The sequence below is a fragment of the Bemisia tabaci genome, chromosome 8 (genome assembly GCF_918797505.1).
Source record: "Bemisia tabaci chromosome 8, PGI_BMITA_v3".
Lineage (NCBI taxonomy): Eukaryota > Metazoa > Arthropoda > Insecta > Hemiptera > Aleyrodidae > Bemisia > Bemisia tabaci.
In genome coordinates this window covers 15,508,969-15,630,864 of record NC_092800.1, presented here as the reverse complement: position 1 = coordinate 15,630,864, position 121,896 = coordinate 15,508,969, and the positions used below count along the sequence as shown (strand labels likewise).

Below are 121,896 nucleotides of genomic sequence, written 5' to 3'. Positions count from 1 at the left end.
TTTTTCGAATTCTTCTTGCCTGATGCTCTTCAAGAAAGTTTCAACGGCTCTTTTTATCTCCTTGATGGAGTTCAATTTCCTGCCTCTTAAGCCCTTTTTCAGCGTAGGGAATAACCAAAAATCGCAGAGTGCAAGGTCCAGGCTGATATCATGTTGCCAACTTCATTCGATCGCGATGATTTCTCTGTAGAATTTTTGATTAATCAAATCTTTGTTTTTTCCAGAAAAGAAGCTAAAAATCCTGGAGGGGTCACCTCTACAAGTCATTTTCAAAACACTGTAACTTGGTCATTTTTTGACTTAGAGAGCTTGGATTTGTCTTGTTTTATCGGTAATTGGCCGGTCTTTAAGACTACACAAACCGCATTTTGATATCTGCTACCGTTCGTCTAAAAAAAAAACCATCAACTCTTTGTTTTTTTCCCGGAAAAGAAGCTAAAATTTCCGTAGGGGTCCCCTCTGGAAGCCATTTTCAAAACCCTGTAACTTGGTCATTCCTTGACTTAGAGAGCTCGGATTTGTGTTGTTTTATTGGTAATTGCTCTGTCTTTAAGACTACACAAACCGCATTTTGATATCTGCTATCGTTCGTCCAAAAGAAAAAAACGTGCAGTACTTTTGGGACAACCTATGTATTTTCAAAATTAATATAGCGGGCTCATTTAAAGACAACTGCCTGTCAATAGCCGCAAAAATCATGAAAATCGGCCCGGTAGAACGCTGGAACCGAGCGTTACAATATATGCAAATTTGGGAGGTCTCGAAGCTTATATAGTACATACAGGGTGTTTCAGACCACCCGTACCAGGCCTTTTTCTCGGTTGGTTTAGGTCATACGAAGTCGGAGACCGCGGGGTTGAATAGGGAATCGACCCCAAGGAATCCGAATTTCGTGGTCCCGAAACCCCCCCACTCCCCCTTGGGGGGTAAAGGGGGGGTCACGATGCTAAAAGTCACGGTTCCCGACCGAATTGCGGATCGATCGCATCAGAATTGAAAAGCACGGAAAATTTCACGTGAAATTGACCCCTAAAAATCCAAAATCGGACCATCCAAGGCCCGAAAATGACCCCCTAAAGAGGGGGACAGTACCCCCCTCCATAATTTCTCTTTGGTCTCAAAATTGACGTAAATTCTCCAGAAAAAGACGGTTTCCCAGGTAATCGACCCCGAGAAATCCAAATTTCATGGTCCCGAAGCTCCTCTAGCCCCCCTTGGGGGCTAAACGGGGGGGCCCAATTTTAAAAATCGGGGCTCCTTTCCGAATCGCAAATTGATTGCATCCAAATTGAGGAGCAGAACACATTTACATCTTAAGTGACTCCTAAGAGTTCTAGTAGACCCCCTGAACGGCAGAAAGTAACTCCTTGAGGAGGGGGGCCTCGCCCCCGCCAAAAATTTCTCAGGATTCCTCTTTGGTCTCAAAATTGACGTCGATTCTCCAGAAAAAGACGGTTTCCTATGTAATCGACCCGGATTTCATGTTCCCTGAGCTCCTAGGGGTCGATTACATAGGAAACCGTCTTTTTCTGGAGAATCGACGTCAATTTTGAGACCAAAGAGGAATCCTGAGAAATTTTTGGCGGGGGCGAGGCCCCCCTCCTCAAGGAGTTACTTTCTGCCGTTCAGGGGGTCTACTAGAACTCTTAGGAGTCACTTAAGATGTAAATGTGTTCTGCTCCTCAATTTGGATGCAATCAATTTGCGATTCGGAAAGGAGCCCCGATTTTTAAAATTGGGCCCCCCCGTTTAGCCCCCAAGGGGGGCTAGAGGAGCTTCGGGACCATGAAATTTGGATTTCTCGGGGTCGATTACCTGGGAAACCGTCTTTTTCTGGAGAATTTACGTCAATTTTGAGACCAAAGAGAAATTATGGAGGGGGGTACTGTCCCCCTCTTTAGGGGGTCATTTTCGGGCCTTGGATGGTCCGATTTTGGATTTTTAGGGGTCAATTTCACGTGAAATTTTCCGTGCTTTTCAATTCTGATGCGATCGATCCGCAATTCGGTCGGGAACCGTGACTTTTAGCATCGTGACCCCCCCTTTACCCCCCAAGGGGGAGTGGGGGGGTTTCGGGACCACGAAATTCGGATTCCTTGGGGTCGATTCTCTATTCAACCCCGCGGTCTCCGACTTCGTATGACCTAAACCAACCGAGAAAAAGGCCTGGTACGGGTGGTCTGAAACACCCTGTTATATTGGATCAATTAAAAGACTTTTATTTTTTCCTCGTATGCGCCTTTATTCTTCCTCTGCCCATTCATTTTTCCTTTGGGGTTATATTTTGAATTTAAGTAAACTCTAAAATGTTACAAAAAGTGTAGGTTTTTTCTTTTTTTTTTTCTTTTACGGATAATTACTCTATGTTAAAAATGACGAGCAAAAACCATCAATAAAGTATGAAATCAATCGCTAACATAATTTGTCATCATCCTAAGGTTTATACATAAATAAAAAATCATCATTTAAATCTCCGTGGATTTATTTGTAACTCGCAGAAAAATGATGCGGGAACTTAAACTGGACGTATTTCTGCCAAACTGAACTTTGTGCATTATGACGAAGCATATATTTTTATGGGTCTCAGGGCTCATGTCTTAATGCACATAGTTCCGTTTGGCAGAAATACGTCCAACTAAGCTTTGATCGGAAGCTTCGCTCTATACGGCAATCTAAAGTACGCTGCAGTTTTCAAGCGGTTTAATTTTCAAAATAAAATCTTAAATTTTTAGTAGTCCTAAATTGAAGCACATTAAGGATAAAGCTTCTACCTGCAAAGAAAACCTGCTGCAATACAGGCGATACATATCTAATTCATCCTAATATCTCGTCTCAGAACATTTGAATTGAACGTTTTCTCCTTGACTAATAAAACGCCTTCAGTTTTCAATTTAGGCCACATAACCTACGTAGACGTTGATTGTTATGTATTCAACACGGTTGGATTTTTCATCAATTCGCAGATGATACCTTTCGTCGCTTGGCTGACATAAGGGCGTAATTACACATTGAGATGAGCCCGGAAAAGCATTGAATTGTATGGAAGACAGGGTTCATTGCAGAGTGTAGTTACGCCTTTATGTAAGGTAGGCGACGATTTTTGAACAGAAGCCTGAGGATTCACGTTTACGAAATGAGAAGAAACATCCTGCCTTATCATCCATCTCTCCGAAACTTTACCGCATCATTTCGTTTTATCGACATCAGGCATATCGGCGATATTAGCAATGAAAACTCCAGTGATTGATTTGGAGAGATGTAGTGTATTTGATAACATTGAACAAATAAATTAAGACAGTTACATTTATTTACACACTTGTATGAGAAAATGTATGATAATTCAGGACCTGAGGCCTTGATTGTATATTTTATTGATGCGTCTTCTGGGTATGTCGAATTCTTATGACTTAAATACCTAATCTTTGGAGCGGGTAAAACAACGAGATATTCTAAAATATAGACTCTTGCTCACATATTTTTTTTATTCATTCAGAGGAAAAGTTAAACCAACGAGAAGTCAAGATGTTTAAATTCTTTGGCAATGAATTGTTCGTAATTAATATTTTAAAATTGAGAGTCGTATTCACACTAAACATGAAATTTCGATGCACTTGCTCAGTGGTAAATTAAAAACTTAAGCTCCTCTCAAAAATTGATTTAAAGGGATTGTGGCATTTTATACAACTCATCGTTGCTTCGATACGTTGAGTTTATATCCAAAAGGAATAAATCGGTGAGATTTTTGCATGAATCTGATATGCTGTTGAGGTGAAATTTTATACAAAGAAATACAAACTAACCTACGACTAATGAATTAGTTAAAGTTAAGTTAAAAGTAAAAGATCATCACAGACTATACAGGTTTATTTTACACGATTTTTAGAACTGATCACGATAAATTAGAATGGCAGGATACTTACAGGGCCAAATACATACATGATAATTTACGCTTGAGTTATATATACTTTGAACTATTCGCGAGAATTTGATCGTATACTGAACATGTGCCTAACACAAATCGAATATTAAATCGACTGAATTTGAGAAAAAAAGATGTGAGAAACAGGGAAATGAAAAGTACAAAAACGCTGACAAATACATATAATTATGGCCCCAAATCGCAGTATTTTGGTGAAGGGAAGGGAGGGGGGCTACTTAATGAGCATATACTTTTTCGCTGCTAAAGATGTAGGTAAATGGAATCTTTGAGGCATGGCAAATATGTATACACTGAACACAACATTCTCCTGATTGCAATAATCATGTTTTTAATAATTAGGCTATAAGCTGAATTTGCGTCTCACAAACCACCATTCTAATACTTTTCCTTAAGGTGGCTTTGAAGCAATGAATATACACGGTTTCGCACTTCAGCCATCGATATACCGTTGTGATAGATTTCGTACCCTGACTTGTAGTCACTTTTCCCAGAGGAGCACAATTTAGGTGGTCTTATTAGGTGGTCTAATAGGCGTTCACTGGAAAAAAAACACATTGGATCTAGAGTCCAGACTCTTAAAAACATCGACAAGAAAAAATACTCTTGATTCAATCAGATTTAAGCTTAAATCAAGAACCAGGCCTCTTAATTTGAGCGGATTTCCTTTTGATTTAAGCTTAAATCTGATTGAATTAAGAGTCCTTTTTCTTGTCAATGTTTTCAAGAGTCGTCTGGACTCTAGATCCAATGTGTTTTTTTTAGTGTTTACCTGTTATTATGAAAAATCCTGCATACCTCCGTGGGCTTAAAACATCTTAATACAAGAGAGAGGGATTCATTCTTTGTCTCGCTGTACCTAGTGTCGCCCGAGGGGAACTCGTACCTACTCGTACGTGCTTCATGCATCATCATCGATGTAATGGTTGCATCAACACCGATTTAAGCGTGAAACTCCTCCGCCGCACAAAAGAGCGAGTCGATGGGCGTTATCGAACAGAATGCACTGAAAAAAAAAATCTCGGTGTATTTCCTAAGAAAAGGGTAAAAAAACCAAAAATTCTGGGTTTTATTTGATCCCAGTTTTTTCTTGGTAAAATTACCATTTATGGAATTGGTAATTTTACCGAGAAATCTCGGTAATTTTACCGGACCTTGGTAAAAACGCCAATATTTTTATCGACTGTGGTAGAATTACCGAGATAAAATGGCAAAGTTACCGGGAATTGATTACCAATAAAAGTGGTATTCTTACCCGTAAAAAACAGCAAAAATACCGGTTTTTAGGTAAGCTTACTAGTGTGTCTTGGTAAAATTACCAATAATTGGTAAAAAATAAGTGAGATGGTAAAGGTACCAACGGACCTTGGTACAAACGCCGAGAATTTTTTTTCAGTGTGTGGGAATTTTAAAAGTACCGAGTTTATCAGAAAGGAGCCGACCCACATTTTTAAAGAAGTTGAGTTAAGACTGTTTTTGTGTTCCACGAGCACATTTTCTTCTGCCAAAAACTCAAAGTCGAAAAATTTATGAAAAGTTATGTTCATGGTTAAAGTTTATGAAAAGAGGGGTTCAGAGTTTATTCTCTACATTGAGTCTCATAGAGGAATAAAACTTCAAACCTCTTTTTCTCAGTTTCTACTTAATGTGAGTTGGTTCCTTCCTGATAAACTTCTGATCCACATAGCACACAGCTTCGTCGATACAACTGATACAAAATATGTAAGTATGCGAGTGGCTCCAGCTCCATTGATTTTCTTGTACGTGGATGGGTACCAATAGGAGCCGGTTTTGGGACCCACTCTACCTGAATTTCCTCAAGTCTATGATTTTTCGGTCTAAATTTTACGAAATGAATCATGATTTGGTCATTTCCGGTCTAATGCTGGCCTAAACATGAGCCTGAAGGCCGGTTTGGCGAAAAGTGCGGATCATTCGGCATTTGACCGCAAAATCGGCATTTTTGCCAAATTTGACCTATAAATTCATGTTTAGGGGTCAGTATAGTACATCCGATAAAGACTGAGAACGTCTAAATGATGATTTATTTCGTAATATATAGATGAAGATACACTATGGCAGCCCGAGAACATAGATATAAAATAGGACAGGAAAAGGCGGGGAAAAGGTTAAAAAAACGCACAAAATTAATTAATGAATTGTAAATTATTGTGTGTTTTTTCAACCACGTCCTCGCTTTTTCTTGTCCTATTTTCCGTACAATATAGACCCTCAATGAGAAAAAACCCGTAAAGTTGAGGATAATTATAGGTTGAGCCCAAAGACGGCTCTTAATGGCATCCCCTCTTTCCATCAAAGAGCATATTTTAAAATCTGTATTGTGAATAAACAACCAAATTCGCAGTTTTAATCAAAAATTTCATGTCTGACCTCTCGTCCCACTGTGCGGCTCGTTCCGACAGCTCCTCTATCGATGATCGTGCGGTCATCAAGAGATATCAAGAATAATCGGAAATGTCAAAAGCATCATGGGAGGCAGCCCCCGTAGCGTGAAGCACGAATAATCTCGCAAAAGTTGTAGGTTGAGGTTATTTTAGAGTCGTGGATTACATGGCTGCGCGGGAGTTAATAGCTTCATCTAAATTTGCACTCCTCCAAGCGAGTTACCTTGCTCCCACAAATGCTTCCAAATCACTGCTTTTCAACTTCATAAAGAGCGGTTTATTTTAGAAATGTTTCTTCTTGCGGGAAAGTGTTATGAGGAGAATTTCTAGATATTTGTGGTATTATCTTTGGTAATCTGAGATATTCAATGAACCGTCTATTATTCTGTTTGAACTATTCACGCAAAGATTAAGCATAACAAGAGGATGTTTGTCCCGGTCATGAAAGTTGCAAAGTTGTAGACGAATTGTTGAAGCTAGTGCAAAGATGAAGCATAACAAGAGGGTGTTTGTCCCGGTCATGAAAGTTGCAAAGTTGTAGACGAATTGTTGAAGCTAGTATTAGAACTATTTAAGCATCAACATGGATATAGAAGGGTGTCAGTGGTTGAAAAATTCCTAATTTATATGATCCCTAGGAAAACTTGTAATCAGTACTGTATTTCTATCAGTTTTACGCATGCATCGGGTCACTTATGTCTGCAGCGCGATAAGCACTGGCAGAAACTGGCCACTAGGTTTTCTGGAGATTACGACACACGTAATCTGGAATTTATAAATCATTTACATTTTTTTTCAGTGAATCTCTTAAACCATTCGCTCACTGGGTGCCGTTTCAAAACTAGGAGTATCTCAATGCACCAATGTTTGAAACTCTCAGACCAAACGGTCTGACAGACAGTGATCCACTCAGTCTTGAGGCAGGTCTCGCTGCTAACGGTGCAGCACCACTGGAACTTGCAATCGCACCTATCTTTCTTCAACTTCTTGACGCTGATGTACCCGCACCCGCAACACAACGACGTACAACTGATTTTTCCATGCAGATCCGTGTTTTCTACTGACAGGCGGTGATGCGCTTGGATTTGAGGCAGGTCTTGCAGCTGAAACGGCAGTTGAATGGAGTCCAGCAGAGAAAAACCATATTTCAGAAGCGTCATATCTTCTACTGATTTGTCCATGCAGATACGCGTTTTTTATTGACAGACAGTGATCCACTCGGTCTTGAGGCAGGTCTCGCAGCTAACGGTGCAGCACCACTGGAACTTGCAGTTGCACCTCTCCTTCTTCAACTTCTTGACGCTGGTGTACCCGCGCCCGCAACACAGGGACGCGCAACTATCGTGCCCCTTGCTCGTGAGGTTGCACTGCCGGCCCTCGGTGCCCGGCGAGTCGATGCTCGGGTCCTTCTCGCAGAACGTCGGCGACTTCTCGTAGTACAGGAGGGAGTTGTCGAGGTTCCTCTCGGAGCCGGAGCGGCGCTGCTTCTTGCGACCCCGGCCCGCGGGCCCGACGCCGGGGCGCTTGGCGCGGCGGTTCCGCCCGGCGTTGGTCTCCTCGATGAGCTGCGTGGCCCCGTTGCCGAGGTTCGACTGGTCGACGAGGATGGCGTTCTGGAACTTGGTCTTCAGCTCGTCGCCCACCACCCGGAACTCCGGCGCCGTCACCCAGCACGTCTTGATCTCGCAGGAGCCGGAGACGCCGTGGCACTTGCACTTCACTTGCTTATTGTTCTCCACAGCCTGCAACAAAACGAACAATATTACAAAATTAGGCAAGTAGGACATAACAACGATAAAAACACACTAAAATACAAAAAACAAATGGGTATACAAGGCTACACTCAAAAACCAAGTATGGGAAGAGTGACTTACCGGCCGAGTTATGGGTCATGGAGCCATACAATACAGTTCGTGAAGCCATGCTCATAGGTTCGCGACCAATAAAGTATGGCTCAAAAAGCCATACTGTAGACGGTAAGTCACTTTGGTTAGAAATTATGGATCTCCGAGCCATTTTTTTATGGGTCTCAGAGTCATAGCTTTTTTTGAGTGTAGAGGAGACATAAAACAACTAGGACGTTTCGGGCCAATCACATGCCCATTCTCAACCGGAACAGAAGCTAAAAAATGTAAAAATTGAAACGAGAAAATGAGCATGCAACTGACCGAGGTGGGAATCAGTGCAACTGAAAAACAGAGCAAATATCGTCACCTTCTGGGATAGGACATATCGTCACCTCCTGGCCAAAGTATCACAAGCGCCTTGCGACGTTAAAAATTTCCACCGCCATTTATTGTTTTACAGAGGAATTGTTCAACGCAGCTGTCGGAAGTTTCACTGAATTTTCTTTGTGCTGCCGATAAAATTCAGTGAAAAATTCAAGAGGATTTAACCAACAATTTCTCTGTGAAACAATAAAGTGGTGACGGAAATTTTCGGGACGTTTTTAAAAAGAGCTTATCTTTCTCATATGGACTGCATTTTGCAACTATGAACTACAATTTTTGGCTTATGTTCAGAGATGGAAAGTGAAATTTCAAAAGGCCTCAATAAATTCCACAGAATTTTCTGCGCACAGAGAAGAAAAATCAAGGAGGTTTGAAAGAATCTACGTTGAGTAGTTCTTCATTCAAAAAATAAAGTATGGCAGGAAGTCTGCGATATCGCAAACCGAGATACGTGGTGTGGGAGTTTCACCATCGAAGTGTGCCATAACTTCTCCTATGCAGGTGAAGCTTTTATTGATGTGCCTGCACTTGCAGTTCCTGATTGCAAAATGTGGTCCATTTGATAGATCAGAAAGATTTAACCGGAATTAGACTGACTGCAACTGGATAACATTTTCTAATTATTAGGAACTACAATTTTGGCCCATTTTAAAAATCACTTATCCACGTAGGAAAACGAATGGAATTTTCGTCGTTTCTAATGTGAGCTAGAAATTGCAGTTCCAAACCGCAAATGGACTATATTTTACAATTAGGAACTGCAATTTTTAGCCCATATATAAAATCACTTATCTACATAGGAAAAGTAATGGCAATTACGTCGTTCCTAAAGTGGGCTGGAAATTCTAGTTCCCAATTGCAAAATACGATTCAAATTAGGATGCTACTATTCGGGTGCTTACGAATAGTAGCATTAACTCAAAGCCAAATAAGGGTGCATAGAGGTTTCAGAGGCAGTCAAAATATTTACAGTATTTTAAAGGTTTTTCCCAAAAATGTATTGTACAATCGGCGAGAACCTCATGTTTTGTCGTCGCTTCATATTTGGCTTCACCGAAGCGGAGTGATGGATGGGCGCGGGTACAGCGTTGAGCTTGGGACCCTGTTGTGCGCAGCGGCCCAAATTCGATTGAGAGCCCTGCTCTTTTTGTATCGCACCTTTGTTTCTTGCCCGCTTTCTTTTTCCACGTCAAAACGCTGTCAGACGCTAACTCTGGGGGATCCGACATCTTAATTCACTGCATTGTGAAACCGATGCATCGCTGGTCACAGGTCAACCAATATTGTCGGCTCTCTTTCAAAAACAACTACTTGCTCATTTTTAGCTCTTACATTCATGGTGCCAGGATTTAGAGGGAACTCTAAGTGATTTAGGATTACACTCCTTGTACAGAGTGTCCCTGAGTTAAACGGTCATACCGCAAGCGCGCTTGTCTATGAGTCAAAATAAAACACTTTCTCGACTTCGCTCATCTTGGTGTATTAGCCATTTTCTAAGAGATAACTCTTCCTTTAGCTCTACCTAAAGTTTGCAACAGGCCCATCTTTACCGACACTGAGAAAAATCCATCACTTTAAAAGAGGTGAAGGCCCAGTTAATTAAAAACATCTTAATAGTTAGTTAGTAAGTTAGTTAATTAATTAATTACGACGATCAGTAACTAGGCTATTCACGTCCAAGGCCAGGAATTCACGCTAAATTTTGAGATCACGATAGCATATACACCTAAGTGATGGAAAAAAACACTAAGAGGTGGCCCAAATACTGTACGTAACAAAGTAGAGAAATGGTGAAAAAAAGGTTTCGCGGGGAAATCAAAGCCAATGAAGTTCCAAAAATTGAAATAAGAGTCAAAAATACTTTTTTTAAACTCTAATGAGTACCAGCACAAAACTGAGGGGGGAGAGTGTTCAGCTCAGGCAGTTTGCATTGGAATATTATTTATTGCCCCTTGGATTTGCCACTGCATTTACCAATGTTAGTGGTGTCCCTGTTCCAAATGAGCCACTAATTGGTTCAGAGGCCATAGCTGTTTCTCCGTTGCATACACGGAGAAAAAACTTCGTACGTGGGACCCGAAGTTGAGGTCATATGGATCTCTGAAGTTTTCGGATCACTTATTTAAAAACTTGAGGTCCAGCTGCCGAAGTTTCGGGTCAAACATCTGAAGTACTTCGATATATACCGAAGGGTTCGGGTCACACATCTGAGGTACTCCGGTACATACCGAAGTGCCTCGATGTCTGACCCGAACTTCGGCAGCTAGCTAGATCTCAAGTTTTTAGATACGTGATCCGAAAACTTTAGAGATCCATATGACCTCAACTTCGGGTCCCACGCACGAAGTTTTTTTCTCCGTGTAGAACAGGCTTTTCGCACATGCCGGTTCGGCTATGAAACACCCTGTATATGTTTCCTTGTTGCTTGATACAATATTTCTACAATGCCCGCGCTCGATGCGCTGACTCGGTGTAAGGAACTGTTGGCAACTAGAAGCGTGGCCGCAGCGTGCTTTGCGATATATCGATTGTATGCCATTAAAACCTATGGAAAAGGATCGATAAACAGGGTGTTCGCTACGAACACCTTAATAGTCGATTGTTTACAACAGCTTCAAATGGGGAAGTATCGATAATCGATCATTGACGCTTCGCCACTGCGTGGCGGGTGGCTCGGCTAATGATAAATCAAAAACCACGCGCATGACTAGTGCTTCCAGATCATGCTTTCTTCTGCACGAGGACCTCCCGACGACGGGCCGGAGCGGGCAGGGGCTGGTTTTTTCATTAGTGTCGACAAGCGCGGATATGTTGGTTCAATTGATGAGCAGTAAACGGCATCTGATATTAATTCGATCCGACTAATGACCCTCGGAAAATTGATTCATCTCCGCCAAGCAAGACCCCTTCTCTGATCTTCGCCTCCCTTTTGTGTTGGGATGCCCCGTCGCGCTCACACGGGTCCTGCCGGATTTACTGCTTTATTTTATTTTTATTTATTTTATTTTTAATAAATGGAGAATTTACACACGAAAATGTTAGTGTTTCATCTGAGAGTGTCTAAAGAGCTGAGTTGGCAGTATTTTTCATAATTTTTGAACTTTGAATTTTTGAAAGGCGCCGCCTTTCATAAATTCAAAAATTCAGGTGGCGTGGCCGAGGGCCACGAGATGAGATCTTAACTAAAACAACCCCGCATGTTTTCTCTCGAATCGGTCAGTATTTCCGTGGAAGAATGAAAGACGAGTGAAATTTTTCAAACCGAATCAGCTTTAGAGGTTCGTGGTTTGATATTTTCGCCTCCGCTTTGGTTATTCAGCAAAGCTGTGGCGCGCAGCGCAACATCCGCATTGCACGCATTTCGGCGCGAGAAAAAGAAACCAGGGCGCCTTCAATTTTTTTCAAGCAACACGCGCATCCATGGAACACGAATAGTTGCATCACTTGCACCCAGGCGCCGTGACGAGTTTTGCCTCCTTTTGCGCACCCATTGACTGCAAAACTCAGGGAACCGGACAAGGATTTGATAGTGAAGGTGAAATTACCAAACCACGTACCTCGCTTTGCTCCATCACAAACCTCCTGTCACATTTCACTATAACCAAAGAAGGCCTAACTATCGTTTTTTCTCAAAACATCGTTTGTTTTTCTTCGTTTTTTGATCATATTTTCTAAGAATTTTGCACAAGAAAGCCGTGTGGTATTTTCATGAAAAAATGAAAAATAAATGGAAATTTTCAAACTAAAAAGTTACCGCATTCGGGGTCGGTGATTTGGTATTTTCGCCCCCCCCCCCACCCAACCCTACTGTGATTATTAACCATCGGCACGGCGCACAGCGGATCGAGTCAATTAGAGAGGTCGGACATCTAATTTTTGACTAAAACTGGAAATTTTGATGATTATTCCGTCACCTTTTAAATTTCATGGGGCTTCGAGAAGAAAATTTCACGAGAAAACCAATGAAACCGTTTTTCGAACCTTGAAGTTTTATATAAACGGAGTCATAAACTTTTAAAGTTTCCGAACTTTGTCCGACCTCTCTCATTGACTCGATCCATTGTGCGGTGCGCGGCGCACCATTCGCATTGTGTGCGTTTCGTGATTATTTATTTTTTTCACAGCTTCTTTTTCTTCACACCAACACCAACTTAGTCAGTTTTTTCTTCAAAAATTGAACTATAAACGAGAATGTTCAACTTCTATGACGTTACAGACCTCTCCATTTTTGTCATCGATAAAGACGGAAGATCGAGTCAGAAAATCAACATTAGTCCACGAAAGGGTTTTCGAAACCACTTCGCACAAAGTCATCCGTTTCCGAGAAACGTCGGGATGGCAAAATGCGCCCGGATTAACCAACACGCCCTACAGCCCATAAATACCTCAAAAGCCCATAAAAACAGTCGCTCGGTGGAAAGCGTTAAAATTTCTAGTCATAAAACCAAGTCTATATTTTCTCTCTATAATAGATAAATAATTCATTCTGGTAGGGATATTAGGCGTTTGCGTAGTCTGGCGTTGCCAAACCAGCTCAAAGTAGTAGAGATATTGTCACGTCATGCAGAAACCGCATATCTACTTGGGATATCCGTAGAACTTATGCCGTTCTTCCTCAACAAGGTAAAGAGGTGTTATTTAGTGGAGATATTATCACGCTATGCAGAAACCGCATATCTACGTAGGATATCCGTAGAAGTTATACCGTTCTTCCTCAAGGTAAAAAGCTGTGATTTTTTTGTGATTGAGGTATTGCTAGTTTCTCATGATCAATCTTAAATTTTTTGGGCATATGATTTTTTTTTAAAAAACAAATGGTTTTTTTTCTGAACTTTTAACGTGATTTAGGCGTGTCTTAGACTTGAAAACCAGTGCTCGAGAGGACATGAATAATCTTCGAGAAAATAAAGGATTTCCTTTAGATTTTGGTCTTAGAAACCGGAAAATACTTCTCCTTCCGCTGAAAGACCGTATTGTACATACAGTTACGTAATTAAGGGACGGTGGACGGCCCGTATCCCCAGTATCTCTTGCCAAAGCCTTTTAGAGGACCCGAATCAGGCTCCAGAGGCTGGGTCACGTAACGACCATGGAACGTACCCCGTAGCATATTACCAGTGTTCGAAACTCACAGACGCCAACGCGCCAAATGCGCCAAAAAAATGAAGGCTCTGCGCCAACGTGGCCCCCAAAAATTGCCCCCTCCCTCCCCCCAGAAATAAATCCTATAATTTTTCTGTTTGATGATTTTTCGAAATTTTTCCCAAGTTACCGCTACTTGTTCTGTGACTACAACATCTTGCGTCTAACTTTTCATTGAATGCGCCGTGATATTTAGGCAAAAAGTCAACTTGGCCCCTAAAAAATGTTCAATGGCCCCTAAAAATCGAGCTTGATGAGCCACATGGCTCCTGAAACTCACACTGGAAAAAAAAACACATTGGGTCTAGAGTCCAGACTCTTAAAGACATCGACAAGAAAAAATACTCTTGATTCAATCGGATTTTTGCGTAAATCAAGAACCAAGCCTCTTAATTTGAGCGGATTTCTTTTTGATTTTAGCAAAAATCTGATTGAATCAAGAGTATTTTTTCTTGTCAATGTTTCCAAGAGTCTGGACTCTAGATCCAGTGTGTTTTTTTCCAGTGCAAAAGATGAATTTCGAACACTGCATATTACAGACCCGGCAACGTCCCATATCGTCGTCTCCATCACGAAAGAACGTAACTCCATTACATTGATGCCAAACTCCCCCTCGAAAATAGTATTTATACTGGGAGAGCCTTGAGCATTATTAACTGAAAATTTCACTGATTTTTCTTTAGATTTCATGCAAAAATCAGACAAATTTTGGATGAAAATTGCACAGGTACACTTTGTAAAATAAATTAATTTTTTGAGTCGATTTGGTACGAGTGGAATGAAGTTACGTTCCTTCGTCCGGGAGATGACGAAATGTCGTTTTTTCCGGAGCGAGGACGTTTTATCCCGGACTTGAACAGTCGCGGCAACGGAGCGGGCCGCGTCCAAATTAAAGAGTCGGAATCGGAGGGGCGAACATTCTCACCTCGCTCGATTCCGAGGGCGTTCGTGGATCATTACCCAAATTAGTTTTGTTTACAGAAAAATCAAAATACAAGTGTCTAACCGGAGCCCGGGTCCCGCCTCTGTCGCCTCTTACGATTAGTTTATTAACTGTGTGTACAGTTAATACTCCGGGGCCGCCGCCGGGGCCGGAGGAAGCAAATTACCCGGTCGAGGTGTGGGATAAAAAAAAGAAAAAAATAAAATAAAATAATAATCCAGGGTTGCGGGTGGTCCGCTGCCCGCGGCGGCCGCCGGGGTGGCGAGAAGGGGCGGTTAATGATACACCTCTTTACAACAATACTCCACGTCCGTGCACCTAGATACATGGCTTCCCCCCGCGGTGTTGCCGATTCCCGCGATATTAATTACCGAATTCGAGGTGGGGTATGGAAGTTTGGCAAGGGCGGTTTCGTTTAATACGTCTTCATCGATCCCGGCTCCTCCCGGAAATCACGGAGTCCTGCGGCCCCTGGCGACCCGCCCCCGGTGGTGCTTATCATTGCCTTTGTTGTGAAATTTTAATTATACAATTCGCTCGGCGGCCATCTTGGGGGAAATTGAAAAACGAGGCTCCCGCCTAAGTGGGACTCGCCGCCGCCAAATGGGTCTGTTAGGGCGGGAGGAACGCCGCCGTGCGAAGGAAAAACGCCGTATGAACCTTCAGGCGTTGCCAAATTTCCTTTGATAAAACACAAATTTCCTGTTAAATTATGAATATTTTCCTTCTAATTTTTCCGATAATTTTGTTTGCAATTTCACCTTTAGTTCCTGAACAATTCACGGAAAAACGTCGATAACTTTTCTCAAAAATAAACATTTTATCAAAGGAAATTTGGCAACTCTCGAATGTTCATGCGGCGTTTGTCCTGAGCATGGCAGAACAGGTGGTCTGTATGGGAGATGACTCGAAGATCGCGATGGTCGGATGGCGAAAGTTAAAAATGGGTGTGTTGTGTGTTGTGTGCTGTGTTTTGTGTGTTGTGTGTCGTGTGCTGTAGGTTGTGCGTAGTGTGTTGTGTGTAGTCAATTAGTCGTTTTCCGGATGCTGCCGTGCTAAGGAAAAACGCCGTATAAACCTCCAGACGTTGCCAAATTTCCCTCGATGAAACTCGAATTTCCTGGTAAAATGATTATTTTCTTCCAGTTTATCAGATAATTTTGCTCGCAATTCTACCGAAAAGTCTTGATAATTTCAAGGGAGAATATTCATACATACATACATAAAGTCGCGATTATAGCGCCGCCTCGCGCTCTGCGACGCCCAATCGCCATTGCCCCCTATCCTCCCAGAGATCATCAGGCAATTGGCACCTTCTGATCTCCTCCTCCACCCCTTGTCGCCAACCTTTCACAGGACGTCCACGCCGTCGCCTTCCGGGAGGAACCCAATCGAAGACCTGCTTGGGCAACCGATCATCTGCCATCCTTCGCACATGTCCATACCAGACCAACTGCTTGGACCTGATATCGTGCACGATGTCCTTTTCCACACCCATTATCTCGCGTACCCTTTCATTGCGGATACGCTCTCTTCTCGATATCCCAGCAGACCTTCGCCAAAAGTCCATCTCGGTTGCCCTAAGCATGTCTTCAGTTCTTTTCTTAAGTTGCCAGACCTCACTCCCGTAAGTTACGATACTCTTCACGATGACGTTGTAAATTTTCCTTTTGGTCTCCTTGGAGATACTCTGGTCCCAGAGAACCCCATTTAGCATCGCGATAGCTTTCCTGCCTTGCACATTCCGATCTTTAATGGCCCGATCCAAATTTCCGTCCTTAGTTAACCAAACTCCGAGATATTTATACTCTTCACAGTCCAGGATCTTCCGGCCATCCTCCAGTTCAATGCTTTGCTGATCACCACCGATAACCAACTTCTCCGTCTTAACCACATTTACTTCCATTCCCCACTTTCGGTATACTTCCACTAGCTTCCGCGTCATGTAATTCGCATCTTCTTCGTCCTGAGCTATTACCACCTGATCATCAGCAAAGCACAGAGTATAAAGGGTGCCATCTTCACGTAGCGGGACGCCCATTCCCGAACAGCATCTTTTCCATTCCTTTAAAACTTCTTCCAGGTACACTTTAAATAAGGTTGGCGACAAACAACACCCTTGTTTCAGTCCTTTAGTAATTAAAAACCCCAACGATAACTCCCCATGCGATTTAACCCTAGAGAAAGCCCCACCATAAAATTCCTTAATAGCACTAATTAGTCCCCCACTAAAACCCCTTTTGTTCAAGGCTTCCCAAAGTTTCATCAATGGCACACTATCGTAAGCTTTCTGGAGATCCACAAACACTAGATGTAATTCCTGGCCAACTCCCTTCTTTTTCTCTATGACGTGGATGATGGTAAATAAGTGATCAATCGTTGACCGACCGGCTCTGAAACCTGCTTGCTCTTCCGCTTCATGTTCTTTCCACTCCTCTTCAATTTTTGCTTTCAAGATTTTTCCATACACTTTGCTCAGGGTACCTGCAACCGACAGTCCTCTATAGTTATCACACTCATCTTTTCTACCCTTCTTCTTGTATATAGGTGACACCCAAGACTCTTTCCATTCTGTCGGTACCTTTCCACCGTCCAAGCAATCTTGCATCAGGTATCTCAACCGTTGAAACAGCTTGCAGGTTCCACACTTGATCAACTCAGCAGGGATATTTCCCGGACCTGGAGCTTTATCGTTCTTCAGCTCTCGTACGGCCTTTACCACGTCCTCCATATGGATCTCCAAGTTATGATTATCGTTAGTATACTCCAAGCTTACGCCTCCATCTTGAAATTCAGGTCGCCTTTCTGTCAGTAAATTTTTAAAATACCCCTCCAGTTTATCAATGGATATCGGAGATATTAAGTCACGCTTCATGTCCCTTCGCAGCCCTTTCAGCAACTTCCAGCTCTCAGTGCTTTTCCTTCCTCCTATGTACGTGTCTATTTTGTTACAGCTCCTCTCCCAAGATTCGTTCTTTTTCTTGGTTATGAGCCTTCGTACCTGCGTCTGAGCTTTTTTATACGCCTCTTTGTCTTCTGTTTTTTTAGAGGAAAGGAACTGATGATATTTTTTCCGTTTCTCCTGAATCTCCTTCTCAATTTCTTCGTCCCACCAGTAAGGTTTTTCGCTAACTTTCCTATCATCAGCGACACCAAGAGCTTCCATTGCTGCCGAGTGAATGCAATCCTTCAGGAACTGATACTGCTGTTCGGTATCACCGTCCCTTGATTCGCCCAACTTCTCATCCAAGCGCTTTCCATATAAAGCCCTTACACTTGGATGCTGCAAGCTGTCAATGTTATAGTTTACAAGCTTGACACGATCTTTTTGTTGGTGAACTTCTTCCTGTGCTTGCCTGGTCTCCTGGCTCCCTTTCACTGGGAAAGCTATTTTCGCCCCGAGGAAATAATGATCACTGCCGCAGGAAAGACCTCTCCACACTCTAACTTGCTGAATCTTCATTCCCGTGTCTTGTCTGACAACCACATAATCAATGATTGATTTCAATCCGCGAGTAGACTGAACCCAAGTAAATTTATGGATATCCTTGTGTTGGTAGAACCCATTGAGCACCTTCATGTCCCTTTGCTCACATACGTCAATGATACGGGCTCCGTTATCATTTAGTGCCGCCTCTCCGAAAGGGCCGACGATCTTACTTTTAATTTGACGTCCTATTCTACCATTGAGATCTCCCAACACAATGATTTCCCTCCTGGATCCAATCTTACCAATTTCCTCGTTCAATTCTTCGAAAAATTGGTCCTTCACTGCGACAGTGGAATCATCGTTGACTCCATACACTCCCAAAATGGTGATTTTATGGCCAAACACTGTCATATTCATCTTTATCATTCGGGGGTTAACAGCTTCCCATGTAGTGATGCACTTCCGTAGGCTCTTGCGAATAAGAATTGCAACACCCTGTTGAGCTCGCTGATCTTTTTCCACGCCACTATAAAACAAATCGTATTCCTTTACACTTACAGAGCCTTGTCCTTTCTTCTTCGTTTCTGTTAATACCGTGACATCAAATCCGCGACTCCCTATCTCCGATACCACTTCCGTCATTTTCGTAGAAATTCCTTGTACGTTCCATGTTCCAAAAACCATCATCCGTTTACGTAATTTTTTCCGATAAATCCGTTTATTTCCATTTGTACCGAGGCAATTGTTATTGGGTCTTTTAACAGTATTCCTTTTTCCGAGTATCGGGGAGTTAGCCCGATGACTCAACCCCCAACCTGGAGGACCGGGGTTTGATTTCGGAGTTTCCTCTCCTAGACAGGTTGCTTCCACTACAGCTGAGAGCCCTGTCTGCCCTTCCAATGGGTGGTTCATACGCCTTGAAGCCGGTGACCATCTCCACTACCCCATGAGGCAGGGGTTACCAGCTGGGGTCCGCAGGATTGCTAAACCTGTGACATCAGTCCCCCATACGGGCTAATATTCATAAACTTCCTACGGCATAAACTTCATACGGCAGAATATTCATAACTTTCCTAAAAAATGAACAATGTGTTCGAGAGAAATTTGGCAACTCTCGAATGTTCATACGGTCTTTTTTTTTTAGCACGACAGAATGAGAATGTAAATTTACTTCAAGGTTTAAATGCTGACTAAAAGTAATACATTTTTTATGATAAATATGATATTGCAATTTTTGTCCAACTCTCACCGATTTTTGTATGTAGCCCGAAGAAGATTTTTAGATCTTCTTCTAACCAATAATCCCATGTACGTAATATTTAGTTAGACAAACACTTCTCAGTTCTCAGAAACAGTTCCTGATAGGAATACAATTTTTCGGTCGCAACTCTGTGAACAATATTGAAATGTAGTCACATTTTCTGTCCAGAAATCGATAAATTGAGTAGACTTTTTATGCGTAAAATTGTACAAATACTTTCTAAATATAAGCAGCTGGATGTAATTGAATGTGAAAGTCTTTCCTCCGTTGCTGAGTGGAGCCCTGAATATGGTGCGTGGCGCGCTAAAGTTCAGTTCGTTATTAGTTTGTTTAAACTATTCGGATAAGTTTAATATAAATGTGGATGAAAAATACCTAAACTTATGAAAATTATCTATCAAGCTCATTCGATAACTATTCAACAATTGTCCCATTGCATTGATAAAACACATCGTAAGACAGAGCTGCAGTGTAAAATATCATATGTTTTACCTACTGTTATCTTTGGAGACTTAAACGACACGATAGGAAAATAAGCGCTCAAATCATTTCACTTTTACATGGCTTCTTACCCAGCTTTCTAGAGCACACCCCATCTTTCCCATTCGTCTACAGTTCCGTTTAGCAGAATTGCGTCCAAATGTCATGAGGGGGTCCAAAAATATCCGTCCCACCGCGGTCATCTTTTCCACCGTTTGATCCCTCAGTTGCCCATTCGCCGCTATGGGAAAAATGGGGTGTACTCGTTAGTTCTCAGGCGGTAAGAATGAATGGGGGTTATGAGGCGCCAGTGACGTCAGCGACTACGAAGCCGTCGCCGAGCTCCTTCTTCCTCTGCGTCAACTCATGAGCCCTGTCCATAACGCTCTTGTCACATGCTCACGGCTCAAGAGTCCCGCATACAGTTGGCACTTAGTCCAGTTGGTTGAATTACAATCCCGCTTTTCTATTTCACCATCTCACCAAAAGGAATCACGCGCACTTTTACATTATTTCTTATCCAGCTCACCACGAGCACACCCCATCTTTCCCAGCCGCACATAGTTCTGTTCAGCGGGCGGCTAATTATTGAAATTGATAGACAAAGCGATAGACAAAGAGGATATGGGAGTGTGGAGCGATCCTATTGGTTGAAATGCATGGTTCTTATCGACTAAGGGAGAAGATGATGGACTAATAATTGGGTCTCTCGGGGGATGCTGTTAGTTAGTCTATTTTCCTACCTCCTTTGTCTATTGCAACCACTCGCTTCCACCAATAGGGTCCCTCCATATCCTTTTTGTCTTCTTTGTCTATACATACATAATGAGTCGCTTTATAGCGCTCTCTGGCGCTCTGCGACACCTAATCGCCACAAAACTCAGTCTTCCCACGATCGATCAAGGAGTTGACACTCCCTTATCTCATTTAAAACCCCCTGTCGCCACCCTCTCACTGAGCGTCCCCTTCGTCTCCTCCCAGGAGGAAGCCAACCAAGCACCTTCTTTGGCAGCCTCTCTTCCATCATCCTATTAACATGACCGTACCAGGCAAGCTGTTTGGTCATGACGTCGAACACGATGTCATTTTCGACTTCCATGATATGACTCCTTTTCATCATAGAGTACATAGAGTCGTAATGTAAATGGGAGAACAGGCGCCATGTTCTGCTCGACGAGTTCCGAGCCCGGTGTGCGCCGAGTTCGGGTCACTTTTTCGATACATGTTCGATCCAAAATGGCGGTGTGGAATACGTGGTGATTCCTATCTTCTTTGTTTACATCGAATGGCCGGTACCCGTGTATCGCAAACAATCGACTGTGTATCGAAAAAGTGACCCGGCGTCACACAGGAGTCTCAGAATTCGGGACCTGGATAATGCTTAAAAGTGGCGCCAGCTCACCCGCTTACATTACGACTCTATGTGCTCTATGCTTTTCATGTAATGAGAGAGTGGTTTGTCTATCAATTTCAAAAATCTGCTCTCAGTTGAACTACGTCCATGTAATGTTTCTGACTCACCAGTCTTCCAGCTTTGTTGTTGTGGAGGTTGATGCTGGACTGGATGTCGAGGGCGTTCCGCTCGCGAGCGTCGAGGAAGCGCCGGGAGAAGTCGAGTCCGTAGCGGAGGTTGTCCGAGCAGCCGGACCACTTCCACCCACCGCGGCCGCTCCGCCGGCGCCCGCTGCTCCCGCCGCGGTGCCGCTGCCTCGCGCAGCTGCAGTCGCTCAGCTGCCCGCTGCTGCAGGCCCGCGCCACCGAGGACGCCACCCCCGCCGAAGCGATCGCCTTGAAGAACGCTGACACCGGGTAACCTGCAATCACAACACCAGGATTCAATTAGATTCTACTATAGATTTTTTGAAAACATTTTTTTGCATTATTCCTAGCACTCGGCTACCAACACAAACCCATATATATAGTGCTACTACCTCCACACATTGCTTGACAATGTTCGCTGACTTTGATTTAACGGCTCACCAGGCCAACACAGCTTTTAAATATTATAAGCTAGTCCTCAAAATTGAGAAAACAAAGGCAAATATCCATTTAAACAAACAATGCAGGAGACATAACCTCATTCCGAAATACATCAAAATTTCAACGGGAAGCAAATCCACATCACTTGTTACCTAGTTTTGAAATTTTAAAGTATGGCAACGGCCTTTGTGATATTAATTTTGTTGTTACCCTGACGATGAGGCGTCCGCCTCGAAAAGCTTCGGTACTTTATTAATAAAATGTAAGTGTTTTTTTTTAAAACATTTTTTTGCATTATTCCTAGCACTCGGCTACCAACACAAACCCATATATATATAGTGCTACTACCTCCACACATTGCTTGACAATGTTCGCTGACTTTGAATTAGATTCAGCAGCCGAAAAGAAGAATTTGCATGCAAATTGTTTATTGCTTCATCCGCAGCCTGAAAATTACTGAGTAAACTGAGCACGAGGTTACCCTTGGTTTATGAATTGAACAATTATTGAAGAAGATATCGCAAAAGGATCTAACCTGCTATAAAATAAATATGTTTAAATGGGTCACTAAGCGGTGCATTTTCTCACTTCTAAATCTATTTTTATACTATTTCCCATATCAGAATAAAATTATAAAAAATACTGTAAAATTAGCTCTTTAAGCTCTTTCTCTTTAAGAAAGAGCTTAAAACTGATTTCACAGTAATTTTCATAATTTTATTCTGATATGGGAAATAGTATAAAAATAGATTTAGAAGTGTCTGAACATTTAGAACATTTTAATGTCATTCATTTTGAACCTCCCACTTCCGAGAAACATGAGGATTTGCCGTCAAAAAATGTGGTTACATCTGAAAGTTGTGAAACTTCGAATTGAAAATTGTTTCTTCAGCAGGGAAGTTTGGGTCCTTTAAACCGACAATTTCACTAATTTACATCTAAAAATCAGCGAAATTTTGAACAGAAACTACTCAGGATAACGAATTGAGCCGCTTGAGTTAATTTTGCCACCTTGGAATGGAGTCAAGTTGCTTAAAATGGGAAACGACGAATTCTGGCAACACTGCTTTTCCTCCAATTAAATGTATGTGAAACAATCGATTCTAGGTGCACCAATCGATATTTTTAACGGATTTGAATGTGGGATAAACAGAATTGCCGACTTATATTCGCCTCTGCGCTTCCTGTAAATATCATTATTTCCCCAACCTTGGCAATATAAATTCCTTTCGGTCGACATTGTATACATCGCGCCCAACGACCCCCATAAAAGGCCTAAAGCTCCACCAATGAGAGATGAGCTCCAACATGGCAAACCTCTCTCATATAGACCCTTGTCAGAGGAGGCCATTGATACGTGCCAACTAATGCCATCTAACAGCACCGAAGTCACGTTCGGCCCGGCCAAGATGGTGCTCTCGGTTTAGCCGGGGGCTTGGTCTCGTAAAAACAGCCATAAAGCGGGCTCCGGGCCTGGCCGCGCGACAAAGACGTATCTGCTTCCCGACGTGAGCCCCAGAGGTCTGATACAGCAACCGCGGTGGGTCCCGCGTGGGAATTCGGATACGCGGGTGTTGCGGTATCATATGGCTGCGGGCCGATGGGCGGGAACTGCCAAGGCGTAAAATCGACGACAGCCAACGAGCCACGTCTCCGCGTGCTTTTCAGCGTCTCGTGCTAAACTGACCGCCATTTTGCCCACCAGAGCGGATCTTGGCCCCGGCTAAGTGTCCGGTTTCGATTTCTGCTCCGGTTGTCGTGTTCTGTCTTGCTGAGGAACAGTGCTCCCATTCCATGTTCGACAAAAGTTCCGAGGTTCGGAACTTTTTTGTTCCAATTTCTCCCACTCCATGCGACCGTCGAAAGTTCCGGAATTCCTTTCAGATTTTTCCTAAATTCGGAGGAAGTTCAGGAAAGTGCAAAAGATCCGGAACGTCCCGGCAATTTCAAAAGTTCGGAAACTTTTTCGTTCCAATTTCCCCCACTTCATGACCGACAAAAGTTCCGGAATTCCTTTCAGATTTTTCCTAAATTCGGAGGAAGTTCAGGAAAGTGCAAAAGATCCGGAAAGTTTGGGCAATTTCAAAAGTTCCGAAACGTTTTTGTTCCAATTTCCCCCACTTCATTACCGACAAAAGTTCCGGAATTCCTTTCAGATTTTTCCTAAATTCGGAGGAAGTTCAGGAAAGTGCAAAAGATCCGGAAAGTTTGGGCAATTTCAAAAGTTCCGGGAAAATTCAGGAAAATCTCAAAAGTTCCAGAATTCGGAACTACTCCCGGGAAATGGGAGAACGACTTACGAGCCTTCGGAAATCTCTCTTGATAAAATACGAATTTTCAGGAAAATTTGTGAAAATTTCGTTTCCAATTTTTCAGAGGATTTTACTCACAATTTAATCTAATATTTGAAAATTTCAAGGAGAGACACTCGTAAATTTGCTTGAAAATAAATATTTTATCACGAGAAATCTGCCGACCTTCAAATGTTCGTGCAGAGCACACTCGACTGGATCAGTAGTAGGAGTCGGGCAAAATCTGGAAACTTCGAAAGCTTTCATTTTCAAAAGTATGAAACAAACAAGTTAAAGAGTGGTTGCATTGGTTTTTCCGTAAAAGTTCCTCTCGGAGGCACGCCTTGAAATTGAATTTGTGACGGAATGAACGTCAAAATTTTCAATTTTAGCAAAAAATTTCATGTCCGATCTCTTATATTAGTTCGTTCCACTAGACCTATAGACCGGGCCGAGACCTATATATCTATCTATTGTGCCGTTTACGATGCCTGAATTGTGTCCCGTACGCGAGTTTTCACAACTGTATTCTAGTATTACTAGAATTGTAGTGAGCGGTATCGTGAGCGCAATCGCAAATCTTATAGCAGGATTCCAATCCCTTTTCCCCGTATTTCTCATACCTTATCATATCTTTTCCTAAAAAAAGTTCAAAATTCTAAAGAACTCCAACACTCTCTTTTTGGGAACTTACTTGCTACTGCACCATCACCGTTTTTCACCCACTGGAAAAAAAAAACACATTGGATCTAGAGTCCAGACTCTTGAAAACATTGGTAAGAAAAAGGACTCTTGATTCAATCAGCTTTAAGCTTAAATCAAAAGGAAATCCGCTCTAATTAAGAGGCTTGATTCTTGATTTAAGCTTAAATCTGATTGAATCAAGAGTATTTTTTCTTGTCGATGTTTTTAAGAGTCTGGACTCTATGTCCAATGTGTTTTATTTTCCAGTGCCTATCAATGTTCTATTCTCTTTTTTCTTATCACGACAGAAAAAGAGCGTGCGTTGACGAAGAGCGGGTCGCAGCGCAGCGTTGCATCGGCGGCGGGGGAGAAACAGAGCCGTATACATTTCCCATTAACTTAATAAACAGCTAATTGTTTGCTCTCACGTCGAGAAAGGGCGGGGGCGAGAGGCGAGGGGGGATGTAGGAGGGGGGGGGGGTGCACCGCACGGTCGACGTAACTTCCGCATTTGTCGCGCGGTCACCTGTAATTAGCGGCCGGCGTCGACCGCGGTCAGGTGAGGACGCCGAATACGTCATCGCTCCGCTACAATGCACGTCCCCTTGACCTAATAACGCCGATCGAGTCCACCAACTCAGGTACAGGGCCGTGCTGCACTGAAAAAAGTTACGGGCTGTACGGACATACCGTCCGTTTCGGGCTTAGGGGCCGAAAGTTCCAGGTACTGGACAGTGGCGTGGCGTGGATTGGGATGTATCGATTGTTATGCCATTTAAACCTATGGTAAAGAATCGATTATCACGGTGTTCGCTGCGAACACCCTGTTTATCGATCCTTTCCCATAGGTTTAAATGGCATGACAATCGATATATCGCAAAGCACGCCACGCCACTGGTACTGGAGCCGAAGCTTCGATTGCTCCGAGTGCTACGCCTGGAAGCTGCGGTCTCTGAACCCGGAACGTAGACAGTATGTCCATACAGTCCGCAAGCACGGCTTTCGCGGCCGGGGTTTTTTTTAAGTGTGAGGAAAAGAACATTAGTGCGGTTTTATATCGATGACCAAAGTGCAAAACCATTATTTATAATTACCATTGTCACGGAACTTCGTTTGCAAAACGCGCATTTGACTCAGTTTTCGCACAATGCACTCATTTTTGCGGAAGAAAGTGCATTTAGGAGCATTATTAGCCATGGCCATCTTGGTTTGATATTGGAATCTGAAGATTGGCGGTGGCATTTTTCTAGTGTTTTTCGAGTTAGATGGTTGGCTGCCCTTTTGGGCCATAAGAGCTTATATTTCGACATGTCCAAACTTCCCCCGTAAAGATACTTTACAGAATACTATGGAAATTAAGAGGAAAAATCAAAGACAATTTTGAAGCAATCACGTTGACTACTTTCCCTGAGAAAAATAAAGTATGGCAGGAAGTCTGCAACGTCCCAAACGGAATATCCAGTTTTTTTACTGTACGTCTTTGCACTCGAATAAATAATTTTATGTGATTGCACTTTCTCACCAATCCGGTATGGTCTAGTGGCTAGGATACCTGGCTCTCACCCAGGAGGCTCGGGTTCGATTCCCGGTACCGGAAGAAAGTTTTGCTACTTTTTTCTTACCTAGTTCATGTTAGGTAGGGTGGCCCTTATTTTTAACTTTTCGGAAATTTAAAGTGCGGAACCCTGAAAATGGTTCCATTTGATGAGGAAATAATGGGAAAAAAATAAAAATGGAGAAAAAATTTTTTTAAATGGCGCCTCAAAGAGCCTAAAGTTGCGAGCGTGGACGCGTTTTCCCGTCATTTCGAGAATTTGTTTCTCCCCTTTTAAATGTTGTTACGGCTTTGAAATTTTTGGAGGTAACACACTTTTCAGAGTACTTTACGGAAAAAATAACCCAATTATCCTCGTCCATTTTACAATACTCTTTTCTTCCCCTCAAAGTGGCTACGTCGTGCGATTTCGCCGATTTTCCCCAACAATCTCCCCGCACGGTGTGTCTTTTTTCTACCTTTCTAGAGTTTGCCAAGTTTCCTTAGATAAAACATGTATTTTTGAGGAAAGCTATTCTTCTCCTGAAAATTTCAGATATTTTAGATCAAATTGCAAATGAAATTGTCTGAAAAATTGAACAGAAAATATTTACAATTTTCCCAGTGAATTCAACGCTTGATGGCTCATACGGTGTTCATCCTAGCACGGCAGTGTAGGACTCAATACAGTGGCCTAATTTCGGCTTTTTTGACCCATTTTGGATTTTAACCTACATAAACAGAGGGCCTCTCATTAATTGAACTGTGAGGAGAAGATTATTCAGTGAAAGAGTAATAATATAGAAAGATGGGGGGAAAAATGCAGCGAAATTGAGACGTGCACCTGGCGGACGCCACGCTGCGCAAAAACTGAGTGATTCATCCGCGAAACCTGTTCGTCAGCCGTATGTACAATGTCTCCAACGAGGCAATGCTGCCGTGCTAGGGAAGAACGCCGTATGTCCATTCGAGAGTTGCCAAATTTCCCTCGACAAAGCATGTATTTTTCACGACATTCATGCACATTTTTCCTAGAAAATTTCAGATATTTTAGATGAAATTGCGTACGAAATTGTCGGAAAAATTGGAAGAAAAATATTTACAAATTATCCTTCAAATACGTGATTTACCAACGGAAATTTGGCAACGCCTGAAGGTTCATACGGCGTTCTTCCTTAGCACGGCGGAATGGGCAACGGTAGCCGCACAGACACGCAAATATCCGAATTAAGCGGCCGCAAAGTAATCACTCATAACGACCGTTCGATCGAATTAACGCAAATTGAATTCACAGTCTTCCTACTCCGCGGGCCCTCGGGCCGCAAGCGCAACTGCATTCTCGTCTTCTTGTGAGGGCCCTTTCAGCTGCTTCAGCGCCTCGAATCGACGCGATTTAGCGCAGTTGCAACATAGGACTGGACTGAAAAAAGTTTTTTAAATATAGGTATACAAGAAATCGGATTCAGAAAAAAAATTACAAACGAGAAAAGCGTCTTTCGGTTCTCGGTGACACAAGAAAACACGATATTTGGCATGAAGCGACGCGACGCAGAGAGCAATGATGATGAGGACTTGAGATGAAAAGGAGAAGTCCTCAGCGCGGCGTGGCGGTTGGCATGTAACACATATTAGCAACTGCAAGACTGTATGAATACTTCACGCATTGCGTCAAATACAGTGCGGTCGGCAACGCAGCGGTCGGCGTGAAATGCATAGCGCCTACAAAACTGTAGGAATACTTCACGCATCGCGTCAATCACAGTGTGGTCATCGTGGCGCCGCGGCGGAGGTTAAAATATTATTAAAACACATTTATGTTTGTTCTTGCATAATTTTTACGTTTATTTCTTACAAATGGAAGGCCTTTTTCACGCAGAGATACGTTTACGGAACTTAACTTTCGCGCAAAGTTCCGTGAACTTTTGATAGAAGTGTTGACAGGGCTTTCGCAAAAAATGTGTGCATCACGAGTAAACGCGTCTTATGCACCCCTCCCCCCCCCTCCGGCACGTTCACTTGATGGTTTTTATTGATATCAAAATGAATGAGAAGGGGGCGGCAAAATACAGGCGGTCCATAGGCGGCAAGTAGGTAAATCCGGCCCTGGCCGTGGCGTCGATTTCTCCGCATCCGGGTGCTGCGCCCGGAACTTTTGGCCTCTGAGCCCGAAACGCGGACGGTATGTCGATGTGGCCCGTAAGTTTGGCTTGCACGGCCGGAGTTTTTTTTTCAGCGCAGTTCACTCAATAGCTCCTCCTTAAACATGAAAATCCCAAAATTTCTAACATCTGCAAATTCTTGATTTCCCATTGAAAGCCCCCTGAATGACTTCAATTTGCCGGAGACTTGGCGACGCGGCTCGCGGGGAGACTGCGTGCGGCCAGGGGAGGTGTTGGCAGTTACAAGAGGATCGTCCGGTCTGGACCGCGCTGGAAGAGCAATGAGCATAATCGCAGTAAATCATGGTATTATACTTCATTAAACAGTTTGAGTGAGCCCAAACGTCCGCCAGCCCGCTCTGGCCAAGTCGAATTTCCATGCCTCGCACCGCCCGCCGCGTCGCACCGTCGTTGCCAGATAGTGCTGGAAATCAGCACACCTCCCCGTACAGCCCCGTGTAAAATAATCAATTGTATCGCCCAGCCTGGCAACCTTGCGTCGCACCGTCACCGCCACCGCACGGCACCCACCGCAGAGAGCTCGAAAATTTTGACACCTCCCTCTTCCGTGCCGTTTCCCGGCGGATAATCGCTGATTTTAAGACGAGACCGTGGACAACGCAACTGCGAGTAATTTGATTGCTTCAGTCTTCTCGCGGTGAGTTTTTAAATTGATAGACAAAGCAATAGTCAAACCGATAGACAAAGCTATTTACAAAGCAATAGACATAGAGGACATTGGCCGATCTCACCGGTGAAAGCGGGAAGTTGTAAAATGAGACCGTGGACAACTCAACTGCGAGTAATTTAATTGCTTCAATCCTCAATTGCTTCAATGCAACCTAACCTAAGCTAATCTAACCGGTGGCAAGTCATTTTTCCTAAAACATTTTTTCCTACTGCAATTTTTCCTAATACTTTTTTCCTACTCGTTTTTTGTCCCATCACAGTTAGTCCTACGAGTGAGATATCCTACTGGCTTTTTTCCTAGGGGCATTTGTCCTAAATTCAATTTTAAAACTAGGGGAGCGAGAAAGTAAAAAAACAACATAGGTACATCACAAGTTAAAGTTGTGGCCGCATGCCCGTAAGTAGTGGAGCTTCATCCTCCTCCTTATATTGAGGGTATAGAAGGCTCAGCTTGTGATGTCTCCTGTCCACGCGCTCATATTCGGCTCACTGAGAAGACTTTACTCTTTCTGCAACATTTCCCTCTACTCTACTCATGTTTACGTTTCAATTATTATTGGATTATTAGGACAAACATCCTTAGGAAAAAAACCAGTGGGACATCTCACTCGTAGGACTTACTGTAATGGGACAAAAACCGAGTAGGAAAAAAGTATTAGGAAAACCTGATGTAGGAAAAAAAAAATTAGGAAAAATGACCTAGCACCATCTAACCTAACCTAACCTAATCTAACCTAACCTAACCTAACCCAGTCGAACCTAAACTGAAGAAAAAGCAAAGTTGATGTAACATTCTGGATGTAAAAAAAGTGTGCGAGAACTTATGAAATGCTGAATTACCCGCTACAGCAGTTACGTTAGCAAATGCCAAGATGTAAAACTAACTGTTGTTACGGGTAATTCAGCATTTCATAAGTTCTCGCCAGAGACAAGATACCCTCTACTCGTATCTTAGCTATATGGTGGAAGCTTTGACTTTCGGGACTTCAGCATTCTACTGTTGACTTACCTACCTACATGGTTGATGTTTAACAACGTGTTGGCAGTTTCGTTTTGCAAACAAGTCGAAAATGGCCGAAGTTTGTGAAACTTGTTTGGCTCATGACGTCCCTTGGAGCTCATCATCGACCATGTAGGTAGGTCAACACCCGAAATTAGGGTGATGACTGATGCTCCCTAATAATTGTCCATAAGGAACTGTTGAATCCCCGAAAGTAAAATCTTCCACCTGTCGCTTGGAGGCAAGTGGAGGGTCTCTTGTCTCTGGTTCTCGCACACTTTATTTACACCAAGAATGTGTAATCAACTTCACTTTTTTTCGGTGTAACCTAGACACGAAAAAAAATGGCTTGATTCATCTCTACCGATTTCGGTCCATTGGATCTTATCCCTGACTTGGCATCGCCCTGGAGAGGAGACCTCACGCTGCCCATCCCGAGAAATGGAAGCCGCGGCCGGTAATATTATTCCGGATCCCGCGGCTCTATTAGGCTTATTAATGACGGTGGTAGCGCACGGTAAATAAGATCCTAAACAGTTTTACACCCCGAGTGCGAGGTCGCCCCGAACCGGTGCTATAAACGTAAATTATCCATCGGCCAGGGACACATCGTAAACCCGCCGAGTTGTCCGCCGCTCGTGTAATATTTACTCACCGCCGAGCCCGAGTTTTCAGCACTCATCGATTGAGTCATCAACCATCCACCACGATACAATGTATCGCGGAGAAACGCCGTATGAAACATTCAAATGTTGCCGAAATTCCCGTTAAAAATGTTCACTTTTCAGAAAGCTTCAAGATAGCTTCTCTTTGAAATTTGAAGATTCGTGCGTGAAATTCTTCGAAAAGTGCGTGGAAAATGGTCATAAATAATTGAGTCATCAATGATCCACTGCCGAGCCTTGTATTTAGGTATACGTATGAGGAGAAACGCCGTATGAAACATTCAAATGTTGCGGAAATTCCCTTTAAAAATGTTCAATTTAGGATAGTTTTTCTTTGAAACCTTAAAGATTTGCCGGGTTAAACCGTGCGTGAAATTCTTCAAAAATTGCGTGAAAAGTGGTCAAAAATTGAGTCATCAATGATCCACTGCCGAGCATTGTATTTAGGTATACTTATGAGTAGAAATGCCGTATGAAACATTTAAATGTTGCCAAAATTCCCCTCGGAAATATTCCATTTTTAGAAAATAAAGGATATCACTGAAAAAAAGTTCCATATGCACCGAAGTTCAGTGTTCCATATCATTCTAACTACTTCGGTTTGCTGAATTTCCAGTTTGTCAAACTCAACTTACGGTTCAAGCTCCATGTGCGGTAAAGTGAACTGACGAACAAAGTTTGGTCATACATGCCGAACTTTCGGTCACATGAAAGAAAGTTCAGTTTGACAAACCGAATTACGAATGATATGGAATACCGATCGTTCGGTTCACACGACCAAATTTTTTTTATTAGCAACTGTTTTTCCTTGAAATTCGAAGAATTGCTGGGTTAAATAGTGTGTGAAATTCTTCGAAAATTACGTGAAAAAATGGTCATAAATTGAGTCATCAACGATCCACGCCGGGCAATGGATTAAGGAATACCTGCGAGGAGAAACGCCGTGAGAAAAATTCAAATGTTGTCGAATTTCATTTTGGAAGAAGTTATTAATATGTCTTGTTGGAATTTTAAGATGCAATGCATTCAATTTTGAATAAAAATCTTCAACAATTTGAAGAGAAAATTCTCATAGATTGAGTCATCATAAATCCTCTGTCAAACAATGTAATAAGGAAAAACTTTGTCCAAATATTAAAACGTTGCCAAATTTCTCCCCATAAAATGTTCAATTTTCAGAAATTCTATGAATATTCCTCTCTGAAAATCTTACATGCATTACATATCAACGGAGTGTGATATTTTTACAGGTGTTCTACCGACTTGAGTCTTTCATACTCAAGGCTTCACACGATTGCATGCAATCAGATGCAAAAGAGCCCTGGTAAAAATTGACGATAAGAGCTGCGTTTCAAAATACCATAGGAATTCTTATAGCCGGCTAAAGAAGGCTACAGAAAATCATATAGCTGGCTGTAGAATGCGGAGAAAATCATACGGCCGGGCTATACGAAGCGATAAAAAATTATGCAGCCGGGCTATAGTTCCTATCGCTGGGCTTTACACTTTATCGCCTGGCTGTTGCTTTTTCGCCATCGATTATAAAAGGCTATAAGAATTTGTGGAGAAATTCCTGTGCTTTGGAAATCATTATGTTTGATACGGAACCACCTTAATATTTACAAAACACACATTATATTTTGCTTTAGTACATATGTTTTTTCATCAATTAAAATGAGAATAATCCATACAGGATGTGCAAACATTTCAAAATCATGAGTTGAATAACGCTGACTCCGCCAGTTTAAATATTATAGCCTAACACAAAGCGGAGCGGCGACGGACTGACGCCTTCAAACCTAACAGGGATACTTCACGCATTGCGTAACGCGTGAAGTATCTCTGCTAGGTTTGTAGGCAATGCGTGTTTCGCGCTGGCTGCCCGCCTGCCACGGCGCTTGAAGCAACTATTTCACACCACAGGTATTGCACAGTATCATACGAAACTGAAGGCGCTCTAATATATTAGCAATGGCAGGCATCCATCAAAAGTACGGAGCTTTCTTCGAAAAATAAATCAAGATACTACGGCCCAAAAAGAGAGCAGTATTCCAAAAACTCACTAAGTCCTAGCATCCGTAATTAGTAACGTTTAGCATACACTTTATCGCCTAGCTGCAGTTACTTAATCGCCATCGGCTATAAAAGGCTATAAGAAATTGTGTAGCCGGCTATAGAAGCTATTGGAAACCTTACAGCCGGCTGTAGGTCTATGGTATTTTGGAACACAGATTCTACTGCCAATTTTTACCAGGGAGCCATTCAATTACCAAAATCAACAGGGAAAATTTTATAAAAAAAAAACGTTAGTGCGAAAACTTGGGACTTCTAAAATATGTCAGATAGGTACGCATTAGGAAGCAAAAGACGAAGAAAAGCAAGGCGAGAGAAAAGTGAGTAGAATAAGGAAAATAAGAGAAAGAGGCAGAAGCAAAATAGGAGATAGAGTAAAGAAATAATCCGAGCAAAGTCTCTTCTTCCTGACTCTTTTTTTATTATTCTTTCTCTTTTATCTTCCTCTGTCTCTTTTTTCCTATTCTTCCTCTGGTTCCTTTCTCAGGTATTCTTTTCCTCATGTGCATCCCTCTTCTTCACCTACGGTTAATTTTTCCCCCATTCTTTTGACTTCTAATGCATTCTCATCCGACATATGTCTGGAGTCCCTCAATCTGAGTCAGTCAGTCGAGGGTTAAATGTGTCCAATTTTTCCCCGTGTCATTAAGTGGGGAGGAAAAGAAGAATTTTTTAAGTGAAGGCAATGCAGGAAGTCGGGGGGGGGGGGATCGGTGGACGTCACGGTGGGCGCGGCGCGGAGGCCCATGTAATGGTGTCTGCATGATTATACGCTACACATCACGTACCCACATGCTGGTACACCTTCACCTTCTGCAGTGAGCAGATGAGAAATCCGTAATGACCGCTTCTTCGACGTGACGTGCGTGACATCTCTCCTCCGAGCACGCTCCCGGAACGCGACCGCCCCGGCCGGTGCTGAGTTTTTGCGACCATATACAGGGTGTCCTAGCGGTCCGATTATTGAAATTGATAGACAAAGCTATAGACAAAGACGAAAAAAGGGATTTGGGGAGATCCTATTGGTGGAAGCAGGTGCACTGAAAAAAAAAAATCTCTCGGTGTATTTACTAAGAAAAGGTTAAAATTACCAAGAATTCAGGGTTCTATTTGATCATAGTTTTTTCTTGGTAAAATTACCATTTATGGAATTGGTATCTCCGATTATTGAAATTGATAGACAAAGCTATAGACAAAGACGAAAAAAGGGATTTGAAGAGATCCTATTGGTGGAAGCAGGTGCACTGAAAAAAAAAAATCTCGGTGTATTTACTAAGAAAAGGGTAAAATTACCAAGAATTCAGGGTTCTATTTGATCCCAGTTTTTTCTTGGTAAAATTACCATTTATGGAATTGGTATCTCGGTGAAATTATTGACTCTCTCGGTAATTTTACTGGACCCCGGTAAAAACGCCAATATATTTTTTTTATCGACTGTGGTAGAATTACCGAGATAAAATGGCAAAGTTACCGGGAATTGATTACCAATAAAAGTGGTATTCTTACCTGAAAAAACAGTAAAAATACCGGTTTTTAGGTAAGTTTACCTGTCTGTCTTGGTAAAGTTACCAATAATTGGTAAAAAAAGTGAGATGGTAAAGGTATCAACGGACCTTGGTAAAAACGCCGAGAATTTTTTTTCAGTGTGGTGGCAATGGACATAGGAGGTAGGTAATGGACTAACTAACGTCAACCCACTAATGACCCGATAGTTGGTCCATCATTTTCTTCCTTAGTCTGTAATAACTTACCATGTCAACCAATAACATCGCTCTATACTCCCTATGTCTTCTTTGTCTATCGCTTTGTCCATCAGTTTCAATAATCGCCCCGCTGGGTTACATTAGAGTACCTTTATAGCGAGAGTATAGACGGATGTGAAACTCCGAAAATCCATCAGGCCTTCACTAAAGTCTCCGCGAATAAAGTTAGGGCCCTGCAGAAATGCAGCCAACTTATGAATTTCAATTATCAAGAGCGATTTACTTATATGTCTAATTGTTAGGAGCCGTCATTTATAAAGCACGTATTTGACTCAGTTTTTGCATAAATTTACTCATTTTTGCGGAAGAACGCTCAATGTACATTCTTGGCCATCTTGGTTAGAATTGGAATCTGCAGACTCCTCTGACTGGCAGTGAACTTTTGTGTGTTAGAAGTTGGTCATAGAAGAATGGCTGCACTTTTGGGCCCTAAGCCCAAATTTTTTATCAATTTTTTACAAGAATTTACCTCATATTTTTGTTAATTAAAAAAATTGTTATTATTTTGTATTTGTTATTGTTTTTGTTAAAATTAACTCAACCTATCAATTTTTGACAAGAATTTAACTGATATTTTTGTTCAAAATCATGCCGATTTTTTATGTAATCAGAGAGAGCAATCAGTTAAATTTTCAGTTATAATTTTCAGTTATAGAAACGCTCAACAGTTTCCTGGTGAAAGTAGAATTCACGATCAGAAATTCTGCAACTTTGAAAATTAATTACTTTCTTTTGTCCGGGCAACAACGATTCTGTTACGTTCTTTCGTCCGCGGAATGACGAATTCACGGCCTGCATTGTTTCACTGATTTCGAGGGCTTACGAAGAGCTTCGAAATCCAAGGATCGACCGGTCTGAGCTAAATTCTCTGCTTCTGCGTTTCCAACGGGCGAAGTTAACGGATTTCACCGATCACCTTTCGTCGGAGATGAGTCCCGAAAAAACCGCTCGACGGCTTCGTGCGTCACACCGACTCCTGTGCGTGAGACGCTCCTGACCTTTCTTAAAACGCGAGAGCGACCCCGCTTTTAATCATAACCTACTTCACTTGTCGAGTGACGGCGCACAGTAGATCGAGTCAACGGGAGAGGTCGGACAAAATTTGGAAACTTTAAAAGCTTATAACTCCATTAAATCAAAACTTTGAGATTTTATAAAGGGTTCATTTGGTTTCCTCGTAAAATTTACTTCTGAAAGTATCCCTTAAAATTCAAAATGTGGCGAATTAAACATCAAAATTTGCAGTTTAAGTAAAAAATTTCATGTCCGACCTCTCTGATTGACTCGATCCACCGTGCGACGCGATTGTCGCATTACCTCCGTGTCTCGTCTCTCACTTGGGCCGACCGAGTGCTATTTTTTGCGTACTAAAATTACTTTAAATTCATGACAAATATTTTAGCACACACATGGGCGTAGCTAGGGGGGTCCTGGGGGGGCCTGCCCCCCCAGAAATCTCGTGGCCCCCCCTAGAAAAAACGGGATCCTCCATTCCTCACCCCCCTCGCTCTCTTCACCACGAGAGGTGGTCCCATGGCCCCCCCTAGAAAAATTTCCTAGCTACGCCCCTGAGCACACACGCCGATAATTTTTTTAGGCTCTTGCGGCAAGATCTGTTTTGATTCCTCCGATTACTTTTTAATCTTCAACCTGACGAGGACAACGGCTGAAAGGTCCTATTTGAAACTTTCAAGTGAAACTCCCAAGCCATGAGTTCACTCGTCAAAATGGAAGCTCAAAAGGAAGAATCTGGCCAATCAACTCCCGACTTTGAGCCATTTTAAAAAGCGGGGCTCTCTGCTAACTGCCCATTTGTTCTCTTTGGGTGGGTCGCGTGTTCGTCTGTCTCGGTCTTGCGACATGCATGCCGAGATTTCGGATTCGATCGACATGACTCGATTGAAAATTGAAAACGTGGACCGATCTACGTGATTCGATCGATTCATCGATGTGTCGACTGAATCACAAATTTGACGACCAATTCGCGGATTTATCGACCGGATGGTTTGTCAATCGACTCACAGGTTTTGATCAACCCAAGGGTTTTGTCCATCGATTTTGCAAACACTCTCAGGTCCAGCGGTGAAATTTTTTCGTGCATATTCTCTATTGGACGTATTTCTGCCAAACAGAGCTGTGTGCATTATGACGTGAGCCCTGTTATGCACGTATTCTTATGGGTCTCAGGGCTCATATCTTAATGCACATAGTTCCGTTTGGCAGAAATACGTTCTATTGTCAGTAATATGTGCTGGTTACACGCTTAAATTTCCATAAATTTCCGATCAAATGGTGACTGGTGCGCACCATCTACCATCAAACTGCGGCCTGCAAAAATTTGATGGTAGATAATGGAGCTGTGGGGCTCATCCTTCATCTGATTTCCACACAACCGTGCTTATTTCAATCAACACGCTGTTTTAATTAATTCTACTCATCAATCTAGATAACTCTCGACCGCCATCTTGGTCATCATTTTGATCGGAATTTGACGAAAATTTGAGCGTGTAACCAGCCCATAAAGGAACTCTCATGGCGCCTGGAATGTTTCGAATTTATATCTTCCTTACGATAGAAGATAGATTCGGAGGGATGAAGGAGCGATCCTCGGGCAAAACAGGAGCAGGAGCAAGTCCGAAGCCAGGTTGCGTTGATTGATGGAGCCGCGAAGGGGTCCTTTCATCACCACTCAACGACAACATTCATCATCACACGCTGCATTTGTTTACACATCCTCACTCACCGGCCAACACTAACAAATATCTTTATAGTCACTCGAAAAGCTCCCCCTTTCGCGGCGACTAATTCCGATACTAATTTCATCCACCGTTGTCGCTCTTAGCAAAAAAATACTCTTTTAATTTAAAAAAAAAATTAATTCTGCTCTGAAGACAAATGAAGAGGTGGATTCCTCTGCAGGAACTATCTGCAATTAAAGTTATTTTGCTTTAAATATAGAAAATGTGCCTCATTTCATGCCGTGCTAAGGAAAAACGCCGTATGAACATCCGAGAATTGCCAAATATCCCTCGATAAAACATGTTTTTTGACAACATTAATGCATATTTTCCCTTGAAATTTTCAGATATTTTAGATTAAACTACGGACACAAATGTCAGAACATTTTGGAAAATTATATTCAAGATTTTCCCTATGATTTCGGTTTTTATCGGTAGAAACTTGGCAACGTCTCTAGGCTCATACGGCGTTCTTCCTTAGCACGGCAGTACTCCGCCCTTTAGTCTTTAGAAGAGAGGAAAAGGAATGAGGAAAGGAAGTAATGAAAATAAATGCAGACGAACGAAAATTTATGATAATTGTCAGTTTTATACCCTACCTCTATAGGGAGGGCTTTAAATTTTTGGAAATTTCTCCAAATGGCGTTCAAGAGTCCCTTAGTGTTTTTCTTCATTTTACATCCTATCTGAATGCTCTTATCGACGGTGTAAGTCCGCAACCACTTATCTAGGTTTGCGACGTGGCAGACTTCTGTCATACTTTATTTTTTACATGGAGAACTACTCAACCGCAATTCTTAAAAACTGCCGTGATTTTTCTTCTCCGTGCGCAGGGCAGGATTTACCTACTTGCCGCCCATGGGCCGCTAGTATTTTGCCGCCCCCTTCTCATTCGTCTTGAAACATCAATGAAAACCATCAAATGAACGTGCCAGCGGGGGAGGGGTGCATAAGACGTGTTTACTGGTATTGAACACATTTTTTGGAAAAGCCCTGTCAACACTACTAGCAAAAGTTCACGGAACTTTGCGCGAAAGTTCAGTTCCGTAAACCTATCTCTGTGTGGACAAGGCCTTCCATTCATGAGAAATGAACGAAAAAATTATGAAAGAACAAACATAAATGTGGATTAATGATTTTAGCTTCCGCCGCAGCGCCTCGCAGACCGCACTGTGTGTGACGCGATGCGTGAAGTATTCACGCAGTCTTGTAGGCGCTATGCGTCTCTCGCTGATCGCACTGTGTTTGCCGCAATGCGTAAGGTATTCATGCATTCTTGTAGGCGCTATCCGTTTCACGCTGTCCGCAATGACCGCAATGTGTTTGATGCAATGCGTGAAGTATTCGTGCAGTCTTGTAGGCGCTAATATGTGTTACGTGCCGATCGCCGCGCCGAGGGCTTCTCCTTTTCATCTCAAGTCCTCGTCATCATTTCTCTCTAGGTAAATTGCGTGTTTGGTTTCTCTCTTAACTCGACTAATTAAAGGTGCTGTCTCTTGTATCACTGAAAGACGACAAAAGTAGAAATTACTATACTCTCAGAAAATTAGAGATTTTGTCGCCTTTTCTCGTTTGTAATTTTTTTTTTCTAAATCCGAATTGTTTTTATACCTACATTTTGCAAAATTTGCCGCATTTGCCGCAAAATTTGCAAAATGGGCCGCGGCCCATGTGGCCACCCCCTTAATCCGGCCCTGTCCGTGCGAGGAAAATATGATATTGATTTGTTCTTCTTTAAAAAAATGAAATAGGAGCGGAGATTTTTAAACACTGCAAACGAGATACTTGGTTGCAAACTCACACCGTCGTCATATTATTTGACACAAGAAAATTGATCACCAGGCAAAATTATGGCCAAAAAATCGTATACAATCCTCAAAATTCGACATGAGAAAAAAATTGAAAAAAACGGCAACCATGTTTAACCTGTTCCCTCTTGATGAGCCGCTCTTTTAATTTACCAGCACCTTACGTCATTTGTTTTTTCGAATCGCGGTGGGTGCGTGAATAGCTTCGCCCTAATTTTGTATTCAACGTTGACAGACCGTATCGAGATTCGCTGATTTTCTCATGATAATATCAATAATGCACGGAAATCACCGCTCAACTTGACAATATCTTCAAAGATCCAAGGGGTGCCAGTGTGATTTCAAGTTCAAGTTTACCCAAGAGTAAAATGCAGGAGAGCTCTCGTTGGGTTGATGCCAGAAAAATACGTTTTCTTAAACAACGATCGTGCCGAGTTAATGAAATTCTAATTGGGGTGAAACTGAGCCTTTTATATAGAATCGACAACAGCAGCGTGGCGTGCTTTGCGATGTATCGATTGATCTGCAATTGAAACCCATGGAAAAAGATCGATAAACAGGGTGTTCACAGCGAACACCTTAATAATCGATTATTTCCCATAGCTTCAAATGGGGAAATATCGATAATCATGCTCATCATGAATTCGTCATCTTCCGGCCAAAGTATCACAAGCGCCATGCGATGTTTAAAAATATCCGCTGCCATTTTATTTTCTTGTATAGAGAAATCGTTGGTTGTCTCTAGTCTGAGAAATTCACTGAATTTTATCGGCAGCACAAAGAAAATTTAGTGAAATTTTTGGACAACTTCGTTGAACAATTTCTCTGTAAAAAAATAAAATGGCGACGGAAATTTTGTAACGTCACATGGCGCTTGTGATACTTTGGCCGGAAGGTGACGAATTGAGGAAATAAAGCACGGGGGTTGGGACGCGTAGAGGCCAGGGGGGTGGACCCCCTAGTTTACATGAAAATACTTGACTCAAATGCCTGATTTGACTTTGAATATTGACCTTGGACGCACTCATATCTCTCGCCCGATCAATTTCCCTCAGAGCGGCAACGCTCGACAGATTGATTGGTATCGATCCCGGTAATTTGGTCGTAGGGAACGTCTTATTGAGACTTGGTCTTTTTAATGCGCTACCTTTCATTGGATGCATTATGTCCGAGCTAATTCGTACTTTCACACTTGTGTATTCTTTTATCTCGGCCCACTAATTCTTCTCGACTTTTGTTTCGGAGCCTCTCACGGCCCCCAAGGGTGCACTCCGCCCGCGCTGCTCCCGTGGGACCGATTCATTCTCACGGTCACTTTTCGCCCCGAAGAATGACTAATGAGATTTCGTCTACCGCTCCGATCCATTCTCGACTCTGCGGTTATGATTTTATCCATAACGGAAGGAAATGTAGTATCTTATCTTACTATATAAAAAAAATATAAGCCGTTTTTGTGTGTACGTTTGTGCCGATTTGCTTTCTGATTGATTGTTTGATTAAAAAATCAGAAAACGTCATTGAGAAACCCCGCGAAATTAAATTCCAAGAAATCGAGATAAAACGACAAAAATCAGCATAATTCTTCATTAAACGGGATAAATTGGAATGTAATGAGATAATTCGAGGTGAATCGGGACCGGTAAGTACAAAACAGGATATGTACTATGTATCGTTCTGTCTACAATTTAAAATCGCTGTTGTATCTAGTTAACTTTGTAGAATTAACAATCAGTGTGATCTGGACAGATAAGGATACAAAAGGATAGATATAGGGATAAAACTGCATCTATCCATACTAACGGATAAAGGGGAGGAATTATAAGAAACAGGGATAATCAGTGTGAATCGGGATCGATATAAGGATACAGCAGGATAGATAAGGATGAAACTGCAGTTCATCGAGAATTTCATCTCCTGCTCCAATCCGTTCATATCGGTTATGACTGTGTATGATTGTATCCAATAACGAAGGAAATGCGTATTTACCATAAAAATATATTCAACGGAAATACAAACGATAGACAAAGAAGAGATTAAGGAGTAGGTAGCGATCCTATTGGTTGAAATGGGTGGTCCTATATAGACTAAGGAAGAAAATGATTAACGACTATCGGTCTCCGTGGTTATCGCTAGTTAGTCTATTACCTACCTCCTTCGTCCATTGCAACCACTCGCTTTCACCAATAGGTTCCCTCAATATCCCTGTTGTCTTCTATGTCTATACCTTTGTCTACCAATTTCAACAATCAGCCTGCAGCTGATGATCACCCTGTAGTCGGATCCACGGATGCTCGCCGGTGAGGTGTTGAAAATGACAACAAAAACACTTTAAAATATGTTAAATTTCACGCGCGAGGGGTCAGAAATTTGTATGCCGCCTCCGTGGGAGGTCATTAGTGGCCGGCTCGTCGTATAAATCTCAAGGGTCGTCCAAGAGAGCGCGCCCCCGATGCCTCCGTTGTCGTTGGGGAGTCATTTTTATCAATGAACTGGAGCGGGCAAGCGTGTGAAAGCGCCGTGAATGGAGCCGCGGGCACGGGACATAAAAAAGAGACATCAGTGTCCTGTCCTAACTTGCTGAGGAAAAACACCGTACGAGCCTCGGGACGTTGCCGAATATCCTTGGGAAAACATGAATTTTTGGCGTATTTATCCTCCAATGCACTGGGAAAAAAACACTAGAAAAAAACACATTGGATCTAGAGTCCAGACTCTTGAAAACATCGACAAGAAAAAGGACTCTTGATTCAATCGGATTTTTGCTTAAATCAAGAACCAAGCCTCTTAATTTGAGCGGATTTCCTCTTGATTTAAGCAAAAATCTGATTGAGTCAAGAGTATTTTTTCTTGTCAATATTTTCAAGAGTCTGGACTCTAGATCCAATGTGTTTTTTTTTTTCCAGTGAAAGTCGCTTGGATCTTGGGTCCAGACTCTTAAAAACATAGACAAGAAAAAATGATCTTGATTCAATCGGACTTTTTGCTTGAATCAAAAGGAAATCTGCCTAAATCAAGAGGCTCGGCTCTTCAATTCAAGGAAAAATCGGATTGAATCAAGAGTATATTTTCTTTTCAATGTTATTAAGAGTCTGGACTCTAGATCCAAGCGACTTTTTTTCCAGTGTGGAGCATTTGCACGAAAAATTTGTTATGCTTCATTTCGAAGTGCTGAGTTCGCGATATTTTTCACATTTTTTCTAAATAAGGAAATTTTTTGAAAAATAGATTTAAGAGTGAGAAAATGCCCCGTCTTATGACGTCACTAGCACGGAAAAAATGTAATTGTTGATTTAACAATTTTTGAGCTAAAAAAAGTGTACGACATGTTTCAAAGTAGATTTTACAATACAATGAAATACTGTTAAATTAGCTCTCCACTATTGTAAAATGTACATTTGAACCATATCGGAAATACTTTTTAACAATTTAATTGTTAAATTAGCAATCCATTTTTTTCCGCGTGACGGAATTTCCAATTTAAATACATGAACAACATAATTAATATATGACATATACATCTGCATTATAGCAGATTCATTTTTTTTGTCATATCTCTTCCAATAATCGTTCACTTTACATATCATCAGAGATTTGGCAACACCAGAATGTTCATACGGCGTTCTTCCTTAGGAAGGTGGAAGGTGGAATCGGAGCGTCCTCGGTGGCCGGTACGCCACGACCACATCACAGGCGGACACGGGTGTTAACAGCCTCATTTACCTAGCTCCTGTGCTCCCAGATACGGATGCGGCCACCGAATCGATTGTTATTGTCCCCTGGTGACAATCCGAATTTCCTCTCCGGACGTTGCCAGCTTTCAACCGAAAATGGATCTCTAAGCAGGGTAGAAAATAAACACTTTTTTTGGGATACAAATTGAAATTCTTTCAAAAACCGATTTAAATGACTTACTATAATTTTTTACTCCACGATGACCACCAGTCACCTAAGGATGGGCGACCTGCCCGAAATCGCCATCGTGGAGTAAAAGTAAAGTCATTCAAATCGGTTTTTGAAAGAAATTCAATTTGTATCGAAAAAAATAGAAAAAAAGTGTAGTGCCGATAAAAGTCTTAGAAAAATTGTGCATTATGTTACAACATAGTAGAAAATGAACACCACCACGATACATGTTCTCTCATCAAAATGGGGCAGTGGCAAGGAATTTCCGCTGATGATAGGACGATCACTCAGTCAAGTGGATCATTTGTTTATCTCAGAGACTTAAACGCAGAGTAAAGAAAAACAACCAATTTCATAAATGATGAAACTCATCGATGTCATAGGCGGTTCCAGACACCTCGAACGGAGGAGGGGCGTATATGGGGGTCCGGGGGCTCCTCCAGTAAATTTTTAAATTTTTGAAGCATCTTTTATGTAGTTTGAGTCAATTTCGTCATAAATAATTGCCAAATGTAAGCGTCTTTTCTTCTTCTTTCCTCCGTTCCCTCCTTTCTTCTTCCTTCTCCTTTGTTTCCTCCTTTTTTTGGCAAACGGGGGAGGGGGACGGACCGATTAGACCGAGCCTGCAGCGGGCTGATTATTTAAATTGATAGACAAAGCGATAGACAGAGAAGGCACGGGGAAACTGGAGCGATCCTGGGTGGTTGTTATAGATCAAGGAGGGAAAAGGTGGATTAACTACAGGGGTTGATGTTAGTTAGTCTATTACTTTACCTCCTTCGTCAATTGCAACCACCCGCTTTTACCAATTAGACCGCTCCATTTCCTCTTGATCTTCTTTTTTATCGCTTTGTAAATCATCCTCAATGACCCACCCGTCGGACGACCACAAAAAGTACGCTGAAAAAAAAACTCCGGCCGTGGAAGCCGTGCTACGGACAATATAGACATGCCGTCCGCTTTCCGGGCTCAAAGGACGGAAATTCCGGGCGTAGCACCCGGAAAAATCAAAGCTACGGCTCCAGCACCCGGAACTTTTGGCCTCTGAGCCAGGAACGGACGGTATGTCTACAGAGCCTAGAACATTTTTTTCAGTGCAGCAGGAAATTTGCACCACAGTGGATCGAGTCAATCAGAAAGGTCGGACATGAAATTTCTCACTAAAACCGCAAATTTTGACGTTTAGTTCGTCACATTTTAAATTTTAAAGAATGCTGCCAGCAGAAAATTTCACGAGGAAACCAATGGGACCACTTTAAGAACCTCAAAGTTTTGTATAAACAGAGTTATTTGTTTTTAAAGATTCCAAATTTTGTCCGATCTCTCCTATCGACTCGATCCACTGCGCGTCGCGAATAAAGAAACACGATCCCGTAGTTCCACCATCACTGTGGAGAAAAATCATGATAGAAATTGGTAACTTAACGTCGTACGACTTAACGTGACGAGTACCGAGGGCGTAGGTAAAGCTGAGAAGCAGCATTTCTAATGACCCCTGAAAGGTGAAGCACTCTCTCCTGGCCAGCGCTCTACGCGATGGGGCAACACGGTAACTTGGACCGGTGCTAGAGGGGGCCGGGGTCGGGGGGGGGGGGGGCGTGGGGGGCCGCGGTTGGCGGCCGTGGGTGGTCAAGCTCGCGGTCGTGGCTAACTGTGACCAATTGACCAATCGCCGCCTCTGAATAAATACACCCGCATCCCGCCCAGCGGGCTCAGATCGCACCAGAAATTTGCCCACTCCATAGAAATATACCAAAGACATAAAGACGGAGCGCTCGTATCTAAAAGCACGGGGAAAAAGTGAAGCTAGGTTCGGCGCTGCGCGCTTGTGTGAGTGTGTAAGTGAGCGCGGGAATCCATGGCGGCAAACGGAAATTTGATTAGAACTTGTCCTCTTGATTTTTGCACATTTCTTCTTTGAAACGTATTTTAAATTCCTAAAACGAATATACTAAGAAAGTTCGGTCTGCGTCCTAATGTAATACACCTACTTTTGATCGGTAACAGGCAGTAATCTCAGATAAAGTTAGTTTTTCTTCTCCTCATGGTGCTTCTGCAGGTTCAAACAGGCCGTTACAGTTCTAGATCAACGTTACTCCCAAATGAAATTAATCGGTCGACGACGGACTGAAACTAACCTATAGTTAAAAAAATATGAGTGTGTACCTGAATTTGGGCAAAAATCAACCTAAAATACTTTGTTTCCGCAATTTTATTTATTAGTTCCCGCCCTACATTTGAATTCAAACTTGTCCCGATTTCGCCGCCAATCCTCTAGCCAATAGTAGAGGTGATTGAAAAGAAGCTCTAGAAGCTTCATTTTTTGCTTTTAGTGCTCCGTCTTTATGTCTTTGAAATATACATAGTCTCCCGGATGAAAGAATATGAGGCTATGTTAGGTGTTGGAAGTCTCTCTGATGGAAAAATAGATGGTTAGGGTAGAAGATCCGATGGAAATTGAGGGTAGTGTAGAAGTTCCTGATCGAAAAATATGAGGATTCCGGAAAAATGGGTAGTTGACCAAGCGTGGTTAAAATGCCCACTGCCTGTGACCTCACCGGTAGTTACGATAATGCGATGGCATTTAACAGCGTTGTGTCGACACCATTTTTCGGTGTAAGTGTTGGAGTTCCGGGAAAAATATGGGAGTGAGTGTTAGAATGTATTTGTGAGTGGTTAAAGAAACCAAGGGTTATTGAAAGATTAACCCCCCCCCCCACCGGTGCGTTTCATGTATAAATGGACCTAGTTCACCAGAAAGGAACCAACCCACATTAAGTCGAAACTGAGAAAAAGAGGTTTAAAGTTCTATTCCTGCATAAGACTCTATGCAGAAAATTAACTTTAACCCTCTTTTCACGGATTATTTTCTTTTTTTCGACTTTGAGTTTTTGGCTGGAGAAAATAGACGACCAGTGGAACTCAAAAATATTATCAACTCCATTTGTTCAAAAATGTTGGTTGGTTCCTTTCTGATGGACTCGGTCCAAATAAGAGCAAAGATCAGGCTAGGGGGAAGGAGTTCTCACAGACGTGAGATGCAGGGTTATAAAATAATCAAAATGTATTTAAAATATTATTATAGACGTTCAAAATAAAGAAAATATTCTCACACCGTCTGAGCCTCTGCCACCATTTTGTTGTTCAGGGTGTTGCACGAAATTCCACTCTTGCTATAGACCACAGAAATTTGGCGTCCGTGGTCGAAAATCGAAGTTTATTGTCAGAAGCAGGTTAGTTCTGTTGAGCGTTGAGTGGTGAATGTTGGTCGTCACTCAGCTGAAGGGGGAAAGGGGGGAGGGTGCCCCAATGTCGAATCAACGCGGAAAGTGCCGTAAATCCTCCATCAATCCACTTTATATGCTCCCTGATTCACGTTTGGACTCGGGTCGTTATTTTCCGTAACTCGGAACATTCCTGACAATTCTCGAAAACCTGGACCACTTCTCATGCGCCCTTGTTCAATGAACGTTGTTATTAACTTGTCAATCTTAATGGTACCCCGGTGTTATACATTTTCATGGATAAAAATTCAACGCATAAATAAAATGTAAATTTTACATTGCTGTCTTCAAAATATTCTAATCAAGAGTATTCTATACAGAATATTTTTATGGCATTCAAGCCAGAATTTCCCAGGGGTGTTAAGTCAAGACAGAAGTTCCTACGATATCTTTTGGCGAGAACGCATATTTGGTCATATAGAATAGTGATAGGTGGAATTCATTCATTTTGCAATGAGTAACCAATATTTTTGGCTCATCGATCAAAGCAACGGTCTGGATTGGGAACTGGATACGTCACATTGCCACATACTTTACTGACTATACACTACCGTTAAAAAAATAAATCGTAGAAAAACGATTATCGTCCTCCGTGCATTGACGTCAGAAGCTTTAAACAAAGGTATCACAGATTAATCTATTCTGAATATGTTAGGCTCCTCTCCGCCATCTAGTTGTTGAGCTTGTGCGCCATTTGGACGTATTTCTATCAAACGGAACTATGTGCATTATGATGTGAGCCCTGTTATCGTATCCTTATGGTCTCAGGCTCATATCGTAAATGCACATAGTTCCGTTTGACAGAATACGTCCATTTGAACGCGTTGCCTCCAGTATACTAGAATTCAAGAGGCAGGTTGAATCAAAAAGAGCTAGCTATCGGCTGAGCGTTTAAAATACTCTATCGTTTAAAGAAGTGAAAAACTTGGTGGTTCAGTGAAAAAGTTGGTTGAAATTCGACATGAGATAAGTACGGCATGGGAAAATAACTGGATTTTTTTTTTAAATTCTTTTTTATTACTGATTAATGGAAGAGCTGGTGAAAAACAACGCCTTTTTGATATCATTGATCATATTCATGTGTTTCCACGAATTGCGTGATGAAATGCGGACGACACAAAAACTCGTGGAAACATATTAAAAGCGCGCGTCAAGACGGAGTTATAGGGCGACACTAGTGCGTTCACTAAAAACGCCGTATGATTATTCAAATGATGCCGAATATCTCCCGATAACATTTTAATTTTTATTTACGAAAGTTATGAAAATTATTCCTAGAATCTTTCGGATCCTGCAGACTAGATTGCAAATAAAATTCTCTGAAAAATTGGAAAAAATTATTCATAAGTTTTCGATATAATTCCTATTTTATTAAAGGAGATATGGCAAGGCTCATAAAACGTTCTTTTTTTAGCACGATAGAAAAGAGAGAGACCAAGGGGCCAGTTGCGATGCTTGGTAGTTAGTGATATCGGTTGCCTTTTTTTCACCTTCATTTTCTGGTGAATCACAAGAGTAAGCACACATTGACGAAGTTGCCAGCTTTGAGTTATACACAATGTGGATATGTGGTAGAAGGTTAAATGAGAGAAAAGTGTTGATTTTACAACGCTATCGGGCAACAATTTACATCGATATATTGAACAGATTTGTCCGATATCTCGATGTTCACTCACTCCCGTCGTAGATTTCACCTTTGAATCAGGCGAGGTAGTCTATTTCGATTTCGGTGGCCATCGACAGTATAAAAAATGACATATTTCACTTGTGTGCCTCGTGCGCGATAACACGACAGCAATTTTTGCGTTTCTGACTCTTGGAAGTACGCACATCTTCGATCGATCCCACGTCAACTTTTGTCATATTTGCATCAACTTACTGAAAAAATTCGCGTAAATGGGCCGAACGCAGTTCTGTTCGAGAACTTTTTACACAAATATTTCCCACCTTCAGTCGTCATAAACATGGAGGTTCAGTCGCATCGGACTTTTCACCTCAGCTGTCGTCAAAGTCCCGAGTTCGACATCACAGCTTTTCAGTGACCTAGAATGGGTATGTATTGAATCTTGAATTTATGCTTCTCAAACGCAATCGTTCGGTAGTTACTAGGCATTGTTTCACCAAGGAACGTGCGACAGCTTATAATTATCATTATTTTATCTTCAACTTCAAAATGACACACGCAAAAATAATGTTTTCAGTATACAACAAGATTAAATTTTTGTATTGATTGTGTGAAGGATTGTGATGATAGGAGTGTATTGCAGACTTTTCCGATGCGTTCATCGTGATTTTGAAGCCATTTCGTACAAGAAACAACTCCTCTTTTTGCTCTGGCTGAAGTCTATACGCAACAGATCCATAAGGTAGAAAATTATTGAAGAAACATGATGTGTAACTTTCACAGACCTCATGGTTTATTCAGGCCTGACTTGGAATCAACCACGTGTTTTGTAAGAGTTAGATATCATGCTTTTCTTCGTCAAGTACTTGAATCGGTAAAAGCAAATCATATACAACTTAGTTTCTTAAAGTGTAAAGAACCGTATGTATATGTTGTTAAATCTAAAAATCATTCTATCTTTTCCTAGTTTATCTCTCGTTTTACCAGCGACTTCTGTGCACGGTAATATCACTAACTATCGTCAGAGGCACCATCTTTAAAAAAGTCAAATTCGAAGGAGGTGACACAGTGATTGTCCCACTAATCCCTATACCGTTTGGACCGCTGATTGGCCCCTACCATAAAGTGTTCGCCCTATCCAGAACAGAACTGCTTCAGCTGAATCCCTCTCGCGGCAACATCTGGATGACTGAGATTAAGATAGTGGGTCGCAACTTTTACAAGTGAGTGAAGTTCCTTTTAAAAAGAATGTTTGAACTTATGATAAGAAATATTAGAAGAAACCTCAATACGTAAAATGCAAATGCATGATGCTTTGAAATATCATTTTATGAAGTGCATTTTATTAATTTAAAGAATGCTTTTCCATGGTAAGCAATCCGTTTTTATCTAGTTTTCTCTGTGAGTGTTCCACAATTTTGAACCGTTGTGGCTGTTGGTGTCGATGATGTAGAATTTATTCTTGTTCGGTTGAATCAGTTTTGCACATCAAACAACGCATCAGAAAGTTGTCAGAGCAAACACTACATGCTAAGGAAAAACGCCGTATGAACATTCGAGAGTTGCCATTTCCTCCGATAAAACGTTTACTTTGACAGGAAGTTATGCATATTTTTCCTCGATATTGTCAGATATTTCAGATCAAAGTGCGAAGAATGTTGTCTGAAAAGTTGGAGGAAAAATATTCACAAGTTTCCCGGTAGGTCAGTATTTTATCAAAAGAAATTTGGCAACATCCGATGGCTCATACAGCATTTTTCCTTAGCACGACAGAGTAGGTACTAGGTTTTAAGGATGAGAAAATGACAGAAAGGCTGGGTTCTAGAACAGCATTACATAGATTTTCCTCTTTAGGAAAGAGCACTGTTCTGTTTTTATCCGTGTATTCTTGAAAAATGTAAAAGGCCATATCCTTCCAGGATACTTTATTTCATCGTAACCTTTTTCCTCTCATGACACGTACGAAACTACTATGTATGATTCGTGTTTAACATGGAAGCACATCAAGTCGCGCATCAAATTAACAAGAAAACGAGTTTTGAAGTTTTATAGCTCCGTAAGACTTAATGTCAAGAAAGAAATTCAACCATTATTTCCAAGTTCAAAACATTTTTTCGTGAATTTGAATTTTTGACGGAAGAAAATTAACGACTGGTCGATTTCAAAACTAATCCCAACTCATTATTTTCCAAAATAATACGACTCGGCAGTCGGCACGTTTCTCGCAAACTCGCGGTCAAAAATACAGTGACGTTTTCCAACTGAGCTTTTATAGGCATGGCTCCCAAATTTCAACTTCTGAAAATTCTAGGTAGACACATAGGTAACTCCGTCCGACACTCCACTACACACGAACCCCAACCTTTTTCAGGTTCCCTGAGCGCTACCAGCCAGCCGCCGCAATTAAGCCGGATCCTACAAGGCAACCAATCGGCCAAAAAGGCATCCTTTTGGCTCGAAGACTAGCGGGACTCCACTTGCCTTATCACTCGTTTACGTGTAACTGCTACCATTACACTGATTACTTGACCTACGGAAGGACCTTCGGCGAGAAATGGTCCACGTATCCCCCTATCAGCGATGCTTGCCCGCTCCACCTGAGGATAAATTCCACTACTAATGTTATTTCCAGGAGCTTCCAGTTGGAGGACAAAAAAAATAACAAGTTTCAGCTCAAGTCCCTCAGGTTGCAGGATTTCCTTGCACTGAAAGAGTTTTGAAGTGATTCGACGCAGGGCCGGATTTAAGATTTTTGGGCCCAGGTGCAGTCTGTGGCACGGGCCCCCCAAAGTTTACCTCCTCGGAGAAAGGGAGAGGGGGGTGAAATGCCGAACTGACCCAGCGTAGAATGATGTGCAGTGGGGGATTCAGAGACAGCTTGGGGTGATGGCATCTGAATATTTCCAGGAGGGCAATCTACATGAATTTGTATCTGTTGTTGTCTACAAATCTTGGTATCCTCGTGGTAAAGAATGTTTCATTTTATCTTATTCTGTTTTGATGGATCACGAGCTGTACATAATAATAAAAATTTAAATAAATTCAATCTCAAATTTCTTTGGAAGGCAGTGTATACACCTGAAGTATGCAAGAAACGCTACCATTGAGGGGACCTATTGTCACCCGGGTAATTTTGTATCCAACCATGCAAACTTCATGGAGCCATGCATACCTATTAAGCATGGACAAACTCTCTATAGATGCTATTCAGAGATCATATATTTTAAGGACCTGTTCTTGTGAGCAATGAAATCAGATGAGGGACAAGTACAATTCAGGGGTCAACGCTATTTTTCGCCTGATGATGATTGATTAGCAATTTGTTGCGCAAAAAATGAAATAAAACTCGCTTAATGATGATTGATGAATGTTGGGGCGAACACTTTTCCGGGTGAGTTTTTGCAGATCAGCAGATAAGGTTAAGATTGCTAAACCAATTGGTCAACTCTTTGGTCATGAGTCATTATCAGGAAAATCTGAGCGTCGGCTTCCGGAAGTAACTCTCACTTCAAAGAGAAGATAACAGCATTATCTCTGTTGTTCACGAATAAAAATCATATCCAAAGGATTCCTTAATGAACTTTAGCGCGCCTTCAATCGTTTGTCTATGCAGCAGGGACATCAGTTGAGCAGGCACAGTTGTATCCATGCTTTTTAGGCAAAAACCATTCCGCCTTCATTTTCGGTGATGCAACACGTGCATCCGTTGAGCACAAATAGTTGCATGAAGGCGTTCCATCTATTTCCAATCTCTCAAGTAAAAAAAAAAAAAAGCCAGGAGGAATATCAGGAAGTGCTCATTGCTTTGGTCATGAGTCATCAGGCGAACCTGAGCGTTAACTTTCGAAAGCAACTGTATACACACAGTCTCTGATATATAGTCTCTGATATATAGTCTCTGATATATAGTCTCTGATATATAGTCTCTGATATATAGTCTCTGATATATAGTCTCTGATATACAGTATCTGATACATGGATCACATTTTGCAATGAAGATCCACTATCTCTGGCTCTTCCAAAAAAGCACCTTTCTGCATATACGTTGTATCTAAAATGAGCCAAAAATAGTGGTTCCTCATTGCAAAATGTGGTCCACATAGTCTCCGCTGCTATTATTTATGCCAAAAGGAACTATGTCGTCTCACGCGAACCTTGTGCACATAGTTCTGTTTAGCATAAATACGACCAGTTGTCCTATCGATACGGGGAAGATTCCATAAAATTATACTGACTATGAAAATGACTCATGCTCACTCATTTACCTCATTCATTTATCTCATCAAAAGTGCTCTTAGGTGTGCATTGCGTGCTCTTAATAAACAACAATCCAATCAAATTCCACACCGATTTCATAATCAACGCGGATTGCTAGCAGCGCCTGGATTCGTCAGTCTACATGAAATATCGATACTATCGATATTGCTATAATCGATAAATTACATTACTGGTATCGGGTTTTATGGATCGAGATCGATCGATAAAGATTCAATAATCGATCCGCTGGCGGACATGACGCGGGTTCCGTTTCGTGTTCAATCATTCTCTATTGTCCAGCTGCTCGGTTCATTTAGAATTGGATCAATGTTTGAAAGAAGTACTTCGGAGAGTGCAACCTTAGGGCTCAAGAGCGAGCTTTAGTCTCTCACCGCAAGCTTGATAACTTCAATAGAGAATTAGCATGTGTCTGAAATTTTGTAAATTTCATCTTTAAAATGAAACTGCTAGGAGAACTGACTACGAGGATATCCTTGGTTTCTAAATTGGACAATTATATGAGAAAATATGACAAAATAACCTAATCTGCTAAAATACATGTGTTTAAATGGAAAATGCCGCCAGATGACGTCATAACTCATTAGGCGGTACATTTCCTCACTTTTAAATCCATTTTTCTCCAATTTCCCATGTTAGAAACAAATTTATGAAAAATATCGCGAAATCAGCTCATTAGGCACTCTCAGATTAAGAAAGAAAATTTTTGTGTGCAAATTCTTCATTCTCACCTAAAGTATTCTTAATAAGATACAAAATCCAACTTACTTTAGATTTTATATGGGAATGAAAACGTAGATGAAAATAACATTTGAAAAAAAATTATAAAAAAAAAAAAAAAAAAAACGCCATATTGAGCAACGACAAAGGTTACTGAGGTGATATTTATCGAACCCGGATTGTTTTCATCTCGGGTTTCGATATGATGTGTTAATTACTTCAAGTTTGATTATCTGTGTTGGCCGAGGTGGTCCTCGGCCAGGCGCGCGCTCTGCATAGGAACAGGAACTTGAGCCAGAAGTACCTCTCACTAAGTAAGAACCGCGTTCAGAGTAGCCGAATTTCGAAGTGAAACCGCATATCACAATCGAGCTGTATGGAGAAAAGAGCTGATTTCCTGCACGGTCTGGCAACCACGATCGCGTAACTCCAATGGAAACCCTACGTACATAAGTGGTTTTTCCGCAGCCGACAGAACTCAGAGAAGTAGATGAGTTATGGTTCAGCTTCGGCCAGCGAGTCATTAGGAAACGAGCGCAGCCACCAGCGACAAAGCCAAATTGCCCTGAAAATACCCCCAAATATCCTAAAGAAATTTAGGTTTAGAATATATTTGGCAATAGTGACGGAATCAAGATGTTCGATTCTTTCGCGCCTCGAACTAAATCACGAGATGCAACTATGTTTGACGAACATTCGTGTGCGATTCGCCTGAATTCATCACCGATGTTGCCAACCTCTGCATGTTTGACTGTCCTTAAAAAAAGAAACTTCAGGCAATGAAATTAAAAACTATGTAATTGATACCGGACCATACAGGAATGAAAGTTTCCTACACGAATTTGACCGTATTATGTGACAGAGAACTATATCGGGTTCACCAATTAAAGGACCTTTTCTTATAAAGAAACTAATGGGACATGCGTTGTTTCCAAAATTAGTCAAAAAAGGTAGTTCCGTATGCAACTTACTGACGTCACGCTTAAACAGGGGAGGGGGTCTAAGTTCGCGTAATACCGTGTGGAAATCAGAAACGAAAGCTGATATTTTTCAAAACTCCTCGCTAGTTTGAATCAAAATACCGTCAATAAATGCCGACTTTTTTTATATAAAAGGCACGTGGTGTCATTTTGCAAGGGGATGGAGATTTTGGCGTAGCGTATTTATAAACGGCCCTGGAGTAATAACACTTACGTACATCTCGTAAAATGAATAATTTTTTTTAAAAAAAAAATCAGAACTGATTACGCGATTGAAAGTTTTACGCAGCCAGTACTAAGAAAAATCGTACAAGATCAAGTTTAAGAATTTTACACACATTAAGCAGAAAGGAACCAAGCCGTATCAGTTACTGCTAAATTTAACCGGGCAATTTATTTTTTTACATGAAGACGGTTGTGCGGATTTTTCTGCAAATTTCAGGGAATTTTCTGCATCGTACGAAGCAAACTCCGTATTTTCGAAGGAATCCGCAAAAACGTATCTATCTTGTAGAGAAATCAAATTGCCCGGTTTTTGGCAGTAGCTGATGTGGCTTGGTTCCATTCTGCTGAACGCGGTCCAATAGATCGTATTCGATACATCAAACAGGTGAGATTGTATCGATATCGATTGGTTCAGAACATAAACATAGCCTCAAAAGTCAATTTAGAAATCGGAGGGAACGGGTCTCTTGTAACAGATGTTTTATTTTTTTGAGTACCAAATGCCAATGCAAAGTGAAATTGTTAGAAATTTTCTCATTTTCAGCTTTTCCAACTTAAATCTTAATAGTTTGGTTTGAGGTCATGTTCTATTGTTTTGAACCAAACGATACATCGAACCGGTCTATTGCCACCCGACCACCCACCCGAGCTCTCTCGCACAGAAGCTCCTACAGCCCAATGGCAACGCCAATTGCGAAACTCGGTCCAACTATCGCCGAGGCGTTATCAAGAGCGTTATCATCAAAGGGAGCGCGGTTTAATCAGAAAAGATCACTCAACAGCAAGTGGCGGGCATTAGAGGTACTCGAGGAGGGCTACAAAGTCCTCGGGCAGGGCAGGAGAGGGGGACTGGATTCTGGATCGTCGACGGATACACTTAAGCAACAATAGAAAGTGCAATTGCATTTGAAACTATGCCGCCGATAACGTTGCTCCTATGGCGTGAGGGCGTATGTCGATTTCCGCATGGTCCCCAAAAAGTATGAATTTATATGTAGGACAGGGCTCATTTGGATTATGAGATACGTCCTTACGTCAGAGGGGCGGCGATAAGTGTGCACTAGTTGAGAAGGGGAGGGATCCGCGGATTCCACCGTGTATTGCTGGCTGCGTCGGCAATGTCGTCAGGGGCGATACCCGTACTGCAGTTCTAAGGAAGAACGCCGTATGAGCCTTCAGGCGTTGCCAAATTTCTCTTGATAAAACACGAATTTCCTGGTAAAATTATGAATATTTTCCTTTCAATTTTTCAGATAATTTTGTACGCAATTTCATCTAAAGTCCCTAAAAATTTCAAGGGAAAATATCAACAAACTTCCTCAAAAATAAACATTTTATCGAAGAAAATTTGGCAACTCTCGAATGTTCCTACGGCGTTTTTCCTTAGCACGGCAGCGTAAGTCTTTGAGTGATTTTCCGAACTGTCTTCTGAACAGCGGTGCCGGCATCGATAATCCTCGTGTTACCAGTCTTTTCCTCTCTTCTCTTTGTTTTGATTTTCTCGGCCATCGTGTAGTCTGCAGATTTCTATTTGGAATTTTTATATTTTATTTGTATTCTTCTGACTGAAAATAGCTTAGTTTTGGGCCGGAACGTCTCGGGTTTTTTAAGTGTAATTTTTAGCCTTTTTTCCTATTTTTCTCCTATGTTTTTGATATCACCATTGTCACCGGCTACCGTTTTTAAAAATTTTAACCTATGATATCCGTAAGCTGGTGTGATTCAGGCGTTGGGTGTAGAAAGGGCATTTCTTGGTTGCGATGTCTCAAAATCGTCACTGCTAACTTGTATTTTAGAGAGGTAACCAAGGGATGAATTTTCCGAAATTTTTCGTCTTCAGTATCGTAAAATCATGAAGAAACTTCGGTAAATACTTCAACGAACTACACAATTTGCTTCAATTCTGTCTCGCTAAGGAAGAGCGCCTTACGAACATTCGAGAGTTGCCAAATTTCCCTTGATAAAACATGTATTTTTGACAACCTTCATTCATATTTTCCTTGAAATTTTTAGATATTTTAAATTAAATTGCATACAAAATTGTCTGAAATTTTTGGAAAATAATACTCGCAATATCACCAGTAAATTTGGTTTTTATAGGAGGAAACTTGGCAACGTCTGAAGGTTCATACGGCGTTCTCCCTTAGCACGGAAGTATAGCAGTAAATTTGGTCACATCGAAATGTTCACAGAGCATTCTTCCATAGCACGGCTGCGTAGAGGAAGCTTATGGGCTTCACTTACCTCCACCACAGTATTTTTTCCAACTAAGAGTGCGCTCGCTCGTACGATGCATAATGCACAGTGACGTAGCGTAATTTCCGATATATCGATTGATCTGCTATTTAAACCTATTGAAAAGGATCGATAAACTAACTGTTCGCAACGAACACCTTAATAATCGATTCTTTACCACGGCTTTAAATGGGGAAAGTCGACAATCGATCATTCCCGCCTCGCCACTGATAAATGCATAAGTTAATAAAGAGGCCAAATGAGCCAGTACGTTAGGAGAGCCGTCTAGCCATGGACACACCTCTCCGCGGGTTAAAAATTAGGGCCGTAGACTAATTAAAATTCACATCGATCAAAACGGGACAGTTTCACTGCCATGCTGAGGAAAAACACAGTATGAACCCTCAGCCGTTGCCAAATTTCTTTTGACAGATCACAAATTTTCGGGCAAATTTGTGAACAGTTTTCTCCAAATTTTTCAGAGAATTGTGTTCCTGATTTGATTTAAAAGATCAGCAAATTTCAAGGAAAAATAATCATAATTTTTTTAAAAATAAACATTCTCCAAGAGGAAATTTTGCAACCTTCAAATGCTCATACGCCGTTTTTCCGCAGCACGCGGCAGTTCAGTCCTCGCACCTCGAGCTTCAACAAAATTGCAGTGCGTTTTCTTGCTTCCAACGGCTTTGTGCATGATTGGAAACTATCGCGAGGAATCGAATATGTAGGAAAACCAGTCATAATTTTGAAAGCATTATTGAACAATTCAGGGACAAAACTCAGGCGATTTCACTGAAAATTTCTCTGAATTTTCAATTTGCTGCCGATAAAATTCAGTGAAATTTTCGAACGGAGTCAACCAAAAACTTTTAAGTATTAAAACAGAATGGTGGCGGAAATTTTGAAACGTCGCATCACGTTTGTGATACCTCTGTTGGAGAGTGAGGAAATGTAGGTATGTCTCGTTTGCTTTATCACGTCCACGTATGTTGTCAAAGAGATTATAATGAGGAAGTTCTTCCATAGAATAGACATCGTTGCTATGATTAGTCCTTCAGAATCACATGAGTCACCACCGTTTGTGACCTACTCCCCCCCCCCCCCCCCCCAATACCACCACATACTATACACTCGAGATGTGGTCGAAATATTCTCAGTGAATTTTTATGCTCACAGGTTGAACGATGAAGAGCACAACGAGTTCTGAGGAATCCTGAGATTTCTGTCTCTTTCATCTCGAGACAAAATCACACGCGCACAGCCCAATTGGACGTATCTCTACCAAACAGAACTATGTGCATTAAGACATGAGCCCTGAGACTCATAAGAATATGTGCATAACAGGACTCACGTCGTAATGCACGTAGCTCTGTTTGGCAGAAATTCGTCTAATTAATTTGTCTCAGCTCCGCCTGATTGTATCCTAATATCAAAAGATTTTACAAGAGATAATGATCTGGCGCCATTGCTCAGTTTGATATGTTTCTGCTTTGACGTCAAAGCAGTTTTACATTGCAGTAGAGTCTAAATGGACCTGATACAAACTTCAGATGGAGCAAAAAGAATAGTTCTTTTTTATTGAAAATGGCTAAAAATCACAATGAGCGCACTGGGAAAATATAACTCGTTCAACTGTCATCGAACACTTTCGATCGGGCCAGTTATTCAATTGTGAAGTTGATTTAATATTCTGGATGTAATAAAAGTGTGCGAGAACTTATAAATAACTGAATTATCCGCCGCAACAGTTAGTTTTACATATCGACGGTGAAACTACCAAACCACGTATCTCGGTTTGCGACGTCGCAGACTTCCTGTCATACTTTATTTTTTAAATGAAAAACTACTGAACATCCAGTCTTGAAAATTTCTGTGATTTTTCTTCTTTGCGCGGAGAAAATCCCGTGTAAATTTCAAGGAATGATATTGATTTGGTCTACTTCAAAAAAATAAAATGTGAGCGTAGATTTTTAAACACCGCAAACGAGATACGTGGTTTGGTAGTTTCACCGTCGATATTGGCATTACTAAAGTAACTGCTGTATATAGCGGGTGTTTCAGCATAATATAATTTCTCGCACACTTTTATTACATCTAGAGGGTTTAATAAACTTCACTGTTTTTGGTGCACCAAAAGGGGGTTTTGGTTCACCAATAAGGTTTTATGGTGCACCAACAGTGTTTTTTGGTGCACCAATAGGGTTTTTTGGTGTACCAATTGGATTTTTTGGTGTTATGATTTTTAGCAAGAAGAGAAAGGAGACGTTACCTCTCTGGAGGATGATACTGCTGTGGGGGTTCTTGTTTTTAGTCTCCATGGTGGAGCAGTTCCAGCGGTTGTCTTTGAGCTGGAATTTGCACTCGTCAACGGCCATGTGGATTCCCTCGACGGCGGCCATGATGACGTCAGGGTTCCTGTAGCACAGCGCCAGTTGCTCCTTACTCATTCCAGGGAGAACTTTGCACACGGCGGAGCCCACTGGAAATCGCTCAACGAACAACCTGCTTTCGCCGACCCTGAAACAGATACAGAAGCATCTATAGCGCCGGACTTCAAGAAGTGAGAAGCAGAGACAGCGCATGCACAAAGAATAAACTCAAAGCAACCCAAATTATGTGTTGATTTTGTCACGGTTTGCGGCGAATTTAGCGCAGAAAACAATAGAGAGACTGGGCAACCCCAGAGTCAACTGAGGGCTTGCGTTATTTTGTGTTTTAAGGCTTAGATACACCTGCAAGTTATATAAACGCCTGTAGAAAGTGAAACACCAATAGGAAACCAGGATTTCGATCACTCAACGTCTAGCTATCGCAATCCTCCTTGTCAATTTTGCACGCAATTGAATTTAAAACATCTGAAAGTTTCGAGGAAAAATATGCATAAATTTGGTCAAAAACACATGTTTTAGAAAGGAAAATTTGGCTACACGGAGGAAAAAACTTTGTGCGTGGGACTCGAAGCATGAGGTCATATGGATCTCTGAAGTTTTCGGATCACATATCTAAAAGCTTTAGGCACAGCTTCCGAAGTTCGGGTCAGACATCTGAAGTACTTCGATATATACCGAAGGGTTCGGGTCACACATCCGAAGTACTCCAGTACATACCGAAGTGCCTCGATGTCTGACCCGACCTTCGGCAGCTGGACCTCAAGTTTTCGGATGCGTGATCAAAAAACTTTAGAGATTCATATGACCTCAACTTCGGGTCCCACGCACGAAGTTTTTTTCTCCGTGTCGAAAGGAAAATTTGGCTACTCTCGAATGCTCATACGGCGTTTTTCCTTAGCACGGCAGCATTAATATCTTTATCCGTGATCTTGTTTTCACTCCTACACGCACCTTTGTGTTAAAGCGGCGGCTCAAAAGTGCGCAACGCGATCGCATGGGGTGGGGTCGACAAGTAGCCCGGAGGGGCCCACCTCCCAGCGCGGTCCCCGATGCACCTGTTACCTGCTCGAAGCGTGCGTTGGGTGATACGCGTTGGCAACAGGCGGAGTGGGTCGCTACTAATAAAGATCCTCGTCAGGTTCCCACGGGTGATGCAGCTCCCGAAAATTAAATCGCCCAGCGCACAGCGGCGCGGCATTCCGATGCCGAAAGACTCAGGTCCAAGAATGCGGCCGTTGTTCTTGGACCCGGTCTTTTTTAATCTCTCCTCAGAGCCCCCCCCCCCCCCTCCGCCCCGCGCGTTTGCGAGGCCGGAAAAAGTTCACCGAGTTATACTTTCCTCCTCCGACGCGGCTATGTGAATTTGCTCCGGGAATTCGTCGCTCTCTGCGGGCGAAAGCCAGTGGCGTGGCGTGCTTCGCGATGTATCGATTGTTATGCCATTTAAACATATGGGAAAGGATCGATAAACAGGATGTTCGCAGCAAACACCTTTATAATCGATTCTTTATCATAGGTTTAAATGGCAGAACAATCGATACATCGCAATTCACGCCACGCCACGTAACTCCGTTTCATCGGTGCCAAATTTTTGCTTAAAATCTGTATTTTGAGGACTCGATAGACGATCGAGTCCCGAACTAACTTCGATAGATATAGAGCAGCTTTGTAGCTGTTTATCAGCATACAACTTTCTTCATTGATCAAAATTGGACGGCCCGCCCAGTTTTAATCCAAGTGGAGTGTCGCGTATTCAGTGCTGCCTTTCCCCGGAATTGATTCCAAAATTCGGAACTTTTCAAATAATCGAAACTTTTCCTGAAATCTCCGAAATTCCCGGAATTTTCAGCTTTTTCGGAATATTCCCGGAATTTTGGGCTCTTTTGTCAGTTTTATCATTGTTTGGATCAAATATCGTAACCTTTCTTTCTTTTTTTTTCAATCCTTCTTTTTTTAAATCAAATTTGATCACCTTCGAAACTAAATCCGGGCGTATTTAGGAATTTTTTCCCGAGACTCTTGAAAAAATCGGATTTTATCTCGGAAATTTGGGAAATCGGATTTAACTCCGAGAGCCCCGCAATCTTTGATAAAATGGCAGCACAGGCATATTTCATAATTCTTAAAATTTTGCTGCACGAAAGAATTCTGACAAGTTGTTGTCAATGATAAACCGTGTTTTTCCCTCCATTTCCTACAAAATGTGGTCAAAAGTTTGGTTGAGAGGAGTAAGGTGTTGCCTCAGAAGTGTAAATACATTGCAAAACGCGTCAGCTAAGTCGAATGGCAAAAGTTAAATCCGAAAAATTGCAGGCAAGAGGAAAAAAACCAAATATTCCGTGGGAGGAACGAGTTCAGCTGCTCTGAGCAGTGTGAAACCGCCTTCAGGTTGATACGATACAACACCGTGTGACACTCACGCTCGAATAGTTGCATCTTATCGAGTTACGCGACGCAGCGACAACTAAACAAATTGCTGCATGCGAGCATATCATTTTTTCCCTCCATTTCCTACAAAATGTGGTCAAAAGTTTGGTTGAGAGGAGTAAGGTGTTGCCTCAGAAGTGTAAATACATTGCAAAACGCGTCAGCTAAGTCGAATGGCAAAAGTTAAATCCGAAAAATTGCAGGCAAGAGGAAAAAAACCAAATATTCCGTGGGAGGAACGAGTTCAGCTGCTCTGAGCAGTGTGAAAACGCCTTCAGGTTGATACGATACAACACCGTGTGACACTCACGCTCGAATAGTTGCATCTTATCGAGTTACGCGACGCAGCGACAACTAAACAAATTGCTGCATGCGAGCATATCATTTTTTCCCTCCATTTCCTACAAAATGTGGTCAAAAGTTTGGTTGAGAGGAGTAAGGTGTTGCCTCAGAAGTGTAAATACATTGCAAAACGCGTCAGCTAAGTCGAATGGCAAAAGTTAAATCCGAAAAATTGCAGGCAAGAGGAAAAAAACCAAATATTCCGTGGGAGGAACGAGTTCAGCTGCTCTGAGCAGTGTGAAAACGCCTTCAGGTTGATACGATACAACACCGTGTGACACTCACGCTCGAATAGTTGCATCTTATCGAGTTACGCGACGCAGCGACAACTAAACAAATTGCTGCATGCGAGCATATCATTTTTTCCCTCCATTTCCTACAAAATGTGGTCAAAAGTTTGGTTGAGAGGAGTAAGGTGTTGCCTCAGAAGTGTAAATACATTGCAAAACGCGTCAGCTAAGTCGAATGGCAAAAGTTAAATCCGAAAAATTGCAGGCAAGAGGAAAAAAAACCAAATATTCCGTGGGAGGAACGAGTTCAGCTGCTCTGAGCAGTGTGAAAACGCCTTCAGGTTGATACGATACAACACCGTGTGACACTCACGCTCGAATAGTTGCATCTTATCGAGTTACGCGACGCAGCGACAACTAAACAAATTGCTGCATGCGAGCATATCATTTTTTCCCTCCATTTCCTACAAAATGTGGTCAAAAGTTTGGTTGAGAGGAGTAAGGTGTTGCCTCAGAAGTGTAAATACATTGCAAAACGCGTCAGCTAAGTCGAATGGCAAAAGTTAAATCCGAAAAATTGCAGGCAAGAGGAAAAAAACCAAATATTCCGTGGGAGGAACGAGTTCAGCTGCTCTGAGCAGTGTGAAAACGCCTTCAGGTTGATACGATACAACACCGTGTGACACTCACGCTCGAATAGTTGCATCTTATCGAGTTACGCGACGCAGCGACAACTAAACAAATTGCTGCATGCGAGCATATCATATTGTTATACTGCCGTGCTGAGGAAAAACGCCGTATGAACCTTTATGCGTTGCCAAATTTTCTTCGGCAAATCACGAATCTCTGGACAAATTTGTAAATATTGATCTTCCAATTTTTCAGATAATTTTGTTTGCAAATTTGAAATAAGTTCTTGAAAATTTATCGAAAAAATATTCATAACTTTCCTCGAAAATAAACAGTATATCGGCGGAAATTCGGCAACTCTCGAATGTTCATACGGCGTTTTCCCATAGCACGGCAGTATATATTCGACTACCTGCAAGTTGGCAGCATTGCGTAGGAGGGCTCTTAATCCTGTTTGTCATCGAGTGCATTACAGAGCGACCGGTTCATTCAGTTTTCTTTGGCCCTCGTTTCCATAATGACAATGATTTTTTTTTCACGGTGATTTTTTCACCATGCGTAGCGAGCTCTGGCACGCCCCCACCCCCTCCGCCGACTGTTTGGGCCCTCGCTGCTATTATCGTATCAATTTTTGACGATGTATCCGAGCGTGTTCATTGATCCTTTTATCGGTTTTCGATCTGGTTCGCTACTTTGTAATGCTAAGGAGAAACGTCGCATGAACAATCGGACGTTGTAAAATTGGACTACATTTTGCGATTTGGAACTATAAATACTAGCGTGGTTTAAAAACAACGTATGTGCCATTAGTTTCCTGATACACATAAGTGTTTTTTCAGATGAGACAGAATTTATAGCTCCAAATTGCAAAATGCAGTCCAATTAGTCATTTTTGAGACATACGGCCTGGATACACGCTCAAATTTCCATCAATTTCCAATCAAATGGTAACTGGTGCGGTGCGCACCATCTACCATACAAATACAGATGAAAGTAACGCGAATTTGCGAAATTTCAGCCGTTGAGCGATGACTTTTGACTTCCATATTCAGCTGCCAAATTCAGCGTGTGATTCCGGCATGTCCAACAGGAACCGGGAAGTAAAGGTTGCGAAACACTGGTTCTATTAATTTCAATGTGTGTAAAACAATCGATACCTATCAAAGCAGACTCCTGCACGTAGAACAGTGGCATGGCGTGAATGATCGATTATCGATATTCCCCCATTAGAATCCGTGGTAAAGAATCGATTATTAAGGTGTTCGTTGCTAACACCCTGTTAATCAATCCTTTTCCATGGGTTTAAATGACGGATCAATCGCAAAACACGCCACACCACTGACGTAGAATCGATAGTTTTTCATGCATTTGAATGGAGGAAATCCAAAATTGCCAACTCACGAGATTCAACGCTGAGCACGAGGCTTCACCATGTTGCGTTATCGAGGAAAAACACCATTTTTACAAAGAAACGTGGTGTACTTAGGGCTCTTCGACCATCCACCGCGCAACGGTGGGTTCTCTGCTCGGGCATGGCCTAATGCAGAGTTATACGTCCTTTAAATAGGATTACCGAATCAAAAATCCTCACAAAGCTACATTTAGAGCGGGGAACGGGAGCTTCTCTCTACTTATAACAATCTCATTGAAAAGCGCTCCGAAATCCTCCTGTTGATAGAGAGCACAATTTCGATCTGATATCCTTTGAGCTCTTTGGGAGCCGTTGCTTTCTGGACAAATTTTGTCATCTTGAGCTCAAAGAATCGCCTACTCAGCCGCTTCCTCAAAAACATCAGTCGAGGATCTCTATAATGTTCTGACCTCCATCCGATGAATGAAGAATGGAAATTCAAAACGTCCTAAGTGCCATCAGATGCTGCTGAGATTGTGCGCCGCGTTGGGCTCGGTGAAAGATTTTGAATGTACTACGATTCAACCCTAAGTTTTGGTCATAATTTTAGGATAATTAGGGGTAGGTACTCTCGCTCGGGCCACTTCATTCCCGTTGGATAAAGGAAACTGTTGCATCATCCTCATCATCCAACGTCGTTTATGATGTTTTGTATTTTTACTGTTTGGGTTTTCCCTCTCACGACGTAATGCAAGCAGAAACGTCATAAGAGACCAGGAAGAGAGTTTCCTTTTTATTACAGCTCGTGTTTTTGGAAGAATTTTCTTTGTATTAAATTGTATTTCGTGAAGATTTGAAGGTCATAATGGACCAAGAGGAGAGTTTCCTTTTTATTACAGTTAGTGTTGTCGGAAGGATTTTCCTTGTATGGAATTGTACATACGTGCAGATTTGAAGGGCCTTAGCGTGGTTTCTCTTTCTTTTTGAACAATCATATTGATTCGTATAAAAAGTGATTAAAAAAACAGTTTTGTTCCCTTTTTTCATGGGGTCTTTTCAAAGGTATCAATGAGTTTTAAAAACTGAATCAGCTTTAATTTAGATCCATAATGTCTGGTTTTGTGGTGATTCTACGCTCAAGTCCTGGCACGTATAGAAGAGGAAACATGAAATAATGTAGATGCTACCTTGGGTATGCACGACAGTTTCTTTTGATTGTTTTATCAAGCAGATCCCTGGTAAAAATTGGCGATAGGAGCTGCGTTTCAAAATACTATTAGAATTCTTATAGCCGGCTAAAGGAGGCGATAGAAAATCATATAGCTGGCTGTAGAAAGCGGAGAAAATCCTAGAGCCGGGCTTTACGAAGCGATAAAACATTATGAAGGCGAGCTATAGTTCCTATCGCCGGATTACACACTTTATCGCCATCTGCTATGAAAGGCTATAAGAAATTGTGTCGAAATTCGTGTGCTTTGAAAATCATTAAGTTTGATACGAAACCACCTTAATATTTACAAAACACATATTATATTTTCCTTTAATACATATTTTGTTTAATCAATTAAAATGAGAATAATCCATACAGAGCGTGCAAACATTTCAAAATCATGAGTTGAAAAACGCTGACTCCGCCAGATTAAATATTAGAGCCTAACACAAAGCGGAGCGGCGACGTACTGGCGCCTACAAACCTAACAGGGATACTTCACGCATTGCGCAACGCGTGAAGTATCCCTGTTAGGTTTGTAGGCGCCAATGCGCGTTTCGCGCTGGCCGCCCGCCCGCCGCGCCGCAGCGTACCACGGCGCTTGAAGCAACTATTTCACACCAGAGGTATTGCACTGTATCATACGAAATTGAAGGCGCGCTAACATATTAGGAATGGCAGGCATCCGTCAAAAGTACAGAGCTTTCCTCGCAAAATGAATCAAGATACTACGGCCCAAAAAGAGAGCGGTAGTCCAAAAAGTCACCAAGTCCTATATAGCATCCGTAATTAGTAACGCTCAGCATACACTTTATCGCCTGGCTATTGATTAATCGCCATCGGCTATAAAAGGCTATAAGAAATTGTGTAGCCGGCTATAGAAGCTATTGGAAATCTTACAGCCGGCTGTAGGTCTATGGTATTTTGGAACACAGATTCTACTGCCAATTTTTACGAGGGATGCGTTCGACTGAATGACCAAGTGTCCCCGCCCTTGATCTGAGTCTCTGTAGAAAAACTGCACAATAAAATGACGGGTTGATAATTGTTGATACAACTGTATCAACTCTGAGGAGATGTTTTTGCCTATCCGTCTAAAATGAAGGCGAATCATTAACACTGCTCTCAGATCGTATTCATAAGGATATAACAACGACGATTTTGCCTTCATTTTTGTGGGTGTCTTCAATGTACAGTTTTTTGTTGCTCTTCGCTGAAAATTTATGAAACGTTTAAGTAAAGTATGGTGGAAAACTACAAGTCTACGTAATTTTACACTCGAGTAGACTTCAGAGTGAAGTGAATCAATATCCTGGTAGCATTTCAACGTTGAAACTTCAGGAACGCGCGTCTTTTTTGACGCCTTTTAGAATCTCCGTTCTCCTCTCTCATTTTATTTTATTATACGTGAACAAACCAAAGCTATTGCTTGAAATTTCGACAGGATATTTTCCACACAGAAAAGAAAAATCGCTGAAGTTTTCAAAAGAGGACATCGATTGTTTTTCCATTGAAGAAATGAAGTATGCCAGGAAGTCTGCAACGTCGCAAACCGTCATACCGATGGCTTAAGTACGACACCACGTATCTCCATTGCGGTGTTTCAAAATCTCCGCTCCTAGTTTATCTTTTCTCAAAAGGGGCAAATCATCTTTATACACCTTGAAATTTTTACAGAATATTCCACTGACGCATGCAGAGATGAAAATTCAAGGAAGTTTTCAAGAAATTACATTGACTACGTTTTCAAGAAAAAAATTGTATAACAGGAGGTCTGCAACGTCGCAAATGAAGATAAGTGGTTTCGCTTTTTAGCCATCGATACGTATTCCTACAGATTCACCGTATTTATCAGAGTATGGTAGATAACACGTAATAGAATGGTCAACGCTACCAAAACTTAGATTAAATCCACTTAAAAGTCTACCGGATTCGCCCACCCTACTTTTCCCCGTTTTGATAAGTTTTTTTAGTGACTTAACCACTTTTTCCAAAGTCCGTTTCAAATGGATTCACTGACAAAAAAGTCGCTTGGATCTAGAGTTCAAACTCTTAAAAACATTGACAAGAAAAAAAAAGCTCTTGATTCTATCGGACTTTTTGCTTGAATCAAAACGAGATCTGCCTAAATCAAGAGGCTCGGCTCTTCGATTCAAGGAAAAATCGGATTGAATCAAGAGTATTTTTTCTTGTTAATGTTTTCAAGAGTCTGTACTCTAGATCCAAGCGACTTTTTTTCCAGTGTTTCATGACTTACATAAGTAAAGAAGTACTCGAGCTCAAGCTAAGGTGTTGCTTAGTTTAGGCGAGCGTCAAGAGACCGAGGCAGCTGAGCTGTTGTGGAGTTGAGGAGCGGGTAGGAAGTGACTACTTATCGGAAGGGCGTTAATACGTAATTGAGCATCCTCGACAAAGGAAGTTTGAAGAGGTAATATTGACCCCTTTAACCGGCTCCGCAAACAATACTGCCAACTTATTCAACCTCGATGACGACCACCCCTCCAGCCCCCAGGCCAAGGGGAGAGGGGCGCGTCAAGCACGTGCGTGCGCTCTGTCTGAGCCGTGTCTTATGTTCATGTGTGGATGTGTGCGTCGTGTGCCTCATGTCATTACTTCAAAGTAGGTCTCGAAAATATCCCACGACTCAAGATACCAATATTGAAAAAAAGGGGAAAAAACACATTATTAAGGCTGAACTTCATTTTGCAATTAGGAGCTATACTGCCGTGTTAGCTAAGGAAGAACGCCGTATGAGCATTCGAGATTTGCCAAATTTTCCTTGATAAAACATGCATTTTTGACGCAATTTAAGTACATTTTTCCTTGAAATTCTCAGATATTTTAGATGTAATTGCGTACATAATTGTCTGAAATTTTTGGAGAATGATATTCAGAATTTTCCCAGTAAATTCGATTATTATCGGAGGACATTTGGCAACGTCTGAAGGCTCATACGGCGTTTCACCTTAAAATGGCGGTATAATCTGGCTCATTTCAGAAACAAAGCATGTACCATTAGTTTTCCTCGGCAGATAAGTGTTTTTATAAATGAGCCAGAAATTGTAGTTCCTATTTGCGCAACTTAGCCTAATTGGAGAAGTTTAAATAGTTTTGCATTATCAAGTCGTGAACATTCAGTTTTGTCATAAATGTAGACTTCGAAATAATTTTAAGTTTAGAAACAATCCATGTACCATTAGCTTCCCTCAGCACATTAGTGTTATTTCGAATCAGCCGGAATTTGTAGTTCCTATCAGCAAAATTAAGTCCAACTAGAGGGGAGTGGCAAAAAGTCTTCAAGAGGTTTAACTCTTACTTTCGTATTGTGGTCAATTGGTTTACATTTTGCAATTTGGAACTATAAATTCTGGCCCAGTTTAAAAACAACGTATGTGCGCCATTGGTTTCCCTATGCACATAAGTGTTTTTTCCAGAAGAGCCAGGATTTATTGTTCCAAATTGCAAAATACAGTCCAATTGATGCAACTATTCGTGTTCCATGGCTGTCCTTATTGCATACACAAGAAATTGTAGGCGCTATGGCTTTCACCTCATTGAAACTGCGAATAAGAAAACGGAATTTGTCAACATTTCGCCAAAGATCACGGTTCTGCTGATTAACTTTTCACCAACGGTTAGGTAACACGGGGGTTTCGCAGGCTGGGGTCTCTTGGTAATTTTTCAGATAAGATCCCTAGCTCTGATGCATACTCTTGATGAGCATTCATAAAAGGTTGATGCGCATCCCCTGGATCTTTTTTCTGCCTAAAGTTGACGACAAACAAGGAAGATAACGGTACCTTTGAAAAGGCTCTCAATCTCTTGACGGCCGTAAAGACTCCCACCCTTCTCTACCAAAAAAAAACCTCGTGAAGTTCTGGGTGAACGACCTTTAATCCTCTTCACCCTGTTCTACAACTATACTGCCGTGCTAAGGGAAAACGCCGTATGAGCTCTCAGACGTTGCCAAATGTCCTCTGATAAAAACCGAATTCACTGGGAAAATTCTGAATATTGTTTTCCAAAGTTTCCAGACGATTATGCACGCAATTTGATCTAAAATATATATTTTTTTTAAAGGATTTTTATTTAAATATAACGTAACTACTACAAGTATTTCCTTGTATCTATCTACATGGTCTCTAAAACTAACAAATTGCATTAATTTTACATGGTAACGATAGATAATACGATGACTATCTAAAAATATCTGAAAATATCGAGAGGAAATATGTTAAAATTGCGTCAAAAATACATGCTTTATCAAGGGAAATCTGGCAACTCTGGAATGTTCATACGGTGTTTTTCCTTAGCACGGCAGTATAGCAACGAGGAGAGGGATCTTGCTCAAAATTGATTGAAATGAAGCGAAAGCAAGAGATGGAGTGCTTCGGAAACGAAATGAAAGAGGTTCAAGCTTGGATATGTTGTGCAAGCACAAAGGAAAATAGTTTCACCTGTTTAGTGCAAGCCCTGTCAAAGACGATGACTTCGGGCAAAGTTAGGGGATAGGGTTGAAGCTACCGCAGTTGCAAAATTGTGCACGAATTAAGTATCTATCAGCTATGGAGGTTTTCAAAAGTCCGGATAAAATGTCTCTCCGCTTTTCCATCTTCATTTACTTAATCTCGAATTGATTGATTAAATCGATCAATTTTTTAACCTGATCAAAGTGTATAGATATGGGTAATTAAGGTTAGATTTCCTCATTGTTAATCGTAAAGCGTGAAAATCAATTCTGCGGAGGGATTTGAAATGCATAGAAACTTTAAGTGACCTAGATCAATTTCTTTAACGTAAAAACCCCCGAGCCCTCCTCTGCGAACATAAATGGTTTTAACTGACACAAATTAGTCATAACCAAAAAAGCTATCTGCGGAACGGGACCTTACTCTCCGGGAGAAAATTTTACTTAACTTTCCGCAAACACTTAATTCATATTGTTCTAAAAATTGAACCTTTTCTCTTAGAACTTAAGGACTAATGATCCTTTAAGTTTCGATATTTAAGGGTCAAACTTGCACCCTAATTTCAGATTTTGTTCCTTCGTGCACTTGCAAAAAGTCTAGGAGAAAATTATCCTGGAGGATAAGTTCCTTTTGCAGAGATCCGGTCACACGTATTTTTTTGTTAAAAGTTAAATTGCATTGATTATTTTCATCAACATTTTAGACTTAATCAGTTAATTATAAGTATGATGATGTGCATTAACATACAATTATTGAAAGTTTACATGAAAGTATAATAATTTTCAATAAGATATCAAAGCTCTGATCGAAACTAAAATAAGGTTTCATTTTCTATTCAATTTTCAAAATTAAATATGATCATATTCACTCTATTTTAAAAACTCTTGAAAGCTCTTGAAAGTTTCGCACTTGATCCGAAACCACCCTGTACATGAATCATAGGGGATGAAACACGGCGGCGTGGCGGAGCTAATACCTAATAGCGGAGGCTTTAGAGTAGAGTGTTAATTTCCGTGAGGCGCAGATCCCTCTGCCCTTTGGACGTATCCGTGCTAAAAAGGACCTATGTCGCATGAAAACCCTATGCACATAGTACCTTTTAGCGTAAATGCGTCCCTTTGATCTCGAGGCTCATCACAAAAGATCGCCAAGATCCCGCCGGGCCCGTTTCATCGAATGTTCATTTGCCACCAGTCAAAAGCCACCCACCGGCTCTAATCTGGGCCGAGTAAAGGCGGAGGCCTTTCTGCATGTAGGCGTGGTATACGCCTACGTACCGTGTACGGTTTACGATACGCAAAAGCCGAGTACGTCGCAAAAGCTCGAGCTCGGGCCTTTTTCGACGATGAGTTTTCCGTGGATCGTCAGCGGAAGGGTTGATGGAAAAACAAGACACTCGAGCACTTAAATCGCCGCACAGTGGATCGAGTCAATCAAAGAGATCCGACATGAAATTTTTGACTAAAACTGCAAATTTTGATGTTGAATTCGTCACATTTTAGATTTTGGAGGATGCCGCGGGACGCTATTTCCACTAGTAAATCAATAGAAATAATTTTGATTTTTTTTATTCGGGCCCATTTCATCGAATGTTCATTTGCCACCACCAGTCAAAAGCCACCCACCGGCTCTAATCTTGGCCGAGTAAAGGCGGAGGCCCCTCTGCATGTAGGCGTGGTATACGCCTACGTACCGTATACGGTTTACGATACGCAAAAGCAGAATACGTCGCAAAAGCTCAAGCTCAGGCCTTTTTCGACGATGAGTTTTCCGTGGATCGTCAGCGGAAGGGTTGATGGAAAAACAAGACACTCGAGCACTTAAATCGCCGCACAGTGGATCGAGTCAATCAAAGAGATCCGACATGAAATTTTTGACTAAAACTGCAAATTTTGATGTTAAATTCGTCACATTTTAGATTTTGGAGGATGCCTCGGGACGCTATTTCCACTAGTAAATCAACAGAAATAATTTTGATTTTTTTTATTCGGGCCCATTTCATCGAATGTTCATTTGCCACCACCAGTCAAAAGCCACCCACCGGCTCTAATCTTGGCCGAGTAAAGGCGGAGGCCCCTCTGCATGTAGGCGTGGTATACGCCTAAGTACCGTACACGGAAAAAAAATTATCACAATCCCAACTATACTCCTGGCTGATTTGGGCGCCAGTTGTAAGAGTAGCTGCACCAGCCAAAGGTACCGCTCAGTCAGCCGAAAGTGTGATAGGATCAACTATACCTCTGTCTGGTGTAACTACTGTTATAACTGGCGCCAAAATCAGCTAGAAGTATACTTGAGATTGTAATTCTTTTTTTTTCAGTGTATACGGTTTACGATACGCAAAAGCAGAATACGTCGCAAAAGCTCAAGTTCAGGCCTTTTTCGACGATGGGTTTTCCGTGGATCGTCAGCGGAAGGGTTGACGGAAAAACAGGACGTGTTACGCGCCATTCGCGGGGCTCTTTTTCGGTCGGGCGCACAGTAGAGCGAGTCAATAGGAGAGGTCAGACACAATCTGGAAACTTTAAACGCTTATAACTCCGATTATACAAAACTTTGAGGTTCTAAAAGTTGTTACATCGGTTTCCTCGTGAAATTTTCTTTTAGAATCACCCCGTGAAATTTAAAATGTGACGTATTGAACATAAAAATTTGCAGTTTTAGTTAAAAATGTCATGTCCTACCTCTCTAATTGACTCGATCCACTGTGCGACGTACGTAAGCATGTAATAGCTCGGTTTTTCGGGAAAATCGTGTTTCTTTTTTAAAATGAAATAGGGGATGAGAAATAAAGAAACTATTGGCATGATGCTCTACATTTAAACTTGATTTTAAATCAATTTGATTAAAATAACATCACGATAGAATTATGTGAAGGCAAAATATTGCATACATATTTACACACAAACAAAATAATTGGACGTATTTAGGCTAAAAGAGACTATGTGCATAGTCTGTGAGTAAAGTCTTTCATATTTCAGTTTTTTAATGCAATTTCCCTGGTGCACTTGCAACCCCCCAGTTTCTGGAGCGCTTAAATCGCCGCACAGTGGATCGAGTCAATCAGAGTGGTCGGACATGAAATTTTTGACTAAAACTGCAAATTTTGACGTTTAATTCGTCACATTTGAAATTTAAGGGATCCTCTTGAAGGATATTTTACGAAGAAACACATGGAACTCCTTTTGGAGTTATAAGCTTTTAAAGTTTCCAAATTTTGTCGGACCTCTCCTTGACTCAATCCACTTTGCGCCGCCCGAGTCCGCCACACAGTTGATCGAGTCACTAAAAGAAGTTGGACATGAAATTTTCGACTAAAACTGCAAATTTTGGTGTTTATTTCGTCACATTTTACATTTCAAGGGGTGCTTTCACGGGACAATTTTACGAGAAAACCAATGAAACCACTTTTAAGAACTCAAAGTTCCGTATGGACGGAGCGATGAGCTTTTAAAGTTTCCAAATTTTGTCCAACCTCCCCCACTGCTTCGATCCACTGTGCGCCGCCCGGGCCCGCCACTGCGACGTGGGCCTTACGCCGAAGACAGTGGCGGATTTAATTATGGAAATAGTTGGGCGGTCGGGTGGACCCCGGGGGGTGGGCGCAGGGTGCAGGGCCCGCAAGATCAAAGCTCCCGCGACGGAGTCCCCTCGGAAGCTGGAGGGATGCGTTCGTTTCGTTCGCTCTGATTGTCGAGTGGGGTCCTCTCTGCCCTATCCGCGAGCTTCAGGGACAATAAGCCCAGTCCCTGTCCCTGGGAGCCCGCCCCAGACGCTGTTTGCTCTAGTGCCACTTTGATCTAGACACCTTGCTCGCTGTCGCCGACACTCGCGCGTGCCGGGTCTCCCGCTTGCCAAATTGATTTCAAGATCAGGTCGTTGTATGCAGCAGGGATACTTGATTTATCCGTATACAGGGTGTCTCAAGGATAAAATCAGAGTCCCTTTATAGGGAGAGTTGAGACAACGCTGCCCATGGATGTCACAAACGGGAATAAAGATCACATGAATTGAAGGTTTTTCGTAATCTTTGATCAACTCATTATCGAATTCCTGTCTCCGTTCCCTTTTTGTTTGTTCCTCGCGTGCCTCTCATTCCTCGGTCCATTCCAGTTTATAATATTTGCAGTTGGTGAAAATCTAATCTTTACTCCCGTTTGTGATATTGCGTGGAGGTTTAAAATACGGGAACCAATCAGAAATGGATTCGTATTGTCTTTACTCTCCGTATATAGGGACTCTCGGTCGAAGTAAGACTTCCCTCCTTGGTAAATTAAGACTTGTTAAGACTTCTTTCGGTCGTAAAGTTTTCATCAAAAAATGCCCCCAGTCAAGGGCTCAGTCGTTGGACCCAGGAGGGATACTTGATTTATCCGTCAACAGGGTGTCTAAGTCATAAAATTTTAGATTAGATGAGCGTGCTGTATGGGTCAAAGTAAGATTTCTTTCCTTCATAAACTTCTGTTCCAAAAGCAGTCCCCTATTAGAGTCACAACCCCTCAAATTCTTTGAGAAAATCATGGTTTTTCTAAATTTCAGAGATAGTTTTAAGCCAAAACTTGTGGAAAATGGCTCAAAATAGAATAGGCCCCAAAAACATAGGCTTCTCAAGTTAAATTAAGAAGAAGGTAATGGAGTTTAACTGGTAAGTATATTAAATTTTTTGCTCTGAAAAATCCACGACCCTCTGAAGTTCAAAAGAAATAAAAAAGCCCCTTTGACATCAGATTTCGATATTTTGGAAAAAATTGTAAAGAGGAAAATAGTGAAATTGATCCATCGTTCCTGCAGTCTGGTATTCTAGTAACCTTATATATCAACGGAGCGGCAACACTTCAATTCAGAGTACTTAAATCTTAATGAGGATCACTTGATGCTCCTTATTGCATACCCATAAACAAATCGTCACTTCTCATTCATTTAAGACAGAGAAAAACCAGCCACGGATCTCTCAAGTTAAGCCATCGTTACTCAGTTGCCTAAATGACCTAGGGTAACCTATAACGAACGTAGGTACCCGCTCGGCCAAGCATGCATGACTGATTGTCCTGATCTTCCATATATTATCATTAGTCACTTGTGTTCAAATCGTCACTACCGGCATTTTCTTAGGTTCACCCTAAATCTTCGTCGGTTTTTTGAAGGCTCATTGATTTTAACAGCATTAGGATGTTTTGAATTCAAAATTTACAGTTTCAGCGAGAGATATTACGGCACAATTCCGGATGTCCGTTCCTAATCAATATTTTGATATTGATTTTAATAAACAATTTGCGTGCGAATTCTCCAAAGACAGAAACCGCAACGCAGCGCAACATAGCGGCAAATCTCGTCCAGATCACATAGAATCACCTCAAAAACTTCATCGGTCACTCAAATGGCCTGGATACACGCTCAAATTTCCGTCAATTTCCGATCAAAATGTTGACAAAAGAGGTGGTCAAATTTTTGCAGACCGCAAAAATTTGATGGTAGATGGTGCACACCAGTCACTATTTGATCGGAATTTGATGGAAATTTGAGCGTGTATCCAGGTCATTTGAATGACCGATGAAGTTTTTATGGTGATTCTATGTGAACTGGGGACGAGATTTGCCACTATGTTGCGGTTTCTGTCTTTGGAGAATTCGCACGCAAATGTTTTATTGCTTCATCTGAGAGTGCATAAAGAGCTGATTTCGCAGTATTTTTTGTGATTTTTTTCTGTAGATGGTGCGCGCCAGTCACGATTTGATCGGAATTTGATGGAAATTTGAGCGTGTACCCCGGCCTTTAAGTGCCTCCTTTCCTCTGACTTGGAAAGTGACCGATATTCGCCAGCCGGTGGCGGAAGGAGGTTAATGAGTGCAGCCTCGGAGTCGCGTCGTAGGCCAGCATCGATTAGATATTAGCGCCGTTATTGAAACAGAGTGTAGCAGGGGCCTGCGCCCGGTGGCGGGGGTGCAGGGAACGGAAGGAAATTGGCTTCTGGGAAACTGACCATAAAAGCGGAATAATTAGCCGGCGGCTTCCCGAGCTGACACGCAACCCCAGACAGTGAGTTATTTGAGCAATGATTCATGGCGAGCCTTTGACGAGCTCTTGTCGTTCGCCGTTCGTCGCTTGACGTTCTCTCCTTTCCGAGGAAAATGAGAGTCGTGGCTCCCACGAACAAGTGACGTCATCCATGTTAGAGTCCCTGTATACGGGAGAGTAATGCCATCTCTGTGCCGCTCTCTGATTGGTTCATCAGTTTTCGGTTATCATGGTGCTCCAAAGTTGGCCCAATGTAAACAAACCCGAATCAAACGAATACGCACTATCGGCAGAGAAATGAATGATATTCGCACTCAAAGGTTGATTTTTGGCGAAAATATCAATTAAAGATCGATCCGAACTCAATTCTGAAGTTTATTGTAAAAAAACTTCTATCACATCCAAAGTCAGGTCTAGGACTTTGTAGCCATCTTGTTTGTTTACATTAGGCCAAACTAGGAGCGGAGGGGCTGGGGTTTGTTTACATTGAGTCAACTTTGGGGCTCCTCAGAGAGCGGTACGCTTTTTCTGTAGTAAAAGGATTGAGATGAGAGATGATTTGAGATTAACGCCTCCTCTCCTGTAACGCACCCGTAACGCACATTCAGACCCGTCTACAGCGCCCCAGAATGGCCTCCATGCTCAGTTTGGTTAGTTCCATCCATTCGGATTTTTTTTTTTTTAAGTTCTTCTCATGGCAACTTTCTCCAAATCTCATTCGTAGAGAAAGACACTTTCTAAAGATGGGCACACCAATCGTGGGCCCACCGTGCACCCGGCCCCCAACTCCACTTAATCTAGCCTCGTATGATGAGAGACAACGGTGGCTCATCCGATTCTTGCAGGAGAGTTGTTTAAATTGGGGGGACGCGGTTCAATCCAACTTGGTCGATGGTAGCGAAGGAAATGAAGAAACGCAGGCCCGTTGTGAGCTCTCACTCGCTGGGAGGATATAGTGAAAAACTTTTATAACGGTGAAAGTATCTATTAAGTCATCGATTAGGACGTCTGTTAGTCATGTGAGATTTATTTGCGAATCATTGGTGTGGACGTCCATGATGTCATTGGAAAAAATTGTTTTGTTAAATTAAAACGTATTAAAAATGTGTTGGTATAAATTTTTTTTAATTTTCCTCTTTTTTCTCTCCAAGGATTTGTTATCACATCATTCTGCGTATCTATAATTTTCCAGAGCTAAGCCCCTGTGCAGCTCTCTAATGGGGTTCCCGTGGGTGCTTTGTAAGATTTACTAATTTTTTACTCATTTAGATTTTTCTCAGCTGGAAATGACTCAGTTTTCGTCTCGGTTTTTACAAATTGTATTTTAGCCTTGTTTTCCGTTTCCCCCCTTGTTTTTCTTCTGTTAAGATTTACTCATATATCCGACAATTTTACACCCCGTAATTTTCACCGATAAGACATCTATTTGCTGTACAAATTGTGTAAATATTGTGTGGGGAGAAAACAGATGAAGAAAAAAAAAAGAAAAAAAACTTCCATTTAAGGAACTAGAAGGAAGCCTGCTGCAATTTTTTTATTCAAGTGATCAACGTTTAGATTTAGATCCTTTTTGCCTTAGAATTCTTGGGTGGCCAATTTTGCGTAAATGAATTCCGCAGATCTTCTGCAGGTAGTAGATCATCGAATTTTTTATAAAGTACTTCAAAACAACATTAAATTACACATTTAAAAAAAGAAAAAAAAATACTATTTAAGCTCTCTGTTCCGGCGCGAAATGATGTAGAATTTTATTACGCCTTTTTTTCTGTGCTAATGCTGTTCTTTTTTTCTCTTTTAAATTACACCTGAAGTCCCATTTTGCTAAGCTGAATCACATATGTGTTCTCATTTATCCTATTTTTCTTCGCTGCATAGGATCTAGTGCCGTGTAACCAACTTGACAACTGCCTTTACATTGACAAATATTTATTTTAATTAATCTTCGTGGAATTACAAGGTCTCTGAAGGACTACCGGGTAACAGTTAGCCACCCCCGGTTGGGAAACCTGACACCACAAAACTAGCTGTTGCGCCAGCAATTTTATTAATTAGGAAAAGTTCCACCGGTTACGACGTAAGCTGTCCATTTTTAACCTTACATTCACAAGAAATCTAATTACAACACTTGATAAGTCTGATGGGATCTATTTTGGGGACCATTACTTTGAGACGTGTGCTTTACGCCTCCATATGACGTCATAACTTTGGCGATCAAAGAGGGATTTTTCCCTGATATTTTTAGTTGACAATTTACGTGTCAGGGAAAATTCAATTGGTAAAAAACATACACGTGTGCAGTGTGCACCTACATATACATACTACATACTATCATAAATATATACTCTCATCTTCGTAGAGAAATTTTAATTTGCTCTCATAGAAAAAAGGTAAATTAACTATTTCGTAGTTTATAGGACTTGTCCGTCAGTAGAAACTGTCATAATTGAATGAGATCGAAAAATAAGAATTACCAATAATGAAGAAACTAAGAATCAAAATTTCTGACAGACTTTCGTTTCAAACTCCATGAATTTTAACATTTTATGAAAAATACGTAGGTATTACAGCCATTAATTGGTGGAATGATTTTTTAACCGCGCCATTTTAAGTAGATCAAAAGCCGGCCCAATAATTTATTATTTGCAACGAGAGGTAAGTATGCAGCAAACAGGGAAGAATTATTAAATTCCAAATTGTTAAGTGGATAACACGCGTGATAATATCTTACGAAATTTACCGTGTGAAAAGAAATATCGTAAGGAAATGCATTGTCTTAACCATTTGCTGGACTACGTAAATTCTTACTCTGCTAAGGAAAAAGGGAAAAAGAAATACTTTCTTGTGCCGTCTCATTAACCACACAATAAAATTGTATCAGTATGTACGGAGTATCCAAAGAGACAAAAAAAAAAATAAAAACAAAAAATAAATAAATAAATAATGGGGAAATGAAAAACCTGATAATTTTCATTAGGTATCTAAAACAGCCGCATGGTAAAGTAATTCGTTATAGGTTATCGAAAACCGAAAGATGGTGATTGTGTATCTTCGCATTTTACCAAACACCCTCTATTTATGAGACATCCCCTCTTTTTCTGACATACCACATAAAAATTACCCGTGTTTCCGGCATAGCCACTGAATTACAATCCTGACACAAAGCGTGCGATATGGGTTGCATTCAGCGACAACGACCCGAGTTCCCTGGGGAGAAAAGGGTTCACTCGTCAGTCGGGTGGCGAAATTCAACATGAGAATGAATGTTGATCAATGCCTACTATTTCTTCTCTACAGAAATCTGAAGAAGAACCTTTCGTCAGATGATTCTTCGCGAATCAGATTGGCTCCAGCTATAGTCAGTGAGGAGAATTCACCTCAAATTAAGTGCTAAAAATTATTACTGTTCCAATACCCATCCAGATGTATTCTGAATAAATAGAAAAAAATAGGAAAAAAAAAACAGAATTTAATTTACTCGAATAAAAGTTAACAAATCTAAATGATCTATGCCCTCAAAGTTAAATTATGCCCTAATGTATTGTTAATGGAATAATTCATATGATATTTTCATACACATTTTTAACGAACAAATTCCTCTCAGAATATTTGGTTGCCTCTTTCCGAGCGCTGTAGATATGACTTTTTTTTAAAATTAATTTGTCACGAAGATAAGTATCAAGTTGAGGATTATAAAGATCAAGTTGAGGATTTTAGATATGACTCCAAGTGAGTTAAATAAAATCAACATTTTTTTTTTCTTTGTAGCTTGATAAGCTGAGTAAATAAATTTAATCTACGTTTATCTGCTCATAGGAAAAGAGACCGTATACATTTACGATTCTGACATTTTTTCTACCATCAAAAATCCAACTTGGCTTTATGTTCCTTCTAAAGCATTTTCCATTTTTCAATTCGAACATTTTTTGGAGAACAGGGCAGAAGAAACTTTGGTAGAATATTGCACTCTTTAAACTTGCTAATAAGTACCATTGAATGTAACCCCCATTTATAATTTTAGCTCGTTATTTATCACAATAAGGAGAGGAGATAGAACCCCCCCCCCCCCTTACCTAAAATGTATTTTTAGGTAGTTTTTTTTTCACGTATACGAGGGCCTAAAAAATACACTAATGTTACTGTGGACATGTGTTCACAGTGACAAAATTGGTCTCACTACGACGCATTAAACATTTCCTTGCGGATATTTTGTCTAGAAAACGCTTGATGAATAAAGGAAAGAATCGTTGCGTTAGGAAAGTAAATTGTTGTGCCAAGAAACATTTTTGTTGTGACGTCAAAAAATTCCTATTCAAAACGATATTTCCTTGTCGCAATGGAGTTTCATAGGTGCGAGGACCAAAGAAATTTCATTTTGACAAGATAAGTTTCGGTGTAACGAGGAAACGTTGGATGTTGCACCCATAGTTGAGGATCAATTGAAAAAGACCTGGCTCTAATCTGAATTTGAAATTTTAAAAATTCGTTCTACACGTAGAAACATAGTTTTTAGGGTCAGATGTATAACTTGAATTACTTATTCTCTAAAAACATTGCCTCTCACGAGCTTGTCATTTTTACCGTTCGATTCATAAAAAAGCCCTCTCTAGAGTTTGTCATCACTTTAATATCCAAGACAAACAAGTGAGAACTTCGATACTTTGCCTGCAGTCTCCTTATGATAGATTAACAACGTGCACTATATTTTTGACATCCTCAAATCATTGAAAACCATTGACTCAAAAAGATTATTTTTCAAGCCATTAGTTTCTTTCGTTTTTTTATCTTTTTCCTTCTGAGTTTGGTCGTATTAAAATTGAAATATTCAAATATACTCGGGGCAATTAGTCATTCCCTTCACAACCAGTTTTCACTCAGAACACTGAAAAAGGAAAACATTCGGTCGTGTGAACCTAGCGTTCCGTGTTCCATATCATTCCAAATATTCGGTTTGTATAACTGAACTTTCGGTTCGTATAACCGAACGATCGGCATGTATGACCAAACTTAGTTCCTCAGTTCACTTTACCGAACAAGTTCAGTTTGACAAACCGAAAATTCAGTTGGACGAATCAAATTAGTTGGGATGGTATGGAACACCGAACTTTGGTCCGTACGACCAAACTTTTTTTTTAGTGTAACTCATTTTAACCTCTTCGAATCACCTGTATGATTTATTTTGACGCACTCTTTTTTTAGAAAAACACACCTCGTGAAATCTTATGAATTTTTTATTTTCAATCACTTTCAAGACACTTCCAACCAACCGGTAAAATCCTCGTAAGTTCGGTTTGACAAACCGAAAATTCCGTTTGATGAACCGAATTAGTTGGGATGGTATGGAACACCCGAACTCTGGCACGTACGACCGAACTTTTTTTTTCAGTGTAATACGAAAAGCTTTTACTGGTTTTTACTTTCTCGCTACCCTAGGGTACAGAAAGTATTGTCATCCAGCAAGGGGGGGGGGGAGAAAAAAAGTTGAAATTTCACCATTTCTAGACGTTTTAAGGTCCCAGGAGTCAACGTAACCATACTTGAAAAAATGTGTGTCCGTCCGTCAGGCGTCTCCCAATTCTGTGTACAGTGATATCTCAGAATCTATCAAAATTTCATTCAAAATTTGCAGAGAGGACCATATGTATGGCCTCTTTATGCACGTCAAACGATTTTGGGGTAAGATAAAATTTGGGAAGGCTAGGGGCCATGATCCATTCTTAGCAAAATCTCACGGAAAGCTCATTTTGAAGGACTGTAAATTTTGAAAAATGCTTATTTTTTTAATTCAATGAATCCAATTTCCCTCAGTTTAGTACTAAAAATAAAAAAATTACTCACCCGAAGAAGAGCAAGAGCAAGAAATTGAGGAGGATAAAAAGGCCCCAATGCATCGCTCAGCAGTCTGGACTTTGGGGCCCCTTAATGAGCGTCAATCCGGAGGCCCGATTCTTATTGTCACAATAATCGATTTCTTCATGATCACTCGCCCACAGCCACGGGTCACCTCGAGACGAGAACAGAGGTATCACAACTCAAGCCATAACGACAGAGCCTCATTTTAACCTCTTCGAATCACAAAAACGATCTATTTTAACACTCTTCTTAAGAAAAACACACCTCGTGTTATCAGATGGATTTTCAATCACTTTCAAAACACCTCCGACCAACCGGTAAAATCCTCGTAAGTTGCGCGAGATCCGTGAAAATCACTTATCACAAACTTTGTTAAGCTCTTAGCACATGGTTGATGAGCCGTAGGTTTTATTCCAGAAACGTCGCAGAATACACCGAAACCGAGAAACTGTCTAGTTCTAGAGACGATAAGATCTCCGGATAAAATACACACCAAAAAATGCGAATAACGGCCAAAAAATCACGAAAAAAGCTCGAGTGCTATTTTGATAGGATCCATCGAGAACTCATTGTCAATCGGCGTTCGGATAAAAATCGCGCACCAAAGAAATGTTAGTAAAGGCACCAAAAAAATGGGAAAAAACGTGAAAGTGTGATCTATGGGCGAAAGCTCACACTCCAAATCTACTCCCGGGTGGTACGCAAGAGAGAAAAAAAAAAAACTGTTCCTAGAGACACTAACAAAAAGGGGTAAAAACGTGAGTCCAAAAGCGAAAAAAACACCAAAAGAACTCAGGATCGATTCTTTACGAAGAACTGCGTGTCACCGAATTTTGAGCGAAACGAAACCGAAAACGAAAAAAATGAATAAAACTTGGTCGAGCGGAGCTACAGGGTGCGCGAAACGAGCTACGGGGTTGGTCACCGAATGAAAACTGGCGGGAAAATCGAAGCGGGACGGGGAACACGGGGATGTTGGCGGGCGGCGCTTGAGGATGAGACCTGGAAAGGGAACGGCGGAAGATAAGCCGAAAATCAGTCGACGGCGCGAGGAGCGCGAGGCCTCTCTTTGAGGTTGGGCCACGCTCGTGGGGCCGTGGGGGGAGGGCGGAGGGGGGGTGGGCCGACAAAGCCGCTCCTCACGCGGGGGTGCCCCCGCCGCGCTGCGACACCGCCCCCGGCCGCACCGCTAATTATTTCGCTAATTGCCCCAACCCCCAGCGCCCCCCCCCCCCTTCGCTCGCACCGGTGCGCCGTGCCGCTGTTGAGACGCAACCCTCCGTTTGATATGGTGATACGGCGGGGGTGAGCGCGGGGTGGTATGGAACGGAGGTAACTTATGGGAGGTATAACATATGGAACGTAATTTATGGACGATTGGGAATTTACGTGAAATATTTCATGCAATTTTACAAGTTTGGGGTTTTAAAAAAATTAAAGGATTTGATTCAAGGACTGAGGGCTGAATATTGAAATGGACACAGTTATAGACATAGGAGATACTGGAGATACAGGGGAACCCTCTGTTTGACGCGCGGGTGAGCGCGGGGTGGTACGGACGAAGGTAACTTAAGTAAGGTAACTTATGGAAGGTAACTTATAGAAGGTAACTTATGGAAGGCAACGTATGGAAGATTGGGAATTTACGTGAAATATTTCAAGCAATTTTACGAGTTTGCGGTTTTAAAAAAATTAAAGAATTTGATTCAAGGGCTGAGGGCTGAATATTGAAAAAGACAAAGTTATAGACATAGAGAGAATGTTCCCATCTAAAGAATGAAATTAGGAGTTGTGAGTGGTATAGCTCATTTTTTGCCAAAAACGTACGTTACTTTGCAGTGTAATCCGGAACTTCCTTGCCCGGAACGTGCTGGAATAGATACCCAGAACAATTTTCTCGAAACTATGTTTTTGAATAGTTAACAAGACCGAACTTGCAATAATATTTTGAATATTCGAAAAGGAAGAGCTTTTTGGTGGCTGTAAAAGGAGCACAACCCTCGAGGTCCACCGGTGATGGCCAGTTGCGAGGCGTGAATGATCGATTATCGATATTTCCCCATTTGAAGTCATGAAAAAGAATCGATTATTAAGGCGTTCGTTGCGAACACCCTGTTTATCGATCATTTTCCATAGTTTCACATGACAGATCAATCGATATATCGCAAGGCACGCCACGCCACTGGTGATGGTGGCTTTGCATTAATGATGAAACAACCCCGCAATGCGTTGCACAAATCGCGCGCGTAAGATGTCAACCGTCGTAAGTGGTTCACTTCAAAAGCTACAATTGCACAAGACTCGAAATTGTGTTTATTCTCGGCCGCTCCCTTTATTCTACCTTCATCCTTCTCCCCCAGTTCTTAACCCTCTCTACTTATGTTACTTTCATTTACCCGGAGGAGTCCTGGAACTTTCCAGCTTTCACCTTTTCCCTTGCGTCCGGAAATGCAGTATGTAAACTTTCAGACGTAGGTTTTGAAAAGTCTGGAAATCTGCTTTTTAGTATTTCCGAAAGAACATTTTCGAAGTGTTTCTAAACATTTTGAGGGGGATTATTCGTAACTTCAATCAAAAATTATGGGCAACATTATAATTGGATGATCATCATGCTGTGTTCATCCTCAGCGTGACAAGATTGACGCTCATACTTTGGTACCGCCGCATAATGGAACGAATCAATTAGAGAGGGCGGACATGAATTTGATTATTAAAACCGCAAATTTCGATATTTATCTCGTGACATTTTAAATTTCAAGGGGTGCTTTAAGAAGAAAATTTTACGAGGTAACCTATGGAACCATATTTAGAACCTCAAAATTGTATAGAAACGGAGTTATAATCTTTTAAAGTTTCAAAATTTTTTCCGACCTCTCCTGTTGACACGATCCATTGTGCGCCGTTAAAGCTTTCTAAGACGTACCATCTTAACATGATGATTTGTGAGTGTTAAGTTTCGAAATTCAATTTTATATTTTGTTTTTAAGTATCCTCCACACAAAAGCGACAAATGTTTTTGCTGCAAGGATTTCAAAGTTTTGGTTTGATGATTGGGTTATAATTTGACTCAATTTTTATGAAAACTTAATTTTGAGTTCTCGTGTGCTCAGCCCTCTTATCCAGTTAAGAGAGCATTATTAGCGATTTAAATCACCTGCGAGCTGATTTTTTGTACTAATTTTTTCTTGCTGATATGATTTTTATGACTTTACGGAGGAATAGTGTCTATTTTTACTGTATTTTAAGAAATTGAAAAATTATTTTTAAACAAGAGCATAGGTGCCTAAATGATTGATCTAAGAAGCTGACATTTTCTATTTCCTAAAATAATCTCCGTTGGTTAAAATTTGAAAGTATCTAACGTAACAGAAGCTAAATCAATCCTGAAATTATTTGGTACCAGGGGACTACGTCCTCTGATTTCTTCACGCTTTAGGCGTTATGCGTTAGGCATTACCCTCATGATTTTATATTGCGGTGTATTTGTGATCATTCAAAAAAACTTTATAAAACGCCAGACTCCCATTGAACTATGGTTAGTACGAATTGTTCTCCATCATCTGCAAATATTAAATTGTTTACAGACAATAATAAACACCCAAGAGCCTGAAGAATTGGCATTATTGACAGAAGACTTCGTTTACATAGGATTTTCTTTGTCAGAGAAATTCTGAAGAAACGTGGCAGGCAGTGACAGTCAATAGACTTATTTGCTTTACGCATCGATTCTTATCATGATTGCGATTCTGAGGAAAAACAATAGAGATGTGAGTCAGCGAGTGCGCAAAACGACCTGCACTGATTACAAGGGACCGCTTCGGATATTCACCAACAGGTAGCGCTGCCTATTATGAATGAAGACCCTGCTCCGGGCTCCTCAGGGAGTGCCCTTACCTCCTGTGTATTTTGCATTCGATGAGTCTCTAATGCTCCTTATTTAGCCTGTCATGAAAGAGCATAGTGTCTTGACAAAAATAGCCTTTTACTGCAAGTCGTTTTAATCGTAATTTTTATTCCTGCGTATCAGGAGGAACAATAGTAGGTTAAAATTTTAACAAAATTGAAAAATAAATGTGCGGAAATCGAAGAGAGACGTAAGACTGGTCCATGAGAAACCCTGTAATTGAGCCAAAATTAAAGTAAAGTTTCTCTGAGACCCTATTATATCTATGTACATTTGCAGTGTGCTGTTTCCTAGTTGGGGTAGGACAATATGATTCTCTGTCATGGATTAGCAAAACATTTTCCGACATAAAGCATAAATCAAATTTTCTCTTTAGACATTTTCTCTACAAAATGTTATATGCGGGAAAACAATTTATATGCAATGATATACATCGTAGAAAACAAATTTTCCACATAAATGTCACCGATCATGACCAATAACTGTTTAATTAATGAAACGGTAAGGACATTTTGGGTAAATCGATGGGGATTTTTCTTGTGTATTTTATATTCTGAATTTTCAATTTTGCTTTATTTCTTGCTTGTTTTATTTTATTATTTTTTTCTCTTAACACGAGCACATAATTCAACACAAATAAATTGTATTTAAGTGTTAACATTGGAATATAGCTAAAGTATGTACTTGGAAGGCTAAATACATTATATTCGATCCCGTAAAATTGAGTAATGCTATTTGAAAAAGTGGGTCAGAATGAATCAGCCTATCTCGTGAAACAAATCACATTGACGTTTAGGACGAAAGGATTATTTTGAATCGGTCTGGAGTCAAACTGGTCTTAGTCCGAACTTAGACTACTGTAATGTGGTCAGTGTGACGTCAGAGCGATCAGACTGATACACACTTCTTAATGAAACAAAGTCAGACTAATCAGTCCAATGTCAGAGTGACTCACATTTGGACAACATTTTGCAATTAGGAGCCATAATTTCTTGCTCAGTTTAGAAACAACGTATGTACCATTAGTTTCCCTGTGAATATAAAAGCGTTTCTTACAGATGAGCCAGAAATAGTTCCAAAATGCTTGATGTAGTCCGATCATGAGTGAAAAGTAAAAAAAAAAAAAAATGTAAGAAACAGCATTTTGATTTTGCAAAGTACCTATTTCGAAAAAAATTAGGAAGACTTTCTTAAAATTTTACCTGCTGTAAATTTTGCTCAAAAATGGCTAAGAGTAATTCCTTCCCCCAGGGTGCAGTTTGCAATAAATTGCGACCACATGGTAAAATTATCGCTACTACTTCAGAGTGTTATGTCAATTATGTAAACAGTTTCCATTAAGGTTTTTTTCGACTAAATGCGAGACAGTGTACTTCATGAATGTCCGAAAGAAGGAGGATCCTGCATTAAACTTATTCATGATACAACTATTTTAAATCTGGTGTAAGTGACGAAGTATCGCTCGGAACTGAAGGCGTCTTGGACTGATGAAAACAGTAGTCAGAGAGCACGGAGAAAAATTAATTCTTGCTTTAGCATTTAAAATGTTAAAAAAATGTGCGACAAGTATAAATGCTGATTTTACAATTTCAAAAATGCTACGTTAACTACGTCTACGGTTATATGAACAAATTCAATGAAGAGCTAGCATTTGTTTAACTGTAAAATCAGCATCAGATGCTTGTTGCACATTTTTTTAACAGTATAAATGCTAAATCTACTTTCAATTTTTTTCCGTGTAGCTAACAACAACGCGTGCCTGCATATACCTGCATCCCTCCTGTCATTTTTCCAAAGACGAGTTAGGAACCACCCAAATACAATACATTTGAAAGAACAGTTGCAAATAATGCTAACATTTTCCATTCCGGTTTTTTCGATTAAATGCGAGACTTCATGAATGTTCGAAAATCGAAGGATTCTATACGACAATTTATGATACAAATATTTTAACTCTGGTGTGAGCAATGAAGTATCGCGCGACAACGAAGGCGTTTTCGATTACTGACAACGGTTTGACGTAGCTCATTGCACTTTGCTACTTGGGCCCGAAACAAACAGCAGTGGCGAAAATGGAACGCGTTCAGCAGAAAGGAACCAAGCCACGTCAGCTATTTCTAAATATAATTTAGCTATTTTGTTTTTGTTACGTGAAAACGGTTGAGCGGATTATTATGCAAATTTCAGTGAATTTTTTGCACAGCACGAAGCAAATTCCTTAAAAATTTCCAAGAAATTCGTACAAACGTTCTCTTGTAAAAATTCAAATTGCCCAATTAAATTTGGCAATAGCTGATATGGCTTGGTTCCTTTCTGTTAACCGTCGTCCAAATTTTGAAAGTCCAACAATATACGGTGTCTCCAACACCGCAACAGTTACGTGTTCATGTGTCGCCGGCAGAGGAGAAGTTGGAGCCGGAATGAGAACAAATGCGTGCACTAATCACTAATCAGATTGATGTGGTGCCGGGAACAAAAGGGGGCCCCGACACCGTTCTGGGCAGCAACCACGCATCTTACAGCGAATTTCCATTGCACATGCGTGATTTTTCTCGCAAGGCAGTGTGCATCGTTGACGATCCGATGCTTCGATGGTAGTTGAGAGCAACGATTGGACGTATTTCTGCCAAACGGAACAATGTGCATTGAGACATGAACCCTGAGACCCATAAGAATATATGCATAACAGGGATCACGTCATAATGCACGTAGTTCTGTTTGGCAGAAATACGTCCAATTCCAAAAGAAGCGGGAGACGCAATGATGCATGAGCGTAGTCAATCGTGTGGCAGATCCGCGAGACTGCCGTGCTAATGAAGAAAGCCGTATGTACATTCGGAAATGGCAAAATTTCTTCCGATATAATGTTTATTTTTGAGGAGAGGAATGAATATTTTCTCTTGACATTTTCAGATCATTTGTATCTAATAGCGAAATTGATAAAATGGTGTGAAAAATAGGAGGACAAATTTTCACAGATTTCCTGTAGAGGAGAAATTAGGGAAATTTTCAGTTAGAAACGCCCAAGATTTTCCATGCAAAACTGCAAGGTGAGGGAGGGAATTTGGCAACATTGAAATGTGGTTCCATTTTTTTGTGAGGGGAACGACGAATTTTGGAGCATTTACTGCTCTCTTTTGACTCTCGTTTTAGTGTATTTTCCGAAGGAAATACGCTATTGTTTTACAAATGGATGAATCTGCCGTTTTAGCTTGATCTTTCAGTATTTAATTTAATTTAATGAAATTTTGAAGGATACTCAATTTTAAACATTTTGGTCTCACTGGTCCCATTGGGTGCATAGTAGAAAAAGTCGTGCGATTGAGTACTCGTCGCGCTATGCCTGTGAAACCATTTCTGAAGAAGACACTAAAACGGCACGGCGCACAGTGGATTGAGTCGATCAGAGAGGTTGGACATGAAATTTTTAACAAAACTGCAAATTTTTACGTTTATATCGTCACATTTTAAATTTTAAGGGATGATTCTAAAAGAAAATGTTACGAGGAAACCGATGTAACAACTTTTAGAACCTCAAACTTTTGTATAAACGGAGTTTTAAGCGTTTAAAGTTTCCAGATTTTGTCCGACGTCTCCCATTGACCCGATCCACTGTGCGGCGCGGTGGAACCAGATTCTGAGCTTGCAATCAATAGAGACGCTAATGGAGGCCAAGATGGACTGATAGTGGGACAAGCCACTATCGATTGATAGTACATCAAAGCTCCATTGACTGCATTGCAAGCACTCGGATTCCAAGAAAACTTACCTCACTTCCATCTCAAATCTGACATCATAGAGACATCCATGCAGATTCCTTCATTCAGCGTGACCCTTTGCAAAATTCATCAAGTATTTTGAATGCAATTTTCCTTTTTACTTTGTTGATGAAATAAGAGGCTGTTTCAGAGCCGCTATTGAAATAAACCACCCAACAGCCTAAAAAATTCCCAGGAATTTTTGGTGATCCGTAGCTAATGGGAAAGGTGACCTTTTGGAATTTTCAACCGATGAACATATACCTATTTTATAATCCCCGCAGTTCTTGTCTTCCATATAATGTAAAAGTTACTTTTTGAAGTATACACTCAGATTCTCCTAAAGTTGACAAGTGACAAAAGTGAACTTTTGGGTCACCCTGTATATTTTCTGTGCGAATTCTATTCCCGCTCTTCCCTTATCCACACATAGATGACATTTTGCATCACCCTGTATATTTTCTGTGCTAATTCCTCTCCCGTTCTTCCCTAAACTATGCACATAAATGACATTTTGTTTCACCCTGTATATTTTCTGTGCGAATTCTATTCCCGTTCTTCCCTTAACTATACTGTATAGATAAAATTTTGCGACAGGCAAGCTCTCGGATTGAAGTGCGTTGCCGGGGGTCTCAGGTGGGATGCAATCAGGAGAAGCGTCCAGGGGGGGGGGGGGGGGTTAGTGGGATGCAGAATGCTCAGGAGAAACCGCGCATCTCCATAGGTTTTCCGTTGCACTTAGGTTGTTCCTGCTTAGAACGGGAGAATGGGGTGCTGGGCCGATCTCCATGACCCGGAACCGCGACGAATGGCTCCTTTCAGCGGTTCTGCAGCGGGCGTCCCGGGCGGCGGGCGCGGGAACAGGATACAAACGGAATCGATAATTGTCGCCCGATGCCTCCCGATCGTCGATGCATGCCGAATCCATCGATAGCCGACCTGTCGGAGTGCCCGTGCCCCTTTGTTTGTTGAAACACAACCGGCGAGTCATCAACGCCCACGCTTCGCCACCCCGGAGTCCGCGCTAAGGAAGAACGCCGTATGAACATTAGAGAGTTGCCGGATTTCCTTCGGTAAATCACGAATATCCGGGAAAATTTGTTGATATTTTCCCTTCAATTTTGTAGATAATTTTGGTCGCAATTTCACATCCAGTTCCTGAAGATTTCAAGGAAAAATACTCATAGCTTCCCTCAAAAGTAAATATTAAGTCGAAATGAGGCTGGACCGCTGGAGGAATTGGATTGAAGCTAATGTAAAGGTGCTCAATTCCCGAAGGGTTGTGGTTCGACAGGGGGCAGTGGAGGTTAGGTGTCGTAGAGCGCCAGGGAGTCCTATAAAGCGACTTTTCAGGTATATTAGAATTTCAATCCATGTATAAATATTCGACTATTTGCCAGGCCATTTAACAAAATGCCTGATTTCACCGTTTGCCTGCGATAGATTCATGCCAATCGAATCCATACCCTCCTTTTTGGACTTAATAGGAATCCAGAAAGAATGATTTGAGAATCTTAATTCTAATTCGTCCCATCCAGGAAAGAAGCAGTGGCGTGGTAAAGAATCGATTATTAAGGTGTACGTTGCGAACACCCTGTTTATAGATCTTTTTCGATACGTTTAAATGGTAGATCAATCGATAAATCGCAAAGCACGCCACGCCACTGGAAAGAAGAGTTGAGCCGGCATCAATGAGTTCTCACCTCGATTCGTAGCGGGTGCCGAATTGCCGGCCTGCCTCGTCACGACTGATCGCTCCCCAAAAAGGGGCCTCCGCTTTTTGCCGCAACCTCGTCAACAAACTGGCCGGAAAGCTGGATCGATACCATTGAGATGACTCAATTAAAGATCCGAGTCCAGCTATTATGAGCTAAGCTACAGACTCTACACTCTTCATCTCGCCGGAGACAGTGGCGGATCCAGAGTGAGTCAGGGCCTGGGCCCTTGGGGGATGCTTCCCAGAGCAAGGGGGGTTTGGGGGTCTCCCCAAAATGTTGTATAAAAATAACCCCTTCCAGATTTAAAAAGCAGGATAAAATATAATCCACGGATAAAACATGTATTTTTTTTGAAGGAAAGTTATGCATGTTTTCCTCGAAATATTCATATATTTAAGATTGAATTGCATACAAAATTGTCTGCAAATTTTGGAAAATAATATTCACAATTTTTCCAGTAATTTCGATTTTTATAATAGGAAACTTGGCAACATCTGAAGGCTCATACGGCGTTCTTCCTCAACATGGCAGTATAGTAATGATGATAAAAAATATAATGTATAATTTGCCTCACGCCGGGCACTTATTTTTGAGTACCTGGAGGTGTTGGTTTAGTCAAAAGTTCTAGTAGTAGTAGTCAAGTAGTTCTATTTTTCATCATCATTACAAACCAAATCGAGGGCTAAAGAAGGATCGTGCAGACACCTGTCGTTTTCCACTCAGACTCCGAGGGGTCCATTTCCTCAAAACTTCATTTTCACACTTCCTGCTGTTTTCGGTGACGCGGCAATGGGGCTAATGCGAGCTTGTTCCTTTCCGTTGAAATCAATCTAATCGAAAGATGGCACTCAAGATGCGATCGGGGATATCCGGACCTCCTGTAAGATGACCAGGAATGGGTGCATAGCCCGACAGATACCCCGTCCGGCAAAAAGCACGTAACTCCGATTGAAAATCAGGGGCGCATCTGCGGTTTCTGCTTAGGAGCAGTAAAGTAGTGAGGTTAGAGTCCAGGATGAGTGTCATTTACACCTGCGAGAACAATGGGCTAGGTGTGGCGTGCCTGGTGTCACCGCGCCTCTGTTTGTGCGGTTTCCGTCTTTCCGTGGCGGGAAACGATCAGCATTAAATTGGCGCTTCTTCGGCTTAGCCCAGGCTCACTGGCCCATTCACAAGATGCGCGCAGGATAAGTAGCCAATCACGCGCCTCGCTGCACCGAACCTTCGCGCCACGTCTAAGCGCCACTATACAGGGACGTCCATACATGCTGTGATTTTACTCATGTTGGATATCTCTTTTTTCAACACATTCCGTCATAAGACATCATTAAGACATATTTAAGACACACTAGAAGTGTCAAGATCCGCCTATGTAATATTCTACTTCCATACTGAAGATAAGAGAAATAAGTTGACTCGTAAATGGAGTCGTATTAGACTGCAACTTAAAACTGCAAACTATGTGCACTGATGTAAGGTATTAAATTTGAAGTTGCTCAATTCGATCAAATAATGCTCATTGCTTTCAAGCAAAGGATCGAAAATTGCGCAATATGAATTGTTCAGTACTTGTCTCGAGAAATATACGTTTTATCTACTAGTTCAAACGAGAAAAAACACCAAAAAATGGCCTGAACTGTACGTAACAAGGTGGAGAAATGGTACTGGGTCTACACCATTTCGCGGTGAAAACAAAGTTAAGAGATTAAAACATTTTCAGTAGAGCAAAAACATTTTTTTGACTCCAATTGAAAAAATTTTGGAGCTTCTCGGCTTTGTTTTCTCGCGAAATGGTTGCACCCAGCACCATTTCTCCACCTTATTATCTATTAGTTCATTCAGTGTCTTGTAGCTAACGCAAGTCTCCCGATTTTTAAAGATTAAACTATAAGATGAATAAACTTAAGCATTTTCTGTACAACGAAAAGGACTTCTTCTTTTCGACAGGAAATCCTTGAATTTGTCGAGAATCGTCTGCCAATCAGCGGGCTGATTATTAAAATTGATAGACAAAGATGACATAGGGAGTATGGAGCGATCCTATTGGTTGCAATTGCTGGTTCTTACAGACTAAGGGGGAAAATGATGGACTAACTGTCATGTCTCTTGTCGGTTGCCGTTAGTTACTCTATATTACTTACCTCCTTCGTCCATCGCAACCACCCGCTTCCACCAATACTGCCGTGCTTAGGAAAAACGCCGTGTGAACCTTCAGGCGTTGCCAAATTTCTTTTGATAAAACGCGAATTTCCTGATTTTATGAATATTTTCCTCCTAATTTTTCAGAAAATTTAGTTCGCAATTTCACCTAAAGATTCTGAAAATTTAAAGAAAAAATATTCATAACTTTCCTAAAAAATAAACATTTTATCAAAGGAACTTTGGCAACTCTCGAATGTTCATACGGCGTTCTTCCTTAGCACGGCAGAATAGGATCCATCCATATTCCTTTTGTCTTCTTTGTCTATAGCTTTGTCTACCAATTTCAATAATCAGTCCTTAAGGATGACCTCTTCCTTGCAGCTGAAAATTAGGGATGCCACGCGACTCGTTTTCAAACTTGGACGTGCCAAACCGAACTACGTGCATTATGACATGAGCCTTGTTATGCATATATTCTTAAGGGTCTCAGGGCTTATGTCTGAATGCACATAGTCCCGTTTGGCAGAAATACGTCTATTTATGACTCAGGTGCTCTCTTTGACTCGCGAGTCGAGAGTTCATAGTTATCAGGCGTTGATCCTGAGACTGGCGGATGTTTGCCGTGCGTTCGCCATTAACTTGCCTTTAATGTGAGGGCGTATCTTTTTTTCCACATGAGCCAAGGAAAGCATGGGTTGCATGGAGAACAGGGCTCGTATGGAAATCGAGATACGTCGTTATGTCACAGAAGCGACGAGAGGAGAAGAGTCGTATTTGTGTGTCGTTTTGTCATTGCCACGGCCTCTCGAGTCATTTCCCGAATTATACTTTCTCGGAAGATCCGTTAACCCGATTGTCTCCGACCGCGGCCTGGCTGTTGAGAGACAATCCGCCCGCTTATCCTAAGGTAAACAGCAGTAAAAGACGTTGTCTGAAATTTGGTTAAGAGTCTCATTTCGGCGGGCTTGTTTCTCTCCGTTCGTTGTAAAATCTGTAATGATATGGGTACCATGGAGATGACCGCACGATTAAGCGACATTACACGGAGGCATTAACAAAGAAACAACTGAAATCGAGACTAAGGCCGCAAATAATAAGAAGAACACATAAAATAACATAAAAATCCAGGACGTTTCACAGGGATCACACCCGCATTTTCAACCGGGTTTTTTGGTGTTTTTTTTGTGTTTTTTTTTTTTTTTTTTTTATTTGATTTGATTTTATGTGTTCTTCTTATTATTTGAATTATTTGCGGCCATAGTCCCGATTTAAGTTGTTTCTTTGTCAGTGTTTCGGGCTAATTAAGTTGTTTCTTCCATCATTATTGGAGGAATTAACTTTGGTTCAAAAGGGAGACTAAAGTTCTCAGTCGATGTAGCCGAACTTCAAACAAATCATATATGTAGTCCTTTGCACTTTTACGGGTATTCTACTTTGACAAAAAAAAAAAAAAAAAAAAAAAAAAAAAAACTTCAAAGGTTAAGAAGTTAGCAGAAGAGAGGGTCAATTAGCACGATGAGACAGCAGTAGGAACTGCTCTCTCGTAGGTATAGACTTTCTGTTGTTTTTGTGGAAATGACGTAAATTTTTGGGTACTTTCTTTTTTTCCGCAACTCTCTCCTTGCGAAAAACACAAATCTCGCTCTTTTTAATGTTTGAGCTCAATTAAAATACAAATAAATTTCATAAAATTTTAATTTACGAGCGTGTAAAACGCACATTACTCTATGCATTTTTCTCAAAAATCCTAAAAGAATTGTATTCACAATTATTTCTGGCGTACCAGTAAATTTTAAGGAAAAACTTCTTTAACTTTCTTCAAAAATGAATTTTTTATTGGGAAACATGTGGCAACATTTGATCGCCGAATGGCATCAATCTTTCTGCATCACTGCTGAGCAGTACTTCATATCGAGTGTTTCAGAGTACGCGCCGAGCAAATTGCATCGTCGCTAATTGTAGGTTCTCTTAGCGAGTCATTTGAACTGCCTGCAATTGCCATCGCGCTGTGTATCCGATGAGTCGCGGAAAAATACGCAAATATGCGAAATTCTTGAGCCCGATTTAACTGTAAGCAAGCGTGTCTGTCTGTTCTGGTTCCAAGTTGACGCCGCTAACTTCCCAATCGAACGTAAATTTTGAATTGTCTTTACGTTTTTAGCTCAATTTGGCTTACTTTATCTATGCACGGAAATTGACTACCTTTTTTGGACCAATTCAATCTCGCTGGAGAATGCAGGGAGAAAAATTTTTATCTTCGCTTTGAAATATTTAACACATACTTAGTCCTCGAAAAGAGTATATAAATGTGTTCCTCTTATGAGTCAAATTATTATTAATACTATGATTTGATAGAGTATAGGGCTTGATTGCATTTACATTGATATTTAAAAGAACAATTTCATTATTCAGGTGATCAGCCAGCTTGAAAAAAGTCTAGTTCAAAATTTAACCTACGAATGATAAAAAGAAAAACGATTTTTGAGCATTTTTTGTTTAAAGAACAAAAGATAACGCCGCGTTGGTAGAAAAAAAGTGAAAAACAATTTTGAAAAGAACTAACAAAGAACTCAACATAAATGGGTTCATTTTATTAACTTATCGTTGAAAACTGTCTGTGCATTTCAATATCAATTTTAGAACAATAATCATTATTCTTGAAATTTTCACTTCAATGAGAGTAACAGCGGCACAACTTTTGCAATGGCTAATGACACACAACGTAGTTTACCTCACGAAAGAACGTGGCCATACTTTAATTTGCCTAAATTTCCCCTTGTGGATTGCATTTTTACCATGGAAATTTCTTGCTGAAAGTTTCACGGATTTTTCCTCTAATGTTATGCAAGAATGAGAAAACTTTTAAGCAAAACTTGCACTGGTATATATTGTAAAAAATGGAATTGTTTGAGTCAATTTTGCAACCCTGGAAGGGAGTTACGTTCCTTCTCCCGTGTAGCGACGATAAGATGTTTCAATTTTCTACCCTCCTTTCAGGGCCGGATTAAGGGGGTGGCCACATGGGCCGCGGCCCATGGCGGCAAATCTAAGGGGCGGCAAAAATTTGCAATTTTTTAAAGTGTAGGTATAAAAAAAATCGGATTTATAAAAACAAAATTACAAGCAAGAAAAGGCGACAAAATCTCTCATTTCCTGAGAGTATAGTAATTTCTAATTTCGTCGTCTCTTAGTGATACAAGAGACAGCACATTCAATAAGTCGAGTTAAGAGAGGAACTAAACACGCAATTTGGCCTGGAACAGCGTGACTTACCTAGAGAGAAACGATGACGAGGACTTGAGATGAAAAGGAGGAGCCCTCGGCGCGGCGATCGGCATGTAACACATATTAGCGCCTACAAGAATGCACGAATTTTCCCGCATTGTATCAAACACAGTGCGGTCATTACGGTCAGCGTGAAACGGATAGCGCCTACAAGAATGCATGAATACTTCACGCATTTCGCCAAACACAGAGCGGTCAGCGTGAAACGCATAGCGCCTACAAGACTGTCGAAATACTTCACGCATTGCGCCAAAGACGGTGCTGTCTGCGCGGCGCGGCGGCGGAAGTTAAAATCATTGATCCACATTTCTGTTGGTTCTTTCATAATTTTTTCGTTCATTTCTTAAGAATGGAAGGCCTTGTCCACACAGAGATAGGTCTACAGAACTTAACTTTCCAGCAAAGTTCCGTGAACTTTGGCTAGTAGTGTTGACAGGGCTTTCCCAAAAAATGTGTTCATTTGGTGGTTTTTATCGAGTTTCAAAACGAATGAGAAGGGGCGGCGGCAAAATACAGGCGGCCCATGGGCGGCAAGTAGGTGAATCCGGCCATGCCTCCTTTTTGCCTTGAACTGTGCAGAGAAACTGAAAACTAATAAGTAATGTTGAAAAGGTATCAGAACGGAACCCAATTCTAACGATTGAAATCTGAAATAGCTCAGATGGTATGTACCCACGAGTCCACATATCATTTGTTATGAATATATCCCAAAGCTCACGAGTTAAAAAAGTGCAGGTAGGTCCAATAATCAGTCATTTATTCGCAATGGAGTTGGGTGGGCACACATGGTTGACAGAGTGTCCTGAAAATGTAGCATTTTTTTTCTTGCGACTCAATGTACATGCACATTGCATCACGAATTCCGGCAACCTTGTTTGGGTAAACGCAAAAGGTGCGAGGGGTCTGGTCAGTAATTTCTTACTTCGACACGGTAGAAACCACTAATTTGTTCTCAGTTGCCGCTTCTCTACAGCAAAATCGGTTGAGGAAATTGCTCAATCGATGTCAGATGAAACTGTCATACTGGAGAGAAACGCTGTATGCATGTATGAGCGTTGCCAAAGTTCTCCTAGTTAAATACATTCATTTTAGGGCAAACTTGTGGCCTGATCCATCGAATGTTCCAGAGAATTTTAATTGCAATTCAATGTCATAATTTTGAAAATTCCAAGGAAAATTATTTCGACGCGTTCTCTTTTTTAAATATTTCATCCTAAACAATTTGGCAACCTCCAAATATTAATATGACATTTTTCCGCAGCACGATAGGACAGAGTATCGCCCATACTCATATATCTCCGAAAACGTATACTTTAAAGCATTTACATGAAAATATATGTTACACCATGTTCGCGAAATTGCCCAGTCCGCGACCTGGCTGATGCTCTAACCCATTTCGTGAACTGGACAGCCATCCCACGAATAAGCCGGTCAAAATTCTGAAAATTACGTCAACAGGTCCAGTCGTTAATTTTAATGCAAGTCATGCTAATCGGCGAATGTCACCACTGACCGACTTCTGACGAATTATTCGTGAGATTCTGAACGAAACCTAAAAATATCAAAACAATTTATATGTTATGCATAAATATTCCGACACATTTTTTTTTGTTTTCCTCAAAAGTTCTTGATACAAAGTTCCGAGCGTTTTGTAAAATTTTGCTTATATTCTCAGTCTTTTGAATGTGCGCGTTGTACATGCAGTGCATGATGTGCAGAGGGGCTTTCACTTAACAATGATCAGACTGAGTTGACTGTAGCGCCTTGATGCAACTATTCGTGGTCTACGGATGTGCGTGTAGCATGCTCAAAATTGAAGGCGCTTTTGCCTTCTCCACTTCGTTAGAGATGCATGGGAGTTCTCTCTAGTTGTAGCACTCTAATAACAGTTCGTTAAGTGCGAAATGAAAGCCATCCGAAATGGCCCAATTTTCTGGTACATAAAAGTACTTTGATGCAGAAATATTCGAGCATGTTTTGAGTTGTTTATAGATGGGCGTCTTTGAATTCAACATTTTAACGGTAACGGTTTTGGATGAGGCCAATGCACAATTTTACGTCGCACGACATACTTAAATTGGATCACATTCTGCAATTAGGAACTATAATATGTTGCTCAGTTTAGGAACAACGCATGAACCATTAGCTTCTCTGTGCAGAGAAGTGTTTTTACAGATTAGCCAGATATTGTAGTTCCTAATTGCAAAACGAAGTCTAATTGCAAATCACTTGAATCAGGAGGCTCAATTTAGCCAGAAAGAGAACTGACTTTTGTGGCGTATTTCAGAAAGGACCTGCCCGTCATTACACTTTCGCATACAGATAAGTGGTATGCGCATTGCGCATCGGTGCTGCGGAATATTTTAGGACGTTTTGAATAATTTACAAATATACGCGCCATATGGAAAATAACGCCTGAACGGTAACGAATTTGGAGGTGGCCAATGCACATTTGTATGCATCATGACAAGGATAAATTGCAAAACTCACAAATTATTATTAAACAAATTATCTAAAAAATGCCTGGTGTAAATGGACTGCATTTTGCAATTTTGAACTATAAAGTCAGGCCCGATTTATAAAAAACGTATGTACCATTAGTTTCCCTATGCACATAAGTGTTTTTTCAGATGAGCTAGAATTTATAGCTCCAAATTGCAAAATGCAGTCCAAATATCCTCAACTTTCGTCCAAAGTCAAGAAATTCATTCAGGAGAAACCTGGCGATGTCTGAATGTTCATACGGCGTTTTTCCCTTACCACGACAGTACACAGATAGGCGGTTTTGCACACGCATCAATGAGTTTGGTTCCTTTCTGCTGGACCGAGGCTCAACATCGGAAGGAGGGGTCGAAACGCGAGAGGTACATGCGATATTAGTGCTAATGCTCAGCGTGGAGAGAGGGGGGCGGTCGGAAAAGTCGTGGCACGGTATAAAGTATAAGTGGACGCCTTTAAATCAAAAGGAACTATGTCCATTCCGACATGAGCCCTGAGATCCATAACAGTGCATGCACGACAAGTCTCACGTTACGATGGGTCTAGTTCCCTTTGATTCAAATGCGTCCAAGTAGCGTGAAAGGGATGCCAATTTGGACATCCAAATGGGATTTATAGCTCAATTCTCACGACTTAGGACCACCCATCCGAACGCGGACCCGTCATGATAATTATTCTCCCCGTACTAATATTTAAGCGCTTCGCGGCAATGATTCCCGCCCCCCCGCCCCGCAGCCCCCCCCCCCCCCCCCCCCCCGTGAGCACCTTGATTTCTCTCTTCGGTGTTGCCACCAACGAGGTTACTCCAAAGGAGACACGGTGGTTGCGGGAGGGTTAAGGTGATTCGTCACGGATTCTGGCGTGCGATATATCGCATCGATCGAGTAAAAAATGTCGGCAGATTTCAGTGTCACAGATTTCAGTGCTTTTTCAGTGTTCCGGGAACCGGAACTTTTTGGTTCCAATTTCTCCCAACCCATGACCGTCAAAAGTTCCGGGATTCATTTCAGATTTTTTCAAAAGTTTTGAGATAGTTCCGGAAAATGCGAAAGATCCGGAACATTTCGGGAATTTCAGTGCTCCCATTTTATGCCGGTCAAAAGTTCCGCGGGATCCGGAACATTTATGTTCCAATTTCTCCCGATCCATGACCGTCGAAAGTTCCGGGATTCTTTTTAGATTTTTTCAGAAAATGTGAGATAGTTCCGGAAAATGCAAAAGACCTGGAACATTTCGGGAATTTCAAAAGTTCCTGGAAATTTTCAGAAAAATCTCAAAAGTTGCGAAATTAGGACCTAGTTCCGGGAGTTAGGCTGATTTCGAACTTTTGGTCAAAAAAAGGACGACAGCCCCTGAGAATGAGCCGATACACTCGTTCTAAATTAAACATTTGGCAAGCAAAACGTTGGAGATGAAAGCAGGATAATTTTTTTTTTCAAAAAAAACCATTCGATACAGACATTTATTTTTGAGATTAGAAGGCCCTTGCGCATGAGCCTAAAGAATCATCCTAAACAAATAATTTTGCAAAATTCAGAAAGGTAAAATCAGGATCCTTTTTCTAAAAGAACCCCTCGCATTCGATACAGTTATCGATTTCTGAGAAAAGAACGATAGCCTATGCGCTTAAGCCTGAAGAATAATTCTAAACCAAAAAGTTGCAAAATTCATAAAAATGAAAGCAGGATCTTCTGAGAAAAATAAATAATTATGGTAGCACATTTATAATAAAATAAATAACCGTTTAGTAAAAACGTGTAAATTCATATCTCTGGCTGTAGATAGAACCTTTCTGCTCGGAGATGCCTAAGATGATTAAATGTTTCCCTTTTCTACGTAACCAGTATATAAGTAGGCGGGCATTGGCGTGGCGTGCTTTGCGATATATCGATTGTAATGACATTTAAACCTATGGTAAAGAATCGATTATTAAGGTATATTCGCTGCGAACACCCTAATTATCGATCAATTCCATAGGTTTAAATGGCATTACAATCGATATATCGCAAAGCACGCCACGCCACGTACTGTAGGAGGGACGATCCAACTGGTTCCATCGTTCGCTGAACTTTGAGCGACGTCAATGAACTGGTTGTAGGACGTCATCGGCGCAAATTTTAGAAATGTGAAATATTCAGGAACAAGTTAGATAAATATGGTAACAACAATTAGCCGGACTAACGAAAGAAAGATACGAGGAATGTGGAATAAGTGTCGAAATTTCTGCACGATACTCGAGAAATATAATTTCTTCGGCAGGTTTTTTTTTTTAATGATCGTGTTTTTTCTTCCTTATTTTTTGTCTCCTGTTTCAGATATTCGAATTACCTCTTTAGCATGTAAGCGCAGGATACGGTAGGGCCATTTTTTGTCCATTCAAAAATACTCTGGAGATTTTTGAACTTTGATCAAATTTTTTTATAAGTTAGTCGAATTAGTTTTGCCCTTTTTTTAAGCCCATAACTTGAGAATGCAAAGATGATGCGGATGAAAAACACAGATACATAACTGAAAAAATAAAATGAAAGCAAGTCGGCAGACTTCATATATGATGAGGAGGGAAGCTGTACATCATTGCGGAATTAAAGTTCATTCATTTTATTTAGATTTGAAAAAAGGAAGGCAAAAGGCCTACATCTGATATCATTCATTGGCTGTTCAAAAATGTGTTCAGCAAACTGTGGGGCAAACCGTTTAGCAAACAAACCAATATTTGGGAAACTTGTCGGAAAACGCGAAGCTCATGATAGCCAAACAGACGGAAATAGTTGTTATTGCCAAAAAAAAAAAAAAAAAAAAAAAAAAAAAAAAATGTACACTTTTTGAAAATGAGATTTTTTACCATTGCCGATGTATACCAACTTGAGTGGAGCCTAATTTTTTTGGGAGAGGGGGGGAGGGGAGGTCAGTGGCTTAAACAGCTTTTTAACATTGGAATCTGGAGCTCGAAAGTGGTCTGAGATCATTTTTCAGCTCCAAAATAGGCTCGGAAGGCAACCTTGGAAAAATTCTGAAACAAAGAGAACAAAAGGGGTATGGAGGGATCCTATTGGTAGAAGCGAGAGTTTGCCATGGACATAGGAGTTAGGGAATAGACTAACTACTAACGAAAAGCCACGAGAGACCCTATAGTTACTCCGCCATTTACCCCCTCAGTCTACAAGAACCACCTATTCCAACCAAAGATTGCTCCATACTCCCTATGTCTCCTGGGTCTATAGCTTTGTCTATCAATTTCACAGGCGACGGAAAGGCACAAGCGAGGAAAATCATGGAGGTGGTTTCTCGGATATCAGGAGATCCGATCGCGAGGCATTTGAGCGATAAACGGCCGGGCGTATGACCGAACCGAACGCACTCTGCGTTGCGGGCGAAGTGAGCATAAAACCATTTAGCGTCATTAAAATAATCGCGCTCCGATTAGCCCCCTCCCCCTCCCCTCCCTGGCGACGCGACAGAAGGCCGATGCGGTGGAAGAGACTCCCCGATCATTAGCTTACAAATAGAGCCTTTCGTAAATGAATAATTCATGGCATCAGGTATTAATTATTCAATCTATCTCCAGTTAGATATGTCCTCTATTTACATGCGATCCCATCCCGGGTCCCGGCTCCCTTTGCGCTGCCGCACGGTGGATCGAGTTAATAGGAGAGGTCGGAAAAAATTTGGAAACTTTAAACGTTCGTAACTCCGTTTATACACAATTTTGAGGTTCTGAAAATGGTTCCATTGGTTTCCTCATGAAATTTTCTCCTTAGAGCACCCCTTGAAATATAAACTGTGACGAAATGAACATCAAAATTTTCAGTTTTGGTCGAAAATTTCATGTCCGAACTCTCTGATTGCCTCGATTCACTGTGCGTCGCGCGGGTCTTTCCCTGTCGAGGGTTTTTTTTGCGGTCGGTTCTGGAAAGCCGTGGTCAGGGCCAAGCTGAGGTCATCTTTTGTGATAGAATAAAAAGACACGGTTCCTAGAAATAAAAAACCTAAGATAAAAGAACTATGTCACAACAGCGCCCGTTCATGGGCGTACGTGCGTTACTACGTACTACATAACGCACTTAGAGGGGATGGGGGGGGGGTTTGAGCCAGCGTTACAATGCGTTACAGGGGGGGAGGGGTAGGCCAGCGTCAAGTAATTCAAAAGGGGGGTGTAAGGCTGCGTTACGGGTGCGTGACAAGGGAGAAGGGGGTGTCAAACAATCGAAAAAAGTGTGTTACATAATATCCGGGCGGCCTCTCAAGGGTGAAGGGGGTCTGAGCTTGTCTTACGGAATCTTACGTCAAGCTCAGTTTCACGCGAGCCTCATCAGGGCCGGATTAAGGGGGTAGACACATGGGCCGTGGCCCGTGGTGGCAAATCTAAGGGGCGGCAAAAATTTGCAATTTTTTTAAGTGTAGGTATAAACAAAAATCGGATTTAGACAAAAAAATTACAAACGAGAAAAGGCGACAAAATCTCTCATCTACTGAGAGTATAGTAATTTCTAATTTTGTCGTCCCTTAGTGATACAAGATACAGTACATTCAATTAGTCGAGTTAAGAGAGAAACCAAACACGCAATTTGGCCCGGAATGGCGCGACTTAGAGAGAAATGATAACGCGGACTTGAGATGAAAAGGAGAGGCCCTCGGCGCAGCGATCGGCATGTAACACATATTAGCGCCTACAAGACTGCACGAATACTTCTCGCATTGCATCAAACACAGTGCGGTCATTGCATAGAAACGGATAGCGCCTACAAGAATGCATGAATACTTCACGCATTGCGCCAAACACAGTGCGGTCAGCGTGAAACGCATAGCGCCTACAAGACTGCGTGAATACAATCACGCATTGCGTCCAACACAGTGCGTTCAGCAGCGGTCCGCGTGAAACGCATAGCGCCTACAAGACGGTCTGAATACTTCGCGCTTTGCGCCAAATATGGAAGGCCTTGTCCACACAGAGATAAGTTTACGAAACTTAACTTTCGCGCAAAGTTCTTTTGCTAGTAGTGTTGACAGAGCTTTCCCAAAAAATTTATTCAACTCGAGTAAATGCGTCTTATGCACCCCTCCTCCGCTGGCACGTTCACTAGCTTCATGGTTTTTATCGAGTTTCAAAACGAATGAGAAGGGGGCGGCAAAATACAGGCGGCCCATGGGCAGCAAGTAGGTGAATCCTGCCCTGAGCCTCATACTTTAAAAAAAATATTAAATTTTCCAATAAAAATAATTTTTCAGTAATTTTTCATGCTTTCTTATAGGGTAATTACATGCTTCACAAGAGAACGTTTGTGCGGACTCCTTTGAAAATTTTGAAGAGTTTGCTTCACACTTGCAGATAATTCACTGTTTCCTCGAAAGCCCACACAGCCGTTTTTATGCAAAAATTTAAAATTGGCCGTTGCGGATGTGGCTCGGTTTGTTTCTGCTTAACACGGTCCAACTTTTCTTAAAAATACACAATAAATCGGGGGAAATTCAACGATTTCCTAGTGCTCATACGGTATTTTTCTTTAGTCCTAATACATGACCCAGTGGTGAATCTAGCAAGTTGGCAACTCCGCCAATACTCCATTAAATCCGTTGAATAGATCGATTCTAGCTGAAACAGGCTGCCTCGCCTGGAATCAATTGTTTAACATACATTTAAATGGAGAAAAAGCAGTATTGCCAACTTGCAAGAATCGTCAATGACACGACCGTAAATACGAATCCTACAATTTCCTCTACGTTGCCTGACGACGCACAAAAATCGAACCTTTTAGAGAGATCGGACGTTAAATTTTTGACTAAAACTACACATTTTGATGTTTATTTCATTGCATTTTAGATTTAAAGGGACGGTCCTAGAATGATTTTTACTGGAAAACCAACGGAGCCATTTTTACACCTTTGTGTTAAGTATCAACAGAGATATAAGCTTTCAAAGTTTCCATGCCATGTCGGAACTCTCCCATTGACTCGCTCCTCTAGCGCGCAAATGGATGGAGTCAGGTCGGACAACATTTGGAAACCTTAAACACTTATATCTCCGTTTGCACAAAACTTTGAGGTTTTAAAATTGTTTTCATTGGCTTCCTTGTAAAATTTTCTTCTATAATCACCCGTTGAAATTTAAAATGTGTCGAAATAGACATCAAAATTTGCACTTTCGATCACTCTAAATGACTCGATCCACTGCGTGGCGTAAGGGCATGTCTCAATTTCCGCATAAGCCCCAGAAATCACGAATTTACACGTAAAGCAGCTCTCGTCGAAATTGAGATACGCCCTTATGCCGGATGGGTGACACGCTGCAGTGCCGTGCTAAGGAAAAACGCCGTATGAACATTCGAGAATCGCCAAATTTCCTCTCAGAGATAGTTATTTTTGAAGAATAGTATGAATATTTTCCCTTGAAATTTTCAGGAATTTTAGATGAAATAGCACCATAAATTATCTGAAAAACTGGCAGAGAAATTTTCATAAATTACCAGGTAACTCGTGTTTTATCAAAGAAAATTTGGCAACGCCTGCAGCTTCATAAGGCGTTTTTCCTTAGCATGGAGGTCTTCCGTGCTGAGGAAAAACGCCGTATGAACATTCAAGAGTTGCCAAATTTCCCCGGATAAAACAACTATTCATGACGAAAGTTATGCATATTTTCCCTTGAAATTTTCAGATATTTCAGATCAAATTGTGAACAAATTAGTTTGAAAATTTCTAAGAGAAATATTAACAACTTTTCCGATTAATTCGTACTTTATCTTGGAAAATTTGGCAACGCCTGAAGGTTCATACGGCGTTCTTCCTTAGCACGGCAGCGTATGACGCACGGAAGCCCTCGGAAACTCGACCAGTCTAGCAACATGGGCGTGGTTGGGTCGGATAAAAACTACTTATAGTACCCGCTCTTAACGGAGTTGATAAAATCATTATAAAGTGATTATCAATTAGGGAGCGACATAACTCAGCAGTGAAAATAAAGGATAAGAAACTCGCGGTCGGCGGCTCAGGTTGTTCCCACGGGTGAGTTTGACTGTCGTCGGTGTCACAGCAGCGGCGCGCGACGCCACGCAACCCGCCACGGCGCCACGCACTCGTTGGAATAATCGTAAGAATGTCCGATCGAAAGCATAATTATGATCTTACGAAATTTCAGGGGTGGGCGGGAAAGCCGCATCATCAAGCGAATCTGAGCGTTGACCTCCGAAAGTAACTTTTACGTTATACTGCCGTGCACACTGAAAACAAATTCTCGGCGTTTTTACCACGGTCCGTTGGTACCTTTACCATCTCACTTTTTTTACCAATTATTGGTAATTTTACCAAGGCAGACTGGTATACTTACCTAAAAACCGGTATTTTTACTGTTTTTTCCAGGCAAGAATACCAATTTTATTGGTAATCAATTCCCGGTAACTTTGCCATTTCATCTCGGTAATTATACCATAGTCGATAAAAAATATTGGCGTTTTTACCAAGGTCCAGTAAAATTACCGAGAAAGTTCAATAATTTTACCGAGATTTCTCGGTAAAATTACCAATCCCATAAATGGTAATTTTACCAAGAAAAAAACTGGGATCAAATAGAACCCTGAATTCTTGGTAATTTTACCCTTTTCTTAGTAAATACACCGATATTTTTTTTTCAGTGCATAGGAAATACGCCGTAACTCCAATCAGGACTTTACAATGTTCCTCCACACATACTGTTCTATTACGAGAAAACCTGCAGGCTGATTATTGAAATTGATGGACAAAGCAATAGACAAAGAAGACATAAGGATCATGGAGCAATCCTATTGGTTGAAACGCGCTGTAGTTATAAGAGAGTAGTAGACTAAGGGGGGAAATGATGGACTATTAAGTACAGGGTTCTTCGTGAGCTGCTGTTAGTTAATTTATTACTTACCACCTTTGTCCATTGCGACCACCTTCCTCCACCAATAGGATCGCTTTATTTGCAGATTGTCTTCTTTTCCTATCGTTTTGTCTATCAGTTTCAATAATCAGCCTGCTGATCATCGATGCTCCATTTTTTAATTTGAAATCTCAATGGTGTGTCACAGTCACTTTAGAATTAAGAAGGATAAATGGTCATTGGTTTCTCGCTAGTAAAACATTTTGTCGGTTAACAGCTGAAAAATCTAGAATGGAGTTATGGCGGTTTTACTGAGGAAGGCAATGCAGGAAAGATAGCAGTACAGGGTCTCTAAAATATAATGTCTCTGTATAGATACCTGCGGGATGATTATTGAAATTGATAGAAAAAGCAATTGACCAAGCAATATAGACCAAGATGACGAGGGGAAAATGGGGCGATCCTATTGGTTGAGACGATTGTTTCTTATAGACTGAGGTGGCAATTTATTTTCTCACACGAAAATAGTTGCGCGGATTTTTGTGCAAATTCCAATGAATTTTCTGCTTACTACGAAGCAAATTCCTTAAAAGTTTCAAAGGAATCCGCACAAACGTTCTCTTGTGAAAAAATTAAATTACCAAGTTAAATTTGGCAGTAGCTGATGTGGCTTGGTTCCTTTCTGCTAAACACGGTCCAATAATGTAATCGGATACAGTTATGGCTTTAAGCGATGACTTTAAGCAATGGCTTGGGTTCGTGATGCGAGTCTCTGAAATATACTGTCTCTAGTTCCACCAAAATCAGGCAACGCGTAATTGAACACGGTCAAATCCCTCCAAATAATTACGTTAATACAAAAGGCAGAGCTGTGCGCATCTCTTGAAATTTGAAGAATGCACCCTGATCTTGATCGCACTCATTAATCTTCGCACCAGACCAGACTCTCAGGTGTGGAGTCCGATGCAACAGAATCCACACCCTGGAGCCCTTCTGACACCCCAAAAAGTTCGTCTTCTTCCGGGAATAAAATTACTAGCGCCATGCAACGTTGCCAAATTTTCCCTGGCAATGGGTTTCTTTCTATAAAATCTGCAGGAGGTAATTTTAATATGTTCATTGAACTTCCTGTATCCTTTCAGTGCAAAAAAAAATGACGTACACATGACGTAAAAACAAGGTGGAGAAATGGTGCTGGGTCCACACCATTTCGCGGGGAAAACAAAGCCAATAAGTTCCAAAAATTAAAATTAAAGTCAAAATTAAATTTATACATTTAATTTAAATTTCTCTCGGCGTGATTCCAACTTAATATTCCAATGCAAACTGCCTGAGCTGAACACTCTCCCCCCTCAGTTTCGTACTGGTAGGCATACTTTTAATTTTTGGAACTTCTTGGGCTTTGTTTTCCCCACGAAATGGTGTGGACCCAGCACCATTTCTCCACCTTGTTACATACAGTTCGGGCCACTTCTTAGTGTTTTTTTTTCATTTATGACGTAAAAATGAGCCTTGGAAAAGAACATTACTTTCTTTTCCACCCTCTTCTTTCTACAGCTTTTCTCCTTCCCAGCCCTTTATTTAACTTATTTCAAATTTGTTCCAAAACAGAGGAACATTTTTCCTTACGGATGCACTTTAAAGAATGGGCTTTACTCAACTGGGAAGTCATGTTTCGGAACCGTACAATAAAACCTGCGATGTATCAGAATCGAGTTTTATGGTGCACAAATGTAACCACGGGTGCAGCAAGACACTTAAAAGGTGGTCAAAAACATTCAATTAACACCTTCCCAACGCATGGTTTTATTTAGAGACTCAATAGACTACCTACCTTCTTCATTCAAGAATATGGGGGCTGGAGAGAAGCTTGTAAAATTTAAAAATAAAAACGATCATTCATAGAATGGCGTTGGGTGAATTGTTTCCGATCCTCAGTTAAAGCTGAGTTGTCAATTTTACTCATTAATGATATGGATTCTTACTTCAATCTTCTCAAAGAGGACTTAGTCTTTTCATTCGATTTGTTTAATATTGTGTTTAAACTGAACGAGAGTTGGATCTAGGTTCAAATAGGTACACAGAAATTCAATAATATGCATGTCGCCCGTTTGGAAGAGCATTAGCAGATAGTACACATCAAAGTACCTTTGCACCTACCAAACCTTTTGCATATCATTATTTTATTGAAGTGTATTACAAGGTGCGATATGCATATCGACGGTGAAACTACCAAACCACGTATCTCGTTTGCGGTGTTTGAAATCTACGCTCACATTTTATTTTTTTGAAGTAGACCAAATCAACATCATTCCTTGAAATTTTCACAGAATTTTCTCCGCGCGAAAAGGAAAAATCACAGATTTTTTCAAGACTGGACGTTAAGTAATTTTTCATTTAAAAAATAAAGTATGACAGGAAGTCTGCGACGTCGCAAACCGAGATACGTGGTTTGGTAGTTTCACCGTCGATATTAAACTTGAGTACTCAGAAAGTTTCGCAGACCTTCAATTAATGCCAGGGAATATAGATCGTTGCGAGTAAATGCAAGATGCAGGACTTTCATTGATGATTGATGATTCCACAGTAAATTTTAGCAAGAAACGCGTTTCCCAGCCTTTAAAATACCCGAACTGCTTTATCACAGAAGAAATAAGAGGCTCTAAATTAAAGGTATAAAAATAACGTTTAAAATAAGTGGTCAAATGCTTTTGGCGTCCCATGGAGGCATTGAAGGAGGCAGGAAAGGAGCATTGAGAGTTCACGCCTCACGTCAACGCGCCTTCAATTTTGCAGATGCAACACGGACATTCATCGAGTATGAATAGTTGTATCTCTGCGCCGTCATCCACGTGCGTCAATTCCCGTGTTTTATTTCATGCTGTGTTGGTTCCGTATGTCCTATTTGTAGTGGTGCCTCAAATGCTATACGTGAGCAGCACAGTCGAAGATAGGAAAAACATAATCGGACCGCAGTGTTTGCTTGAATTGAAGAAGACGATGGAATTGCGATTCATCCATTAAAATTTCATAAAATGAATACCATGACAGAGGCGGATCCAGCAATTTGGCAACACCAGATTCCCTCCATTTAAACCTACGTTAAATAATCGATTCATGTCGGAGCACCTGGTTCCTCCAAGAATCGATACATTTCCATAGATTTAAATGGAGAAAAACAATGTTGCCAATTTGCTGTTGTATGTATATTGGGGTGATGACGGTAAAAACGTGGAGGAGTGGTTGGGATCCACCTCGGACCCGGCTGAACCTGCACGGAATTCGGGACGTTGCAGGTGGAGCCGACCGCGGCGGCGGTTGGGACCGTACAGAATGAAAGTCGTAAACATTTGACACCTTCAATGAAATTGCTTGTTTACTCAGCGCCGACAGCGTCCGTAACACATGCTTCGAGTCATTCACAACTCCTGCCGTGAGAAGCGCCGACAGCGTCCGTAACACATGCTTCGAGTCATTCACAACTCCTGCCGTGAGATCACGCACGACCACAGCCACACATTTAGCCTCTCGCACACACACCCTCGCCGTCACACATCCATTCATAAAATCCTGACGCCGCTGCGGTTTCGGCGTTATTGGAGGGTTACACCGAATAAATGACTCTTGGAAAAAGGATAGCAAGTAATTTAAAATGTGCCCACTGTTTCATTGAAAAAATGGTTATGTTCATAGGGCTCCTGCAGGCTGATTGTTGAAATTGATAGATAAAGCGATAGGCAAAGAAAAGATAGGGAGTATGGAGAGCGATCATACTGGTTGCAATGGGTGGTTCCTATAGACAATGTGAGAAAATGCTGGACTAACTACAGGGTGTCTCGGGGTTGCCATTAATTAGTCTATTGATGCCTTCCTCCTTTGTATATTGGAACCACCCGCTTCCACCAATAGGGTCCCTCCTTATCCCTTTTGTCTTCTTTGTGTCTACAGCTTTGTCTACCAATTTCAACAATCAGCCCGCTGCATTTTCTTTGTTACAGCAACAGAAATTTCCGTTATGAGAACAGAAAACTCTGCACTCACGACTGAAATTCTGTTCTCACAACAGAAAAGTTCTGTAAGTATGGCACAGAAAGTAAAGGAGCCCTGTGAACAGAAGGATCCGTTATCAGCATCAAGTATATTTTTGCATATACTACTACTACTACTACTACTACTACTACTACTACTACTGCTGAGGAAGTACGCCGTATACGTGTTCAGACGTTGCCGCCTCCTTCAATTAAAAAAATAAATTTAATGTGAAAATATTGAATATTTTTCTACAATTTTATCAGAAAATTTCGTTCACTCACACTTTACTCTCAGATGTTTGGGAATTTTGAGGACAGATACGGATGACGCTCCTCAAATATTCATATTTTATGCGGAAAAACTTTGCAACTATCGACTTTCCATACGGCGTTCTTCTTTAACACGGTAGTACTGTTTAGAGGAGTATTAGGTACTGCCAGGTCTTAACACAATACTTTATCGAAAGTGTGAATTATTCAATTTTTTGGTCTTATTGCGGACTGTGGTCCTTTTCTCCGTTGACAGTCTCTTTTGAACATTTTCATAACTTTGGAGGCTGCATTTCCCTCTCGACCCACTTTTTTCTTTTTCATTTTTATGATAACAGTTATTCGAAGGTACCTCAAAAAATATTTCAGCGATTTTATAACCTCAGTTTCATCCAAACTTGGATTTAAATCCACATGACTCTGGCGTGGAGTGTGAATATGTGGGGGTGGTAAGGCAGCCTCTCGCAAAGCATGCAATCGGCAACTCTGTGGTCAATCACCGTTGCCAGACGTGTCAGGAACTATTGTTCAATACTGCCATGCTAAGGAAAAACACCGTATGAATAATCGGCCGGTGCCAAATTTATTGTAACAAAATGTACATTTTCCTTAAATCTTGAAAGTTATTTTCTTAAAATCTTTCGGTTATCCTCTGATGTAATTTTGTCTGTCATTTCCGAAAATTTGCAGGAAAAATGAACCAATTTTTCTCGAGAATGAATATTGTTACAAGCAAAATTTTGCAAACATCCGAACGCTCATACGGCGTTTTTCCGTAGCAAGGGTGGGCGCCGCGTTCTCATGATTGGCAACCGCGAAGAAGACCTCCGTGAAGTGGAGTAATTAGCTACAGCTTGACCTCTGGCCATTCTTTATTTCTTTTTATTGTTTATTGAACGCCAGCTCCATCCTTTATGACTTTCTCACTAATATCATTCTTTCTTTCCAGCTTGCATAAATATTATTCATGCCAGGGATCAGCGTATTTCTCAGCTCTGTCGCCGAATCGGGCATACATCTTCTATAACTACTTTTAGATGGTTCTCATTCCGACAGTCAAAGTTGAAAAATTAGTATCTCCTTTAAAACTTTTCTAAATCTCTGGTTATTATTTTAATCAATCTCTAAAAGTAAATTGAAAACTTACTTCACGAAGTATTGATTACTTTAATTTAAGAAAAAATTGTACCAAACATTACTACTTATTTTAATTTTTTTTTAAAAAAATGTACCAAAACATTTCCTCGAAATTTTTTGTGATTAGTTTTTAATGAGCGTAGAAACTTATTAAGAATTTAAAAAATTAAAATTGGCTGGATTTCTTGTGAAAATGATATTTCAACGGTGAAAATCCGCAACCACCTAACTCAGAAACCCCGATTTTTCAAGGAAACGAAGAAACTGTCAAAATTCCTTTTCCTTGAAGATAGAGGATGAATAATTCTTGAATACAGTAAGGATTAGATGATTTTTAAGACTTTATTAGCATTTTGATGATATTCCTGTTTGTCAGGTCGAGAAATGACCAAAAAACTGAAATACGTGTTCTTGAAACTAAGGACCAACTGTAAATTCCTAGATACGGAGTTTGAGAATTAGTGTTTGAAACACATATTTTTGCCGATTTTAACAGGGGCATTAAGAGTTCATAAATCATGCCATTGCTTCCTCAGATTCGCAGGTGCAATATGTACTTCCATCAAGAACCAATAGTTGTATCTCTGCGTTGTCAACAAGGCGTGTCCTTCCCCTTGCCCTATTTCCATGTTTTCCGTTTGTCTCATCAGCGAATGTGCATTGAGGGTCACTTGAAAAACACAGCAGGAGAAAGGAGAGACTCAATTGGGTCTCGTTTTTAACCTTCCTCCCGAATGAGTGACATCTCATCGGTGGATAGAAAAGAGCATTGCGAGTTCACGCCTCACACCACCGCGCCTTCAGTTTTGCAGATGCAACACGGACATCTATCAAGTACGAATAGTTGTATCTTTGCGCCGTCATCAACGCGCGTCCTTTTTCCTAGCTCTATTTCATGCTGTGTTGGTTCCGTATGGCTTATTTGTAGTGGTGCCTCAAAGGCTATACGTAAGCAACACAGTCGAAGATACAGAGGGCATGACCGCATAGTGTTTGCATGAACTGAAGAAGATGGAATTGCAATTCATCCATTAAAAGTTCATAAAATGAACACCATGACCGAGAGGTGGATCCAGCAATTTGGCAACACCGGATTCCCTCCATTTAAAACCACGTTAAATAATCGATTCATGTCGGAGCACCTGGCCCCTCCAAGAATCGATACATTTTCATAGATTTAAATGGAGAAAAACAATGTTTCCAATTTGCTGGATCCGGCGATGCCATGTCCTCAAGAAAGCGGACATTCTGCGAGCCTCAAATCGTAATGAAGTACAATCATTTTATCAAATTTTGTTCAATATCAATATCAATACTTTGTTCAAATTAAAAAGATTATTTGGAAAAATATGGAGAATCCGAGAAAACAGAAAAACTATTTCGCTTATCTAGATTTAAAATCAGTCACACGCATAGTAGAATACTTACAGAGAGAGTAATGTCACTTCAACCATTTTGAACTGTGCTGATGTTTGATCAATCTTCAAGTTTTAGGCTTTTATGGAGCCCTCAGGGCTCAGTTTACACAAACAGAATGGCAACAGAGTCCTATACGATGTAATATACAATTTTTGCTTACTAAAATGAGTTTTAAAGAAACTTTGATCAATATTTTAGCCAAATAATACCCTTGCTATGAGGCAGCTCACTTGCATATGCAATAAATTATGGACCCGCGGAAAACGTAGGTGGGTTCAAATAAGCCCACTTTGTTCGAGTTCTATTGGACCCAACTTAAAACTCTATCAGTGTTTTAAGTTCAGCTCACAATCAGAGCAATAAAGCGAATAGCATAGCCAATATGAAACTCCATAGATAGGTTCATATTATGTATTACAAGCGCAAGGTGACGTTTAAAAATTTCCGCCACTATTGTATTTTTTCATAGAGAAATTATATTCAACGAAGCCGTCTGAAAAGTGCACTGATTGTATTTGTGCTGCTGATAAAATTCAGTAAACTTTTCAAGCAGATTCAACCAAAAATTTCTCTGTAAAAAATAAGATGGCGGCGGAAATTTTTAATTGACGCATGGCGCTTGTGATACTTCGGCCGGAAGTTGAAGTTATGAGGGTAGCGTTTTCTTAGGTAAAGTCGCACTTACCGCACTCTACCTGTGGAAAGCCCTAAGTATTTTGTGGGGACTTTTGGCAACGGAGGGATTTAAGCACGGCTTAGTTCCTAAGTCAATACTATTGATTCGTTTTGGCGCGCTGCGTCCGCTTTTATTTCTTAATCGCGTGCGGCGCTGATCGGACGCCATCGACGTCTCATGCGCATGCGCCGCGCCGGTGCGATACTATCGAATCGCGACAGGTTCCATGTACAGCCTTGCCTCTTCTTACCTGACCGCCAATTGGACGTATTTATGCTAAAAGGAACTATGTGCATAGGGATTGCGTGTGACGTAGATCCTTTTAGCATGAATACGTTAAATTATTGCGAGCTGTAATCATAGTCGTTCCATATAGACAGTGCTCTAATTCCACGTCCGTTAAAAGTTCCGGGATCCTGAACTTTTTTGTTCCAATTTCTCCTACTCTACGGCCGTCAGAAGTCCCGAAATTCCTTCCAGATTTTTCAAAAGTTCCGGCAAATACAAAATGTCCAAGACATGCAAAAGATTCGGAACATTTCAGGAATTTCAAAAGTTCCGGGGAAAATTCAGAAAAATCTCAAAAGTTCCGAGATTCGGTACTAAATCAAGAGGATCAGAGCACCGGAAGGTAGGTAAGGCTCCTGAGTTTGAATGGTGGTATTCACCGTATTTGAAGGGGCTTCAGCATAGCGTCTCACTTTCATCCGGAAGGGTTAGAAAAAGGGTATAGTACAAAAGCAATTTGCTATTCTTTGAGGTATTGTAGATAATCATCAAGAAGCAATATTTTTAAAAACATTGTATCGCGCTGGTTCCTTTCTGCTAAATGCGATCCATTTCATCATATTCCCCCTTAGTCTGTAAAAACCACCCATTTCAACCAGTAGGATCGCTTTTTACTTCATATGTCATCTGTGTCAATGGCTTTGTCTATAAATTTCAATAATCGGCGCGCAGAGCGGGGTTCCTGAAATATATTTTCTCTGGTTAGGCATAGAGTCCTTTTATACTGAGAGTCAAGACAACTCCCCCTCATGGAGTCACAAACGGGAATGAAGATTACACAAACTGAACGGTTTTCGTAATCTTTGATCGGCCCATTCTTTAATTCCTTTCTCCGTTCCTTCACTCATTCCGCTGGTTCCTTGCCGAACCCGTAATTCCCTGGTCCATTCCAGATTATAATCTTTGGAATCGGTGAAAATGTAATCTTTATTCCCGTTTGTGACACCGTGAAGGCCTAAAATACGGGAACCAATCAGAAATGGATTCACATTGTCTTGACTCTTAGTGTAAAGGGACTCTAGTTAGGCCTACGTCTACGCGGTAAAAACTCGCAAAAAGGAGAGAAATCTGGCAACCGGAGCGATCGGAAATCGAGAGAGCGATCCGGAGGAAGAGGATCGAAGGACCCCGGAGTTCATTTACATGAATATATTAATCACGAGGAACAAATTCTCTCCCCCCCCCCCCCGCCACCGCAACCCCGTGTTAATGGAGGCGTGGAGGGCGTGCGTGGAGCATCCTCGCAATCACCGCGAATCGATACGGCACGAGAACAAATCAAATTTTACAACGTATTGTTGCAGTCCCGAGAGAAGTGTTGCGCACGTGATTTCTCGAAAATCGTGAAAGGTTACCCGCGCCGACGCGTATGACGTATGTCTCAGGCCTACGTCATAGGCGACTGTTGATTTTTCGTTATTATGCTGCCGTGCTAAGGAAGAACGCCGTATGAACATCTGAGAGTTGCCAAATTTTCCTTGATAAAACGTCTATTTTTCACCACATTCATGCATGTTTCTCCTTGAAATTTTCAGATGTTTTAGATTAAATTGCGTACAAAATTGTCTGAAAATTTTGGAAAATAATATTCGCAATTTTCCCAGGAAATTCGGTTTTTATAAAAGGAAATTTGGCAACGCCTGAAGGTTCATAAGGCGTTCTTCCTTAGCACGGCAGTATGGGCATGTTGCAAACTTCAGCTCTGCCGTGCTAAGGAAGAACGTCGTATGAACCTTCAAGCTTTGCCGAATTTCCTTCAATAAAACGAGAATTATCTGGTAAATTTATGAATATTTTCCTCCCAATTTTCCAGATAATTTAGTTCGCAATTTTGCTTAGAGATTCTGAAAGTTTGAAGGAAATATATTCATAAATTTCCGAAAAAATAAACATTATATCGCAGGGAATTTCGCAACTCTCGAATGCTCGTACGGAGTTTTTTCTCAGCACGGCAGAGCTAGAGCCGAAAGGAAAGTAGTTTCTTGTAGAGAATGGCTCAAAACTCACGATGAAGGCATCGAGAATGTCTGAAATATATTCTTGATATCGTAATCTGCATGAAAAAGGTGCGTTTTTTTAAAGGTCTGGATACACGATCAAATTCCAAACCAATTCTGATTAAACCATGCGGCAGTCCTATTTTGCCCTTTGTACACAAGTGTTTTACTGAAGGTGGGGGTCATCGGTGCATCACGCATCGATGATCGTTAAATGTGTTGCGCCCTCTGCACACGTTGCAAGTTTTAAGTCGAAAGTGGGGGTCATCAGTGCATCACTCATCGGTGATCGTGAAATTCGCGGGGATAATGATTGACTTCATATAAATTCCGAAAACCATTCGCAGCCCGCGATTATCTCTCTTAAGCTGCAGCGTTGAAAAATGCCGAACGGTTCTCAGATGGTTCCCACTTTCCAGCGAAAAGGGGGCTCGGAAGGCCCTTTCATGGATTGACTTCATCGGCGCTCCCGAACATTGCGACTCTGTTGTACTCTATGCCTGTGCCGGAGTATTGTTTTTGAACACTGGAAAAAAAACAACGTATTGGATCTAGAGTCCAGACTCTTGAAAACATTGACAAGAAAAAATACTCTTGATTCAATCGGATTCTTGCTTGAATCAAAACGAAATCCGCTTAAATTAAGAGGCTTGGTTCTTGATTTAAGCTAGATTCTGATTGAATCAAGAGTACATTTTCTTGTCGATGTTTTTAAGAGCCAATGTTTCTAGAACCAATGTGTTTTTTTCCAGTGAAGCGGGAAGCTTCAAAAAACGCATCTCTTTTACGCAGATTGTAAAGTTAGGAGTGTACTTCGGACTTTTCCGATGCGCTCATCGTGATTTTGGAGCCATTTTCGCTGAGAACTAACTCATCTTTTTGCTGTAGGTGAAGTTTGCAACAGGCTCATTGGACCACCGATAAACTAGGATAAAAAGATTCGTCGCCTGGTTGTTCATCTCGCGAACTAGTATAGTTGCTCCGGAGCGAAGCAGCGCAGCGTGGCGCGCGTGGCGGGTGGGGAGAATCGGAGTAATTAGTCACTCTCTTTGAAGTGCGGATGATTCAGTGCTTCAATTATCCCTCTATTTTCGGACGCTGCACCAACGCGAGCGCCCACCTCATTACAGGTGCGTTACGCTCCACAGCATCGGAGAGCTATTTGAGTCGCGGCCTCGCGCCCACTCGTGGCAGGTGTATGCCGACGCACTTTGAGAGATGGGTAATGTTGAACATTTCAGAAGGAGCTGGTGCAATCGAGATTGGCAAGGAATTTTCAGAGAAATTCGGAGGTCGGCAAGGACATGCGTATGTTTCACTTACTTTAATTCAGACTGGGCTGAACTTTAAGGAACCAACATTTTGAGGATTTTCACTGTGAACACGAGCCTGATAAACTCTTTAAATGCAGCTTTTTCTACAAAATATATTATATAAATTCCAAAGTTTGAACTATCATAACAGCGGTAGAGCTTGGCATTTTTGTTTGTTCGTTGAGCCCAAATGTTCGCAATATAATCCATCAAACACATCACGAGGAGAAATTTTGCGGACCGTCCGTAAGAATTTTCTATCGACAATTTCTCCATCGAAATTATTTCGGAGCCAACAAGAACTCCTAGTGCCTCGTTGGGATGCTTTCAAGTACAGTAGACTCTGGATTATCCTGCTTCGTATTTCGTATTATCCGGACTCTGGATTATCCGGATCGATTTTGCAACCATGTAACTACGTACGCATTCCAATAAGTGAGCGGATCCGCGGAGAGGCGGTAGCAAGGCATATTGGCGCCTGCAAGGCTGAAGGAATACTTCACGCATTGCGCCAAACAGTGAGGTCGGCGTGGAACGCATTAGCGCCTACTAGATTGCATAAATACTTCTCGCATTACGTCAAACGCAGTGCAGTCGGTTAGTTAGCCTAAAACGTACATTAGCGGCTACAAGACTGTATGAATACTTCACGCATTGTGCGCTTTAATCGTTGTATTGTAATTTATCGTTGTCGGCTAACATTGACAATCATCATTGAGTCGTTCATTTTGGCGTTAACCTTTTAAATTCGTGTTAGTATGTACAGGATGTATACATAATAAGAATACTGTGGTGTTGGTTGGTGGTGTTTGTGTTTACTATTATTATCCAGATTTTTTTTTTATCCAGATCGGGCCCTGCACCAATTAATCCGGAGAAGAAAATGAACGACAAGTGGAACTCAAAAATATTCTTAACTCAATTTTCAAACATGTGGGTTGGTTCCTTTCTGATAAACGCGGTCTAATACCAAATACTCAACTTTCTCAAAACCCACTATGTTGTAGCATAATCTACATTTTTTCTGAGACTTTATCGGCATTATGAACACTTTTTTTTCATTCAATTTGCATTTTTTTTGAAGACGATTTTAAGGACCTACTTTGATTTGAACATTAACTCAATTTTTTAAAAAATAAGGGTTCCTTTCTGATAAACGCGGTCTAATACCAAATGCGCAACTTTCTCAAAACTGTTGTTGTTAGTTGTTTTCCCAATCGGAAATTTGACCTTGGTACAAGCTTAGTATGACATTTTTTCACATTTGAATAGAGTTGCCAAGCTTATCTTGCTAATGTTCCCACAATGTTAGCAGGACATTTATTTTACCTCTGGGACAAGCTTGAGCCCAAAGATTGTGCCAAGGTTAGGTTTGTAAGACTGCTCCAAGCCTATCCTGACAATATTGCCACAATATTGGTGGGACATTATTTTACTTCCGAGACAAACTTGGATATTCAATATTGTGATAACGTTATGTTAATAATGTTGCTCCAGGCTTGTTCAGCGGATATTGTGATCATGATGTTGCCATAGACTTGATGTTAAAATATTGCCATAGTGTTGCCAGAATATTTATTTTACCTCTGAGACAAGCTTGGATTACCAATCTTACCTCTGAGGCAAGGTAGGCGATAGAACGCCGTATTACCTGCCGTCCTCGCGGAAGAAACTTCATAGTGTCGCAATGCCTAATGTAGGCATACGGTACGTTGGAGTGCCGAGGAACCTTCCTAAGTCAACTTCTTTCTTAGCTGCTTGGACTGGCTGAAGTATTCAACTTGGATCCCACTTGTAACGGGCACTGCCCAGGCGAAACCAGAACCAGCCCCATTGACGCGGCGGCCGCGCGCGGACCGTTGCTAAAAAGCTCTATTTGAGCCCTTGGCCTAATAATATCGGTAAGATGGGTTAGACGCCTATGGATCATGTGCCTATTACGTCAAAAAGCGAAAGGTCGCAGTTTTTGCCCTTTAATTTGCCCTTAAAGGGACCGCAACGGCAGATCCGCGGCGAGCGCGCCCTGGTGGCGGAAATAGCAAACGCGGTCGAATTGTGCTCACCGCGCACAATATTGTGTTAATCTTATGACAATATTAGAAACAGAAGCCTAAAATGTTTATTTTCTTAATCTTGTGACAATGTTAAAGTGCGAATATTACCACAATGTTGTTAAAATAATGTTAGCATAATATCAATTCAGCAGTTTTAGATATGCAATATTGTGTCAATATTATGACAATATTACGAACAGAAGCCTAAAATGTTTGTTGTTCTAACGTTAATTGAATGTTAACATAATAACAATACCGCAGTATCACAGAGATAACATCGTCTCGATATTATTTTAGGAATTTTGTTTTCCTAATATTGTGTCAATATTGTGTCAATATTATAAGCAGAAGCCTATGTTCAGTATTTTTTTTAATCATGTGCCAATGTTAAAACTAACATATTACTGCAACATTGAAAACATAACTCTACGACAGTATTAGTTTACCAATATTGTATAACCAATATTGTGACAACATTGTGACAATCTTGGAATCACCGAGCACCACCTGACCTTGGATTTCTAATGTTGCTAATATTGGTGCAATATTAAAATACTAAGGTTATATATCCAGTATTGATGGTATATTGTACCAAGATTCTCAGGCCAACCTTACTGTTGAAATATGCTCACAATCTCGCTAAGGTTGCCACAATATTATTCCGATCTGCCCAAGGTCAAATTTCCGATTGGGAATTGTTACGTATCACGTTCTGTTGTTGGTCACCTGAAGATGGGCGGCCCGCCGAAATGACCATCGTGGAGTAAAAAATCAAAGTACACAGAAAAAAATAGATGGTGCTGACGACAGAACCTTCTGCTCACAGGGCTCCTGCAGTTTCATTGTTACACTTACAGAATTTTTCGGTTGTGATAACAGAACTTCGGTCATGGGAACAGAACTCGATGTGCTCTGTCCTCATAGCGGAAGCTTCTGTGACTGTTACAAAAGAAGTACAGGAGCACTGTGAACAGAACTATTTTTTTCAGTGTAAGTCATTAAAATCGGTTTTGGAAAAATTTCAATTTGCATCAAAAAAAGTGTTTCTGAAAACTCAATTTCGAATTTACTCGTCTCCCGACTCCGGCATGGCAGTGGCGGAGTGTCAAAGACTCGCCGGGGACAAGTGCCTGGGAGACGTGTTCATTTAGCCTCTAATGGAGGGAGCTCTATGCGCGGACTGTCATAAATGCCGTTTAAAACTCTATTAATCGGCCGTAAAACGAGCATTATAAATCGCGAACAGCCGCGACCAAAGTGATCTTTGCCAGCTGTCAACATCGACCCCGAGTCTGGTCGAAGTTTCTCGGCGATCCCAAACGGCGCGAATCGATAAGGATATCGATGACCGAGCGATCGATGCCTGGCTCAAACGCTAATTCCTCAATGATAACGTGACATTTTAATGTCTCCGCTTAATTGAGTGGCTGTTCCGAGAATGATGTATGGCCCGTCAGCGCGCTCTCATGAACTAATTTCGGTGCAGATTCTTCTCCGCTTGATCCACCTGGAATTCCGACCGGTATGCTCATCTCGGTAGGGAGAAGATGGGCTCAGCGCCTCGTAATCTTGAAAATACACAAATAAAAACACCAACCTGCGGGTTTTTACTATTTTTTGTAACATTGGCTATTAAAGTTGGACTTAAAAAACTAACCCGAGAAAATTTTCAAAATATACCAATTAGTTATAGTTGATTTATTTAAGGTGATTCGATGGACGCCATATTTTGAGTCAGAACGACGTGCGATATATCACATCGATTGGCTCTATTTTCTCAGCTACTAATAATTTTTCTCGAATTTTGAGATCGCAATTCTGTTTTCGGGAGACTAAAGCACTCACTTACCAATTTTTACAAACAAATTCAATGCAATAAAGGCGTGGATTTCTTAGAACGGAAACATCGAATTCGATACTGATATCGAATCTGCACTCGATTGCAATATTTTCTCTCTAAAAAAACTACGCCTTCATTACGTTGAATTCCTTTGTTAAAATTGGTAAGTAGGTGCTTTAGTCTCCTGACAACAGAATTGCGATCTCAAAATTTGAGAAAAATGACGAGTAGCTGAAGAAATGGAACCAATTGATGTGCCATTCTGACACAAAATATGACGTCCATCGAATCACCTTAATGAGACGATCAGCAGCTATCACTGCCGTGCTGAGCAAATACGCCGTATGGACTTTTAGGCGT

General features: G+C 41.2%; 2 protein-coding genes and 1 non-coding gene across 3 annotated transcripts; 2 read left to right on the top strand and 1 right to left on the bottom strand.

Moving 5' to 3' along the window:
• Positions 1–3,245: 3,245 nt before the first annotated feature.
• On the bottom strand, positions 3,246–82,396 carry Wnt10 (Wnt oncogene analog 10). The gene is made up of 4 exons (XM_019062435.2): positions 81,360–82,396; positions 58,730–58,977; positions 21,351–21,643; positions 3,246–8,084 (listed from the first exon to the last, which is right to left on the bottom strand). Exons 1-4 carry the CDS (start codon positions 81,410–81,412, stop codon positions 7,539–7,541), a joined length of 1,140 nt encoding a protein of 379 aa, XP_018917980.1. The 5' UTR covers positions 81,413–82,396; the 3' UTR covers positions 3,246–7,538.
• On the top strand, positions 26,310–26,381 carry TRNAE-CUC (transfer RNA glutamic acid (anticodon CUC)). Its single transcript has one exon. It is a non-coding gene; the product is annotated as a tRNA-Glu (tRNA).
• Positions 48,314–51,905, top strand: LOC109044613 (uncharacterized). Its single transcript, XM_019062436.2, has 3 exons — positions 48,314–48,453; positions 48,993–49,248; positions 50,397–51,905. Exons 1-3 carry the CDS (start codon positions 48,450–48,452, stop codon positions 50,743–50,745), a joined length of 609 nt encoding a protein of 202 aa, XP_018917981.2. The 5' UTR covers positions 48,314–48,449; the 3' UTR covers positions 50,746–51,905.
• Positions 82,397–121,896: the final 39,500 nt, after the last annotated feature.

Bases quoted from the DNA above. Each gene is read 5' to 3' on its own strand.
- LOC109044613 (XM_019062436.2), top strand. The intron at 49,249-50,396 runs GTGAGTGAAGTT...AACCTTTTTCAG, and splicing joins GTGGGTCGCAACTTTTACAA to GTTCCCTGAGCGCTACCAGC.
- Wnt10 (XM_019062435.2), bottom strand. From the start codon at position 81,412: ATGCATTGGGGCCTTTTTATCCTCCTCAATTTCTTGCTCTTGCTCTTC. The intron at 21,644-58,729 runs GTAACGTCTCCT...TTGTGATTGCAG, and splicing joins CAGTATCATCCTCCAGAGAG to GTTACCCGGTGTCAGCGTTC. The intron at 8,085-21,350 runs GTGAGTCAGAAA...GTTTTGTTGCAG, and splicing joins ACAACAAAGCTGGAAGACTG to GCTGTGGAGAACAATAAGCA.